General features: G+C 37.9%; 3 protein-coding genes across 6 annotated transcripts in view; 1 reads left to right on the forward strand and 2 right to left on the reverse strand.

Annotated features, from left to right (window-relative positions):
* Positions 1 to 12,959: 12,959 nt before the first annotated feature.
* LOC136850103 (THO complex subunit 4-like) lies at positions 12,960 to 22,024 on the reverse strand. Its single transcript, XM_067123648.1, has 5 exons — positions 21,257 to 22,024; positions 17,810 to 17,926; positions 17,023 to 17,296; positions 15,920 to 16,057; positions 12,960 to 13,274 (listed from the first exon to the last, which is right to left on the reverse strand). Exons 1-4 carry the CDS (start codon positions 21,479 to 21,481, stop codon positions 15,921 to 15,923), a joined length of 753 nt encoding a protein of 250 aa, XP_066979749.1. The 5' UTR covers positions 21,482 to 22,024; the 3' UTR covers positions 12,960 to 13,274; position 15,920.
* An 8,434-nt stretch (positions 22,025 to 30,458) lies between these two features.
* On the forward strand, positions 30,459 to 76,306 carry LOC136850105 (uncharacterized protein DDB_G0283357-like). 4 transcript variants are annotated; one of them, XM_067123650.1, is made up of 7 exons: positions 30,459 to 30,826; positions 37,818 to 37,958; positions 38,169 to 38,352; positions 45,551 to 45,877; positions 49,923 to 50,057; positions 62,224 to 62,505; positions 74,374 to 76,306. In XM_067123650.1, the coding sequence occupies exons 1-7, from the start codon at positions 30,545 to 30,547 to the stop codon at positions 74,703 to 74,705; spliced, it is 1,683 nt and encodes a 560-aa protein (XP_066979751.1). In that variant the 5' UTR covers positions 30,459 to 30,544; the 3' UTR covers positions 74,706 to 76,306. The 4 variants fall into 4 exon arrangements, with proteins under 4 accessions (XP_066979751.1, XP_066979750.1, XP_066979753.1 ...); XM_067123649.1 differs by having other exon boundaries at positions 30,467 to 30,826; positions 37,815 to 37,958; XM_067123652.1 differs by lacking the exon at positions 62,224 to 62,505 and having other exon boundaries at positions 30,478 to 30,826; positions 37,815 to 37,958.
* An 8,261-nt stretch (positions 76,307 to 84,567) lies between these two features.
* LOC136850106 (glucose-6-phosphate 1-dehydrogenase-like) overlaps positions 84,568 to 105,000 on the reverse strand; it is a 67,964-nt gene continuing 47,531 nt past the window's right edge. The window contains exons 4-6 of the mRNA XM_067123654.1: positions 100,164 to 100,297; positions 99,343 to 99,494; positions 84,568 to 86,060 (exon numbers count right to left, since the gene is read on the reverse strand). Coding sequence (XP_066979755.1) covers positions 85,874 to 86,060; positions 99,343 to 99,494; positions 100,164 to 100,297 — 473 coding nt within the window. The 3' untranslated portion in view covers positions 84,568 to 85,873. The remainder of the gene's footprint in view (positions 86,061 to 99,342; positions 99,495 to 100,163; positions 100,298 to 105,000) is intronic.

Here is a 105,000-nt window from a genome sequence, read left to right on the forward strand (position 1 = left end):
GTAAATATTTTATAAAAGTCGATTCCTCTCATGTAAACAACTAAATTTGCTTGTCAAGGAAGAAGAAATATAATCCCTCCAAATTCTTCAGGAGAATAATGCAATGCATTACTACCCTTATGGTATTCATGCATTTTTATTCCTTTGTTGTTGATAACTAAAATTGCATGTCAAGGAAGAAGAAATGTAATACCTTCAAATTCTTCATGAGAATAATGCGATGCATTACTACTCTAATGGTATTCATGCATTTTGATTCCTTTGTTGTTAACTAAATTTGCTTGTCAAGGAAGAAGAAATATAATCCCTCCAAATTCTTCAGGAGAATAATGCAATGCAATACTACCCTAATGGTATTCATGCATTTTGATACATTTTATCTATTAACGAATTAATTTATTGTTTCTTTTTAATAAGTGAGAATTCTTTCTGCAATTCCCTTTACCTTCTCTTCCTCCTAATGAACACCTTATTCCTTGGAAGCTTGAATTTCATGTCAGTGGCGCCTGTGGACTTGTTCCACATGAATATTGTTCATCTTCAGAATATAATAATAATAATAATAATAACAATAATAATAACAACAAAATGGTATATGACAAATTACATCCAGAAAACGTACATTTGACTCCAGCTGGGGAAAAGAAGGTATCTGAAGTTAACACAAATAAATAAATAAACAAAAGGAATCGTGATGAAAACTTGGGCAGGTAAATCTGGGGGGAATCCTGTAAGCTCATGCGGAGTATTTACACGATAGACGATATCTGAGATCTTCGGTTGTTTACAAAGTTCTCTCAAACGGATGAATGCCAAGGTTTTCCGTCTTAATACATGGAATGCCTTTGCCTTTGAAATCTAAGACGACTCGGGTTAAAAATCATGCGCACCTTTGTATATAATATATACGTACACACACAATATATATATATAATATATATATATATATATATATATATATATATATATATATATATATATATATATATATATAATGTGTGTGTGTGTATGTGTGAGGCCCTTTTAGTCGCCTTGGCTTCTTAATATCTTGATATCTCGTTTTTCGGACACAATTACCACTGCCAGCCTTGAACCCAGGTGGGGACATAAAAGAAAATTCGAAAATCAACTAACATTGCCTCTTTTGTTCATTATTATTCCAATCACCATCAAAATGTTAAATTCTCTGTCTTTTCTGGAATGTTCTTAAGGGCTTTACGTGTTTGTAGCCCGCAGTTCATTGATGCTGAGATCAAAACTATTTATGATATTGCTTTGAAACTTAAATACCCAAGGACCTTTGTAGATGTAGCATGGAAAAGAGCCGGGAAAACATTTTATTTAACTAATAACAAACTTTAATTCAGCAAGCATAATATTCTCAAATTACCGTATACTGAAAGATTTTTACAAATTCCTAGAATTTTAAAGCTTTTCAACATAAATGTTGTTTTCAGTAATTTTAATGTTAAGAGTTTAGTGATAAAAAATTCTCCTAAAGATGTTTCTGGCTGCATCTATGAAATTCCTTGTAAAAAATGTGATAAAGTATATTATGGACAAACTGGAAAATCACTTTCACAACGAATCAAACAACACCAATATTCTGTGAGAACTGGCCAAATATCGAATGCATTATTCGTACATATGAGAGATTTAGATCATCCTATTAACTGGAGTAAAGCAAGACCTTTAGTCCCGTGCAATGACACAGTTAAAAGGAATATAATCGAATCTTGTTTTATCAAGTCAAATGATGAAAGAGTTCTAAATTTAAGTCTTGGTTTGTTTAAACTTGATGCCTTCATAATTAAAAAAGTTGTTGATAAATATATGCAAAATTAATATTCATTTTTATACATGTTTCTGCAATGTGAATGGGTAAGATTCCGTTTGCCTTATGGTTAAGTATATATTTGGATTAGTTTGTGACCTCGTGATCCCAGATTTGCCGTGGATTAACCTTTTGTTTTTTACTCCCTGGCAATTAACCATCTGGTATTCAAGGTTATACATGTTTTTGGTTTTGTAAGCCTAAACTTTAGTATTTCTTTTTGTTTGGTCTTGAGTTCAGTTTGTGACAGCTCGATCCCGGATTATCCTGGATTATCTTTCTGTTTATTACCCTTTGACAACTGACCATCTGGTATTCTTGTTCTTTTTGTTTACTTTGTAACCTTCTTTATATCGATGCGTTAATAAACGTGAAAGCGCTTGGTACTGAACTTCTGCCTGTCATTTTCCTGTGGGATTCGCTTATACACATACACATTTATTATATATATATATATATATATATATATATATATATATATATATATATATATATATATATATAGATAAAATCCACGAATATAAAGATAAAATCCACGGGAAACACTGGAGTGCTGCGAGGTCTTTCGACTCTTTCGTCCTTTCCTTAGACTGAAGAAATATAAAAGTAAGTTTACAAAGAAAGCTCATATAAATGACAGATAGGGATTGTAAAGGAAAAATATGTGCCTGGAATCCAACACAATTGAAGAATTAGTAGGACTGGGTTAAATATTTAAGAGGCTTTACAAAGGATTAGGATCAACCGTTCAGGAGCAGGGACAGGACAATTAAAAGATTATACAAGGGCGTGACTGACCACCAAAAAACTATTAGTACAACAAAATAATTATCTTTTTTTTCAAACAATAATAATTTTTGCAAGACGAACATTTTTACAAATAAAAAATTATATTAAACATACGGTTACATAGAAAACATATATAAGGTAACTAATTCGTAATTAAGTCAGTGATTTTATCTTTTAGGTCATTCTTGAACATTTTTCTAATACAGGGGTCCAGATAACACATGCCAGGGCTTAGGTTAAAATTACAGCTGGAAATAAGCTGGATAATAGCGGACTCCAATAGATTTCTTGAAGAGAAATCTTTCGATCTGGCAATCACTGAACTTTCAGTCCAGTTTATCCTGTGAGAGTTTTCACTTAAATGAATGAATATAGCATTGGATGTTTGTCCAGTTTTGACTGAATACTTATGTTGCTTAATACGTACATCTAAATCTTTGCTAGATTGGCCAATATAAAAAGAGGGGCAATCCAAACATGGAATTTTATATATTATGTTGTTGTTTTCTTTAGGGCTATTTTTTATTCACATTCTTTTTAGTGTGTTATTATAGGAAAAAACGAGGTTGACATTAAAAGGTTTTAACAACGAGTTTATGTTTTCAAAACCACCAAAATAAGGCAAGCTAAGAATGTTCTTAGGTGTTTCCTTCTCCATGTTACTTTCACTATAACACTTTTTGTGGGCTTTGTTATAACAAATATCTAGTATATGTGAAGGATAACATAAAGCTGTCCCTATTTTTCATATGTATTCAATTTCTTGATCCAAATACTGGGGACTGGCAATGCGCAAAGCTCGTAAAAACATAGAAGGGAAAATTGATATTTTGATGTTAAGGTGATGGCCTGAATAAAAATGGACATAAGTTAAGTTGTTGGTTGGTTTCCTATAAATACTGAATTTGCATTGAAATGGTTCCCTATGTATTAAAACATCTAAGAAAGGGAGGCAATTGTCTTTTTCTAATTCTAAAGTAAACTTAATGGCTGGTACCTGGTTATTCAAATTAGAGAGTAAATCATTTACATCAATACCAGCAGGCAAAACAGCTAAAATATCGTCAGCATACCTATATGACTTTAAAGGAGTATAAATGATATTAGGTAAATATCGTTTTTCAAAGAATTCCATGTGCAAGTTTGAGAGGATTCAATCCACATCACAAAAGCTGATAAGTCGAATAGTTTTGTCATTTTAGATAAAGTTGACTACATATCACGTATGCAAGCCCTACTGGATGATGGTACGACTTACAAAAAACTAACAAAAAACCCCCTTGATCAAGTCCTAAAAAAATTTCAACAGCACAGTGGAAAAAAAATCCTTAAAGATAAAAAAGAACTAATAGGTCAGTTGTCAGTAAAATTTCCCTCGTTACCTTACTTGTGCGGATTAGTAAAAACACACAAAGAAAATAATCCTATGCAGACTATTATCAGTACTGTTGCCTCAATATCATATAAACTTTCGAAATATATTACCAAGCTCTTTTCCCAGTTACTTGGAACTATCTCCGACTCTCACGTATATAATGGTCTAGATTTAGTTGATAAATTAAACAAAATCACTTTTTGCCCCACTGATAGATTCGTTAGTTTTGATGTTTGTTCTCTTTTTACTAAAGTCCCTATAGATTCTATTTTAGAGTATCTCAGTAATGAACTAATCCATCATGAATTACCTCTACCTGTAAGTCATATTATTTCACTCACTAGGTTGTGCATTTGTGATTGTAAGTTTATATTCAATGGTGCATTTTACCAACAAATATTTGGTATGGCAATGGGCAACCCTTTATCCCCACTCCTCTCAAACTTGTACATGGAATTCTTTGAAAAACGATATTTACCTAATATCATTTATACTTTTTTAAAGTGGTATAGGTATGTTGACGATGTTTTAGCTGTTTTGCCTGCTGGTATTGATGTAAATGATTTACTCTCTAATTTGAATAACCAGGTACCAGCCATTAAGTTTACTTTAGAATTAGAAAAAGACAATTGCCTCCCTTTCTTAGATGTTTTAATACATAGAGAACCATTTCAATGCAAATTCAGTATTTATAGGAAACCAACCAACAACTTAACTTATGTCCATTTTTATTCAGGTCATCACCTTAACATCAAAATATCAATTTTTTCTCCTATGCTTTTACGAGCTTTGCGCATTGCCAGTCCCCAGTATTTGGATCAAGAAATTGAATACATAAGAAAAATAGCGACAGATTTATGTTATCCTTCACATATACTAGATATTTGTTATAACAAAGCCCACAAAAAGTTTTATAGTGAAAGTAACATGGAGAAAGAAACCCCTAAGAACATTCTTAGCTTGCCTTATTTTAGTGGTTTTGAAAACATAAAATCATTGTTAAAACCTTTTAATGTCATCCTCGTTTTTTCCTATAATAACACTCTAAAAAGAATGTGAATAAAAATAACCCTAAAGAAAACAACAACATAATATATAAAATTCCATGTTTGGATTGCCCCTCTTTTTATATTGGCCAATCTAGCAAAGATTTAGATGTACTTATTAAGCAACATAAGTATTCAGTCAAAACTGGACAAACATTCATTGCTATATTCTTTCATTTAAGTGAAAACTCTCACAGGATAAATTGGACTGAAAGTTCTGTGATTGCCAGATCGAAAGATTTCTCTTCAAGAAATCTATTGAGTCCATATTATCAGCTTACTTCCAGCTGTAATTTTAACCTTAGCCCTGACATGTATTATTTGGACCCCTGTATTAGAAAAATGTTAAAGAATGGCCTAAAAGATAAAATCACTGACTTAATTACAAATAGTTACCTTATATATATTTTCTTTGTATCCGCATATTTAATATAATTTTTTATTTGTAAAAATGTTCATCTTGTAAACATTATTGTTTAAAGATAAAGAGAATTATTTTGTTGTACTAATATTTTCTGGGTGGTCAGTCACGCCCTTGTATAATCTTTTAATTGTCCTGTCCCTGCTTCTGAACGGTTGACCCTAATCCTTTGTAAAACCTTTTAAATATTTGACCCTGTTTTGGCAGTTCTACTAATTCTTCAGTTGTGTTGGATTCCAGGTACATATTTTTCCTTTATAATCCCCATCTGTCATTTATATGAGCTTTCTTTGTAAACTTACTTTTTGTTTTACTTCAGCCTGCTAAGTAAAGGACGAAAGAGTCGAAAAGCCTCATAGTACTCCAGTGTTTCCTTCTCCTTCATGGATTTTATCTTATATATATATATATATATATATATATATATATATATATATATATATATATATATATATATATATATATATATATATATATATATATATATATATATATATATATATATATATATATAAAATGTATGGTCATCCCTCTTTGGTTAAAGAATGTTTTGTTTGAGGAAGATAAAACGTTCTGTTAATGGTCTGTCGTTCAGTTTAAGGGTGTACAAAATGATATATATATATATATATATATATATATATATATATATATATATATATATATATATATATATATATATATATATATATATATATATATATATATATATATATATATATATATATATTGTATATATTTGTATATGTATATGTGATACATATATGTATATATATATACTATATATATATATATATATATATATATATATATATATATATATATATATATATATATATATATATATTTATATACAGATATATATGCCTACTGTATATATATATACATACTATATATATATATATATATATATATATATATATATATATATATATATATATATATATATATATATATATATATATATATATATATATATATATATATATATATATATATATAAGCGAATCCACAGGAAAAAAAAGACAGGCAATATTCTGTGAGAACTGGCCAAATATCGAATGCATTATTCGTACATATGAGAGATTTTGATCGTCCTATTAACTGAGTAAAGCAAGACCTTTAGTCCCGTGCAATGACACAGTTAAAAGGAATATCATCGAATCTTGTTTTATTAAGTCAAATAATGAAAGTGTTCTAAATTTAAGTCTTGGTTTATTTAAACTTGATGCTTTAATAATTAAAAAAAGTTGTTGATAAATATAAGCAAAAAAATTAATACATATGTTTCCGCAATTTGAATGTGTAAGAAGCCGTTTGCCATATGGTTAGGTATATATTTGGATTAGTTTTTGACCGCGTGATCCCGGATTTACCGTGGATTAACCTTTTCTGTTTAACCCCTGGCAATTAACCATCTGGTATTCAAGGTTATACATGTTTTTGGATTTTGTAAGCCTAAACTTTAGTATTTCTTTTTGTGTGGTCTTAGGTTCAGTTTGTGACAGCTCGATCTGGGATTATCCTGGATTAACTTTCTGTTTATTACCTTTTGACAAGTGACCATCTGGTATTCTTGTTCTTTTTGTTTACTTTGTAACCTTCTTTATATTTTAGTCTCATTCGTACCCCGACGATGCGACAATAAACGTGAAAGCGCTTGGTACTACTGGACTTCTGCCTGTCTTTTTCCTGTGGGATTCGCTTATACATTGAAGTCACGTGCATCTACTGTGATTTTTTATATATATATATATATATATATATATATATATATATATATATATATATATATATATATATATATATATATATACATGTGTCTGTTATTAACTGTACACCTGACATTGTATTCCTTTCAAGTATTAAGTATGAAAAAACATTACTAACAAATTCATAACACCCTGGCAATAATACTGTATAATTGAGGAATAAGTATCTCAGAATAACATGCCATAATGTTGTTATTAAACCACTTTGAGTCATTGCCACTGCTAAACCACATGGAAAATCACAACATTTGACAAACTTATGAATAAAATGCAACTGAAGTGTTAATACAATAATACAATTATCTATCTTGGAATTGTAGAAAATTTTCTTTTGGAATTTAGTGTTAGAGAAAATGCCAGAGGTAGACAGGAAACTATGATCTGCTGAATAGTGGCTCCAACGGGACAGATACCTCCTTTGGTGACACCACACAGAAAATACCCGGCTTTGCCTGATAAACACCTGCCCTAGATTTCCTGATAGTACAGACATCTCTATAAGAAAGGGACAGCAAATTTGGATGTTATTTGGCTTGTGGCCACTAGGGTCGTTCTGAGACTGGGAGTGACCAGCACTTTGCTGATCACTGGGCAGATCAGGCAAAATAGTTGAAAGGCAAAGGCATCTTCCAACATAACCCAAGGGTTCAGCTCTGACAAGGAGCACATTCGGAGCTTTGTGTTTAACTGCTTGAAAACAGGTTCAACAATGAAATTCCCCAAACTTCAAAAAGCTTCTTTGCTACATGCTGGTGCAGAGACCACTATTTCCACAACCTGCCCATGGTGACTGAGATGGTTGGCCAACACATTCCACTGGCCCAGGATGTATCGGGCTGATAGCTCAACAGCATAGCAAGCTTTCTACTTGCACACCTGCCTCGCAAACATGTAAGGAGGAAGGGAGACCATACCTCCCTGTCCGCTGACGTACGACACCGTGGTAGTGTTATCATTCATCGGCACCAATAAGTGTCCCATCAACTGATTTTGGAATGCTTGTAGTGCTCAGAGCACTTTGGCCATTTTGAGATCATTGATTTGCAGGTGAGAATTCTCCAAAGTCTCAGCAGCTGAGACAGAAGAACTTTTTCATGTGTACTCGCCACCTATCCTTTGATTCATCCAAAAACAAAAGCATCTTTGGTGAGGGGAGTTCTACCAGAAGGTTCCCTTCATCTTGCTACCAAGAGAGATCCTCTCTTACTTCTCCAACCAACTAAACATGGAGTTTTGTAGAATTGATGGCAGACGACTAGCGTTGCCTCAGGCACCACTGAAGTAAATGCATGTGGATATAAAAATGAGGTACAAGTTTCTCCTATTACAGCAGGTGAATGAAGAGGACTTGTCAAAATCAGGTTGGTTGTTCTTATTAGAATAGAACTACACTGGTGCCTCCCTGAAACTACTGATTGTCTACATTGATCAACATAATCAGGTACTTCAGATTTCTCGTTGTTTATCACATTTCCCAAATTGTAACAGGATGAGAAAATATGATTCCAATCCCGTAGGAAGTCCATCTTGGAGGACACCAGGATCAGGCAATCACCAAGATAATTGTCAAAATAGACAGATCCCAAAGCAATGAGCCCAAACTGACTCAGCATGAACAAAGGTGTGAACATGTGGGGCAATTGCTAGTTAATAGCAAAGCACTTTAAAGCGATAGACTGTCCAATTGCAGACAAAGACACCTTGAGAGTCCAGTTGGATGGGTATTTAAAAGTACCACTCAAGGTTTGGCTCCATATTGCTCCCACATTGCCCCATGGGGTACCAGGCATCCCCCAACTTGCAGTAATGGGAGAAGGGATCACCAGCTCCTGTAGCCTCCTTCCCCTTTCTCTCATCCCCAAGACTTTTGTGCTAACAAAGGAGCTCACTGACCCCACAAAAGTGCCTCTCTAATTTAACCTGCATTAGTTCCATGGGCAAAGGACTGCCTGGTACAACAATATTTGCAACAGGAAGAGCTGTTCTTTGCTGAAGCAGAGAGAGACATGACAGCCAAACCTTGGCTCACCTGGGGAGATCAAGAAGAGTCCCAGTAAGGGTTTCTGGGCACCATGTCACAATTGGAAGACACCACCCTTGTGCCTCGACATGAGAACATAACCAGCCAGATTGGACCTGCTACCCAAACAAGGCAAGTGGGAGCCTGCACTGTCTGTTCCATGCAGCCCTGCACTGAGTGGTACATGATGCAGGGTAGATGAGAGCAGAGCATGGGCTGGGGTAGCACTGAGTAGTGCATGAGGCAACACACACACACACACACACTGACCCAGTTTTACACAGGATGATGACCATACCCACAGTTATCTGGGGCCAGATCGCAAGCATATTCCTGGACATACCATGATAGCTGCAGTACTTCTGAAGAAATATGAGCAATTGAAGTGTAAAGGTCAGTCTTCTCCAAAGAAGTGCATACAAGTGACTGGGAATGACAGGAGTTAAACATTGAGGATCATACATGGGCAGACTTGTGAAATGAACCACCCATATGCTACTGCCCACCATCACCTGCTCCAACAGACAAATGCTGAGATTGCCACCACTCTCTGCAGAGGGGTATTGGTCCAAGGAGAAGGAAGAAAAAGCACAGAAGGGGGATCCTCAACCTTATCAGAATACAGATCTCTCCATCCTTTCCCACATCCTCCAAGGCCACTGCCAAAGGTGCAGAAGCAGGAGCCGCCAGAGCAACTACAGTAGCAGCAGCAAGAACAACATTAACAGTAGTCATCACAATAGTTGCAGTTATGAGGGGAAGTCATGGCCAAAGCAATGAGATCCTTAAACACTGACCTGTGTGGAGAATCTTGGACTCAAACCAGCTATTTTTGGAAGGGTCTCCTGAACTCCCATGTAAGGCCACAGTGCCTTTAGCATCTTGTTTGTCTCTTGGGGATGTCTCAGAATTGAGCCATTAGAGGGTGGGAAGATAGGCGGGAGTGGGAAGGTGGAAGGCACACTCCCCCACAACAGCGCCATGCACAGGGTGAACTGCTTGGTCATTTGGTCTGTGTATTCCCTCTACATCCCAAGTACTGGGAGATGAGTGGACACCATCCCGGTAGGAGTGGTAAGGTTAGAAGCAGGCACAGTAAGGGGAAGGGGTCATACCAACAGGGTACTGCCCTTGGAAGACACCAACAGAATCTTCTTCACCTTCCTCCTCCTCCAACCACATTTCTACCATGGGCAGGCAACCAAGGCACACACTCAACGTAGCTTGGTCTCTGCACAAGGAATGAAGGTCAAGGGCAAACAGACATGAATCTCGCACACACTTGAACACATCTTAGACTCCTTACAAGGAAAATTATCAGGCACCATCATTCCAATCACAGGAATAGTCCGTAAATAATTCACAGCTGTCAACCACTCAAAGAAATAATTAGCAAAACAGCTTCAGCAGCAGCCCCAGTACATCTAGACAGTAAGCTGGCCAAAGTAAAGGTGACACCACCCAACTGAGTGCATAGCTTGGTGCCCTCACCCATTGTTGCTAGTTTACAATGTATCTTGATGCCAAGCTTCAACAACCAGAATAGCTATCACTAAATAATCCCATACAAAAGACGGAGGTTTTCTAGAATTCTTTCAACTGTAATGAAATCATGGAATGATTTTCCTGGTTGAATTGTTGGAACTTCATGTCCAAATACATTTTTATTGAGCAGATTGACATTAGTCTGACTTTATTATTTTCTTAAATGTTTTTCATTACTTTTCTTTTTAATTCTTTACTTCTCATTCCCTACTGGTCAGTTTACACAGGATCTCTTGGGATCGCCCCAATATTTAATTAATTTCTTAATTTAGTAAGGAACTTACTTGCACAGGTGGCGTTATGACATCCAAAAGATCACCCTCCATCAATCTCCTGATTTTCATTTCATTACTTTTGTATGTTTTGATATTTTAAGAATCCATTCGATAACTACCGTTGCTTCCTCATTCTGAGTGATAGCTCTGTGTTGTTTGCAAATCTTCATTTCTTTGACATGAAACTTATTGATATTTTAACACAAAAATGAACGTTCTACGAAAAAGTTTTCAGTTGTAGCTGGAGTTTCTGTTATGGTATCATGATGTGGAAAAACAAATAGCTAAACTCAGTTAAAAATTTGGCACACCTTTTCAAACTCAATGAACCCAAGGGAGTTTAACAAGATTCGTTAGTCTTTCACTTATGCTGTAGTTAAAAATTTGGCACACCTTTTCAAACTCAATGAACCCAAGGGAGTCTAACACGATCCGTTAGTCTTTCTCTTATGCTGTAATATGTGTTTTCTTAGTGAATACTTTCCTAAAAAATTCTTCAGACCTGAATTCTTGAAAAAAATTGGAAACAAAACTGATTTCAATACTGCGTAGCTTGAGTTCACATTATTTCAAAGCCCTAAAATAAAATCCCTGACTGCATATATTTGCATTCATTGATTGGTTGGTCTTTCTTTACAGACGTCCTCAACAACAGTTTTTGTAAGTAACTGTTGTCTGAGAACTTGCTCCTTTCCAAATCATCACTGATGGATAAATTTCAAGCCAAAAATTCATCCACCAACCACAAGGGATATTCTATCACTGCAAAAATGTTATCTAGATACTTCTTCCACTTTAAAAACTAGTCAAGAATATAAATGGCTAGAGTCGAGCAAGTCCCAAAAAAATTCTTTGTAAATTAGCAAAGGTGAGAGAGAGAAGCTATTGCTACCTCAAAAGATCAAGCCATATGAATTTCCATAAATGTTGAGTTCACTAATTTTCCTTCTTCCATGTTGAGGAATAATCCCTCTTTTTACAAAATGAATTCTGCGAATCCCTTGCAAATGGATTATTCATTTGACCCAAGGTCTTCGTACAGCAACTTGTTTGCAAGTAAGCAGCAGGCATCTTCCAAACAGTTTTATTTTTCCAAATATTTCATTCCTAAAGTAAAAATAATGATACTTACTGAAAAACTCATTTGGTGCATAGCAAGAACAAAAAAAGCTGAATTCAAGGACACTAACTGCTGCACATTTAACTGGGATTGCAAGCTCAAGTTGGGAAATTTACCAACCTTTCAGTTCAAGTTCCAGGAATCATAATCAGAATACTGTAGTAAATAAAACACACCGACCTCTCCAAATGTCACCATATATAGAGTCAGGGATTGCAGTAAACTAACCTATAATTCTGTAAGAAAACATTGAGCACAAACACACTTAATACAATAGACATCAATTGTTTAAAACACTAGCAGCAAGGAACAAACTAATGGAGATTTTAAAGTGTCTGGGAGAAAATTCTTAAATCATGTAGTGAGTGAGTGCTTATCTTTTTGACGAGATATATATAGCTAGGCACCATTATGAAGAGAAACAGATTGATAGCCTTCAAATGCCCAGAGATCTCCTTTGCTTTTTAAAGCAATTTTACTACAGTATGTTTTATTGGAAAACAGAAATCTGGGATTTTACACATTTATGCTTAAAGATGCTTAAAGATGGTAACAGTAATTCCACCATGCACTTGAATACACTGGTAAAGGTTAAATGTAGATATCCCATAACTTTCAAAACATTTAGGTTTGTTGTAAGCAAAATACTATAAAAAAGTGACGTGTTAGTTGTGAATACTGGAACTATTTAAAACAGAACAGATTGACCAGCTTTCCTGTACAATAATCTCCTGAACAAAGAAAGGTTACAAAAAGAGGAAAAATTACTCTTATTTTATTAACAAAAATTTAATTTGTGATTTTCTACGAACTTAATTGTACTTCAGGATGAAAAAGTAATTACAACATGTACCAGATATAGTAGTACAAAAAATTAAACATAAGTCAGAATTTTCAAAATACAATAAAACACATTTAGGTTTCTTGAAAGTAAAAATATTCAATATCACAAAAATAGGAAAAATTTACTGTAACATTACATGGTATGTGTGGACTCTGCACAGACCAACCTCTCTCTCTCTATACTTGCACGCCCCCACATTAAGTCAATTCTTCTTACGACAGACTATTCATCATCTGTAGGGATTGAATGAAATCATTAGTATAACAGAGCACACTTACTTCAACCTACATAATACATATACGACCTCACACCACTGAAATTATTTCACCGAATTTTTTTTATTCTTAAATTCACGTTGTTATTCACTCCCACTGCCACCCCCATTCTATTAGGTCAGCTGCCATAATGCATTTATCCAACTACTACTTTTGAAAGTACCTTCAAATCCTCTTTCACTTCATCACACCATCTAATCCTTTGCCTCCCTCTCAACCACCCGCACCCTCATCAGTACTTGCTCCTCACTCTTCCTTAACACATACCCATACCAATCTTTACGTCCTGGCACACCTACTTGAATGGAGTAAGCAACCTTGACCAACCTGGCAATTCTACTTACTTCATTTTCCAGCCCCTCATCCAACAAGATCTCCATTATGCACCTGAGCATCTTCTATTCGCTCCAGCTTCTGTTTCTCCTTCCTCCTAAATGCCATGTTTCTAAACCAAAGACCATCAATGGTCTTAAGTGCAATAGATCTTTGGTTTTGGTTTATATGGCTCTCTTTTATCACACACTATCCCTGCCACTTTCCTCCAATTCCCCCAAAACTTTTTATCCTACTTTCAAACTTGGCTTCCACCCTCCCTCCTGGCTTAAAGCCAATTCTCAGTACAATATTTGAAATTTTCTGTCCCTTTTAAATCTAGACCTCTTCTATCTTGTACAAATAAAACCAATCCTTCCCTGCTTGCTGGACACCATAACCTCACTTTCAACCACTTTTATCTTCATACCATCCAATTCAGTAGGCTCCTGCCCAATCTGCAATTCTTCTTCAGTCCCTGCCTTAATCAAGAGATCATCAGCATTCCCACAGATTTTCACTCCTAATCTCTTCACTCAATACATCTACAATCAATTCCACTTCAAACATTTCTTTTTGGAAACATGTCTAAATTCTTTTATACATCATTTAAACCATTCTAATCTTCAAAACTTAACTTTTCCTTAAACACCAAAACACTACAGTAGAACCCCAGCCTCGATCATACCAGAACTTGACATAATTGGATTTTGACACGAAATGTCGAGTAAATTTTGCGTCAAGAGCTCAAACAACAAACTGGAATCCGACCCGATGAATCATATGATGTTTGTAAACAAAAGTGTTTGGTCAGCCGCTGCTAGTTGGCATTGTTGGTGGCATTCTTCCCAATTGTATTTAAAAGCGTATAAAGCCCACACACGCTGCTGCTGCTGTTTACGTAATTAGTACCGCAATACGCCACTAGGATGGTGCTTTGGTTTGTTTACATCCGCTCATGCCACAAGCTGCTGAGTGCCGACGTAACTTTGGAAATTTTTCTTAATTTTATGATAACAGACATACAGTAATTCAGATTGTTTTTAATACTGTATTATTAATTTACTGTAATAATCAGGCTTGTTTTTCAATGTTATTATTATTAACAACAGTTTTTGTGTATACCTGTTACAGTACATTCTGGTAGTGCCTATAGGCTACCTAGCCTAGCCTGTGGCACTGGGTCTACCATCGGTAATACAGCTGCATTGGTCATAAGCCAATTTTTTTTTATATAGTATGCAATTAAAAATGTAAAAAGTGCTTCTAATATGGTAAGTTATTTAACACTGAACTTATTTAATTGTAATTTGTGTAATGTTTCATAATAATAAGGCAAGGTTGGGATTAATCCTTTTTCAGTTATTTCTTAGGAAAAATTGGTTCTTCAACTAAATCGAATCTCAACGCTTCTTCTGGAAGGATTAGCTTCTCTTGGTATTCTAACAAATGCCCTCTCTGGGGCTGCACAACACATCTGCTTCACTTCAAGTTCTACTTCCCTTGGCATTCTAACAAACACCCTCTCTGGGGCTGCACAACACAGATTCTTCAAGTTATCTGGCACCAAGTACTTTTGCTACAGCATGACAGAAGATATTTGTAAAATTATACAAGAAGATGCCAAAAATTGCCTCATTATTTGAAAAGAAAAAAAGTACTGTATTGGAAAGGAGGAAAAAAAAAAGATAAACTGTAAAAACCCAGCATGCAAAACTTACAGCATTGCAAAAGGAGCAAAATGAAACTAATGAAAAAGAAAATTCAGATAAGGGCCATATGCAACAGCTAAATACATGGCAACTAAATGGTTAAATATTAGTGTAAAATGCTACCACTGTATTATATTTTAAGAAAATCCTTCAAAATTTTTGCTATTTCATTTCAATAGAAACTGGAGTTTAGCTTGTTTGTCCACTATTACTGCAACATATTTTCTTGTCATTTGCATCTCCACATTTATTATGTAACATTCAATTCAAGTTCTTTCAGTGGAAGAAATCAGGAAACTCCCTTTTCAACACACATTGCACAAAAAGAGAATTACATCAGTATAATTATATAAATAATGTACAATGTCAGTGCCAAATATACTGAACATAATAAATCTTTTATTTATATTTACTGCTTACATAGCCCAAATCAAAAGCATACCAACAAACCACTGGTTAAACAATACAGAGCTAAACAAATAACAACCTGGTGACACTTTTACATGTAAAGTACTGAGAGCTCAGCAATCCCTTCTAGCACCCACATTAACAAAAGCTACAATATCTACTTCACATTACCTTACTTGGTGACCTGGTTGACATAAGCATCAAGCTCTGCATCTAATTCTTCAGCTGTGGGTACTTTGGCCTTGTCACGGCCTCCTGTCCCTCTTCGTCTTCCGCGACCCCCTCTGCTAATTCTGTTACCTGCATTACCTGGAAATGAACATTGTGTATAAAAGCAAACTATTACACCATAGCAGTCAGGGGTACATACTGTATGATCTCAAATATGTCAACATACTGATACACTCAGTCAGGGACATAATTTCAATTTCAAATTAAGTTTACACACATGAATACAAATTAAGGCAGCCTAGTAAATGCATCACCGCTTATGTGCTAAAGTCTAAGCTAATGATACTACCATTATTAAAGTTTACCCAGAACAAATTTCTGCTTGACCTCAGGTGTGTCCTTAAAAGGTGAATGTTGGAGTAGGTAAAATCACACTGGACAACTAAGTGCCATCAGGTAGAAAGCAAAAGTAAAGGACAATACAAATAAGGAGTTGAGCTGGGAGTCAAAATGGCATAGCAGAGAGCATTCAGTATCAACCACAGAGTATAATGCAAGGCACCAATAGGTATTAGCCCCAATAGGGAAGCTGCCAAAGCACCAAACTGTGCAACATTCTAACACCTCAATTTATTGAGTTGAAAGTCGAGAGGTAATTGTATCAAATTATTACAAACTAACTCTCAAATCTTTGCAGAAAAAAATTTATCCATTATTATTGTGCTGAGACCTCAAAATGCATTTCATGTTATTTTGGTCCCTTTATTCAAAAAAGTTTCCCATAAAATATTTATGCTGCTGTGAAGCATTTTATAACACATTATGAAAATGAACATGAACTTTGGAAATATATAATGCTCAGAATCTTAGCATACCTAAAATGCCAACAAATGAATGAAAACACTTTCCTATGAATCATAATGATTCATAAACCTCTAACATCTGGCAAAATAAAAAAAAAAATTCATAACCTAACCAGATAATCCTCCACCATTTACAGTAGCCAACTAGCAACCCAGGGCCTGGCAAACTTAATTTTTATGTATGTTAATGCAAACAGGGTACAAGTACAGTATTTATAAATGAACACACAATATATTTACCACCAGATAGTCGGGATCCACCTCCGAAAGATCGGGGTCCTTGTCCTAGTCTCTTTACAGGGCCTACCCCATTTCTCTTAGCACCACCCTCTGTGCCACCCTCAATAGTTATTTTCATGGTGCGCCCATCCAAACGCACGCCATTGTATTTACGCTGAGCTCTAACAGCATCTGAATGACGATCAAAATTGACATGTCCTGTTCCCAGACTTCTGCCTGATCTGTCATAGTGAATGGCTGCACTTCTGAGGGGGCCAAACTCCGAAAAAAGCTCCTGTAAATAAATTTTTATTCAATTTCAATGTTAATTAAATTAATTAAACAGCAACAAAAAGTCACATCACTATCTCTCTCTTGTTTGTTGTACTACAGACTGGTTCTTGGATTGTTAAATACAAAGCATCATTAAAAAATATTGGTGTAATTCATGAATTGATCTACACAAAAATATAAGCACAGTAATGATGCATTACATTCTGAGTAATTTCATTTTAAAAAATTTATTTTCAACAAGTTTATTAAATTTTTATTAACATCCAATACTCCCATGATTCTTTGCACTGCTACAATATGAAATGGTTAACTAGATCTGACTTACATTTCTAGACTTATATGCAAATGGATCTGTAATAAGGTAAAATATGATGGAGCCAGTGACCCAAGGGGCAGAGCAAAGAACTTCTAACACAGTTCTTTGTATGCTACACAGGGCACACTGGAGGCAGCAATTCCCCATGAGAGAAAATTTTGAGAACTATTTGCTACAAACCAAACACTTGTAACGTACATGAATATCAGTATCTGACACGCCGAAGTCTAAGTTGGAGAGAACTAATCTTGCAGGGCCTGACCTCGGGGCTGGTCCTTGAAACAAGTCGTGACTCCATTTGCCATCAATATTTCCCTGTGGATAAAAATTGAAATGATTATGAAGTTTTTGTATTCTTATTAGCAGTAAATAGAAATACCGTAATGGAGAAAAATCAGAACATTAAGAAAAATTCACTGGTGAGGAACTTTTACTATGGTTTAAACTGCAACATAAAATGACATGCACACAGAACAGACAACCAAACAGTAATTACAATGATAGAAATAAAAAAAATGGATTGAAAAAAATAATTCCATTCTTACATATAGGCTACGTACTGTACTCTACTTAAATATTTAAGTTGACCTCTGAAATAATAAACCAGTTTATATCGTAAACATTTACCCATCAACTTTTCTTTCCACTGAGTTAGGAAATGAAGTCAGTTACCCATCCTCTTCTGTCTTGTGCTCTTTTGCCTGAACTCCCTATCTAGGTCTCCATCCATCTCATTTTTCCATAATTTTCTAGGCACTCCCAACAGCTCTTCATCACTGCTGCTTCAATATCTACTGCTTTCCTAACCAACTGTTGTTCCTCATCCCTTCTCATCACTTGTCCATACCCTCTCAAGTCTCTCTTTTTCCAGTGTCTTGATACCATATCTCTCCACCAATTCATCTGTAGTGTGATTTTCCCAAAATATTAGCCATGAACCTAATATTCTGGTCATGTCTTTTCAAAATTACCTCCATTTTCATTTTTAACTGACCATGTTTCTGCTTCAATGAGTAGCACACTCTGGGAACTTGAATAAGAGCTAATTGGGATTTATACTATTTCAATCTCAAAACCAGGGATCACTGGTCTCAATACCAGAATCAGACTTAAGTGAAAGGAAGGTCAACATCCTCCCAACAACACAACCTCTCCCTAAATTTCACTTATTCTTTAGAAGGACACACCAGAGTGGGGGGAAAATCTGAGTGTCAAGCCACAATTCCAACAACACAATGCTTTGAATGAAGCCATTGCAACCAATACCATGACCCCTACTTAAGCAGTCAAGCAAGACATCACTTCTGTACAAAGGCATTCCAAAGGGAGATTATCCATCAGCCCAGTGACTAACATGTCCACCTGTAAGGAGGCAAGTGGGTCTGCATCTTCTGGGCCATATTATTTCCACTTGCACATCAAAAACAAGGGATGCAGTTTCCAGAAGAAACTGGAGGGGTGTGTGCTTCTCTGATCCAAATATTAGAAAACTGATCAATTCTAGAATATCTAACAAGCAGAAACAGTGTGGCCTTTGGGATGAATCAAAAGTGCACTCAATGGAGCACGCCAAGTGCCAACTGATCACTTCCCTGGATTACTGTATTCATAACTGAGCCCTTAGACATGGAAAAAGTCCATCCAACTGCCTGAGGACAATCCTCTACCTAACTCTGCCCTTGCTCAGAAGACCATTACAATGAGTGCCATGAACTGACTACCCCAGATCCTAAGTCACAATCCAAGGGCACTGAAGGATACCTAGGATGATCCTCTCCTCTAACCCTCAGGTCTAGAGCTACTTGGAGAATCAGCTATGCTGGCTATGCCGACCTATCTAGAAAAACTTAAGTGCATATACTGGATGATAATAGATTGTAAATGGTCTTGAACATTACCCAGCACACGAGAAAGGCCACGTCTGTGACTGTCCAGGTATAAGTCAAGGGGTCACCTCTGGATATACTCGGCAGCAAGAAATCTTAACAGTTTTGGCTTATGGAAGGTGAGGGGAGGGGTTTCCCACCACCTTGTTACCAAGTTTTTTACTGTTTCCAGCTCAAGGTGATAAATACTACATAACAGGGGATGGTTTGTATTTATGATTGGAGGTAAAAAAAATTCAGTTACCTTATTAAAATGCACTTTCCAACTATAAAGGGATGTTTGGTCAGTATTCAAGAAATTCTGTACAAGAGATATGATGGGCAAGCTGATCTCTTGTTTGGCCCCAGATTCCAAACAGTGTTGTACCATATACCAATGAAGAAGAGGCACCAATGGCATGCAAGGTTCTTAGGTGCCTCTGACAATAATATGGCCATAGTCTATTATAATATTTGGAAATTAGGTTGAATTTTGATGTTCTGTCAAAAGTCCAATTTAATTTTATGTAATGGATTGCAACTGTACCCTTTTAAAAACCAATGCCAAACATTTTACCAAAAGTTGGGAGCTAGTAATTTGGCAAGACCCCAAGGGCAGGTGGGACCTGTAACCTTAGGTTAGGTTGGGTTGGGTTTTGTTCTTGGGTGCCTAAGAATACTGAAATAATCTCTTTGAAAATAACTGGTAAGTCTGGTTTTTTTTAAGATATTTGTAATTTTATATGCAAGGGATTCTATAGCAGGTTAAAATTTATTTACATACACACCTGCAAATGTAATTGGTAAAGGGAAGAGTAAAAACCATATCCAGCAAGGCTTCCTGTTTCCCTTTTCTAACCTTGATGACCAGTAACATGGTTAATAATGATAATCAATTTGCATTAAATTAAAAAGCCTTGAAGTAGACAAACAGGATAACTTTAATTTCTTCCGGTGTTACAGAGATGGCAGATGTACTAAACAACACAAAACCTTGCATCTTCCTATTCAAAGCAGCAGTCAGGCAGAGGACATGGTGGACATGCTACAAAGTGGGTACACTAAATAATCAAGCATCTTGAAACTTAAAACTTCAGCAACCTAAACTGGGTGAAAACCATCAAATCTGGGCTTTGTTAGGAATCAAAACTATTACAACATCAAGGTAGGCTACTCAGTTTTATATGACTACTTGCATAAAGCTCAACAGCAACTTTTCAGCTATGGTTTTCAAAGAAAATGGTCTCCCTAAATTATGGTATAAATAAATAAAATACCCTAAAAAATAAATCAGCCATGTATAGGCTATGGTTTATTTTTATTATATTTAAGTAATCCTGTAGCCTAAAGCAGTAGAGGTGCCAAGAATTGCAAACTTTATAGGTCTATTTCTGGGGGATGTGGCCTGTTTAGGCCTTAAAGCAAAACCAAAATATGCAGGCTGGCCTATAGCAACAGAGATTAATCCAATCTAACCCATGCCATCACCACCCACCCATACAAGCAGGCTAATATGGTTCATAGCAAAATGTGCGCAAATAGCTTGCAGGGTCAGGTGACCCCGTAATTTGCCTCCTGGTAAAAATGTCATGGGGTTTCAAAAGATAAAACCACAGGAAAATCCTACAAACTACGAATTGCGTAATCGGAAATTCTTGGCGTTTCCGGTATCTAACGCAGCATAGACTACGTTGCCCAACAAAGGCCGCAAACCTAACAGGCTCAGAATTTCACTGAATAGGGATATGTGTAATTACGAAGAATATTTGAAAAACCTTACCCTGGGAGGATTGGAGGAAGAGGAAGAGGAAGGGGCAGAGGCAGAGGCAGAGGCAGAGGCAGGACGGTTAGCACTTCGACGAACAGCGGGAGCGCCGCCACCACCACGCTGCCCTTGTCGGGCTCCTCTCCTTCCAGCACCACTTCCACCGCCTCTTCTATTGCCAGGCCTGATTTTGTTCGTTTTGATGATGTCTTCTAGGCTCATATCAACGCTGGAAACCATTTTCGGTGGGCTTGCGTCGCGTGGTCCACAAAAAAAGCTTAGTGCAAAGTACGGCGCCTAACGCACTTGGTCAGCAATGACCTTAGTTCGGTTCCTGCTGAACAATGTCGATTCAGGAGTCCTTCTCGGGTTAAACTGCTCCTTAGTGTAACAGCAGATCCAATTATCAGAGTAATCGTTGGCTCTGTACTTGCTCTGAGAGTGTACTGTTCTGGTCTTGTGACTTTCGCGATCCTGTATCTGTTCTGGCGTCAGTAAAACTAAAACAACGGATGGCGCCGCCGACCAGCGGTTGAGCAGAGATTAGTAGTAGTAGGTTGTTTCGATCGTAAGGTCTAAGGCAGTCAGTACCTCTGTAATAGCTCCTATGCAGTTGTTGATGTTATTGTTTTCCTTGAAATTATCATGTGTTTTAATAATGAAAAATATCTGTGTCACCTTTCGAGTTTTTCCTTCTCTGAGGAAATTACTCATGAAGAATTACTGTCGTTATGCTGCCATCCCAGGTGGTAATTTAACGTGCCCTTTGCTGGCTCACTCACTGATCACGTGATATGCACTTATTTTAATGTTCAGTACCAGTTAAAACTGTTTTCACTCATCTTACTGGCTTTTGGATAAGACTCCCACTCAAGTAATCTGTGTAAATACTGTTATAAGTTCGCCTAAGACCATGGCACGGCAATATTGCTTATACAGATGAATTCCCTTATCAAGGTAAATTCTTGATACCGAGCAGACATCTTTTGGGAACAGCTGCTCCTGAAAATAAGCCATAACTTTTGACATTTACAGTGAGTCTATACGGGTTATAATGAGCTAGAAATAAGCTAGTATGGTTTATTTAGTCTAGTGGGAAGTTTTTGCATTGAAGTTACAATTAAAAGGATGGAAAACTTTGTGTAAACAGTCCTTGCAATATCCTTGATTTTAGCGTGATTATTAAGTTAATGATTCGATGGAAAATTTTAGGACGTTTGTTGCAAGTATGTTGAAAGTATTATCGTGCATTTCCTGGGATACGGTATAAAACTTGCCTACCTGTTGTTACATAAACATCTGCTCACGAAAAGAATCCTACGACAATGGATATGCGTTACAAACGAACGGTATTAAAAATGTGGCAAAAGTTGCAAGCCAGACATAGGTAGATGCCTTTTATAACGTTATATTATTTAGTCAATTATTTAAAATGGAAGCTTAGCACTCATGATTGTGACGATAGTAGAGGAAACTTTAATGTCAAGGGAACTAAGGAATGCAGCATTGGAAGTCGACAGTGCTGGTCAGTATTTATCAGCAGTGCCTTTTACGGAAGTTTACTGTAACAAATTTTTTTCTTGTATATCTGCCCTAATCTTGTTTCCACAAAATTAGTTTGAGAAAGAAGGAAAATAAAAGTATCTACAGATTTAGTGCAATTTGCCATACTTTGTGGACATTTTCTTTGGTTTGCATACTTCCAGTCCGTCTAGACCTGGATTCGACAGCGAAGCGTCGATCCTTTACATTACAACCCACGGAACACTAACCGAGATCTAAACATCCCAAGAGTTTGTAAAACACATTTGTGTACATCTCTTGTTAATGCTCTTTGGAGTTTCGTTCAGCTGAGTTTGGGCCGCTTTTACCGGAGAGCTTTGACATATTATCAAATGCAAATACAGGTAGGTTGATAGTTTTATACCCAATAACCCAGGAAGTCCATAATAGAAAATGGGAACTTCAACTTGGGCCTCTGGTAGTAATTTCACGGACTGTAATAAATATTTGGATAAAAATCGCGCAGTTACACAGAGTAGACTTGGCATTTCAAAAGTATTTTATTCATTTCCCAGTGTTTCATTTTTTTAATACTATGTGCCTAATGAGTTCATTTTCCTAAAAGCTGTTGTATACTATAGATTGGATAGTGATATTATATTATAAACATACTACTGCTTAATAGGCTCCCATCATGCCTTGTTATGAAACATAGATGATGTCTTGTGCGTTGTCCAAGTTAGAATCCTTTGCATTTTCTGTCATCCTGTAAATAATCATTTTCACAAAACCTTAGGTTTGTTGCTTTTAGAATCCTTTGACTTTCTTTCTGACTGGACTTGGGTCATCGTTATAAGTTTAAGGATTCATTTTACAGTTGTTACAACCTCTGAGTTGTTCATTCATTCATTTTCAGGTTAGATATGTTTTCGGATCATTGACGTTGAATGATGCTCTTTTTCAGCAATATCCTGTGAATTCTTGCCATATCCAGCACTCATCAGTAAATTATGTTAGTTAATCATGCTCTAATCATAACTCCTTTGCTTACAGCCAGCTTTGATTTCTTCTTTTTATGCAAATGCATTATGAACAGCACTCTCTTTTTAAAGTTAAAGGGTTTTAATATATTGTTTTGTTGGATTTCTTCAGAACCCTTTTCTCTCTCTCTCTCTCTCTCTCTCTCTCTCTCTCTCTCTCTCTCTCTCTCTCTCTCTCTCTCTCTCTCTCATTGAAGCTTACTGATATTTTGCCTGTGTGATTCGATGAAGAGTAATAAAGTGATTGGTCGTATTTCATTGTGATTACTTAAGTAAATTAATGAGAAGTAAATCCGGTGTTTTCATTTTCTTTTAAAAGCTGTTAAATTTTGTAATCTCCAGCGTCACACACTAAACAGCCGAGCCCTATGGCTAACCAAACTGTAACCAGCATTAAAATCAATTGGAGCAGGAGTGGGCTCATGCCCATTACCAGGTTGTCATGGACGTGAGTAATTAGTTGTAAAGGACATAAACAAATACCTGATGATTCCTTGCAAGCAGTCTGACTGCTAGAAGCAAGTGAAGTATCGAGATTCCTGGTACTCTTCTTCTTCTTTCCCGCCGTTATCCCTACGTTAAGGGGTCGGTTGCCTGATGCTCCTTCTCCGCTGCCTTCTATCGGAGACATCATCCTCCACCAAACATCTTCTCTCCATATCTTCCTTCACTTTATCTCGCCATCTAATTCTCTGTCCCCCTCTCGATCTTCTTCCTCTAACAGGTTCTTCCCAAGCCCTCTTCACTCCCTCCTCGTCATCCATCCTTAAACACATGCCCATACCATCTCAATCCCATCTCTCAAGAGCTCTTTGTTGGGTGACTCTCTGATGAAGAGTTAGACCTCTGTGATATCTGTTAGTCCCGTTGCTAAGCCTGCTGTTCTTCTTATTTTAATCAATTCTCAAGGTATACTTTTTTCCATCTCTCAAGAAGCGATATTCCCATAATCCACCTCAGCATTCTCATTTCTGTTCTCTCAAGCTTTACTTCCTCTTTTCTTCTTAGAGCCCATGTTTCTGATCCATACATTAACACTGGTCTTATCACTGTGCTATAGATCTTGACTTTTAGCTTGATTGGCATTTTCCTACCACATTCAACTCCAGCCACATCTCTCCACTTCCTCCACGCCGCTTTTATTCTACTGTCCACTTCAGCCTCACATCCTCCCTCTTGGCTTAAAGTAGATCCTAAGTATTTAAACTTTTCCACCTGTTTTATAATCGAGCCTCATCTTTCTGGTATTACTGTTCTGTCTTTATCTTCCCTACTGCTCAGTAAAACCTCTGTTTTATTCACATTCACCCTTAAGCCACCCCCCTCTCTAAAGACTCCTGCCACTCTCCAACCCTTCTCTGAAGGTCCTCCTCATCTGCAGCAGTAATCACCAGATCATCAGCGTACAACAACTCCCACAGCACTTCATTCCTGATCTCTTCATTCAACACATCCATGACCAGTACAAACAAAAATGGGCTTAATGCTGACCCCTGGTGTAATCCAACACTAACTTCAGTTTTCTGTTTCCCTCACTGCTGTTATTACTTTTGTGCTCGTTCCTGGTACTGTTGCAAATCTTAATTGGCTGACTGATTGATTTGAAGTTCTCTGGTATCATGACATAACAGAGCTCTAGTAGACAGAAGACTGGGCTGTAATTTTGCACCCCTCAGGAACAGACGTATTGCGTAATTTTCCCCTTAAGAAAAAATCATATAAAAACTAAAGCTAGCAGATATGGGGTTGATAACAGATGCTCTAATCATCATCTTAAAATGTAATGGTGACAAGTAATCATTATGATAAAATACCCTAGGCATCATTTGAATAATATCCGAGATATCATTTAAAAAGTAATGAGAAAACTGATTCTCTCTCTCTCTCTCTCTCTCTCTCTCTCTCTCTCTCTCTCTCTCTCTCTCTCTCTCTCTCTCTCTCTCCAGATGTCTAGGACGAGGTTATCAAGGATCTTTTTAATATTCTATAAACATGGAGCAAATCAGATGAGAAATGTCTCAGAATAAATAATAACAGAAAAATAAGCGGCCGTAGAAGACTTATTTTTCTTCTTCTTTAAGGTTCAAAGTTTATGCATAATGTAACTCCGCCCTGTTGTTAAGTTTGGTTTATAGTTGCTAATCATAAACTGATAAGGGGTGGACGTTAGACGGACTGCATCCAAGCATAGAGGATTTTAGCTTCCTGAGTTATTCATTTATTTTAGTTTGGTTGTCATAACAATATATTTCCTCTCGGCAAATCTGTCAATTTTATTTACCTCGTGGCAACTTCCAGTCGAGTCCTGGTAATTCAGTTTGGAGAGTTTACAATTATTGTATATATGTTGAATATTATGTTTACAATATCTTAATCACTGGTATAGATTCGGTTATCGTTTATCGGAAATGAAGAAGCTAGGATCTGTCGTAGAGTCTAATTCGGTTTCTTGATGGTATGATAAACAACATTCTTTCCAGACGCCTTCATAACAGTGGAACAACAAGTAATTTTTTCCTGGTTGGTGTAAGACGTTGACAGAATATTCGTTTCGGTTGTGATCCCGGGAAAATAATGATTACAAAACCATTCAGTGTCGTGGAGAGAGGAGAGAGAGAGAGAGAGAGAGAGAGAGAGAGAGAGAGAGAGAGAGAGAGAGAGCTCTGAGAAGGAAAAGGGACCCATTTATCATATGCATTTCTCCTCACGACCTAAGTTCATGGTTTGTCAGCGAAGAGTTTGTTGCATGGTTGTATTATATTCGTACAAGACTATATATTCAAGCTAAGATTGTCTTTAAGATCTGTTCTTACATCACCTAATACTTAAGACATCCAAGAAGACTGAATGTTGCGAAATTGTGTAAGTGCTCCACCGGAACTGAAGATTATAGTGGTTATGTTGAAAGTCTCACAAATTAAAATACGATGAAGTGACAAGGTAAGATAAAAAAAAAACCATGTGGGGCAGAATGAAACAATTGTGAGAAAAACTGAAGCGTTTAGTGACCACCAAGTTCAGAAGACCCAGCAACGCATAAAACAATAGAAGTGAAAAGGAGCAAACATCCAAATGTTAACGAGTCGTTAATGTAATACTGGAGAAGAAAGAGCAGCAAGGGAAACTGTGAGCAAGTTAAAACAGTGTAAGAGAGAGCAAGTTAAAACAGTGTAAGAGAGAGAGAGAGAGAGAGAGAGAGAGAGAGCGCAATTGACAACCATACCAATTCTCAATACACTGAGCTCTGTGAAGGAAGAAGGGCCCCATTTGCCGTATCAGTAGATTTTTAAAGTGCATTCGATTCTGTTTGGAGGGGGAAATGATAAGAGACTGATAAAGTAAGATATGCGGTAGTGTTATAGAAATAGTAGTAGTTACTCTGTGTTCATTAAGCACAAAGCAAAACTCAGTGGTCACCGACAGACAGGAATCAGGAGTCAGAGAGGATGTAGTGGAATCCCATTCCATATCATATTAATAACATATTTAATTACAGGAAAAAACTCCAGGAGAATATCGGGTACGAAAAGTGAATCTCCGAAAATTCCAGCATTTTTTTTTTTTGCAGATGAAAGCTGGCAATAACGCAAAGTATCGAGGAAATAAAAAATAACAGCAAAACATCCTAATAGGAAGAGTAAGTCTTGTTGAATTTCGATGAACAAAGAAAAAAAACAACTTGACAATATACAGTCAAAAGAGAAAATAACTCCTAAATCAGAAAGGAGGAATTGAAGTAGAAGAATTTGATGATTAATTTGGGGGCAAAGGTAACTAGAAAAAGGAACCGTTTTGATGGTCATGAGAAGAAATTTGTATGATAAGGAAGAATAGGTATGTTATAAAATACAAACTACATGCAACACAGTATAAGAAAAACACTGGGAATCTTTACCCATTCTCTCGTTTCTAGATGTTGCAAAAACATCATCATTCAGTAAGGAATAATCTGAAAAAAAAGTTTGACAACCAAGCATAGATAGCAAGCAGTCCTTGAAATGCCAGTACACTCGTGGTTGGCTTAAACCGAGTCTGCTTTGCACCAGCAAGAGACTTTGCCCTAAGGCAAGATGCTGCTGGGGATAAGAAGACTGATGTAGCCATCTGGTCTTTGCCTGGCAGAGATAAAACCAGCATACGCATAAGCATCCTCTATTAGCAAGTCAGGAGACATGAAACGTTTAATAGAAAACGGGAACTGTCCGTTAAGAAGATACTCATGAACTGTTCTGGGAAAGTGAAACCACACCCATAAAGAGAAGAGAGGAGTGCGTGAGAAATTAAACAATTAAACAATAATTTCTATGACCTAGAAAATTCACTCGTCAACAGAATGAAGGAGAGGATAAACATACACCAAAATGCGGAGGAAAGCGATTGAAGGTAATGGCCGAAAACTCTAAAGGAAGGTTTACAGGTTGCTCCTGGAGCAAGAACCCGGGCTGGCATAAGGCCAGCTTAATCTCAGATAACAACGAAGGAGAGTTAATTGAAAGAACTATTCCCAAGTTTATCGTCCACTGTTGCAGTAGGATTATAACTGAAAAAACGCACAACATTAAGGATAAACTCGCCCTCATGTTCAAAGGAAGTCCACATCTGGAACCTGGTGGAAACTGAAATAGTCTTTTATATGATATAACTTATGACCAATATAAGAGATAATTGGTGTGCGGATTAATTGAACGGAAGGATGGATAAAATTTTCAAACTGAGGTTAATCAGATAATAATAACCAGGTATCAATTAAAAACATCATAATTGTAAGATGAGGCACAGTAAGATAGCAAAAAACTGGTAGAGGAAAAACTACTTCTCATAATCATGCATACAATACAAAGAAAACACTGAGGCCAAAGCTATTATAAAAACACGAAAAAGACAGTAATACCTTCTAGTGATACTGAAATGATAGGTAAATAGTGTCGTTCAATTACCTTAGCTGGAAAACACAAATCGCATCAACACCAAAATTATTTTCTTTTTTACCAAACAAAAAGGCAGTTGAAAGAAAAAATAAAAAAACACTCTCAGAGAGAGAGAGAGAGAGAGAGAGAGAGAGAGAGAGAGAGAGAGAGATCACGACCACGGCCACAAGCAGACTAGAGCGAGACAGTGAGCCGTTGCAAAGAAATACCCCTTCTAAATTTCTGTTGCGCGTTTTTAATGATGAAACTGGGTAAGATGAAGGTAAAACGTGCACGGGCTTACAAGTATGTGTGATTAGTAATGTGAATTATGAATGATTTTGAGAATCATTATCAGTTCAGAAGGCCTACTGTACGGTTTGCCAGACCGCTTTTCGGGGTCACTGTTGAATCACAATAACTCCTTCGTGAATATCATTATTCCGCTCCTTTTCTGAGTGAAACTTTTGTGTCAAATTAACCCTTATTATCCTTGTTCGGTTTTGGAGTTGCTTCTCATGACCTCCATGTGTGCCATTAGTAGTTACTATCTACATTTTTCCATTTATGTCAAGTTTCCTCGAATAACTTTTTCCTCTGCCATAACTGTTTTTGAATAGATATATTTTATATTTCCTTTGTATGTCAATAAAATTTCACATCACCTTATTTTCGAAGGACAGCTTGCTGATGCCATAAATACAGGTATCTTGTATTCAAAAGACAAGTTTTCCATTATCTTTTTTGCATCTTAGATTCAGTGATTTGGACATGAAACTACATTTGTTTGTGCTTTAGGTGGTACATTTCTTAAAGGGATCTTTTTTTTTTTTTTGAGGTTTATACAAGTCTTTATCGCTGTGTGCGTTAGAGCGTATGTTTTATATTCAGTTCTAAATTGAATGAGTAGCTGATGAAGCTCAATTAGGATGGACCCTGTCTTTTCCGGTGGTGGTTTATTAATTATTAATTTGTCTGACCAGTTAATCAAACAAAGTAATCTCTCCATTAAATAATTTGATAGACCATTATTGAGGTCGATAGGCCTACTGTAGGTCTAACCTTGTGATTACTGTTAGCAAGCAATTTCATTGTGCCTATATTTTATATTTCCTTGTGAAGGCTACATTTTGTTGGTGATGATTCCTCTTTTCACTAAATTCAATATTTGGTCTCCATATTTATCTTTGGTAATTTGTATTGATCTGGCAATTTTTACAGTATTAGTATGAAGCTTTCATTTTAAGTTTTCTTTATGACTTTCTTTAATATACATTTCCATCTTTATATTATGCACATAACCTTTCTAACTAATTGTGACAAATACTATATTAAGAATCTGTAGGCAAACATTAAACATGGAATTTCATGTTAGTCTTATGATGAAATTCACTACGAAGCAAGCGTACACAATAATCATCGTATATCATAATCATGATCTTCCTTCTGTTTAGTTACTTACTGTCCAAAGATGAAAACAAGAAAAAAACAGAATATATATATGCAATAATGAAAAATCTTTGGCAGAAGTGTCAGACTGAATGTGAATCTTTAGCAGTTATATAAATGAAACGTCTATGGTATCGCAGCAAAATGAGCGGGGATACAGAAGCATACTTCAGATACTCTTGTATCTTTTCATCTGAGATGTATGGTTGTAACGCGTACGTGCTGTTTTTATGGGCCGCTTTTATCTTCGTGATAAATGACGTTTCCGCCGACGGCGCTTTTGGAAAGACGACAGCAGCTGTATGACGTCACCGCAAAGGCACGGCTGAGAAGAGCATCGCGAGGCGCAGCAGTACGGCATAGCGGCTTCCTTCGCTCGGAGTGTGTGTAAGGTGAAAAGTATCATGAGAATAACCTTCGAGTCGTCCTCCTCCTCCACCACAGGCGTGAAATCGAAGCTTGGTGCCGCCGCGATGAATATGTCCCTGGAAGACGTCATTAAGGCGAACAAGGTCAAGAGCCCCCCACAGCAGCAGCAAGGGAATAACAATAATAAGAAAGCTTTCAATACCAATGCGAGACGAGGCCAAGGCGGGAACAACACAAACAACATGAAACAACAACAGCAGCAGCAGCAGCAACCCCAGAGACAATACCCCCGACAGAAGAATAAACCATTCCAGCAGGTAAAGATGCTTTCGAGCCCGCCAGAGAGCTTGGCGCTTGTTATGTAGCTTTAGCGAGTTCATTGACTTCGTATAAAATCTACGGGACGGTTTCCATGGAAGTTTCTGTCGTAGGCCATGACGTAGTTGTACCCTAGGCTTAAGTCGGTTGTAGCGTCATTGGCTCGCCGTTCCTCGTCGTGGGCCAAGAGCCAGGGCCGTTTCCCTGGTTCAGGGGGGTTATTAACTTGAAGTTCAGCATTTTGAAGTATTTGAGGGGGCGTTGTGTCAGGGATTTAAACAAAGTCATTGGTTGCATAGAATCCCAATCAAGTAGAATACGTGGTGGCAGGTGGAATGATGTGAATGCACTTGACAAGGATACCCTAGGCTTACCCTCAGAAATATACAGGGCAAAATTTTATTTTGGCAAAACTGCAGGAGTGAATGCAGAGTAGAGGGGGTGGGCGGAGGTTTAAGGGCTATCTTAGGCCAAGTAGGCATTTCAGAGGATATGTAATCTATCCAGACTTCCCTTAGGTAGATCTAAGCTGGAATTCAGCGGCATCTTTGGTAGATCTAAGCTGGCATTCCACGGCGAGCCCTCCCATCCCCCTCCACAGCTTATACGTCAAAATTGTAACCAGTAAATACCCTTAGATCTGCCCTGTCGTCATGTAGTCTTCAAAGGTCAATTACAGATTAGTTACAGCTGGCTGACAAAATATTACTCTAAATTCTTGTAAAGCAAGTAAAATAACATAGGAAAACGTCAGTTGCCATAGTCTACCTCACCGCGGAATTACGGCTTAGAATTACCTTGCTTTTACCTAACCTAATGTTGGACTCTGTGTCCCAAGTAATTCATGACCCCTACTCTGCATTCTACCCAAACTGCAGAGTACTACTGCTCTTCTCTAGTTTGGGAACAACCTGTGCACATATAAAAAGGTCTTCACTTAGTATCAGTCCCTTGGGGATGACCTTAACCCTTTGTGAGCGAGCATCATCAGATGACTGCTTTAGGGTAAATTCCAGGTATTGTCCTCTAATGATCAACATTTCGTGCCTCACAGTTTGAATGAATTTTGTGGGAAAAGTGTTCAGACAACTTCCATAGGCCATAAATGACTCACTGCAACTCTTACAGCAAACTGTAATAGCTAGTCGGTACAGGAGAGAAAGAGAGAGATCAGTTTTCCTGAGATGTCGAAGGGGAATGTTTTCCAAAGTTCACATCCAATGATGTCTCGTAAATATTTTGAAATGAATATACTCAGAATTTGTCACTGATTTTAGTTCTTTTATGTTATGATAATGTGTGAGCTGTAATTACAGTTTTACGGAATAAAAAAAAAAATATATATATATATCACTTGGTAAACTTAGCATATTTTTCTCTAGTGTCTTGGTAAAGTTGCCCCACACAAGGCTGGGAATATTTACTTTTAGTTTCCCATGGAATGCACTGAAATTTTTTTAGAATTTTTTTCGTATAGCATTTGCATATGCATATCTTCCTTTTACCATTAATATGTTTTATTTTAAATTGGCCATCTTTAAATTTAGCCCAGTCTAGGTGTTGGCTTAATATATATCTTAGCCAGGACTGTGAGGGTTAAAGGCAGTTAATATCATAAACATAAAAAATACAAGACAGTAAATAGGCCTATCCCATTCTGCGATTCGTGGGAATCAGGCTGAGGCAGTAGTCTGCAGCTTTACCTTAATACTAGAGCTATTCACATGAATGTCAAATTTAAGCACCAGTCCCACTGGTATGAATATTTAAACATAGCCTAAAAAATTGGGTGATTCCTTGGAAGAACTCAACTTGGAGATACAGGCAGTCCATGGGTTTCGACGGGTCCTGCTTACGACATTCCGAGGTTACAATGCTTTTCAAATATATTCATCAGAAATTATTTCCTGGTTTACGACGCATGTTCCAGGGTTACGACTCTTACATTGCCGATCCGACGGAAGAAATATGGTTCCAAAATGGCAGTATAATAAAAATTTGGAGTTTTTTTTTATGAAAAGCTCAATGAAAATCCAGCTTACATCGTTTTCAGTGCACCCAAAGTATTAAAAGTAATGTTTTCTTTGGATATTTGGCGATTTTCGATAATTTTTTGGCTTACGACGTGGCGTAGGAAAGGAATCCTTCGTAAACTGGGGACTGCCTGTTCTGCATATGAATGGCATTTTTTGACTGAATATAAAAAATGCATCCTGATGCAGTAAGGGTGAGATGCCTTGAGAAATTTACCGTCTTTCTGTTTGTTTTTATGTTAGGCCCTGAGAGGCTGATAACAAATATGGCATCCTGCAGAGCTTTTCAGCATAAAAACATAAAAGACAGAAGATTATTTTGGTAAATTTTTCCATTTATCTCACCTAGCTGCATCCTTATTGTTCAGTTAAAAAATTTCATTAATAAACAGTATCTCTGTGCAGACTCTCCTTTGAAATACCCAAAAAGTATCTGTGTAGTGGTAATTTTGCAAGATTTTAATATGCTCTTTGTAGTAAGCATCATGTCATTGGATCATGCTCTACATGCCTGTCCTAGTGAAGGATATGAGAAATGGTAGGCGTTTTTGTAGCCTATGATTCAGAAATTTCAAAGATTTTATTATAAACAGTAATGGCCCTCTTTTGGGGTATGAAAGTACATTCTAGAAGGATAGAGATTTCAAAATTTATATGAAATACTTCTAGATTACAAACATAGGCAACATACTTAGGGTCAAATGCCTTGCACTGTTTACCAAAAAATAAATCGAGGATTAATAGTGATTATGTGCTTACATGATATACAACTTAGTCACAAGAGAAGATTGTAACTTTTATTTAATGGTCCAAATGGACTAGAGATACCAAAATTGCATATTTCTTTCCGGCTAGACAACTTAATGTCCCACAGGGTGTCAGGTAAACAAAAGAATACTGTTGAAGGAAGCATTCTTATGTTATCTTTGACCGTATGATATCTTCTGCTGTATATGCTATAGGAAAATGTTGCCTACTGTAATCAAGAGCATGTTCAGATTGAACCCCAGCATGTTGCCTTGTACAGATACATTTTTTATAAGACATCCTGCAAAGAATCAATGAGAAAATGGTTTCACCAGTACAAGATGGAGTCAGCATGATAATTGTCAAAAAATCCTGTGTATTTAGCTTAAATGGAGATTATTTTGAAGAAATGCACTTAGCCGATAGACATTATGATTAATTTTCTCCAGTGTTTGTTTTGCTTAATTCATGCAAAATAATCTTACTGTCAAATTACACTTTATATTATTGAGGTGCTTCCAAATGTAACTACATGGTATATTTTTAGTTGAAAGGATTATGTCCCTATGTTTTAATGTCTACTATGAACATTTATGACATTCATTTCAGTAGTAAATTAGTAGCTTTAGGGATCCTGGCCCCGCTCCTCCCCTTTATCTTACAAATACTTTATTAGGAACCACACTAGGAAAGTAGGTTTATTGGATAGGGGAAAACACAGGGTGAAATACATATATGTATTTAACCTGTCCTACTCTAGGGCTCTTAGTCCATACTTGACTTGTTTTTTTTTTTTTTTTTTTTTGGGCGCTGGGCTTTCTAGCACTGCCCATTTAACATAACCTTGGGCACTGTTAATTTAAGTAAATTGGGTAGCAACTTAATTTAGGGCCTCTGGGTTCTTACCTGGCTTTGAGGAGGAGGGTGGCTTTGCCCCTAAACCCCCACCTAACCTAACCTAGAGCATTTTAAAGTAAGTGATAGGGTTGCAACCTAACCTAACCTAGTGCAAAGGGTCCCCCCCCCATAACAGGCCAAGGTCACCATGCCCTTATTTACGTTGTATGTAATGTTATTTTAAAATACCCAGTAAACCTTACCATAATCATAATCAACTTGTAGAAGTGGGCTATCGCTTGGATCATAGAATACGTGCTTGTATTTCACTTTTATATTTTCCCCTGCTCAAAAAACTCCACTTTCCCACTGTGGCCCCACACTATTTTAGGCCATAAGGGGTTCCAGTATCTTCAGACAACATCTCACTTCAGCAGCGAGTCTCCTTGATAAAATTTGATGGGTTGTATTCCATTAAGAGCAAGTCACATTTTTTAAAGTAATCTGTATTTTTCCATAGGTGTACAAACCAGAGGTTTTCATTACAATCAACCTCGACTACCCCATTTGGCTTTTAATGCCATAGGAAATAGTTGATGGCAGGCAAAGTGGGTTCCCCTTACTCTCCCGTTAACTTCCTCATTACCGTCTTGGTTACTAATTCCACTCGTACTGAGGGACACTCTTACAAAAGGGTCTGGTTTGTTTACCTAGATAAGATACAAATTACTTTGGAAAATTTGGAATTATCTTGGGTATACAAACCAGAGCCTTTTTCATAATTCCATTTCAACCACCCCATGTAGTCACTGATAATGAAGGAAAAAGTACTGTCATACAGCACGCCATTTGTCTACCACTAATTAACCACCTTGTTACCAAGCTTTGATGTCCATATCCAGCTCATGCTGAGGAATACTCCTGCATAACAGACTCCTGCTTGTATACGGGAAAAATACAAGTTATTTGTAATTTATATTTTGTTGGAAACAAATATTTTTGAGGTGAAACTTACCCTCAATCATTAACTTTATCTGCGATTACTTGGCGTAGGTTTGACGTGTTAAGATTGAAACAATCATTAATGAGCAAACGCTCCCAATAGTTACCCCCCCACCCTTTAGGGGGTGGGGTAAGACAGTGAGTGTTTTGGTTGATCACTTGTCTCTTGTCGGAGAACACTGCCAGACATGTAGATGAGTGCTCTAAAATTTTTTTGTTTTCCGGGTTAATGATTGGATTGTATGGTTTTGGTTTGTAATTGCCAATAGGGATTCTTCTTCTCTATCTTCCATATCAAAATCTGTTAGATTTTGTAAGGTAGGTTATAAGACCAGATTGAGTAATTGACCTGCGAATTGAGTAATTGACATACATATGCACAAACTTGCATTGATCATGAAGAGGTGATTTACGATTCTGACAACCTTCATGATCTTTGCAAGGATCTGTCTTTGGGAGAATTAAAGAGAATAAATTGCTGAATTAGAAGAGAAAGATAGACTTAGTAGAGAGTGAAAGAACAGCCTTGAATCTAGGTGTATTAGAATTAACACATAGTCAAGAAATTTGAGATAAGAGTGTAGTTTCTTCTTTAGAGATATAAATCCCTCTACACCCAAATTTCAGCTCAGGGTTGTAGGCTAGATTTAATGCAATTAGGTTGATTCAGTTAAATCTGGAATTGAATTTTGTGTAACTATTTTAAATCATTTGCTGCGTATGTGTCCAGTGCATTGTCAGGGACAGTGTCCCCTTGTTCCTTTGGCCAATCTGCGGCCGCAACCTATTCCTGTCACATCGGCTCCACCTGCCAACAGCCCTGCTATTCCCAGGTGTTTCCAGATGAGGACTAACATCCCAAGATGTTCAAGGGATTGTGCCCTCCGTCTCCAGCCTTTGCTTTCAGTCCTCCATGGACAGAGTTAGATCATGGTCGCATAGGACAGTTATTACTGTATAGGTCTGGATCTTGTGTTTGACCATGTTGTCCCACAGTTATTCTAGTGATTCGTCCAAGCCAGTAACCGATCGTGATCCGTTGTAAGTGCTGCCATGCGTGCAAGTCGTCATGCCTGCTAGCAGACAAGCTTCATGCCTGCAGCCCTGAGTCTGTAGTTAGGCTATCAGAGTCCGCGTTCGTGCTGGTTCTCCCGTTTTATCACCAGATGGTCCAAGTTTTTTCTGACTAGGCCGGTTATGTCAATGCCCATTCTTTTTTGGTTTTTTATGGACTTTTTGAAGCTTTGGCTAAGTGTGCCAGATATTCGTTTTTGCCCTTTAGTCCATGCATTTCCACAAACAGTGAAAATCCATATAGGTGTCTAGGAGTCCAAACAAGTCCGAAAGGCCAGCGGCGAGTCCGCTAGAGTCCGCACGTTTGTCTGCGAGTCTGCAGGTGCCTCATGGCCTGCAGCGAGTCCACTGAGTCCAAGTGGTGAGCGGAGAGTCTGAACGGTTGTCTGCAAATCTGCACTTTTGTCTGCGACTCCTCACGGGCGTTAGGAGTCCAAAGCTTTAGTGAATCCATGCAAGGTGTCTGTGAGTCCTATTAGTGAGAGAGCTTTTGACTTGCATTCTTTGTCAAATGGATTAGGGGAACTTAAGCTCTTGATATTGTGAGCCCATTTATTTCTAGGGCTACTTTTGTCCATGCTCTTCCTCACAGCATTCTCCTTTGCCTCCTTTTCAGGAAGAGGAATATTTAATTTAGTCTATTCCCTCAGTTTGAAGGAATTAGTTTAGCTGTGCTTAGATTTCAGAGTCCTTCCTTCAAGTTATCTGTTTCGACCAAAGATTCTCCTTTTTGAAAGTCCTTTCTCGTCTCCCTTGCCGTCTGCTAGGAAGACTATGGTATTCGATCAGGGGATTTTTTCCCTCTCTTCTCCTGATCCAGCTGTTAGGATCCATGTTTTTCCAGCCAAGAGAGAGAGACAATTGTGTCTGCTATTGGGAGCGTTCGCTTGTTAATGTTTGTTTCAATTTTAAAACTTGTTGAACCTGCACCAAGTAGCCACAGATAAAGCAAATGATGGATGGTAAGTACATAAAAATTGATTTTATCATTAAAATAATTATTTTAAAGCAGAATGCATATTCCTTGTACTGTATATACAAACCTGAAATTTTTCATCATTTTCCCTTCTTAAACCAACCCAACATAGTTCCTGATACCAAAGGAAAAAGTGAGGTTCTGCAATAGAGGAGCAGGTGGTACCCCACTACTCACCCACCTGTTACTTATTAGTAACATGCAAACAGTGTTCATTAGATACATTTAGACTGTAGCCTTTATGAGATCACTCTGTTTTTTTAAGAATCTTGCTTTCCACAAGTTTGAGGGACCAATGTGACTAAGTTTTTGCTTTAGCAGGGCTATGGAGGGAACCAGAGACCACCTCTTATGGGACCAAAGCCACCTCTTATGGGCATGAGACCTATGTTTCTTTCGAAAAGCTCTGGCAAATTAACTATAAGTAACCTGGATCCAGGAGTTACAGAAGCCGATATGTATGTAAGTATTGCAATGATTTACGTATTGCTTATGATGTTGAATTATTTTAAATTTTTTGGTGTGAAATTTTCACAAATGAGACATATTGAATAGCTTTTAATTATGAAAGTAAATGTCAGCAGCCTTCAATGACATGCCTTTTGTTCATTAAGAAAGCCATTACTTTGTACTGTTTAGCACAATTTTATAGTAGTTTTGGAAATCTTTCAGACGTTATTTGTTGAATTTGGTGAAATCAAAGAAGCTGCCATTCACTTTGACCGCAATGGAAAGTCTTTAGGATCTGCACATATAATCTTCGAACAGTATGGTGATGCAGTCAGAGGAATGCAACGTTACAACGGTATAACCCTTGATGGACGTCCTATGGCCATGCACATTGAAAAATTACCAGGTGAATGCTTTTGTAATTGTTCATTCATATGTTGAGGAAGTTTGACACTGCTTATTTTGTGTATTCAAGAAAAATTACCTGAAGTAGAGTCAGATATTTTTTTATTAGGAAGTACTGTTTTGAAGATGTGGCTATAGGCGATTGATTGCCTAGATGCATTACACCATAAGTACTGTACACAAGTTTACAGTAGTTGGAAGAGAATGATATTGGGAAAAAGTCACTGCCATTCCTTTAATATGTCATTAGTTTCTTTCTCTTAAAAACATATAGGTAAAAGGATATAACACTGACAGATCAAAATATTCTAGAAAATACAAGTACAGTAGTTCAGAGAATTTAAGTATTTATAATTGTTATAACTATGTATATGAATTTTGAAAGTTAACAGGGTTATTAACTTTCTGATCCCTGTAGGGAGGTAGAGCCAGTTCTTTACAGCTCACAGCACCCCTTCTGTCCTTAGCAGCAACTCTTGTTCCTTTTACTGTACAGGCAGTCCCTGCTTACCGGTGGCATCAGTTAATGGTGTTTTGATGTTACGGCACTTGGCTAGCAACGTTGTTAACTGGATTTTCGGTGTTCTCTCTGGTTAAAGGTGCCGTTAAGTGGGGATTTCAGCTCTGGTCTCCAGTTAACAGCGACGTTAATTGGGGGTTTTGGTGCTGATCTCCAGTTAACAGCGCTGATATCCTGTTAACAGTGCCATTAGGTGGGATTTTGGCATTATTATCTCCGATTTTCAGTTAGCAGCGCTCGGCCAGGGTTGGAACCCCAGCCGTCAAACAGGGACTGCTTGGACATCCGTTTACAATCTCTTTCTTCCATCTTACTTTCCACCCTCTCCTAACAATTATTTCATAGTGCAACCGGCAATGTTTTCCTCTTGTTGCACCTTTCAAACCTACCTACTCTCAATTTCCTTCCCAGCACTGAATGACGTCATAGGTCCCAGTGCTGTGCCTTTGGCCTAAACTCTATATTCCATTCCATTCATTGCTGAATAACCTCATAGGTCTTAGTGCTTGGCCTTTGGCATGAATTTCATATTCCATTCCATTAACTTGCTTATAAGCTGATAAAATTTATTGAGTATATGCAAAATGAGGCAGGAATTACAATATAGTAATTAAGTGGCAAGAACTATGCAGATGGATGTTAACCCTTAAACGAGCCTCTATTTACAAAAAAAACGTCTCCCATATGCGGCGGCGTTAGGGAGTTAAGCGCCTGAGCGGAAAAAATTTTTTTAAATCACAGCACGCTTAGTTTTTAAGATTAAGAGTTCATTTTTGGCTCCTTTTTTTTGTCATTGCCTGAAGTTGAGTATGCAACCATCAGAAATGAAAAAAAAATATCATCATATATAAATATTGAAATATATGACAGCGCAAAAAAACATTTTCATATATAATTTTATACAAATCGCGCTCTGAGCAAAACGGTTAAAGCTAACGGGTTATTTTTTTTCTTTGTATTGTACACTAAATTGCGATGATTTTGGTATACAGTGATCCCTCGTCTATCGCGGATAATGGGGGCCAGAACCCCCCGCGATAAGTGAAATTCCGTGAAGTAGCATTGGCCCCTCCCTAGGGAGGCATATACTGTATATACATGGTATATATTTAAAGGCTTTACTGTATAGCCTTTCCCACACTGTTATAAACACTTCCTATGCACTTAAACACTGTATTACTATTTTGATCTATCACAGTAATATGCATAAAAAAAAGATCGTCCCATATTTGTAATGTTTACGTTCTGAGAATCAGCTGACTGAAGCTGCTCACTACTAACGAAAGAATTAGGAAAATAATTTTTAGTTGCCAAAGAAACAAATTTATCAATGAAATTATTTTTAATTCTGTACATAAAAGATTATGATACAGTAATTCATATTTCATTGAGAGAGAGAGAGAGAGAGAGAGAGAGAGAGAGAGAGAGAGAGAGAGAGAGAGAGAGAGAGGTGAGAGTAGAGTACAGCACAGTGTGTACTGGGGCACAGACTAGACTAAGTCTTGACTAAGTCTTGACAAGCTGGTGATGAGAGAGTATACAGTATCCTTGAGTTGCTTATGTATGAAATTCGGATTTTAATTATTTTTACAGTGATTTAAGATGAAACATCAACAGTGATAAGATATTCTCTTATGTACCACTCACGTGCCTTGTCCGAGTGCCTGTATTACTATTTTGATCTCCTATCACAGTAATATGCATAAAAAAAGATCGTCCCATATTTGTAATGTTTACGTTTTGAGAATCAGCTGACTGAAGCTGCTCACTACTAACGAAAGAATTAGGAAAATCATTTTTAGTTGCTAAAAGAAACAAATTTATCAATGAAATTATTTTTAATTCTGTACATAAAAGTTTATGATACAGTAATTCATATTTCATTGAGAGAGAGAGAGAGAGAGAGAGAGAGAGAGAGAGAGAGAGAGAGAGAGAGAGAGAGAGAGAGAGAGAGAGAGAGAGAGAGAGAGAGAGATGGTGTGTACTGTACAGCACAGTAGCTTGGGACGAGACTGTATACAGTATCCTTGAGTTGCTTACGTATGAAATTCGGATTTTAATTATTTTACAGTGATTTAAGATGAAACATCAACAGTGATAAGATATTCTCTTATGTACCACTCACGTGCCTTGTCCGAGTGCCTGTGGGTATATCACGAAGCTTCCAGTCCTTGCGCATCGGTCTGCGCAAGCCGTTCTTCTCCGCGTAACATGATGAAACATCGCTGTTTTCCGCAATATGGCTGCCGATATGGCGGTACTTTTTCATTTTAATTTTTCGATGAATATTTCTGAAAAATCCATAATGCAGTGAAGCATCTTTTTGTTTAATTTCATTTTGTACTGAATTATATGTCATAATGCAATGAACCAACAGTACTAGCAGATATTAATAATTATTAATGGAATTAATGAAATATTTGGGTCTTCATATATCGCGACTATTTTGAAATTTCGGAAAATCCGCTATATATTTCCTCTTATAATATACATACGTAATGGAAAAAATCCGCGAAGTCGTGAATCCGCGATAGTCGAACCGCGAAGTAGCGAGGGTTCACTGTATAACAAATTGTAAAACGATCAAAGCAACACAGAGAAAATATTATCACAAAATGATGCATGAATTAAATAACGCTTGGACGTAAAAAAATAATTTTTTTTAAAATTCACCATAAATCAAAATATTGTGCTAGAGACTTCCCGTTTGTTGAAAAATGAAGCTAATTGATTGAATATTACTAGACTGTAAGTGTTTTAGCTTACAATTGCAGTTTTCAACCATTTCGGTCGAGTTAAAGTTGACCGAAAGTAGAATTTTTTCTATTTATCGTGATTTATATGAAAATATTTCAAAACTGATAAAAGCTACAACCATGAGTTATTTTCTGTTGTATTGTACATGAAATTGCGCACATTGTCATATATAAAACTTTATGTAACGACTAATATAAAACGGTGCAAACATTACGACAACGTGTGAAAAGAATTTCTGAGATGTTCGGCCGAGTTACTGCGGACGTAAGGAAAATGTTTTTTCAAAAATTCACCATAAATCGAAATATTGTGCTAGAGACTTCCAATTTATTGCAAAATGAAGGTAAATGATTGAATATTACTAGAATGTAAGAGTTTTAGCTTACAATTGCGTTTTTTCGACCATTTCGGTCGAGTTAAAGTTGACGAAGGTTGAAATTTTGGCAGCTATCGTGATTTTTGTGAAAATATTTCAAAACTGATAAAAGCTACAACCATGAGCTATTTTCCGTTGTATTCTGCATGAAATTGCGGACATTTTCATATATAAAAGTTTATGTAACGACTAACGTAAAACGATGCAAACATTATGACAACGTGACGAAAGAATTTCGAGATGTTCGGCCGAGTTACGCAGCGCGAGCGTAAGGAAAATTTTTTTTTTTTTTTTTTTTTTTTTTTTTCAGAAATTCACCATAAATCGAAATATTGTGCTAGAGACTTCCAGTTTGTTGCAAAATGAAGGTACATGATTGAATATTAATAGAATGTAAGAGTTTTAGCTTATAATTGCGTTTTTACCATTTTGGTCGAGTTAAAGTTGACCGAAGGTTGAAATTTTGGCAGTTATCGTGATTTATATGAAAATATTTCAACACTGATAAAAGCTACAACCATGAGTTATTTTCTGTTGTATTCTACATGAAATTGCGCACATTTCCATATATAAAACTTTACGTAACGACTAATATAAAGCGGTGCAAACATTACGACAACGTGAAAAGAATTTCTGGTGCGGACGTGGAAAAAGTTTTTTTAAATTCACCATAAATCGAAATATTGTGCCAGAGACTTCCAATTTGTTGCAAAATGAAGGTAAATGATTGAATATTCCTGGAATGTAAGAGTTTTAGCTTACAATTGCGATTTTTTACCATTTAGTCAGTCAAAGTTGACCGAAGGTTGAAATTTTGGCAGTTATCGTGGTTTATATGAAAATATTTCCAAACTGATAAAAGCTACAACCATAGGTTGTATGTTGCTGTATTTTACATGAAATTGCGCATTTTCATATATAAAACTTTATGTAATGGCTAATACAAAACAGTGCAAAACTTACGACAAAATGACGAAAGAATTTCTGAAATTTTTCGGCCGAGTTACAGCGAGCGTAAGGAAAAAGTTTTTTTAAATTCACCATAAATCGAAATATTGTGCTAGAGACTTCCAATTTGTTGCAAAATGAAGGTAAATGATTGAATATTACTGGAATGTAAGAGTTTTAGCTTACAATTGCGTTTTTTCGACCATTTTGGTCGAGTCAAAGTTGACGAAGGTTGAAATCTTTTGTAGTCGGCGTGCGATGCGTCCCACTCGGCACCCAACAGACAATTTTTAGTCGACGTGTGATCGTCCAGTCGGCGTTTAAGGGTTAATGCTCGTCAGATATCGTAATTACCGCCAAAAAGAGTAGTAGTTGGATGTAGCACCAGAACAGAACTTCAGTATTGTGTTTGCTGGCCATGCTTATAGATGTTTTAGAAATTTTTGAGCATTTGAAATCTGGGGATGATTGGAAACTTCATAGCATTTGAATGCTAAGAAAGTCAAAATATTCTTTTTGAAGGTTGCAGTTTGTCCCCTTTGTGCTTCTGCCTAAATGCCCCTGTGCTTGACTTTTTAGCGTAGCTTTCATAATTCATTTATTCTGAAGGGGTCTGACTTGCTCAGGCAAACAGGAGATTACATTGTTAGGTTTGATCTTGTAAATAAAATTCTAATGCATATTATTTTGGGGTGAACTCTTCCAATTTACATAGCCATGCTTTGTGGCTTGCTATTCTGGAGGTTATTTCAGATATAACATCCACTATTATAAGAAAATACTTGCACACAGTTAAAGAGATTCCATTGAAACTTGGTACAGTGGTAGGCCATGATGCATTTATTTGTTTACACTTTTATGTGGTTAGTTAATATATTGGACCTCACAGAATGAATTACAACTTGAGGAAGAAATGATTGTCTAAACTCTTATAAGGTTGGTTGATATATTAGATCTTACTGAGCAAATGACAACTAAGGTTAGTTGATATATTAGAACTTACTGAGTGAATTACAACTTGTTAAGAAAGTAACGATTGTCCATTAAACTGAAAGTGTTGACATTTAGCAAGAATTCTTTCAGGGATGCTTCCAAAACTTGATCTTTGTTGTCAATTGAAAACAGGACAAATGTTTGATTGCAAGTGTTTGCTTTCTCTGCATTCTGGAATTAGATTGTAAGGATTTTTCATTCAGATGAGCTAAACCAATTCAATTACAGGATATTACTCTGATGTGGTGGTTTTTATGGTGGTGTCTAAAAATGAAGAACACTGCAGTCTAATGATGGGTTTGGTATGTTTTGGTTTTATACTGTTAGAGTCATCATAACACTAAGCTTACCATGTACTCAACAATGATAGGTTAAGGAATAGCAAAAAAGTAAATTACAGAATGGATGTATTTGATTTGCCTTATCAACTTCATTTTCTTTAATATCTACTTGGATAGGTATCCTTCATGTTTCAACATTTGTACTAGCTTCATGTGATTTTGGGACCAAACTCTTAATCTGTTGTACAGTATAACAAAATTATTATGATAGTTTGCAGGGCTTTTGAGGCCAGTTTTCGTCACTGAAAATATCAGTAGTGGTTTGTTTTTAATAATCTTACCTGGAGACCATGTTTCCAACTGTTCTACTAAGAAAACTGAAGCATTGGGAAAAAAATATTGATTTAGAAAAATTATATTGCAGCAGCAGCCAAACCATGTGATGATTTGTAGCTGGCATTATCAGTTAGGTTTTAAGGGTTTTTTCTTCATAAATTATACTATTATGTTTAGGGATATATAAATAATTTTTGGATAGATAGTCTCAGTGTGTATAAATTTGTACATTACACATTAAAAATGGGGAGAGGGGGATAGGACTAGATGGACTGTTACTTTAATTTGCTTTAAAATTGTTAGTTTTAGTTTGGCAAGGTGGTGATTATTGTTTATAAAAATATCTTAGAGTCTGTTGCCTGATTTTCTTTTATTGCACTTCAGTCATAGGGAAATATAGACCATCCTGTACAGATTTGCTCGGAGGGAGATCTTGGCTTTTCTGTCTATAATGTTTACTCTGTCATCAAAGTTCCTCTGACATAGTTTGTCATTTCATTCAAAATTTGCATAAAGGCAAACTGTTATGAGTAGAAGTGTAAGAAGATTGGAGATTGTCCATCTGTCTGTCCGTCAGTTTATTTGTCACACTTGTCATTGCAATTTCTGCCTGGTTTAAGGGATTTCAATCACTCTGTGTACAAATGAAGACCATCATTCATACCTGTGCATGAATTGAGGTGTTTGTCCATCAGTGTTTGCCATTGAAATGATAACCATTCTTTTTCCTTGCAACTTCTACAGGGTTGAAGGGAACAAAAGTAGACCATAACACATAGGTTTGCATGAAGGGAAATAGTTTTTGGCTGTTTTCATTGTTGAGAATGCTTTTTGAGGGAAATTGGTTGGAGACTAGTATGGGATGTCATCATCATTCAGAATGATTTTTGGGGGGTATTGGTGGGGGACCAGTATGGGACATGGATTGGGTTAGCAACACACACTCAGAGTGCTTGTAATATAATAGTGTCCTTTGTTCTTTTGGCAGGTCCACCAGGAACTTTCAAGATCACCCCACAAGTAAACAGTCTGATGGGAGGTGGCGCAAAACCAGTAAAAAGACTTCAGAAAGGTCCCCAACAACAAACAGGAAACAATAAGCAAATAGGAAAGCAGCAATTTGGAAACAATCAGCAATTTGGAAACAATAAGCAAGCAGGAAGACAACTAGTGGGAAACAATAAGCAAGCAGGAAAACCGCAAGTTCAAATTAATAAAGCAGCTAACAATAATCAGACAATCACCAATAAGCAAACCATGAACAAACAGATACCGAACAATAACCAGAAAGGCAACAATAAACAAATTATAAACAGTAAGTTCATGGTTACTCGTCTTGTGTTTTTATTAGTTGATTTTAAGAACAAATTGCAGGAATTGAACTGGACGAAAATAATACAGTGTTAAGAATGGTGGACATTTTTTGTTATCAAATATCGTTAGTTTAGTATGTGTCAGATGTGTGTGAATGCAGCAGAATACAGGAATCCAATCTTTATAGCAACTTTTGAGTTACACTTCATAGTTAGTGACACTAAGATGGAAATGGAAATAACGGTTTAGAAATGCTTCAGTAACATAAAGTCAAAATTGATAATGTTCATTTTGCCCTTATTCCAGTAGTTTATTGTTAGTTATTTAAGGTATTGGATGTTATTTTTACTTGCTCCAACAATGGTACAAAATGGATAAACCATTGGTAACAGTAGGTTTGTTCATTGAAGCTTGGTGCCAAGGTATTAAATGAGTGGCATGGGAGTGAAGGAGTGGGGTTCCCACCCTCTAAATTGATTATGAGCATCAGTTTTTCTTTGGCTATTCTGTTATATAGGCATCTTTGCTGCTGCTGGACTTCACTCATGTATATTGTTGTTGGCATGATTTCATATTTCTGACCTTTTGTTAATGATTTTGCTTTGTCATGCATTAATGGGTTTGACTGTAGTATGAATGATGATGCCTGATGCTACAGCCGTGAGGTTATTTGATCAATTAAAATGTTCAGGGTGTAACAAGGTGTGTTGGGTGTCAAATGTCACCTGTGATTGGTGACTTTTTAAATTTTTATTCCATCAGTGAATTTCATAGACTTCTTTTAGGAGTACTGTTGGTGTCTTCTGATAGCAAAAACCTTTCCATTTGACCCTCCTTCGGAGACAGTCTTCTGTTTCCACAGCTGGGAAGGTTTCAGCCTGTTCATCTTATACTTGGTTCAAGGGGCGTTACAGTCAAGCAGGATTATGACTGGCCTGGAAGCTCTCAGGAAGTGATGTTGGATGGTGCTATGGCTGTCCCTGGTACTCCAACAGTCCTTTCTTCCCGCCACTCCTGCTGTGCTGATATATCTGGGACAACCTGATGAGATGAAATAGTTACTGTAGGCTTCTTGGCCTTCCCTTGGATTAATAGTGCCCCATCCCTTGTTGCATAGCTGAAGCATCTTGTCTGTCTCAACAGGTGCTTCTGCTTCAGTAGTAATCTCATTTTAGACACTGTTGCTAACGTTCTTGCTGCTACTGTATTACTACTCTGGCAGCTCTTGCTGGACCTTTGTCCCTTACAGGTTGCTTGCCTTGACTTCATTGTTGGTGGGTCTGGGAGAGGTTGAAAAGGACAATGCTTGTAAAAAGTCAAAGGAGCCCAAGTGTGTTTTGCCGCCACATGCGCACTTGAGTCCATTACAAGTAGGGTCACGCTCCTTTGATCAGTACCGTCCTGCAATGTCCACAGTCCGTCCAGCACTGCATTGCATGGGAAGGGTAGAGTATTTTTCTGCTCTCATAATTTGGTTAGAGAAATTCATCCTTGGTTGTTCTGTTACTTGTTCTTGGTCTGAGGTTAGAGAAGGGTTTCCTGCTCAGTCTCTTTGGACACTGGACACCCTTGGATTGTTACTTGGTATCTGGAACTCATTCCAGGAATTCGTCATGGTCTGTCAAGCAGGTGCAAGATTTGGCTGATGTGTCCTCTCCATGTGTTACAGGTAGGGTCCTTCTCTTGAGGTGGCAGATCCTGAAGGGTCCATGGGTCCCTTGCCTATGGAACCCATACAGGTTAAGTTGGGAGGCATTTCCAAGATGTCATAATAGGCCATGAGGCCTGGGGAACTGACCAGATGTTCCATAGCACCTTGAGACCTCCACAGAGTGCGCCTTACTTTTTTGGCCCAGAACTTCACCATCATTTCTACTGCCCAGTTCTCTGCTCTTGTGGGGCATACTGGAGGCGGACTCTCATATCTCCAGATCAAGGACCTCCCTTGAATAACACTGAGAATGGTTTTGTTTGGAGGGGGATTTTCTTGGATGCCATGGCTTCATTTTAAGTGTCATCGGGGTTAGACCCTTGAGGAAGATAATGCAAAGTTGAGAAGGCTATCAGTTTTGAGAGGACAACCTTCCTGTCACACCAACCCACCAACCTTTGGGCGAATCTGGTTTTTAGATGCCTTTACATCTTGGACTATAGTATTGTAGTAGCTTATCAGCTCAGTTTTCAGGAGCAGGTTGCATTGCTGGAGAGGCTCTTCAAGTTTTGGAGAATACCAGTGATTGATCTGTGTGCCTGCTAGTTAAACAGGAAGCTCTTGTTTTCTGCTTTCATATTGCTGAACCATGGGTTGCGCTGAAGGATGCCTTTCAACATCCATGGGACTACATCTACGTCTATAACTGTTCCCCGTTCAGCCATCTGCTGGACCTTCCGGTTGAGGCTTGGAGAAAAATTCCTGTGACCCATGTTTCTGAGGTATGACTAGTCCTTTTTGGTGGATGCTATCCAGCAACAACTCATGAAAGTTTTTTTTTTTTTTTCCACACTCAAGATGTATGTTACTTACTATCCATATCCATAAGTTCCAAGCAGTTGTTTGTCAGGGGAAGTGAGTTGTTTTCTGTTTTTTGTGTTGAGATGTATGTTACTTACTATCCATATCCATAAATTCCAAGCAGTTGTTTGTCAGGGGAAGTGAGTTATCTTCTGTTTTTTGTGTTGAGATGTATGTTACTTACTATCCATATCCATAAGTTCCAAGCAGTTGTTTGTCAGGGGAAGTGAGTTATCTTCTGTTTTTTGTGTTGTTAGTGTGTATCTCCACTGGAGCCATTTTTCAGCAGAATGTCGGCTTCTTAGACTACCTTAGCCATGAGAAGCTTCTCTCCATATCTGCAGTATAGGAGCTTCACCTTGCTTTTTCCTAGGTGTTCCTACTGAAGGGCATGACTTCTCTTCCTCAGCTGAGATCTTAATCATGAGGGGCATAGAGCAGTCTTGCCCGCCCCATGAACTCAGTTCTGTGGATTGTGATGAGATTTATGCTCTTTAGTCTCAACCAGGCACCATTTAAGTTCTTGAGGAAAGCTACAGATGGGAACATTACACTTGAGCCTATCATCCTGTTAGCCTTAGTCTGAAAGAAGAGGAGTATGCCTGACAAGAAATTTCATAGCTTTTCATTCCCCTCTCTGTGTCTTTATCCTGATGAGATGCAGTAGTAGCCATTTAGTTTTGCAATACTTCATGCACAGGACTCAGCATCTTAGCCCCAAATATCGGCTGTTTGTTAGTACCAGCCAGCATAAAAGGGAGATGTTCAAGAAGAATCTCGTGGCCTGAGGAATTCTTCCAGTGGATTTATGAATCATTGAGTGAGAGGACTCATCCATACCATAGTCAAAGGGTCACAAAATTGGGAATATTGTACTGTCCTTGGGTTTCAAGTATTGGCGGCAGTTGTGTGGCATTGTCAGACCACCTTTACCTTCTCTCACCTCAGGGACCCAAAATTTCTAGTGGGCAAGGCTACAGGAGAGCCAAACTTTGGGACAGGACCCATTCAGTCTTGACATTGGGAAGCTCACATCTTCAGGTTGGAACAACAACAGTCTGTGTTCTTCAGACAAATACCTGGCACTCAAGGGGTGAGCCACATTTGAAAGACAGTGTGTATCATGATAGGAGTAAATTCAGGATAATTTACATTTAACCCAGATCTACAAAAGCTAGGTCTTGTGTGATAATCCCACCTCTAACCAAGCCAACATGTGCCCCTATTGCTAGAGGAAAAGGTGATGGAAGTCAGTCGAGTGAGTATATGGGTCCCCATTCCACGTAACTTAGTGTTTACTGATTTCTTTTATACCAGGCTTCAGTGACTGCACCAGCTTTTGCCAGAGGGTTATTCATACAAGATTTCATGTATGTATATCAAGTAAATGCAAATTGTCCTGAATTTGCAATCTGTATTTTATTTATTTGGCAGTAAGATTTAAGTAAAATTTTTTTTTTACTGAATGGTAGATATATAGATCATGGATTATCTGCACTTAACTGTTTTTAATTTCAGTTGGTTTTAATTTCAGTTCAGACTAAGAAGAAAGCAATGCCACAGCAGCAGAGTGGTATTATGAAATGGCCAGCTAACATGCAGATGGGTTATGGAGTCTCAAAGAATTACAGTTTTGGAGTTCCTGCTGGTGGTGTAGGTCTACTGCAGGGTAAGTATAAGACAATCATGACTGTTTTTTTTTTATACAGATTCTTAAATTGATTATGAGAGTTTTCAAGTTATGTTGCTTTAGGCAAAAAAATCCAGGGTGATCAGCTTTGTGCAAGAGTAAAATGTCTGACAGTTAATAATGCAAAGAAGAATCATTAGTTTCTTAAAAAAAATGATGACATTATTTGTGTAAACCCATTATTAATATATTGCCTGATTTTTAGGGTTGTAAAATCTCAGTCACTCCCAAGCTTATGATTTCAAAATAAAATTATCCCGTTACTAATGCTCAGAATTGAAAGAGATGCTTTCTGCACACTCACGTTCTGTGTGTTGGAAGAAACAAAGCTGATGTGAAGGTAAGAGAGGGGGCCATTAATTCTTTGGTTAATGGGCCTATCAAGTCCCCTTGGGATTAAAGTCTGAAGTTATAAGATAACGATCAGTCCCAGTTCAAGAATGTTTATGAGTAATTATTTTAGGTGAACCTTACCTACTGTTAAATCAGCTTATATCTCTTATGCCAATAGGCGAGTCAGCATTCAAACAAAAACATTATTGGCGAGTCAGCATTCAAACAAAAACATATCTCCTGCGCCGATAGGTGAGTCAACATTCAAACAAAAACTTATATCTCCTGCGCCAATAGGCGAGTCTGCATTCAAACAAAACTTACATCTCCTGCACCGATAGGTGAGTCAGCATTCAAAAAAAAAAAAAAAAAGATTGCTTCGCTGACCTGGATGACTGTTTAGTTCACCTGTTTCTCCACCAGGTGTGTTCGAATGTTGTAAGCTTTAGTCAGAATTCTCCTTGCTGACATTGCACATAGGCGGTTGTTGGTATTACGTGAAGTTTGGTTATTTTGCACCTGTTTACAGTATTGTAATTTCATTTTCCTTTGATGTCTTCCACCAGAAGCAAAACCAGTAACACCAGACTATGTAGGAATGGTTTTGTGTAAGCAGTAAAGTAGATCAACATTCCGTTTGTACTGGCTGCAGGGGTACAGTGTGTGATCTTGAAACTAGATGTGAGGAGTGTAGGTATTGGTCTGAGGATTTTATGCTTAATTACATCAGATATAGGAAAAGAAGGGAAGCTGATAGATTGCAAAAGCAATTAGTTAGGTCGGAACTTGAGCCTGTGAGTTCTTCCCTACCTAGGGTCCCTTCAACTGTAGCCATCCCTTCTCATGCTAGGCATTTTGGTAGTGCTTATATTGAGACTTCCTTTGTAACTCTGCCTTCTGCTCCCCTTTTTGTTCAGGAAAAGCGTATTGAGAAGTTACAAAAGACGTTAACCTTATTTTAAGTTCTAGTACAAGTTTAACCGAATTCGTGACAGGGAACTGTTCCAAATCCCTCCATAGTGTGCGATCATTTTCGCATTCCCGTTAGAAGGAAGGTGTTGGTGCCCTCTCCTGTATGTGGACTGCCGTGTGATAGTGGGACTTTGCGAAAGAGTCAGTTATCAGGGAACTGGGTCGGTTCTTGGGACAGTGTAATTCTATGCTCTCCAATACCTACTTCTCCCTATTCTTGGTCTGAATCTTGTTTAAAGCTTTCTCCTAAGGACTGCTTTGGCAAACGTAAATCATCACATAATATTTCGACCTCTCCGTCTTCAGTGGATATAATTGAATAGGTTTACACAGATAAGAGTGAGAAGGTAGATCTAGACATTGTTAGTGATAAAATGCCTGTAGTGAGTTGTCAAAACGCAGTTAAGTTGACTCACTCTGTAGTTACTTCTGTTTCATCTCTTGCTGCTTCTCAGTCTAAGTCTTCCTCAACTATTCCTCTCACTGCTGTTCACTCTTTACATGCTGTTTCTTCAGCTTTTGGTGAATCATCTTCCTCTGGCTTTGTTAGTATTTCTTCTTCTCATCAGACTATGGTTTCAGATTCTTTGGTCATTTCCAAGCTAGACGCTATTCCAGCTGCCGTACGTGCTAATGACTTGTCAGTTGGGAGCATTATGCAACCCATCAAGTCGCATATGGAGGAGATGGGTGGGGTAGGTGTAGCCCCTTCTTCTCCCTCCCCTCCCCTACGTTCCCCATTTTCTTTGACGTCTGGTAGCACTGCTTGTGCCTTGTCTTTGGCATTGCCTCCTTGTGTTGCCTCAGGGGAGCAGTGGCAAGCTAATATTCCCGCAGTTTCCTCTTCCTCTGCGTCAGATTTGCGTGGCGAGGAGTTGGCTCCTGTCGCCACATCGCCTCGTTTGGAGGAAGATGATCTGCATTTGAAAGAATCTTCGGGCTTTCAGTGTTTGATGGAGCGTTGCACAGCTCTTTATCCTCATTTGGTAGAGGACAAAGATTTGATAGAGACTAGATCTCTCTTATCAGTTAGGGCGCTTTTTTACAAAATTTTTCATATTTTAGCAAACAAAGCTTCATTCAAGGCAACCAGCTCTTGTCTCTGGGTTTTTGAAGCCACAGAGAGTGCTGCTGTTTACGAAAATACTTGCTGCCAGTGTGTAAACCTTCCTCGGTTGTTGACTCTGATTTCTTTGCTTGTCTGGATCTGATGAAGAGACGGGCTCTTGAGACGGGTAAGGTTCTTTATTCTAATGTAGAAGCAGAGGCTTTGTCCAGGTCCCTTTATTGGGAATTATAGAAGTCTTGTCTTTTGCTGAGCTTTCGCATAGTACTATTGCTACCTCTCCGTGCCAACTTAAGAATTTTTGGTGCCAGCGAGTATCAGAGCTTGGGAGGAGTCATTAGATTTTTTGTCTTCCCTGGACAAGGCTATTTCAGATGCAGCAGGTGAGTGTTCTTTTGCTTTCTCCAACTGTCTTGAAGAAGAGAGAATAATTGTGCTCGTTCCTTTCGTCGAAGGTCTCCTACTGAAAAACTAGCAGCGGTTTTAGTTTCTCTTTTTGATCGTTTTAATCCGTTACCATTTAAAGCAATAAGGGAGGATATTTCAGTACAAGAAAATAGAGAGTTGATCAGACAGTCTGTTGAGTCAAGCATGAAGACGCCTGCTCCTTCCCTTGCTTCTGGCCCTCCAGCTAAGTTTTGTACCTTCTCATCTCAGGAAGCGTCTTCAGCTGCTAAGACATTATGTAGCCCACTTCAGGCTTCAGTAAAACCAAGTCCACGAAGGCTTTTAGAAAGAAATGAAGTTTAATGCGCTCAGGCTCCAGTGGGAGGTCGATTGCAAGCCTTCTTGGAAGTGTAGAGAATTAGGAGCAGAACATTGGATGGTGAAGGTTCTAAGGGAAGGATATGTAATTCCTTTTCTGTCTCCTCTTCCTCCTCTGTCATCGTCCCCAATAGCTTTTCCTTCTTATCTTCAGTAGCGGGAAAAGTTTCTTATTCTTCTTATTCTCCAAGGAGATGGCGTCGGTGACCCTGGTAGTTGTGACGCCAGATAACCCACAATTAATCAATTAATTAATCTCCAAGAAGAGGCGGTAGCTTTGCTGGAGAAGAAGGTGATCGAGCGGGTGTCAGGAGACACACCTGGTTTTTACAACTCTTTTTCTGGTACCAAAGGCAAAGGCATCCGGCAGGTGGCGCCCAGTCTAGATGTATCGAAACTCAATGCCTTCATTCATCTATCCCATTTCTCCATGGAATCAGCCAGCACATTACTAGAGGCAATTTAGAAGAATGACTGGGTGATATCAGTGGACATGCAAGTGCGTATTTCCACATTCCGATAAACCCTTAGTCTAGTAAGTTCCTTCAATTTGTGTTTGCAGGTTACTTTGTTACGGCCTGTGTACGGCTCCTTAGGTTTTCATGAGAAATTTGGCGCCACTAGGAGGATGGTGTTACTTCTTGGGAATAAGGATGTGCTCTATTTAGACGACCGGTTGGTGTTGGCCAACTCTTTGGATGGAGTTGTGAGGGCCAGGGATCTGTTGCTTTGCCTGGCTCTCTCTGGGTGTAGTTATCAATTTTCAGAAGTCTGCACTAAGTCCAACTCATTCCATTCTCTATCTGGGGATGAGGATAGACTCACAATTTTCACAATCCACCTACAGTGCAAAACTGAATATCTACCCAGAGATGTCCAAGACCACAACAAGGGTCACAGAGGATGACCATCAAACAACTGCCGTGAAGTCGTCAAAACTGCCCCGTGACAGCAAACAGGAACATCTCCACGAAACACAGACGTTCACAGCAGAGTCGATGCGACAGCCAAACTGCTGCCCCAGAGGAATGCCTCCTCTCCATTCATGACTATGGTTGAGTCATCAACTCTCCTCGAACTCAAATGAAGTTCTCATCCACGAAAACTGTAGGGGCCAGCAGGTAACAACTACCTGCTGCTGAAGGAGTCATGCTGCTATGCTGTCTAGACCCTGACTTGATGATTACCCAAACTTGACTGTCGCTACCAAAGCAAAGACAACAGACATAAACTCTACGAACAAAAAATAAGCACCACCAGGAAAGGAGTGCACTCTCAACAAGGGAACAATCATTCCATAGACAAAACAAGCACTAAGCCTCACACAGCAAAGAGAGTAAGCGAGTTACAAGCATTCTCCTACAAGGTGGGTTTCGGTAAAGGAGATGTCATTTTATCATTTCTGCCTTTGTTCAGGGCAAAGAATAATGTTGAGGCTAAGTTCCTGCCGAGAACGGTAAAGATTCCGAATTTAACCTTTGGTGAGGTATGAAGAGTCTACTCTTTCCTTTGAGGGTTGTTAAAATCTATTTAGGTAGGTTAAAACCTCTGAGAGGCAAAGTTAATATTTTGGTTTGTGGGGTTAGGAAGCCTAACACTCCATTATCTTAGAATTTAATGTCCTCTTTTTGTTAAGCATTTGATAAAACTATCTAATGAAGTGTTATCTCCAAATCTTTTACCTTTATTGAAGGTAAATATTCATAGTGTGAGGGCAGTTGCTACATCTTTTAGATTTTTAAAAATTTGTCACTCGAGAACGTAATTAATGTGGCACAGTGGAAGCGCAATTCAGTTTTTGCTGCTCATTATCTTAAAGACATAGAAATCACATTCGAAAACTGTAAAGCCCTTAGCCCGCTAGTAGTAGTGGGTAAAGTCTTTTCCTGAACCGAAAGAGCGTGCTACCTTTTAGGTTCTTTATTTTATCCCGGTTTTGGTTTGTGGGGAACATGAAGGTACTTTTGTTGTACAGGAGTATCATAGGTATTTCTTGTTTATTGGCTGTCATTTGGTTTTGGGGCTTTCGAACCCAGGCACATGGGTCCAGTCACAGCGATTCTTCATGCTGGCTGAAGAAGAAGCATTTGTCTCCAAAAGGCTACTCTTAGCTGCACACACATGAGAGCTTTGCACCCTGAATGGCATCCACCTTCTGGTGATTCCAGATCAGGTAAGAATGTTTTTGGGTTTTGTACAAGAAGCTCTTAGCTTGCTTGACTGGGTGGAATTTTTGTCTGGCTGCACTACCCAACATCCTTTTCTCAATGTGGGAATCGGCTAATTAAACAGTAGGTAAGGTTCATCCCAATTAATATAAATTTTCACAGATTTCTTATTTGGATACTTACCTACTGTTAAATTGACATCCTGCCCAGCCTCCCCATATCTTAGTGGGCTGTCAAGGAAAATTCTGACTAGAGCTTAAAACATTTGAACACTCCTGGTGGAGAAACAGGTGAACTAGACAGTCTTCCCAGTCAGCCATTTCTTAATCAGGAATTTTTTATATATTAGAGGAAGTAATGGGAAAAAGAATGAATGCCTTAATCAGTGTTATCAATACCAATGATGGCACAGTTTTTGTATACAGCAATTGGAAAAGAATCTTGAAGTTATTTTTATAAGAAATTTTTTGTGACACCTGAAACCCAGTAGTAGACTCATTTGACATTCCTGAAGGATTTTCTCTTAAGCGAGAGGTGAACTTTATAGCAAGTGGGACAGCTAGGTGAGTAGGAAAGGTAACACATGAAAAGTAAAGGAATGTAGCTGGATGGGGTGGGGTGGGAGGCAAAGGGGTGATGCAGAGAACTTTATTGTCTAATAAATTGTACAGTGTAAGACACACAGTTGGTATCTTCCCATGGGGCACAAATGATAAAAGTAGAAAATCAATGTAATTAGACTGCTGTTAATGAGTTCCGATCATAGTTGTTATTTGCATCACTGTTGAAATTCCTGTGCTGCTGTGGTTTGGTGTAAACAGCCTCCACATAGCCATGTTAGATCACCCTGTGATAAGGTACTTTTAACAATGTTCCTTGGCTTGACAACTGTATACAGAAAAAAAGCGGTGCCCCTTGGACCTAGGCAAGAATATTTTTTCATTTTGTTTATCCATTTCCTATACTCTTCCAGTCTGGTTATCTAACTACTTGGGGATCATTGCTTTTCCTCTCTTCTCTCTTTATGTGTTTGACTAGTTATTTTTTCTGATCCAGCTTTTGCCCTTCAGTGTGAAAACAAATTCATCAGGTAATCCTTATGGAAATCTAGAAATTTCATTTAGTTGTTGATTGAATTAAGTCATAATGTTTATGTAATACAAGGTGGTGATTTATGTCTGGCTTTCCTCTGTGGAAGTGTTCTCGCAATTCTTATACAACCATTACTACTGCACCATTGCTAGGAGTCATTGTGATTAATACCTGTTAAGTTATTTGATGACCCTAAACTTAGTAACCATGTTTGGCTTAATTGATAATATATAAATACTCAACCCAATATGTGAGATGTTTGTTTTGTCTGTTGGTTGTGAATTGATAACTAGTTAACTGTTCACTAATATAAATAAATAGGATAACTTTGGGTCTGTTAAATGGCTTCTACCCCTACAAAAGTCTGGAAAATAGTTTTTAGAATATAGGCTGAGTTGAAAAAGATATCCTTGAAGATGACCTAGTTACACATTTTAAACTAGCAAAACCATTTAAACTGCACAATGAAAACTGTGATAAAACCTCATTTAGGTTTCGTTGCCTGAGCTATCAGGGAACACAAGGAGAAGAAAGGGGGTAAGATGAAAATTATTATATAAAGAGAGGACAAGCAAGGGGGAAAGCAGAAAGTTGGAGAACATCACTGTAAGTGAAGGAGCTTTAGAATTGCATATTGTACAGTATTTAGGTAAAATGCTGGAAAAGTGTTTGTAGAGATGAAGAGTAAATCTGTAACTAGGAAGCATAATGAGACTTACGGTAGGTTAGATCCCTTCAGTAGGTCACAGAGTGACAATGAAAAGTTCTCCAAAGTCTCAGACAGGATTGTCTCTTCAGTCCAGTCATGCAGAAGTTGAGTCTGTCTTGAACAGCAAAGAGGTAACTAGGCAGCCTATCACCCTGTGTTTAGCCAGTCCTGCATGACAGTGTATACTAACATTTTTAATGACATATTACCCTATTAACAGTGTCATAATCTAAGAGACTGCTTGATTTATTTTGAGTACATAGAATAATTTGTGTCCATAAAGTGGCTCCTGTCACTATAAAAAATCGACAGGTACTCTGATTGACGACAATGGTCATAAACCTGTAGTTGGTAATGTGTGAAAAAGGAAGAGAATTGTTGTCTTTCCTTTATGCCATGCCGGCCTTCTGTGGACATTAGATTATCTTGAGAGTTGGGAATGTTGCCACTGGTATAATTAAATTATCTCATTATCACCCTGTAGTGGGTAGTGCTGTCAGTGCACCTCATGAGGTGCACTGTAGGCATTACTTAAGGTTCTTTGCAGCGTGCCTTCGGCCCCTAGCTGCAACCCCTTTTGCTCCTTTTACTGTACCTCCTTTCATATTCTCTTTCTTCCATCTTACTTTTCACCCTCTTCTAACAGTTGATTCATAGTGCAACTGCGAGGTTTTCCTCCTGTTACATCTTTCAAACCTTTTACTGTCAATTTCATTTCAAGTGCTGAATGACTTTGTTGGTCCCAGTGCTTGGCCTTTGCCTTAAATTCTATATTCAGTTCAGTTCAGTATCTCAATATCAATCAGCAGATGGACATGAACATGTGTACATAGACAAGCTAACTAGAAGATGTTTATTGGCAACACAAGATGGTAAAAGTCATGTTGACATTAATATTAGCATAGTGGCAATTTCCACTAAAAAGAATGCATCAGATCACTAATATGTTTGTTTAGAAACTCAGTAGTGTTTTATATGAACTACTTGGTAAATGTTTCATGTTGAAATTGGCCTTTTTTTATGTACAGTTGGGAAACTGCATATCTTTATTGAAGGAAGCCTTGCAGGTGTAGAATCTGGAATGAAAAGACACTTCAGGGATGTGAATGTCTCAATAATGTTAAATGTCCAGTAATCAGTGGTAGGGTCTTTCTAATACCAAGATCACTAATACAGGTAAATCTTTTACAACTACATATTAGGATTTTGTATTTGGATATAACACACACTGACATGAATCACGCCTCAGGGACACAAGATGTTGAAGACTGATTTGCAGTAAGGATTTATTATGTAAAACATAGGAGTCACATATCTATTGTATTTTAGCAATTGTAGAAGCATTTCATTTTGCAGATATATCTGAATTGGAATGATAAGTAAATCAGTATTTTAAATTGAATGATAATTACGAAGTACCCATTGGATAGGCTATTAAGCACATAAAGTGGAATTATGCTGCACTGAAGTAATGTGAGTTGGCCCTGGCATATCTTTATCATGTAGGTTATATGCCAGCCTTTGTTACTTAGGATATTTCATCACTTGCCAGTAAGGGCAGATCCCAAAGCTGTCCATTAAGTTGAGGTGCCACTGCATAAAGGTGACATGTAGAGAAACAGTGCTGACCTTACTATTCTGTCCCAATGTCAAACCCAGTATTATGAAAATAGTCCTTATATACTGAAGTGCAGTCCCAAATAGTGAGTAAATGAAAATAGATCCTGAAGAGATGCAAATGCCAAATGCAGAGAATTAACATTTAGGATGGTTTGGGCACATAGCAGTTTTTCAGGAAAGTAGTATGTATGTAGTAGCAGGACAAAGACCAGTGAAAAGGCCCATAAAGCTAAGAAAAGGCATAGATGAGGGGATGGACTATATGGGAATTCAGACAGAAAAGCACAAGAGTGAGAACTCACTTCTTTCTAGCCGTGTAAAGGGGAATGCAACATTGAAGATGATAATGTGAAGCCTGAATATCAATGCACATTTTTAAAAAAAGCAGCCATATATCTTGTGCCATTTGTAGTTTTGTTGCTCCTGTATGTACCAAATATCTTGGCATATGATTATTTCTGTACATAAAAAACTAATATCCAAAAGTTACATAAAAGTCACTCTGTGATGTTAACATCTGTTAGCAAAAATTTTGTAAGGAATGAGTAACAAAGCACAGCCTGCTTCAAAATTGCCTTGGTTGTGTAGAAGAAGGGGAGAGATGCATGCAATAAAAAGCTTTTAATATGATAAAACTTTAGAGCCACATAAGGTAGAAATGATATGCAAGTGTTGAGCTGCACCAAGTATTATCATACCCTTTTCTGTGTTCCTTCCATCCTCAGTTTACATCTACAATAGTGTCTGATGTGGTGTTGTATAGTGGCAGGTAGGACTCATTGTCCTCTGTCAAGTCAATTCAGAGTTGTGTGGCTCAGGTATCCTGCATTGGACTTTTGAGGATGAGGCTTAATTCTGCAGGGCCATGGCTGCCTCTGGTTCATCTTTGACAGTGTACTCAATAAACACTGTATGGTTCCTGGTCATGTGGTTTAAGGTCCAATTTTCAGGTGTGAATGGCATCTTCAGTGTGATTACCTGGAAAATGGTTCACTTCCTATCCAGGGTCACAGGAGCAGCTCCTGCACAGAATATATTCTCTCGGGTATCTGTGTTGCTGTGGAAATTAGTTTGTTTCATTTTCTTGGCCAAAGCTTCATTTTGGTGATTGGTGGAATTGAAGGTCCAGTCACTATCCCTTGAGGCCTCACGTTCATATCTGCTTCCAGGAATTAGTTTCCTGTCGTGTACCTCGGGTGTCAAAGATAGTAGAGTTCTCTGGCTAGTGCTCTGCATGTTTCAGACAAAGATCATTATCTTGTATCTTTCCAGACAGTTTTCTTGATCAGCCAATAGAGGACCTAATTTCTGTAATATAAGCCCCAGAGGGTCACAATTTATGTTGTCCTTGATTAGGTTTGTAAATCTCTCCTCCTTCAAGCGGACTTTCACCTAGCAGTTCAACAGATGTGCCCCTGGTTGTCTCCTTGGAACTGGCTGAATAGCTGGTATCAATCTTGTGGTTAGCAAATATTCATGGTCTTTGTATCTATTTCAGTCACTGTCCTGGTAATGGTAAAGGTCACTGTCTTTTGTGCATGTCCAGGGTTGGTAGATGACTTGGACTAGCTTTTACATAATTCCATGGATTAGCTGCCTGTTGACCTTTTGTGAACCCCTGCTTTGATCTAGTCTAAAATTGGGTTTTCTGGAGAAAGCTATGAGTGACAGCTGGCTCTAGGGGTGGGATACTTTCAAGCCTGGCTATTGTGGGTTGGACTGCAATAAATATAGGTTTGCAGTGATGGTCATATTAACAGCCTCACTTGCTGATGCTCATAGCCCTGTGTTAATGTAAATAGGTCTCTGCAAGCAGAAAAATCAAGAATCTTCTTTTTCAACAGTAACATCAGTTGGATGGGTGATGGGCAGAGAAGATGGAGCAGGTTGTGTAGTGGGTAGAGTGATAGAATTGTTGGCTGGCCTTGATAAACTTGGCTGCACTCAGGCAATCAGCTGCAATATTGTTCTAAGATGGGCACATCGAAGCTGCCAAGGAAGAGGAAGGGAGTGCTGTCAGTTATGAAGTCAAAGCTGTATTTTATGAAATGGATGTCCCAGTTCATCTCATCTTGTATCATCTCATTTTTAACACATCTTACAGGTGAAGGCAGTAGAACTAACCTGAAATTGTTAGCTCTAACACAGGAAAGGGGCCCTTTTTTAAAACCTGATAAAAGCATGGCAAGGTTTACTTAAAAACATGTATATTTTTGCTGAAGTATGCCAAGTACATTGGAAATACAGAGTATAGTATAGAAACAAACACAGCAATAGACAACATGGGGCAACAAAAGGTTGCTGGCATACACAACATACCTGAGGCAGGGTAATAATGAATCACTTGCAATCAGGTGATAGGAGTATTGAAATTAGTACATTATCACAATATTACTAAAGAATTCAGACCGGTCTGTAACAATTATGGAGTATAAACTGTCTAAAGTGATATACAAGCTGATATACAGTGTTACATAAAAAAAAATACAAGAATGCAAATGGCTTGACAAATGACAATAAGTCAGGTTGTTGACAAAGAATAAAGTGAGACTTACCTTTGTATGCAGTACATTGGAGAAGATCCAAAATGATATATCCACCTGATAGGAGCAGTTAGTGAAACTGACATCATTATTTATGAGCAATTTAAAATATGACTTCAGTGAAAAATGCAAATGTCTTTTAACACTTGCAGAGAATCATAGTTCTCAGAATAGGTAAATAGATAAATAGAGTTAGCTGTGCCACAAAGCTAGTGATCCAGATGTAGCTACCACTGATGAATAAATAGCTACTGAAACTTTTAATTGTAACTTTTATAGTGTTGGCAAAAAAATAAAAAATTTTGGGAAGTTAGATATCAAACCAGTGAATAATGAAATATTGGCTAGAATAGGTTGAATTGTGGCAGTCCTGTAGTGATGAAATAATTTGGAACAGTCCTACAGTAAGGAAATAATCTGGAGAATTCTTAATAGCGCTGCTGACTGCCGAGTAGAATTAAGGGTCTGGGTGCATCATGCATTCTGCATTATCTGTATGTTGGACAAAGGAGAATGTTGATTCAAGAGATATTTGAAGACCGTGTATGTTGGCATATATTAGTGATGGTTTTGACTGTCAGAATTAATGAAAGTGAGATAACCTCAAATGTCAGTATGAAACTTGGGCTATAGGTTTTGCAATTCCATATTCTATGATCTTTTTTCATTTGTCTCTCTTGGTCTGTATTTGCAGATACTAAGGAGAAACAACAGTATTTTGAATGGAGTATATCTCCAGACAGTCACTGATGAAAGCAGTGCATGCATATATTCTGATAAAAAAAAAAATAATAAGTTTTGAAAAAATATTGACTTCATTTTTTATTCATTTTCATTTTTTTATACCACAAATTGTGACATAGCCCATTGCTTCTAGGTACTGGCAGTTTAACTGGTTTGGCGCGTCCAGGAGTTTTGGGCAGGCTGGATGGTGCAAGTTCACAGGGCCTTTTAGGCCATTCTCCTGGTTACCAAACTGCACCCAGTGTCTTGGACAGATTAGATGGTGGGGTCCAGATTAACAGTTACGTTGGGCAGAACAAGCCTCTTATGCCTAATCCTCCTGTGTTGAGCAGACTTGGTGGCACAGTGGGTGGAACAAGCAGTTCTGGTTCCGTTTTTAACAGAATGGGTCCAAAACAAGGAATTGCACAACATGGTTAGTGTCATTTTTATTCTAGTTGCCATTGTTAACCTGACAGTAGTCTGTAAAATTCTTATTGATGTTGATCTTGTTGCCTTATACAGGCATACAAATTCTTTTTATCTTCATTAAGATAGTCATTCCTTTCACTGGACTAAGAAGCCAGCTAAGATAAGCACAATATATATATGAATAACAGGTTAGACTTATGTCTGTTTTCACATACATTGATGAAAATGTTATTGGCAAGTCACAGGTTTTTTTTTAAAGTAAGCTACATCCTATAAGAATTAAGTATTTTAACACATTGTTCTGGTTAATATACATGTTACTAATAATAGTAGTCATAAATGTTAGTGAAATTATGGTTGTTTGAGTAAAGAGGTTGAAATGTATGGCCTTATGACAGCAGGTAATTGAGTGAATGAATGTTTTAGTGCTGTGTAGTTGGCAGTGTTGCATGATTAATGTGAATTTTTTTTCTCTAAAAATGAGTTTGCATAGCCTTAAAGTTTAAGGAGTGTTGGAATCAGGTGATCTTATCACCTCAAGAAGAACTGTCAGTTTTGTAATAAAAGGCATCATCATCATCGCCTCTCAAAAGAAAAATTCTCTTATAATGAACTTTGAATTTCTTTCCCAGCAGGTTTTATTTACAATTGTCTTTTCAGTAATTTTTGTTTTTTGCATTTTCAGCTAAAGATTTCCCTCTTAAGAATTACAGCTAGATTGAAATGCAGTCATTACTGCTGAAAATTGTCATCAGTCATTAGTGACGACTGAGTTCTGGGAAAAAGTCATTAATATATTGTAATGAGGGATAAATAGTTTTCTCAGAAGAAAGCATTTTATCTGTCAGTTTTGTAATGGGTAGAGAGTGAGATTGGGGACACTGGCAGACTAGTTTAAAAAAATTTTTAGCATAGCTTAGATGTATAATTGTTCCTCCTCTCATATTTGATTTACCTATTTATGATCAAATTGTGAATATTTCACCATAGCCTGAGTTGTCCCAGTGCAATAGAGTTGTAAACATACACTAGTTCTTATGAGAGGAACACTGGCAGTTGTTGAATGTGCTGTTATAGCATATAAGTTTAGTATTTCTTCTTTTTGGTTACAGAATGTTGTAAATGTCTCCATTCCACAATGAATTTTCTTTTGAGCTTGGAAAGAGGTAGCATAGTTTTTGTATGGGGATTGATTGTGGCAGGAATCTATAGGTTTTACGTGACATAAAATATTCAGGAGGTGTATTGCAGCATAAACAAAATCTTGGGGATGAGTTAACACATTTGTCCCTCCCTCTCATATTGTATCTCTCTTCCTTGGTTAGATCTTTTAACAATTTGTGTACGACAACTACTGCTAACATCCCACATTTCAGCTTGAAGAACCTTCATGTCCTGAGTAACTTTAAATTTCTTGGTAGAATTAACCTGAGTTAGTAAGCCAAAGTGGTCATCAAGTACTGTAACTTGTCAGCCATCATGTGGCAAACATTTAGCACTCCCTCTGTGAAAAAATAACAGTAGGAACATATCTCTCCACATTTGAGGAATGCCAGACAGTGATATCCCCTCTACATAAAGCTTAAAGAGAGGGCTTCCCACCTTGAGTCTTTACTCTTGTGCTCAGTTATCTACTCATGGAAGTAATGGTTGCAAATGTACTACCACAGTTTCACAGATTTCATGAGTTTAATTACTCTGTCTTCACATAGCTCTGTGGTTTTATTATTGTTTTGATAGGGGGATGCTGTTTCCATTACAGTACTACTAATGTTATTATCCTGGAAATCTGAAGTGTTTCCAAGTATGAATAGTGCAAAATTGTGTCTACGAAAATAAAAAACATTGTTCATGAAAAAGCTTTTGAGAACTAGGAGAAAAAGAATGTCAAAGAGGGAAGTTCTTAAAAGCGATGTTAGATGTTTAAAAATAGAACAGTTGGCAGCTGAGAGTTGGATATAGTCTCCCATATGTAAAGACCTCAAGTTTGTTTGTTAGGAAAAATACAAATTACTTGAAAATACTGGAAAAAAAGTTTTTCAATTTGGATGTTTTATGAGTATTAATAATAATAATAATAATTATTATTATTATTATTATTATCATTATTATTATTATTATTATTTTATTATTATTATTTATTATTTAACAGGGCATGTGTATGTTACCTCTTGCATGTTGTGGTGTTGGAATTTTGTTTCAGTTCAACAGTAAGTTTGTGTTTAAAGTTATCAGCTGTGGTTAAAGGAAGTAATTTTTAAAATGTTTGAATAGTTCTACAAACATCAATATGGTATTACTAAAGTTATCAGCATCATTACTGTACATCTATTCTTTTGTGGATAACAGAAGTTTGCATATACAGGTTGACCATCACTAATCCGGCATCACTGGGACCTGGAGGGTGCCGGATTAGCCATTTTGCTGGATTAGCCATTTATTAGAATTAAAATATCCCATAAATCAGTGCAAGTTGGATAATAAAGAAAAGACGGTTATCAGATACAGGTAGTGCTCGAGTTACGATAATTCGACTTACGATATTTCGAGTTTACGATTACGATGGGGTTAGCAATTAATACTGGTACGAAAATATTTAGGAAATATTTTTAGAATTCGCACAGGCGCAGGCAGCAGGTACAATCAGGCAGCGAGAGAGACCAACTTACAATAGAAAAACTTCTTTTCCTCCATCTCTTTATTCCATCTGCTAGTTAAAAAAGTAATAGAGAATGATAAAAGTATTGTTAATAACGTTATACTCTTGCAAAAATGCGTACAGCCATAAACAACCGAACGGGAAACTGTTGTTTTGCTAATAATCATATCGGATAACAACTGTTTTGCTTGTATTTCAAGCATCGTACAGTAATACAAAATTACCGTAGTTATGTTACAAATGACGTTAAGTACTGTACAATAGGACTGATATATTTTTTACACTATACCCTTATTCGCTTTGGAGAAAATATCGGCAGGGAAATACAGTATACTGCTACAGTAACTTAAAGCTGTAAGGTGTAGCTGAAGCTAAGAAAACAATGTTCAACTGCTAATGACTATAAATTATCATGCATTGGCAACATGGATGAAACTTGACCGTAAATAAAATTGGAGAGAATGTATTTTAATTAAAACTACTGGGCATGAAAGAATACAAATTACTACTGTTTTCACGCAGATAAAAGATAAATACGTAAAGCTCGTATTATGATGAAATCAAGAGAAAATAGCGAACGGAATCTTGATTTTTTTTACACAAAACAAACATGCCCCCAAAACGGCCAGCCGTGATTCCCGCGAACGTCGTATATTAACGAAAAAATAGCTAAATTAATTCCACAATGAAACGTATTTAAGTTATATTTCGACTTAAAACACTTTGTATAACGAAAAATATCCGTGTCCCAAATAAATAAAGTATCCATATTCATTTACGCTAACTAGAAGCAAGAAAAGCGCTTTGAACTTGGTTAAATGCGGCGAAATAAACACTGCGATACCGATTCCCAAAACAAAACATTGATTGCAATTTATAATACAATTGGAAACAATGTAGTAAAGCATAACTTTTTAAAAGATCCATGAAAAAGATGCACATTTGTTATGTTGATGTTTGTATAATACTGTTAGTATGTGAATAGAGTTCAGTATAATGTAGGCTAGGCTACCAGTTTGTTGATGCAGCACACTGCGCCACCAAATCGAAGCGGCCGGCGAGCGAGTTAGCGCAGTGACCCGGGAAATTTGAAAATTAGTGCGGAAACATTGGAAATTACTCTAGCCAAAATTTGTGCTGGATTACTGATTGTTCCGGACTACTGATTGCCGGATTAGTGATGGTGAACCTGTACTGGAAAAACTAAAGATATAAAACCAATTTTCCTAATCTTTTTTTCCCATGTCTTGAAATTCCAGTACTGTATATGCTTTTTTCGTATTTTGTCACTACACAGTAATGTACAGTATATGCTTTAAAACAACACAATACATTGTACAGTACTGTATACAAACACTGAAATACGTTATGAAAATCAGTATGCATGGAAAAGAAAAAGGTAAAGTAAGGTAGTGTTTACATTACAGTACAGTACTGTCCATTTTCAGGTAAGATTCTACAAAAATAAAAGTCAGGCTTTGTGGTATACTGTATAAAAATGTATTAAAAAGATGTCCCAGAGAGTTAAAGAGAAGGCGATCAAGTGCACATCATGTGCATAGTTTATCTTAGTGTGACACATGGACTTATACACAGACTTAGACACTGATCGGCAAGAAAAGTTCTGATGCAACACTGTTGGGCATTTTATACTGTGTTACTTCATATCCTGTTTAAGTTTTTCATTTCATTTGATTGCCAGCTAAATAAAATCACTGAGACATTTGAATGTATACAGCATATCAACCAAAACAAAGCAATTTTTCTTTCTGTAAATCTTCAGCTGAAAGCCCTTATGGACAGTCAACAGACTATATATACAGTATTAACTAAGAGTGCTTCAAAGGGAAATCAGCCTGCAAAGAGAGGCAAGTTAAAGGAAAAGTTGAGAAATAAGTAAGTAATGGGGACTGGAAATTCAGCCAGTCATAGGTGAATGATGTAAATGATATTGCTTTTGAGCTAATAACAGTTGTGAAAGCTCCCGAGCAAGAGAATGATCTCTCTCTCTCTCTCTCTCTCTCTCTCTCTCTCTCTCTCTCTCTCTCTCTCTCTCTCTCTCTCTCTCTCTCCTTCCTTGATTGCTGTTTCCAAGTCTATCCTCTCACAACACCCCTTTATCACTGGTGTGCTGTATGTACTATCAACTGTGTTGCCATCACAGTATTGGAAACGAAATGGAAGGTTTTTTATTCATTGTATATATTCATGTGTATATTGTGGTGAGCTGCAATTCCGTTTGGATAGTGCTTATCCAGATAATTGAGGTAATACTATTTTATATAAATACAAAGAGCGTTTTGTTAGTAATATAAAATTGTGTTGAAAATAATAAAAGATACAGAAAAGCAATCCCAAAGAACAAAGGAACACAAAGTGGAACAATATATTAAACAAGCATAAACTTACAGATGCATGAGATAACAGCAATAGAGAGAGAGTGCAGTGAACTTCAGTGACCAGGTCTTAGGGCTTGGTTGTTGCTTAAGGCTTTTGACAAGCTCACCTTTACCATACTCCTTTTCCACCTGCTCTGAATTGGGAATCATCTATGTTAGCTTGCTTCAAGGAGGTGCCCTTGCCTTGGCAAAGAAGGTTCTTGGGTCTTCCATTTTTGTCCACTTCTGCCTGCAGTGATATGCTTTTATCTTTGATATGCATTTATCCTTGTCCAGGTCAGTTTTCTTAAGATTTGTTTACCACGGACCCCTGTGACCCCATTCAGAAGGCCAAGAAGTTCTTGCCAAATCACTCCGAGGATGGCTACTTATTAAGTTGCTTCTTGTACCCTAAAGAAGGCCTATTTTGACCAAAATTGTGGAGTTAACTACTTATTTGAGTTTTGGAGAAAGCAGCTTATTGGAGTTTTGGAGAAAGCAGCTTTCTGCGTAAAAGTGATGGACTGGACTTTTGAGGCATACAAACTTTTGTTGCTGCATTATTCCAGGAAGGAAGCCTTGGGAGCAGAACTGTGGCTTGATAACTTTTCTCCCTTGGTGGAACATTTGAGTTCGCTCAGTATTGCTGCCTGTAATATCCTTGCATACTCCAGGCTGAGAGGTTAATAAAAGGGGTACTTTGCCTGATGGCTACCCATAATGCTTTCAACTTGTTGGATAGCAGACTGCAAGTTTTACTACTTCCAGGGCTACTCAAGTTCCAACTCATTGGTGGTTGTCTTTCTATAAAGCATCACCAGAAGACCCCCATCTTCCTTTACTCCTTCACTGATTATTTGTCTTCTGCCAAGAAAACACTACTGTACTGAGAAGTTCGTGCAAGAGTTAGCCATTACCAGCTGGCATGAAGTGTTTTGGTTGAGGTGGAGACATCTTTGGCTGGTGCTGTTAAGGCCAGGAAGTTCATTCATTCCTTAAGCTGTGCTTTTATGCTCCATATCAGTGGTCATATCATGAGTAGGTATGATGCTGAACTCTTGCCTTTGGTGCCATCCTCAACCATGAAGGACTGATCTGGACCTGTTCTCAGATTTTGTGAACTAGCGGAGAAATTGTGTGTCAATACAATGAGAACTGCAATGACAAATTTGGGTGCCTCAGCCTCCAAACTTTTCTTCCCACCTTCCAGGAGCAGTCATTCAACTCTCTACTCTTGACTCGCCATCAAAATTACAATTTTGGCTTCTCAGCCATTCCACAGCTTGACTCATCAAAATTACAATTTGGACTTCTCAGACTTTCTAAGGCTTGACTCATCATCAAAATTACAATTTGGGTGTCATCAAAATTACAATTTGGGCTTCTCAGACTTTCCATGGCTTGACTCAGTATCAAAATTGCAATTTGGGCTTCTCAGACTTTCCACTGCTTGACTCGTTCTTAGACTTTCCACTGCTTGGCTCATCATCAAAATTACAATTTGGGCTTCTCAGACTTTCCATGGCTTGACTCATCATCAAAATTACAGTTTGGGCTTCTCAGACTTTCCACTGCTTGACTCGTCATTGAAATAGCAACTAAGGCTTCTCAGACTTTCTGGTGCTTGACTCGTCATTGAAATTGCAACTAAGGCTACTTAGACTTTCCACTGCTTGACTCATCATTGAAATTGCAACCAAAGCTTCTCAGACTTTCCACTGCTTGTTTTGTCATCAAAATTGCAATGTAAGGCTTTCACTAATTTTTATTTGGATGTTTAAGATTGAAGGGTTTGTTATTAATAAATTGTTTTTAACAAAGCTTAATTTTGTTATATTAACCCATGAGTCATATTCTGAATGCCTTCAGTCTCTCTAGGACACATTCCTTTTGGTGTAATGCTGTGGTCAGTTACTATTTATCTATAGGTCAATGGCTAGCATGTGTGAACAATTGATCATAACTGTTCTGTTTGGACGTCAGGGTTGGTATGCCTGGGGACACAGCAACCAAGATTTAGGCTCACTGATCATTGGGGTTGTATGAAAAATGTTTTGTCTTAAAACTTATTTACTAATTGTTCATATAAGAAATGAACCTTTGGTCTTAACATTAGGATAAATCTTCTAGCGCCAGCTGGAATCCGGTAAAATCAAGAAAATTGTATATGCAAGGGACTAGTGGCATCTGTCCTTAGTCATGAGTCAAGTGGGACCACCCACATTCCAAGAGTATAGTAATACCCCGAACTTGTGCATTTCGAGTTGCGCGAATTCACAGACACGTGAACTTATCATGGAAACCTAACTCATTGCCATACATGAGTTTTTCACAGACACATGAACATTTGCGAATACTGAGAAACCCTGCAAAAGTAGTTGTTTAATATTTTATGTAATTTATAAGTTTTCAAGCTTTAATGTGTAAATTGAATAATATTAATTAATAAAAGTAATAATTTCTCTCTCTCTCTCTCTCTCTCTCTCTCTCTCTCTCTCTCTCTCTCTCTCTCTCTCTCTCTCTCTCTCTCTCTCTCTCTCTCTCTCTCTCTCTCTCTCACTGATATGAGAGAATTTTTATGGTACATGTATATGTTTATTTGTTTTGTATGATAAATAAATTTTTTACCTAATAATAAGTACTAATTTTCAAATAATAATAATAAGATAACTGTAATTACAAAATTCATATGTGATATACACTTTAAAAAAACAAATTCTTTCCCTCATCTTTTGAGAAGCAGCTCGAACGCAAAGCTGTCAGACATGACACTTGAATATGACAAGAAAGGAGAATTTTGCTGATTAGTGGGTCAAAGATTCTCTCTCTCTCTCTCTCTCTCTCTCTCTCTCTCTCTCTCTCTCTCTCTCTCTCTCTCTCTCTCTCTCTCTCTCTCTCTCTCTCTCTTAGCGCAGCCTACGTATTACTGTTTCTCTGTATGTCTTTACCTGTACAGTAGATCATTTGAAATTGATCTGATTTTACCTGCACAGTCTACAAACTGTAAATGCGCAGTTCTAAAACATAGAGACATAAAGCATTTTAGAACAAAGAGAGAGACAGAATAAAGAAGTGTTTAAAAACGGGTTTGAGAAGACTTCTAAAAATAGATCGGTGGAAGGGGGGGGAGAGAGAAATAGTATACTAATCTTGAAACTCTCCTATGTTCGTGCGTTAACCATTTATTTCTTTTTTTAAGGGTAATGTGTTAAGCTAACTTTTAAATGAAATTACAGTAACTTTAATTTCATTTAAAAGTTAGTTTCATACTGAATTTCCATCTCTTGATATCTAACGTACGTAAGAATAACTCTCTCTCTCTCTCTCTCTCTCTCTCTCTCTCTCTCTCTCTCTCTCTCTCTCTCTCTCTCTCTCTCAATACTTGATATTTCAAGTAAGGACAATTCTCTCTCTCAATTCAGTGTTGAGCTGTTTCCTTCTGTTTAGGCTTTGCATTCTCAACCTGTTTGTTCTTTTCCTGTTTTTTTCTGTTCTTGCTCATATCCTCTTTCGCCTTGTAATTTTTATCTCTCTTATGTCTTTTTTTTAACACATTATTAGGGAAGATGTGATTTGTACTTTCAAGACCAAACCTTTGGAGGACAGTAATAGACCTGTCAACATTGAACCTTTTTGTCAGGAAGACAAGGTTCAAAACGGAGGCTCTGAGGACAGTCTTGACAGCAGTCAGAGGAGACTTATGCTGACCATAGATTTCAAGGATGCGTACTTCCAGATCCCAGGCCCTCACTCATCATGGGAACTTCTTTGGTTGAGTCTTTCAGAGCAGGTGTTTCAGTTCAAGATGCTGTGTTTTGGCCTGACAACATCTTAAGTGTTCACGAGAGTGTTCATGCTGGTGTCGACACGGGCTCATGCCCAACAGATCAGACTGATAAGGTACCTGGATGACTGGCTGGTCCTGGCAAAATCCCTGGAGAAGTTACTTCAAGGACAGAGATTGTCTGCTTCAGTTTTGTCGCATCCTAGCCTTTGTGATAAATTGGGAGAAATTAAATATAGTTCACAGTCAAAGGAGTTTGTGTCTGGATATGATTAAAGACGTAGCACAGGCAAAAAGTTTTCCCATCCAAACAGAGAATAGAGAATCTCAAGAGTGTGGTTATGTCCTCTCTGTCCAAGAAAACACAACTAGCAAAGCAGTGGCAAGCAGTTCTGGGCCTGCTAACTTCTCTAGAGAAATTGGTTCCTCACGGACGTCTATATATGTGGTCGTTACAATGGAGACTGAAGGAGTTTTGGTCTTAAGCAACAGATCACCCTCACATGAAAGTTCCTCTGTTTACAGAGGTGAGACAAGACCTGCTGTGGTGCTTGGACGACAGTTTGACAGTAGGAGTGTCTCAATGTGCAATCTCTGGATCTTCTGTTGTTCTCGGGTGCATCAGCCAAAGGTTGGGGTGCTCATCTGGAGGACCTGTTAATTTTGGAAGAGTGGAGTCATCAGGACAAACAACTCCACATAACTGTTGAAGCTGAAGGCAGCATTCTTAGTGCTGCAGGAGTTTCAGGAGAGGGTAATGGGTCACTCCGTAGTTTTTGATGTCAGACAACACTATGGTAGTGGCGTATGTAAACAAACGGGCTAGTTTCTCGACAGTTTCACATTATGATGGTCCAACTGCATCAATGGACAATTCAGTGATCAGGGCCAGATACATTCCAGGAAAAAGGAATGTGGTAGCAGATAAGTTAAGCCGTCGGGAACAGATTCTGGGAACAGTGTTTTCTCAGCAAGGTACAACGCAAAAACTGGAAGTCTATTGCTCGGTAGTACCAGACATGGCCACAGTTGCAGAGGGCGCCCTGCAACATCACTTGGGACAGTTTGACATACGCTTTCCCTCCGTTTTTGTCTGAACTGCCAGGTCCTGAACAGAGTGATGAGGTCCCAGAATCTCAAGATGACGTTGGTAGCTTCTCTATGGCTACAGGCAGAATGGTTTTCTGGTGTCTCTGCTATCAGAAGTTCCGAGAGAATTACCTCCCTGGCACAACCTACTTTGTTAACCTCATGTGGAGAGGTATCATCAGTCTGTACAGTCCCTATCTCTTCACGGGTGGAGACTATCAAGTATATGCTGCAAGCGAGAGGCTTTTCTTGAAGAACAGCGCCAACGCCTGTTTACCAGAGAAAGTGATCTGTGTACTGTGATAGGTGTTGTAGACGGGGTTCTTCTCCACTCAGATCGTCTATTCAACAAGTAGCTGATTTTCTAGTCTTTCTCAGAGCAGAAAAACATCTTCCTGTGTCTGCCATAAAGGACTATAGGGCTGCTCTAGCTCTAGTTTTGCATATGAAAGACATAGATATATCTACATCTTGGGAAATATATATGTTGATTAAGAGCTTCGAGCAGTCTTGTTCCCATAGAGAACTCAAAGCTCCTTGTTGGGATTTGACTTTGGTTTTGACTAGTCTTACTCGAGCCCCTTATGAACTGTTGCAACAGGCTGCAGATAGAAACTTGACCCTCAAGGTGGTTTTCTTGTTGGCCCTAACATCATCAAACAGAGTAGGCAAACTGCATAGTCTGTCTTGACTCAAACACACCAGGGGTTAGAAGTCTTTAGCTTTTGAAATTATTCTTGAATCCGATGCGAAGACTCAAAATCCTTCAGTTCATGATGAAATATTTGTCTCCTTCTCTATACCTTCTTTGGGAGACTTTGTTTATAATGACCCTGATGAAATGATGATGTGTCCTGTCAGGACTGCTTGCTTATCTGAAAAGGAGTCAACATCTCAGACCAGGTTGTCGCAGACTTTTTGTTAGCACAGGCTGGGTCAAGAAAGATGTGTCCAAGAATACAATCTCATTTTGGTTACGAGAAACAATCGTGAATGCCTATTCACATGTATCAGGAGTTTCAAACAATGTCTTGCAAGCATTTAAGAAGAGTGTCTGTTCTTAGAATTTTGAAAGCTGGTTCGTGGCATTGCTAAACCACTTTCACTCACTTCCTTCTACTTGAAGGACATTGTCCATAGGTCCTTGGACACGTTTTCCTTGGGTCCAGAGGTGGCTGCCCAATAAGTTGTATAGGTCATCCAGTGTCCCTGGCGGGTCAGTTTGTATCTTGTCTAAGATGATGGTATGAAAGTGAAATGAATCAGATGACAGGTCTCTTTTCTTTTCTTCTTTCTTTCTCCTTTAACTGCGAGCGGTAAGGTGAGGGTTTCGTCATGAGCTGGAACTGACATGATACAGGTCAGTGCAGTGGTCATACTGTTACAGTGATCATTAATGTTAAGATACCTTTCAGTACCAGGGCATTCCTCTCTTTAGCAAGGAGTCTGTTAATTTACTTACCTCCTGCCAAGAGTAAGTTTGTCCTAATGTTAAGACCGAAGGTTTGTTTCGTATATGAACAAATGACAAATTTATTAAATTAATTTGTATTTTTCTTAACTAACAAACCTGAGTTCTTAACATTTAATGCCCACCTCTAACCACCCCTCTGACAGCTTAACCTGGGTTGGAAGAATAACTGGTGAAGTCACGGAGTACTGTTTGGGATGTGGGTGGTCCCACTTGACTCATGACTAAGGACAGATCCCACAAGTCCCTTGTATATACAATTTTATTGATTTTACTGGATTCCAGCTGGCACTAGAAGATTTATCCTAATGTTAAGACCTCAGGTTTGTTAGATATGAAAATAAACTAATTTGATAAATCTGTCATTTTTTTAACACATTGTTAGGGAAGATGTGATTTGTACTTTCAAGACCAAACATTTGTTCCAGACCTGTGTGAGTTAAGAGTTTTGACTCTGGTCTGGTTAAGCTATTTAATGATGATAATTTCAGGGAAAACAACAGCAGCAGTTACAGCAGTACCAGGTCAACAGTGGTCCTTTGCCATACCAGGCGGACAACCTGTAACTCAAAAAAAGATAGGAAACCAGCTCCAGGCAAAGAACCAGCCCCTGGCAAAGAACCAGCCACAGGCAAAGAACAAGCAACAGATAAAGAACCAGCAGCAGGGTCAAGGAAATAAGCAAAACAAACCAGGACAGCAGCAAGGGCAGAAAAGGAAGGAAGTCCAGCAGCAAGGAAAAAACAAAAAGAAAGTTCCAACAGCTGAAGAATTAGACGCAGAGCTCGATGATTACCTAAGGGAAATGAATGCCAAGAAGTAGAGAGAAGGGTAATAATTAGGCCCCACTGACATTTTACTCAAAAACTACTTTTAACAAAATATTCAAACATGGTAACAATGTCAATACAGGTAAACTTATTTTCTTTGGTCCTGTTCATTCTTTTCAGTTCATCAGAAACAACTCCAAAGGTTATCAAATAGTTTCCAGGAAAAATGGAAGTTATATAAGGCGGATTCCTAAAATTCCATCAGCCACTGGAATAGGAGTATAAAATTGAGTGCATAAGATTGAAACCAGTCAGATTGTGTACAATTTTGATGGATAGATCTTACATGATACTATGGGATCTCTATATGTACATTTAAGAATATATTTTGTACCCTTTCAGCCAAAGAAGTATTTTGTGAACCATTTCAAATTTACAAGAACCAACTGATATTTTGACTCAACTAAGTATGCTGTTGTCTGTAGTTCTGGATATTCTTTTTAAGGTTTTCAACCATGTAAATGGTCCACTAAGAAAGATCTAGTACTGTAATGCTTATAAAAACTTATGTATTAAATGTTTTAATATATATAATAGGCTTTGACGGGTGTATGCGGGATTACTAAAAATTAGATTTCTGGTTCTCTTGTCAGTTTTCTCGACCTAGGATATTAATTTTAAAATGGTATTCTGGGTACAAACCTTAAATGCCAGATCTGTGCACCCCATTTAAGGTAAATCTCATTAAATCTATCCCATTTTTAGGGTTGCAACATGTCATTCTAACTGCATCCAATTCATCAGTTAGGTTTTGAGATTTACTTTTAATGTGTTAAGTATAAATAGAAAAATAAAAGGTCTTGCCCTAAGTATATTTGCTTTTTTCAACCTTCATGTCATGATATACAGCAGTGGTACAAAACATTTTAAATGAAAGGTAATTACTTAGTTGTGAAGGTAGGTGTAGGAAATATAGATAGGATTATTGTAGATATTCTAATTGTAAAGGGTCATCTTTTATTTCTTCCCTCTTTACTTACCTTTCTTTACCAGCAGTAAAATGTGCAATTCCTTAATGCAGGAGTCGAGGATATTGTAATGTAAGTCACTTAATTTCTGTATTCTTAATGATTTGGATGTTTTTTCAAACTCAGAAAAAAAGAAACAGAAAAAAATTTGGGTAATTGTGATTCATTGCTCAGAAGGTATAAGATACCTATATTTGAGTATAATGGATGTAAACTGTTTATTTTAATTTTACTTCTTGAGTTTTATAACCTGACCTCACTTATACATATAAGTTCAGTTTAGATAATCCATAATGGTACTAGATAATCTTAATGGTTTAACAGGGAGGCCTTTTTTTTATTGAGGAAAATTTTCTGCATTTTTTCATTAACGATAGGCAATATTGGATACAGTTTGTAATTGCTGTTGTTGTAGGAAAGTTTTTAGAATGCACAGTTTAACACTAGCAGAAGTGTATCAACAAATTCTTGACTGTACTTGTAAAAGAAGGTACTGTAGTTAGTACTGGTATTTTCATTGCCTATAAAGTAAGAAGTTTTTCTGTGACAATTATGAATTGTTTTTTGGATGTTTTATTTTTCATCATGTAAGACATTTTCTGTACAGAAATAAAACGAAATGGAAATAAGTGTATGATTTATCAGTGAGAGGTAATCCTTTATGGTTTTTAATTGTGCCAAGAAACTTGCTTAAGAAGGATAATTTTGAAAAGGAAGAGGAAATATGCAGAAACTTAAAAATTTGCTCTAAAGAAAAAAAGTGAACTGTTTTGAATTTGTTAGGTTTGGGCATGTCAAATGGAGATAACTGGATAGCAGGGACCTCTTGTGTACCTACCTCATTCCTGATGGAATATATTTTAGCGAACATTAATACCTTTAGTAGTGAAGGGAAGTACTGTACAGTATTGTGAAATGGTAGTTAGAAAATATAGATCTGAAATATTAGAAATTTTTAAATGTGTAATATTCATGATTATCTTTCTAATCAATGCTCAGTATCCCAAGAAGTGCAGGTAATAATGGTACTCTTATGAGGAATGTTACTTGGGACAAATGCAGAATTAATGTCTTGTGCAGGGTTGATATATGTAAATTGAGACAGGTAACATCCTTCAGTATCTCTTAAGGAAAATTGCGGGAATTTTCATGCGTAACTTTAGTTACTGAATCTTGTGTTAATTTTTTCCCCACTTAAGTTATTTTTTTTTATTCAATTATGGCGAACTCCAATTACTCACTCAATCTTGGTAGGAACATCAGAGAAGACATTAAAAAGTATGTTTTCTTTGTAATTTTAGTGTTTTAAATCCAATAATTTTCCTTTTCTTTTCATTAGTCATCAGTACAGTAGGTGACGAGAAAAGGACAGTTCTAGTTTTCTGTAAAAGAAAACTATTGTGCCGGCGTTATCTGCCCGTCCACTTTTTTTCTGTCCACTTTTTCTGTCCACCCTCAGATCTTAAAAGCTACTGAGGCTAGAGGGCTGCAAATTGGTATGTTGATCATCCACCTTCCAATCATCAGACATACCAAGTTGCAGCCCTCTAGCCTTATTTTTTATTTTATCTGGCAATGCAACAACACAGGCCACCATGGGGAACTGAGAGTTTCATGGGCCACAGCTCATACAGCATTATACTGAAACCACTGAAAGATAGATCTATTTTTGGTGGCCTTGAATATACATTGTGGCGGCTGTACAGGAAACTCGATTGCGCCGAAGAAACATCGGCGCATATTTTGCTTGTTTATTATTGAAACATATAAGGGCAATGTTGGATGGAATGCAACTTTTTGATCATTTTAATTATCCTCTTTTCGCTTTAGTATTCCTGTGATGTCAACCAAAAGAAAACTTGATTCTAATTCTTGGCTTGGTGCTTTCATTGACGGAGAAACTTCTTGGTACTGGGAAAACTTCAGATGTGAAGCAACAGTGCAAGTAGTTCTGTGCAGAAGGATGGAATTATCTTGTAGCGATGCTGTATGGTTGGTGTGGTAAGTATCATTATTATTATTTATTTATTTGGTTTGAATGTTGGCAACTGTTAAAGGTAGCTTACATCTTCATGCCAGTCAGGTGTGGTCAGTTCAATAAAGAGAATGCTTTGCTGACCCAGGTGAAATGTTTTGTTCACGGGCTCTCAACCAGTTAGGTATCAAATGTCATTGTCAGAATTTTTCTTGCTGTCATAGCATTGGTGATGCCAGGCATTCAGGATTTTTGGATAGGAAAATCTTCAGCTGGAAACAGTAAACATAAGAATGTTAGATTCTGATGTAATTGACTTTTGTGAAACAGGAAATATTCAGTGGCAATAAACAAGTACTCTGTGTCAGTTGTAGGAGCTAGGAATGTGACCTATACAATCTCTATTGTGATGCATATAGAGAATGGTTTAATGTGATGAAGAAATTCCTTAGTTATAGAAGGTAACAGAAAGCGTAGGTAGAGATGGTAACTGATTATAGCAAGGTTAAGATGGTTACTTCCTTTCCAGTTTCTACACCTATTCCTTCTGTCTTTCTCACCTTGCCACATCCCCCTCATCTCCCTTCTCCTGTCAGTTCTCTTCCTATTATTCTTACTGTAGCTCCAATTTATGCTCCCTTTTGGTTTAGAAAAAAAATAACTGGATAAGTTGCAACAGGTTTTTAAGTCAGGGTTTAACCAAGTTTGTTGGGTAAAGAAGCCTATTCCCTCCACGATGGTAGCCTGAGCTTAGGGCTTCTGCATTAGTAAGAGGCCTCCACTGCCAGGGATCTGGTTCAAATCAGGGCAAGGTTGTTCTATGTCCTCAGACATCTTCCTCTCATTGTCATAGACAACCTGTCATTCCTTGATCACCAAATGATCAGTTTGGTAGATGTAAGTTGACACATCTGTTGTCTCCTTCAACATTGTCAAGCTCTCATGCTAGTGATGTAGGTTTCAAGTTTGAATCTGTTTTGTAGGAGATTCAGTTAGAGTTTGTTATTCAATTCAGTGTTGAGCTGTTTCCTTCTGTTTAGGCTTTGCATTCTCAACCTATTTGTTCTTTTCCTGTTTTTTTCTGTTCTCACTCGTATCCTCTTTCGCCTTGTAATTTTTATCGCTTATGTCTTGTCTGTACCTATCAATACTAGTGGCCCATCCTCTTCCACCACTCCAAATGTCGTTTGCAATGCCTCATGTCTCCTCAGAGGTGCCTACTTAGAAACTGTAATGGCCATAGAGGGATTAGTTTTGGGATCTACTTCCTCTAGCTGTAAATCCCCTTAGAACCCATTCTTTCATAAAGACCTCAAACTACCACGTGGCATGAAGTTTTGTCAAAACTCCACATGCTTCAGATAACTGCCTTGGCACTATGAACTGTCTCATGTGAGCACAAGGAATTTTGTGGGGTTAGGAAATTGAACACTTCTACGTCTGAGAATGTTAAGCCGTTTTTTATTTGCTTTTTAGTTAATTTACCTCACAAAAAACTTGAATCCAACTTTTTACCTTTGCTGAAGGTCAGTATTCATGATGTACAAGTGGTGGGTACATCATGTAGATTTTTAAAGAATTTATCTTGGAGGGCATAGTTAGCATGGCTCAAAAAGGGTGTGGTTCTGTTTTAGTCTTTCATTACCCGAGAGATGTAGAGATTTTGTTTGAGTGTTTTGATGCCCTTATTCTGCTAGTTGAAGCAGATATAGTCTTTTCCTGAACTGAATGGAATCAGACTTTCTTTGGTAAAATCATGGTTTTGTGTTCTGGGGAGCTTGAAGATTATACAGTAAATATAGGAGCATGCCTTCATTCCCATAGGTAACCCTTTTAGTTTTTGAGTGTCATAAGTTGGACTTTTTTGACTCAGGCACAGTGGTCTAGTAACATGCCTCTGAAGAGGTAGCTTTCTCCATAAGCCTACTCTGACCATGTTACATGTTACAGCTTTAATCCCTATGAGAGTTCCACCCTCTGGCAGTAGTACTGTAAAAATGTATGAGGTTCGTATAAAGAACTTGTAGTTTGCTTGGCTTAGTGGATGTTTTCAGGCTGCAGTAACCCACCATCCTTCTCTCAATGTGTGAATCAACTGTCGTTTAACAGTAGGTAAGCTTCATCCCAAGTAACATAAATTTTGTATCATTTATTATTTGTGTGCATACCTACTGTTAAAGTATAACCTGCCCACCCTTTCCGCATCTTATTGGGTTGTTGTGAAGAACTGTTGAAAACTAAAACATTTCCTTACCAACTGGGTGGAAAACAGGTGAACTAGACAGTCTATCCAGGTCAACTTAGCATTCTACGTTTTTTAATGCTGACTGTCCCTGATTGATGCGGATATGAAAGCTGTCGTTAACAGTAGGTCAGTATTAGAATAATAAATTTCATAAAAATAAGTAATTTACCAAGTAATTACATAGCTATAGTTCTAACTCATGTGGCAGCCTTTATTAAAAAAATCGCAGTAGCGCTTCGATAGTTTAGTGTAGGTGACAAGCACGCCCACCACCAACCTGAGTACAGTCAACCCCCGGTATTCACGGGGGATGTGTACCACAACCCCCTGGCGAATAGCTAAAATCCGCAAATACTTAAAACCCCTCTAAATATGCTTAGAACTGCCCATTTGATCGTTCAAAAAAAAAAAATCCTCCAGAAATGCTTATACCCTAGTATTTTAAGTTTTATCACGAAAAGTGCATCTAGTCATGAAAATATGAAAATACAATAATTAATGAATATTTCTCATTGAAAAATACCGCTAATAGGCGAATTTTCTGCCAATAATGTGTAGATATGTTCCAGAGCGAAGTCCGCGAATCAGGCACTGCAAATAGGCAGGAGTCGACTGTACTGGAAACAACTTGGCAGAAAACCTCGTTCTGTTATTGCCGGCTCGAGTAACATTGGGGGTGTACTGCAGCTTTTGTTTACTGATTTTCGGTTGTATGGCGGGATTTCAGTGAAGTATTATTGCTTATTTGAGTAACCTTCAGGCTTTAATAGCTTTCAGGATAATTTTTTCTAGTTCCTTGGTTATTATTATGTCTAATGATTCAAGTTCACCTATTTAAGCTATTGTAGCGAAAGTTGCAACCCAGATTAATCAACCTTCATATGATTATCATACAATTTGCAGTGAATGTAGGGGGCAGAAATATAGTAGGGAGAAAAGCTGTTATAAATGTTATGGTTAGCAAGAGTAGAAGGAAGCAGCCTCTAGAGCTGTGAAACAAGCTTCCCTTAGCCTAGAATTCTAACCTAGCCTAGGTTAGAAGATAACTCTTCTATTCATCCTTCCCCCCTTCCCACTCTTTTTTTTTTTTTTTCTGCTCCTAGCCCTCCTGTTTTTAATCTACCTATTCCCGCGCCTGGCTCCCTTGTTTCCGACCCTTGCTATTGCCAGCCTTGAGTCTCGGTTTAACAGGAAATTAACCTAGTAGTGATACAGTGAAGTGGAGGAGGTGACTACTCATCGCCTGTTGCGCATTCCCAGGTATTGGCAGACAGCCACTGGAAAGTTGTCTTGACAGGAGAAAGTGTGCAAGTGGAGTCCTCGGTGGCTGATCGTCCTGCTGATTCTCTTAGATGAAGGTCCCTGTCATACTCCCCTAAACCTGGTAGGAGTCATACCAGAGGTCCAAGGGAGGTCGGTGGGGTTTGCCCACGGGTAGTTGTTCCCACAGTCAAGCCTATTCCATTTAGGGGGATAGTGCCGTCAGTGCACTTGACATGGTGCACTGTAGATATTACCTAACGTTCTTTGCAGTGTCCCTTCGCCCCTAGCTACAATTCCTTTCATTCCTTTTACTATACCTCTATTCATATTCTTTCTTCCATCTTACTTTCCACCCTCTTCTAACAATTGTTTCATAGTGCAACTGCTAGGTTTTCCTCCTGTTCCACCTTTTAGATCTATTACTCTCAATTTTCCTCTCAATGCTGAATTACCTCATAGGTCCCAGTGCTTGACCTTCGGCTGTTGGAAAGGCATCTCTGTGGATGTGCGTCAGTTGTCATTTGACTCTCAAGACTCCAGCTTGGACTTGAAGCACCGCAAGCACTTTCTAGATTTTTCTTGTCCATTGAAGAGGCAAGCAGGCAATGCTGGACGCTCTTCTCTACTTCCCAGTGAGCGGTTTAAGGAGTTGGGTGCATTCCTCAACCTTCTTGTAGTGCATGGGACAGTCTGGGTTATTTCTCTCCTGGGTGTACTTCTTTTGGGTGCCAGTGTTTGGCTTCAAGTGCCCATCTCTTCAAGAGTGGCTGACCCCAGTTTCTGAGTACCTGGTCCCGACTCCCAAGCACTCCGCGCCAGTTGCCAAAATGTCAAGTGCCCTTCCGCCCGCTTCCAAGCGCCTGGCGCCAGCTCCTGAGCACCTGGCATCAGCTCTCCGAGTGCCCAACACCTACTCTTCAGTATCAATCTCCTGCTCAAAGTGCCAAGCACACCCCTAGCCTATGCAGCTCTCCTTCAGTATTTGTGGGTGAGCTCTCCTACCCTTTTTTTGGCTCCTGCTAGCCCCGTCTTGCCTACCTCGACCTTCCTGATGAGGAACCATCCAGATGACAGACCTAGCCGCCCCACATGGTGCTTTCCTCGTCTTCTAGGAATGCACTTGAGATTGAAGTTTGGTTTTCTTCTGGCACATTCTTCCACACGCCCCAAGGATTCGTCCCCATTTGTTTATAAGACGGTCTCTCCTCTCCAGCAACATCCCTTTCGTGGGAGTAAGCCTAAGTCCAATCTAGGACCCACTCAAATGTCCGCATCTCGACGGGAAAGTTTCCGGGACGTGGTCTCCGGAAGAACAGAACCTTTACATCAACATTAGAGAGCTGAAAGCTATTCACTTACGGGTTCAGTCTGTCCAGACAATACCGCAGCCCTAGCATACATGTGAAGCGAGGCAGCTCTCACTCTTCTCTCTGCCAGACAGTAAGATACCTCCTACTGTGGACAGATCAAATCGAGTGAGTCTAGTCTCTTGATTTTTTCAGGGCAAACTAAATTCTGATGGACAAGCTGAGCTGTTGAATAGTAGATCCTTCCCACAGAGTAGACCTTGGATCCCCTGGTCTTTCGGAATCTGCGGTAGTATGGGGCAGGCTGACGTTGGACTTGTTTGCCACCTCAAGGAGCCATCGCCTTCCTCTTTTTTGTTCTCAGGTCCTGGACCCTCTAGTATGGGCAACAGATGCCAAGCGGCAAGATTGGTCCCACTTGGAACAAGTCCTTGCCCAAGAAATGAAGAAGCCTTCCGTGCACAAGAGGGAGCTAGTCGTATCAAGTTTTGGGAGAAGTGGAGTATCAGAGGGAAAGAACAGTGGATTGTCAAGGTTCCAAGGTAGGGCTTCTCCATTACGTTCATGGAGAGCAGTCATGTTAATCATATTATGGTTGTGCTGCAAGTTCATCTATATTGATACAATTTTATTCAGAAATAGTGCCTTCATTTTGCCTATATCTGACAATTTTGCTCATTACAGACCATCACTCATCAGACTCCATGGCCTCTGAAGACTATTTGAATCGATTTTCATTCTGCAAGCTGTAACTGGATGAACATCCCTACTAAGTTTGCCTTGTTTGCCAGATTTCAAGACATACAGTACGTACATAAGCTAGTGGTAACTTCACAACTTCAACTTGATTGATCCTACATCTCCTACCTGTAAGTGTTCAACTCACACAAGTTAGTGGTTTGTATTTGGTATTGATCACTAGACAAGAACCATTTTTTTTCTGTGAATGCCCTTTGGTCTTAAGTGTGGTGACTAAAGACCAGTGCCTTGAAATAAAGTGGGTGTTGGAATAGAGGTACACCTCATATATGAGGTATTATCCAAGGAAGTGGTAGATCATGTGAAAATTTTTGATCAGTGGGATATTCAAGTACAGATGTAAGCTCTAGTAAGGAACAGTTTTTATTTGTGATGTTTGGTTTCCATTTATGTTCATGTAGGTTAATGAACTCCTTTAAACACTTGGTAGAGGAAGCACTCTTGATATTGGAAAATATGTATACTGTACTGTATTGTAAACTAATTGTAGAATTGTGATTTTGCTGCTTAAATTTCAGTTTTTGTCATGCATGTCAAGGGAGTGTTAGGGCTTTCCATGAGACACATTACATTGGTTTGTAGTGTTGTGTGTTATTTGCCTAGTTCTCACCTCTCCTTTGACAGTAGTTAGCATGCACCTGCATCAGGAAGATAAGAATTAAGCACAGTGGGGTTTCTTAGGCTGGTATTATATAAGTGTCAGACTACCAAAGTTTTATTCTGATTACTGATGTAAAAAGAGCAATCTTTACTCTCAAAACTGTGCTTGGAATTTATCTCAAAATACAGTATGCAGTAAGAAGTTCTTAGTCTGAATAAGAAAAGTTGGACCTCAAATAGGCTAGACATTTTCTACTTGGTTTTTGTCAGGAATTTTGATAGCCTACATATGGGGTTCTCCAGATTTGTTGATAGCTGTTGCTTCAAGCAGGAAGCAAGGATGTTTTGTCCTTTTCATAACCAGCAGTAGTTACAGAAGGCAATTAGTTGTGTAAATTTCTCAAAAGAAGAAAATAAAAGTCTTGAATAGACAGGGATAACAACAAAGATCACTTCCAGTATTGTGCGGCACAGTTGGCAAAAATGTTGCAACTTTGAGAAAATGAGCTGGGCAAAGTTTGAGGGGCTTAGGTTGGCTGCTTTGACTAAGAAACCATGAATCACATTACATTCATTCTGCCCAAATATCTTGACTTGCCTCGAACAGCCTGAAATTTAATACCTGCATTACAGACACCCATGTAGATTCTGTATGTAATTGGTCTTCTTGGAAGCCAACCAACACATACCAAAATTGTGGTACAGCATACTAATTTCTAATGGATATAAAACAGAATCAAAAAGTAATTTTTTATTTATGAATATTTTTGTGCGTGAAACCCAGTAATCCATAAATATTCAATGTCATGATATACTATATGAATTAAAAAGTAATAAGACAGACAATTCAATATATGCTGAAGGTAATCCATCTGCATTAAGATTTGGTAAAAACCAATGGAGTGGATGCTTAGAGTCAAACACACAGTTAAAGGACATCAATAAATACAGGTACTTTATTCTGTAATAGGAATAGATTATGTAACTGATGCATGGGTTTATTTTTTATCAGTAAAAATAAATATTTGAAAATATGAGAAACCTGCTAAATTTTTTTAATCAAAAGCCCCATCACCCAAATTATCTAAGGCCCATCTTAAAGCAATGAAGAGGCTTCAAAGAAAAACATGACAATGTCTTCTCCAATTTACCAAGTTTTTTTTTGTTTTTTTTTTTTTTTTTTTTTTAGAAAACTTGTCATGATGAGAGTAATAAAAATCTGGAAAAATAAGTTTTTGAAATGAAATGTAGTAGCCTCTTTAGTGCTAAAAGACATTCTGGCACTAAAGTATCATTATTTAAAAAAATAGTGTCCAGAATATGTATTATATTTTACAAATAGACTTGCTTTGCTTATGAGCACAGTAGTTTGTGTAAGAAGGAAATAATGGACATTATTTTATGAAGTAAGATATTAAAAATCACAGCTTGTAGTAGTCTCCATATTGAAATGAGAATTTTTTTGGCATGGGAATCAAATTGACTAAAAATGAAACAAACTTCAGGTATAATACGAGTTTTACAACATGCCAACAAGATATCCTGTTTCATCCCTTTCCTGATGTCTTTCATGAATAAATTTGAGTAAAAGGCCAGTTAGTCTTAGAACTTTAATAAACTTCATTTTTTATAACATGGCTTTGCAGTCATACAAAAATAATTTTAAAATCTTAAAAATGAAATAAAATATAAATACGACAGGGGAAGATATAAAGTTATGTTGATTAAAAGTATTTTAAAGTTTTTACCGAGTTGCTTTAATAAAATATGAACTACAAATTAAACTTGAACTGGAATGTACTATGAATCTTTTTTTTTTTGTGTGATGGAATGAAAGTCAAAGATTTATTACAAAAGAAGCAAAAGCTCCAAATCAGAGTATATTTTTTCAAAAGCCATAACTGTCTTGTGATGGTGTTTAGCTTGGGATGACATACTAAACAGCTAGACAGAATTAATTGTCAAATTGCTACAATTTGAGTAAAAAGTAGTCTTTCATTAAACCTCTCATTTCACATCTTACCTTGTGATAACAAGGTAACCTTTACAAAGAACTTGGCTTTGTCCATTTATATGACCCATAATATTTGAAATTATTCTCTGCTAATTTTGCGTCAGCCTCAGCAGGTCCACGTGATCCATACTTGTAAGGAATAGGGTTGGGCTTTTCTCTTTCAATCTTGTGTAGTAATGGAGTGAAGATTCTCCAAGCTTCAGCAAGTTCATCACTCCTGTAATAAAAAGAAAAAGTATTATACAAACCCAAGTTCATTTCAAATATTTGTTTTGTAGATGCACATCATAGCTTTAATTAGGACTGTCATTCTAATAAAAAATTTTTTTATTGCAACAGAAATTAGATTTCATGTTAGAGGAAAACATCCACTGTTAGAGGAAAACATCCACTGAAGTATGTCTTGTATGTAATTGCAAGATATCTTGCATAACTCAACATGGGAAATCTCATATGTGAACATGTTCTGGTCTAAGTATTACTATATGGTAAGTTATGCAATGCTGTTCTCTTGTTTAGTATTAAATCTTATTTACTGACTAAGATTCTCTTAGTACTATCTCATATAACAGGATATGATTCCTCGTAGTATGCTAAGCTCCAGTACTTGTATGCTTTGTTTTATATCACTTATGTTTGTATCTTTCTCCCTTGTTTCTTGCTACAATGCTGGCTTACCAGTAAAGAAGATAGAGGAATATTAATTTTTCATTATCACCCTACATCTAGGGTAAATCAGCAATGATGATGTCATGTAACACATCTCTACCATTTCAGGTAAATACTGGTCCCATTAAATGGTGGTAATATTATAAAACTACCATCAATATCCAGGAGCCAGTTGATGACACTATGGAAGGAGTGATTCAGGCTCTCACAGAATAATTTGCTCTTCAGGTGATTAGTACTTAGAATCCTCTCTGTTACAAACACATCAGACTCCAGGTGAGAAAAGTAGACTCTTTGTGGCTATGCTAAAGAAATAGGCTGTTACATGTGAATTTACTTCATTTTGGAAGATAGATTTAGAAAAGTTCAGTTCACAAGAGCTAAGAAAAAAAGTGCTGTAAGAAAAACCTGTCCTTACAAAAGGTACAGGAAATTGCAAGAGCTCTAGAAATTGCTAATTTTCAATCTAGTGTAATAGCAGGTACGACTTATAATGGTATTAATGGCCAGGTAAGTTAAGTAGCAATTAAACAGAGTTAGCAATATACCAAAAAAGGGGTATCTCATCAGATAAATAAGTCTAGCCCAGATGTAGAAGTATCAGTCATACAGGCACACACAGTTTGAGGTTTGATTAGTCATGCTATAGATACAGATCTGCTGCTGCAGGCAAGACATACAGCAACTGCAGTAAAAGTGGCCACATCTCAAGTCTGTGCAGATTTCCTAGTTGAAAGTCTGCCAAACAGACAGTAGCTATAAGTACAGATGTAGGAAAGAGCGAATATGAAGTAATTCTCATAAATTCCATGAACACAAGAAATGTTTGGTAACTGTTATGAAAATTTCATTATAGACTTGGCAATAATTGCACATCAACTGTATAAACTAATGAGTAAGGATGCTGAATGGAGCTGAGCAAGTGAATAGCAAAAATCTTTGAAAAAATCATGGCAGACATAACCTTACCCCCAATCCTAGCGCATTATCAAAAATGGATTTGCCAGCAAGATTGGTAGTTATACTTGAAACAGGTTTAGAGGTAATATTAGCACGTAATGCCAGATGGAACAATAAAGCCCATTGCATTTGTTTCCTGAGTATTAAATGAGGCAGGGAGGGGGATTAGGAATAGGTTAGATCTTATGTACCCTTTATGCAGTGTTAGTTAAAATAACAGTTTCAGGCAGAAAATCTTCCAAACGTAGGACATTTCTCTCCTAGGACAGAAAAGTTATGAAAAGAGGGAAAACCCCTAATATGACATTTCACTCCAACTCTTCTCTGGAAAATTGTATGATCTTACCATGACATATGTGTAACAGGATATATAGGTTACATTATGATGTAAAAGTAGGCTGAAAGTAATTTTTAAAATATGCTGATCAGTTAATTACGCCAAGTGTACAAACTGCTCAAGATATTTAAGCACCAAGTGTACTTTCAGAGTACTCCAACAGAATGAATAAAGGGAAACCTCCTGAAAGATTAGTTGTTCCTATGGAAATACAGTCCATTGCCTTATATAAGAGTATCCTTCATTGCAAGTTGAAGTGGTTGTTGAACTTGTTACAGGTTACAAGATAGCTGACTGGTGGAAATGGGGGGCAAGGGGGTTGAATACCCCTCAGTGTCACCATTTACCTTTTCTTTGACTGCTGGATAGAGAAGACAGGCTTCACTTGCTGTCTGTCCCATGTGATCATTGGGTAATTGGAAGAGTAGTCTGCTATTCTTCCTTGCTTTGCATTATTGTTGATTTTGGTTTGTCTGTTCTTGTATTTTCACTATGAAGGAAAAGCACGACCAATGCCACTGTAAGGGGCGTGGGTGTCCTTTGGGCGCTAAATGTTTCCCACAGCAGTACATCCTCATAAGTATTGCTCTTTCTGAAGGGGGAAGACATGCATCCATTCCTCTCCTTGCAAGGAATGGGCTGGTTGGTCTTCTCTGCAGTGGAGGAAGGAGGACATGGAGCATCTATCTCCTTTCTTTTCACCTTCTATCTTGGTCCAACTACCTGGTAGCACTACCCCTTCTAGGAGAGAGAGCACTCCTGTTGATAAGAATTCTATCCATGCCCTCTCCTCTGAGAATGAGTAACTGCTGGCAGACTTGTTTCTTCAGCAGCTGCTTTGCCCTCACTCTTATGAAACTTTGATGTTCCAGGTACCAGAAAGATGTCACAAGTACCTGCGAAAGATATGGTCTACACTGAACATCCCAGATAGTCTTGTCTTTTGTGGAATTCTTCAACATCCTGGCAGAGGAGGAAGAGCAGATGGCTTGGCTTCTTTGTTGGATGCAAAAAAGAGGGAGCCTCTTCTTGCAGTAATTCTATTATTGGCATCAATAACCTAGATGTTGCGAAGCCAGCTTTACTAACCATAAATCAATCCTAATTAGTTTTTTCTTGTGGCAGATCTTTAATGAGTGCTTTATCATTTTTGATTCTGGCCTCAAACATCCCTTTAGTGTTGAAGGTAAACAATACTTGCAAGAAGAAAGGAAAGAAGCATTCTCAGCATTCTTCCTCTTTGTGTTCTTGTCTTCATCTTCATCACTGGACTCTCTTCGACTGTTAAGAGGGAAGAAGGGAAAGTCTATGGCCTTCAGTAAGTAGTAGTCCAGTTGGACTTCTCAAGTGCACTTGTCCTTTCAGAGGAGAGAAGAGGTGTGGAACCACTGGCACATGATCAATGTAACTAGCAGGACTGGTGCCAGAGTACTTTCCCACTTATATAAATGGTCTACTCCTGCCTCCTCCTCCTGTGGGTCCTAAGGTCCACACCTGGATGAGTCTGCACATCTTGCTTGCTCTGCACATGCTCACTGGTGATCATGATGATCATGGCAGCCCAAGAGAACCCCTGTCGTGCCTCTATTAGTCTCGCAGAGAGGGGCATGTGCAATCCATTCATGCTGCACATGTGCAGTCCCTGGACCATGCCTGCTTTAGCAACAGGGTAGGTTTTCCCTCTTGCTCCACTTTAGGAGCATGTAAGGGAGAGCTAACATCACCTTCTTGTTCAGTATATACAAATTGAGTGTTCTCACTTGAGGAAGAGATCTCTTTTGTTCTATTTTACCTGTCATGCACAGTTGGCTAAGTGGGTGCAAGACTCGTGCTCATTCCTTCTGTGTGTACTAGCTTTGGCTACCAAGTTGGGAGCAGGGGAGTGGCAGGGTCAAAGTCCATACTCCGTTCCAACAGCAATTCTCCTGAATCTAATATGCTTTCTCTGGCAAGGAGTTTGTCTGATTTGTCACAAGACTGGGAAATGAGGAACGGCACAGACAACTGGTGCAACATCATCACTTGAAGAGGGTGCGGCTCGTGCCTCAAGGGACCTGATGCGTCCTGAGGGGTCCCTCTCCTCTGGAACCCCTGCATGCAGAGCTGCAACATTATTTTTGAGAGATTATCATGTTCAAATGTGAGCATTAGCCTTGGGAAGGCAACCTCATCTTCATAGCTTTCTATATGAAACTCTTCGAAGGTGAAACTTTAAGTCTGGTTGCCTTGGTCACAGTTAGTGTGCGGTGTTTTGGAGAAGCTGAATGACTTTATTTGCTGGTTGGGTAGTTCCTTCAAATCCAGCATAGTGAACAAACTCCTTCCCTGCCACTTTCATCTCAGCAGAGGCATTACACACCCGAGAAGGCAGAGGCTACTTCCTGCAAACCCGAGAATGCAGAGGCTACTTCCTGCAGTTGGACACATCAGTCTGCTAACTGACAAATGACCTTCCCTTTAGACCCCATCAGGAGAGTCTTGTTCTTGTTTTCAGAGGTGAATACCATGGAGTCCTTAATCATAGCTTCTCTCCAGGTTGTTTTGGGGCTTGACCCTTGGTTGAAAGTACTGACTTGAACAATGATTACTCTAGGACAGGTATCTAGTCATGCAATGAAAAGGCAAATTTCTGTATGTTGCTGGCGTCTGGAGGTTGAGGTAAGGCATTTGCCTTTCTCTTCTCTAGACAGGTTTCTCATGAGAGTAACCCCTCACTAGCAAAAGGTTGGTTTTGGCTCATCACTAAGCTTTCCAAAGAGTAATGTGTAGGCAACAGTTGAGCTTTGCTTGAAGACAGTTGATAGTTCTTTGGAGCTCCATGTTGGTCGCGAGTTTGAATCTCGACTGAAGAACAAGAAACTCATTTCTATCAACCATGCTGTAGGTCCCGTTGCTAGGTAACCAATTGGTTCTTAGCCACGTAAAAATAAATCTAATCATGCAAAGCCCTAGCAGCTCAGTGGTCTGGTTAAACTAAGATATACTTTTTTTTTCAAGCCCTAACATGCAAAGGCTGCCACGGCTAAACCTTCAGGTGCAGCAAAGCCTTCAACATTTGGGGTTGCGAAGAAACCTGCTCTTCTGAAAGCCAGACAGGTAGCCCAGACTTCTTCCTCTAAGACTGAAAGGTAGGGAAGCCTCCTTTCGTCTTCTCAGTTCCAGAGGTACTTTATTCCTCACACTGTTGGACTGAGGAACATTCTCCCTCAGGATGTTGTACAATTGGAACTTCACAAGTTCAAGCGAAGATGCAATGCATTACTACCTTAATACAATTGTCCATGTATTTTAATAATTTACTTAGTTTTATCTGTTTACTAATTTGTTAATTAATTTTTTCTTTTTTAATAAGCGATCGCTTCTTTCTCTATTTCCTTTACCTCCTCCTAATAAACACCATATTCTTTGGAAGCTTGAATTTCAAGTCAATGGCCCCTGTAGGCTTGTTCCATATAAATAGGGTTCATCTTCTGAATAATAATAATACAATTGAGTTTTTTCAGTGTTTCTTATAATTTGCCTTTCTCGCACATCAATATTGATCAATAATTGGCCAATGTTCCTTTTTTTTGGTGGATTCAAACAGCTTCTCTACAGCAGAATTTTATTCTAAAAAAAAAAAAAAAAAAAAGCAGGTTACTGAAACCTGGGTTTGTAAATCGTAGAATTCAGTAGTTCAACCGTTCCTTATCTTGGACATCTTCATTTACCAGCAGATGGATTTTGGGTTTTCTTGGTACTTTTTTCCAACTTTTCTGTTGACATGGTTCAACCAGCCCGTTGGTCATCTTCTGGATGGTTGAGATGAATCTGGAGACACAGGGCGCATGTGGCAGTATTTATAGGACACTCTTGGGTAGCTGAATTAACATTGGCTGGCTTGGGCAATTCTTCTTGGGTGGAGCCTTCTCTCGTGCAATGATGGTTGTGTGCGCTCTTGCGTGCAAGTGCTGGACTACATGTGGGAGAATGAAGTATTAGGAGGATTGCTGCCCGCTGATGGACGCTTCTGATTGGTTTGCTCATCAGGAGTGACAGTGGGTGCCACCCTTCACTCTGATGTCGGTAGGAGGAAGGTCTGTGTGGTATTGAGACTAGGCTTCTCTCTCCCAATGTGTAGGGGCTTCCAGCTGGTGTTGGTGGCGATGGTCAGTTGTTTGTTGATCTATTATCTCTATCTTAGGGATAATGTCACTTCTACTTCTTTTTATTCTTGGGTTATGGGCAGTCCTGGCGTGATTAAAAATGGCACCCTCCTGGCATGGCAGGAGATCCTCTTGGAGAAGCGCATGGTAGTCATACCGATGCAGGAGCTGAGGCACTCAAAGACGGGGGCATTTGTATCGGTAGACCACATTTGTTTTCTTCAAGGGATCCTGCTTCGGGGGTACCGGGTTATTTCTCATCACCAGGCTGTTGGTTTTCTACAGGAATGAGAAAGCCAGCAGCCTGGTGATGATAAATAACCCTCCCTCCAAAGCAGAAGGCCTTGAAGAAAACCGTGGTCTACCAATACAAATGCCCCATCCGAGAGTGCCTCGGCTCCTACATCAGTATGACTACCTTGTGCTTCTCCAAGAAGATCTACTGCCATGCCCAGGAGGGTGCCATTTTTAATCACGCCAGGACTGCCCATAACCCAAGAATAAAAAGAAGTGACATTATCTCTAACACAGAGATAATAGCTCTAACAACTGGCCATCGCCACCAACACCTTCTGGAAGCCCTACACATCGGGAGAGAGAAGCCTAGTCTCAATACCACACAGGAAACCTTCCTCCTACCGACATCAGGAGCAAAGGGTGGCACCCACTGTCACTCCTGATGAGCAAACCAATCAGGAGCGTCCATCAGCAGGCAGCAATCCTCCTAATACTTCATTCTCCCACATGTAGTCCAGCGCTTGCACGCAAGAGTGCACACAACCATCGTTGCACGAGAGAAGGCTCTGCCCAAGAAGAATTGACCAAGCCAGCCAATGATAATTCGGCTACCTAAGAATGTCCTATAAATACCACCATATGCGCCCTGTGTCTCCAGATTCATCTTGACCATCCAGAAGATGACCAACGGGCTGATCAAAACATGTCGACAGAAAAACTGCAAAAAAAAAGTACCAAGAAAACCCAGAATCCCATCTGCTGGTAAATGAAGACGCTAAGATGAGTAACATACCGTTGAACTACTGAGTTCTATACGGATTTACAAACCCAGGTTTCAGTAATCCGCTCTTTTTAGAATAAAATTCTGCTGTATAGAAAAGCTGTTTAAACCCACCAAAATATGAACATTGGCCAATTACTGACCAATATTGATGAGCAAGAAAGGTAAATTATAAGAAAAATTGAAAAAACTCAATATAAAATCAATTTGCACAATGCAGCCATCCTTTTAAACAAAGCATGCTTGAAAGAGGGTCTTCTTACTTCCAATAATAATAATTAATCTTTCCCCAGCTGCAGTTAGGGAGGAAACGGGTAGGAGGAGGGAGGTAGTTATTGAGGATGACAATCCCTTTCTCCACTGCTATGAGTAGGGGCATGCTTGTGTTGTCACTGGGCCAAGTGGCAGGAGCAGGGAGCAGAACCTTGGCCAAGTAGTATCAGTCTTTTGGGATGGATACAGGTTTTATTCATCATATCCTCTTGAACTTGCCAATACTGTTCCAACCATATCCTTCAGAGTTGCAGAGCAAGCGATGATGGAAAAGGGCACTGGAAGTCACACAGCATGAGCGTTTGGGGTTTTGTATTCATTTCTTCCTTGTAGAGAGGTCAAGTGGAGGATGGAGACCAGTGACTTGCCTTTTTCCGATGAATGATGGAAACCACATGTTAAATATTGAAATCTAACAGAGGCTTTGTAGAGAGGTCAAGTGAAGGATGGAGACCGGTGACTGACCTTTCTCCGATGAATGATGGAAACCACGTTATGAGCTGGAATCTATTAGAGAAGGTAACTTCATACTTTCATACACATGAAGGATGTGTACTTTGGTCAAGTATCCATTCATTAGTACCTATGCTTCAAAGTGTTGTGCTTCTGACTAGCAATGGCCCCCTCAGTTCACCTTGGTGTCAATTTGGGCCCATTTGAGAGGTATTTGATTGCTGTGGTGCCTAGATGATTGGTTAGCCTTGGTGTCCTCCAACATATGGCTTCAGGACAGACTGCTTTCTTGCCTTCTGCCACACACAGGGATATTATGGTCAACGGGGAAAAGTCCGATCTACCTCCCAAGCAGCTGGCAAAGATGTGGGCATACTCAATGACTCAATAGTGGCGAGAGCCTTCCCACCACTGTCTCATGTGAGGAGTCTCAGAGAAGTGATGGTGCAATTCCTCTCCTGGCAGGAACAACCAGCTCAGCTTTGTCAAGTGTTCCTAGGTCATCTGCCATCTTTGGAGCAGTCTATGCAGTAAAAGGCAAACGCATAACCTTTTCGCAGGTTTTTAATCTGAAGGGGCTGGATCTCTCCACTTTGGTAAAGTTATCCATGCTAATGAGAAGCTGTAAACAATCCTGTCCTTCTTGGGAACTCTGGCTCCACAGCAGGATGTTTTTCTTGTGCTGGGGAGCCTTTCCAGGAAACCCTTTGAGCCTCTGCTGTGTGCTTTGGACAGAGATCTTATATTCAACTACCAGACAACTACCTTGTTAACAAGTTCAATGACTGCTCCAGCCCACTCTGAAGAATACCTCTATATAAAAGGCATTGGTTTGTTTACCTGGGAAAATTACAGATTACTTTTAATTTCTTTTAAATGTTGAGAAGCATTTTGTTCGGTAACAACTAAGGGGGATGTAAACTTATGAATGTTTGTTTACTTACAAGTAAAAGGTGCAGAGACTGTTTTGTATGTCTTGTATAAGAGCAAGATACCTTATGTGACTCAGCGTTGGAAATCTCAAATTATGAACATGTTCAGATCAAAGTATTGCAATGTTATATTCTCATGTTTAGTACTTAATCATATTTGAACTGCCTCACAGACTATGATCTTCATGCAACAGGATATGATTCCTCGTAGTAAGCTAAGCTCTGATGTTATGATTTCTATTGTAATGATTGCTTACATATGTTCTTATTGTATTGCTTATATATTTTCCTATGTTAATCTCTCTCTCTCTAGTCTCTTGACTAGTTACAATGTCAGTGGCAGTAATTGTAGATACTGTAATCTATATGTAACATGTATTTGTCATAATGTATTCTCACCTCTTATGTATATAAAATTGTATAATGATAAGTGGCAATTGTATTCTTGCCTCATATGTACTGATAAGTGGCAACTGAACACATTCAAATCCAATGTCTAGCAGTACACTGCTTCCCCTCTCCGAGTTCGGTTGCTCACACATATTGTCCCTTGTTGCACTGTAACCTTACCTAATAAAGAACCTACATTTTAGATGAGCTTGTTTCACGTCACATCCCAACCAACAGTAATATACAACTACCTCAATAAAACAAGATCCCCATTTTTTGATGTAATGGTTGATATTATTCATAATGAATAAAGGGCTTCACCAATTACATTATTACTCAGGCAGGAGATGATGTAATAAAAAATGTTTCTTTTAAGAAAACTCACTCTCTCAGCCAACCATAATTCAACAAGCAGTACACAAGGGTATTAGGAGTTTTGAATTTATAAGCAATATTTTTTTTTATAAAACTAATTTCATTCTATCAATACAAACCTAATTGCACAGGGACTGTTTAAAAGATTTGAGAAAGGTAACAATGGGTAGGAGAGCCAAAAAAACATGAGCCATAGTATCTTGATGGTTAAGGAATGCAAATCTCTAAAGCATTAGCTATGTTAAAAGTTCTTACAAGAGAAGGAGCATATATATTTTTACTTGAGGTGCTAGCCCAAAGTCAAGTAAACTTTGAGATTCCAAGGAGCATGCACCTAATATCAGGTGGGTGAGTGGAGAAAATCTGCCTGAGCCAAAAAGAATAAAATAGTGATTAAAGGAGAATGAGTGTTTGCTAAAGGCATGAATTTGTAAAAGATACAGTGGTTAGAGAACAAACATTCAACCAACTCCCCTCCTTGGAATGCCATCTGTTCCTTGGCCTACCTTCTTGTTTGGTTGATGTATGAAAATGGTCTTGATGTTGACTTCAAGCAAGCTGAAGCTTGAGATTGAAATTACAAATCACTGTGAGTACCAGAGGTAGCCAATGAGAAGAACAAGAGTGAGTAAAAAGCTGAAGAATGACCAGGAAGACATTGTGCTGGAGGCTACAGACAGTAACTGGAAGCAAGAATGGGTGATTGAAGAAAACAGGAACCAAATTAAGAACAGGTCCATGAATGGGATATGCACTGGAAGTTTTGCTGTACTGTGGTGGCACATATGTAATGAAGAGCCTCTAAGAGAGACTTGGCTTACTGCAAAACATCAAAATGTCCAGACTGTAAGAACTAAGATTTTTAACTCAGTGATTTGGTTAATCTATTTGGTTAATTTTGGTAACCATCATTTAACCAATCAGACTGACCCCTTATTTGCAGGTTTGTGTGGTTGGGTACATGCTAAAACTCCCATAATTTCCATTTTCTTGCCTCTGCAGAAAGAGTCTTATGTAGGGATATTTAGTCTACAGAAGAGGAAATGTCAAGAAAGCAAAGGGAACTCTACATAGGCAAATTCTAGTTCACCTCAACCATTAACTGTTTAGGGAAGACCATCGTCAACAATGAAGCCAAGTATCTACTAAAGTTACCAACATACAGGATGAGCTCGACCACTTTCCAGTCTGATAAAGGGTGATTAAAGTTATTCTGGAATGACTGTAGATAGAACAAACATGAGACCAAGTTCCTGTTAAAAATACCAACCTATGGGATTGGTCAACCATTTCCATGTCTGCTGAAGGGTAATTCATGCAGTTGTTCTGGTAAGTTGTAGAAAGATCCTCTCAAACCAGTTTTGCCTCTTCATTTTTGAACATGAATAGGTCATCATCTCTATTTGAGATGGCTTTACCTCTTGTACAAATTCCTGAGAAAGGCTATGGAGAGATAGTTCACTGAGGCCATAGTCATCATTACAAATATAATGGCTGCTTTTGGTTGCCACCATGAATATGTATGGAAGATCTTCATGAATATCCTTCTTCATTCCTTTCCCAGATGCCAGATGATGTTATCCTTAAGAAATTTTGTATTCACAGAACTCTGTTTAGTATAGACAGTCAGAACCTGAAAAGCTGATCTTTGCAAATTACTGTAGTACATCTTTGCTATGTTCTTGTTATGAAAAATAGATTGGTTATTAGCCAAACTTTCCAAAATCTAAGCAGAGCTTTTGAAAGTCAGTGCTTATTTAAAGATCTTTGTTTATTGACTGATTTATGCAAATTTGGTATGATGACCTGGCCTTAGAACTGTTTGGTTATTCAGTATCATAGTAAAAGTTGTTAAACATAATAAATGCCAATAGTTTTTAAAAAATCCATGACATTGTTAACACTGACATCATTTACAATCTCACATATGGAATCAAAAACATGATTTTGCCTTCTCTCGTCCACATATTATTTGGGACAGCCTACCAATATGTTTTCCACACAAAGGGGGATATCACAAAGATCACACATTGAAGGATGGTCTGTCTCTCCAGGATAAACTTGTGGATTAATGTGTATGAAATATCCTCATTCTACTCGGCCTGGTTTCAACTCTACAATTTCTCTGGTATAATAATGGCAGAAGTCAACCAATGGATAGATTTTCTATTTTAAGTTCTTCTCGGAGAAAGAATTCCATTTCTGATTTTTGTTTAAGACAGGATAGGTCATTTAATGTCGGCATACTGTACTGAGGGATAGTCAATACTATTTAGCTTCACTGCTTATTTGGTTCTGCATCTGCTTGTTCATTTCCTCTGATACCAACATGGGCTTGGCCCCATTGCAAATCAGTCCAGTTTTATCAGGTGCCATCCCTAGATTTTCTGAATACTGTAGTTGGATGAAAAGGGTTATATTATCTAAAGGCTGTGAGAGCACCAAAGGAATCTGAGTAAATTGTGAAACCTCTGCTAACTGTTTCATTCACTTTACAAGTTTTTGAGATTTTTATATGGCTGTCCATTCATCTGTAAAAATGGAGTCTTTATGAATTTTGTTTTAGGCTAAGAATTGGGACTTTATTGCAGCCTCTGATAATGATTTGCTTATTGCTTTTTGACACACTTTGGGCTCAACAGCCATTCATGCTAGAATGTCTGCTTCTTCAAAGAACGGCCTTACACCTCTTCATTGATATGTACAGTATTTGGAATGGTTTACTTTGGTTTGGGATGTTAAATCTTTCTGACTGAATTCCTGCAAGCACATATTTAGTAGGGTTTGATGACTTGACGATGAGGCTTTAAGTGATCTGTGTAGTATAACCCCTGTTCTTCTCTTCTAAGACTTACAGGCATTTGATCAGTGTCCACATAGATGCTCTTCACTTGGGATTCTGAAAGCTTAAAAGATCATTGGAAAAGAAATACTATAGTGGGGGTCATGCATGATCTCTCTTCTCAAGTCTTCTAGTTGCTTATCACCAGTTTTCTCTCCTCCCAGCTTTACTAAAATTAAATGTGAGCCCTTTAATGAAGAAAACTCTGAAACCCAGAGATATTTCTTTAAGTCCTCACGCTATCACTACAGCTTCTGCTGCTTTTCCTGTCCCTTTAATCCATCTCCCATCAGAGTTCTTCCTCTGCTGCTACTCTTTCACCTCCTTGCCACAGGTCTCATCTTGACAGTGTTTCCACTGGTCCAGTTATCTACAGTTAACATTATGCAGGCAGTTCCTACAATCTTTCTAGCAGTAAAGAAAAGGTTCTGTCTTTTTTTTCCCCACATGCTTCCTCCTTGTTTACTCATTTCAAAGCCTTGTTTCTACTCACCAGAGTAAACTAAGGTCATCTCTCATCTTTGAGATTGAAATCACTGGAGACCTGGTCTTAGAAATATCACACTAAAGCACTATTGTTCCTCAGTTTAGTCACACTCATTTGACTAAAAATCACCCAGGACCTGGTCACAGAAACATCACACAGAACTACTATTGTTCTATTTAGTCACTCATTTGACTAACGGGTATTTAATAAACAACCCACATTACTCAGTCATAGAATGCAAAGCAACACTTACATTTAAAAATTTACTAAGAATGTAAAGTTTTCAACACACAGCAAACAAAGTTTTGGAAATAATACCCAAAAAGAATAGAACTTTCATTTTCAGCTTATCCATTTGCTGAGGACCAAAGGAGCTGTAATGTATGAAGGAATATCTAGTATACTGTACAGTACTTGCAAATAACCAAACCCTTAGGCTAGCCTTATGAGAGTTAAGAATACTAAATCAGTAGTCTGGTTAAATTGTTAATAATAATAATAATGATGATAATTATCTGAAATTTCGTGTGAGTACAAACTGCAGAACACTAGGAAATATACACCTCACAGTAAGAGAAAAACTAATAATTCACATTTCAACACGTATGAAGCACATACCTGACAAAGTGCATTTGTGAACCACAGAATACATCAAGAATAAGACGTTCATAAGCATCAGGCAACTTGGCACCTTTGTAGCGGTCACCATATGTTAGATCCAATTCAGTTTCCTCTAGTCCGAATGACATACCAGGAGTCTTAGTCATTACCTGCCAAACACAAGTACTGTAATTAGTTACAGCAAAAAGTGAAGAGAAAAAATATACTTAAAAACTACACTTGAAAACTAAATTTTACTGCAATACAACTATTTCTAGATTCTCTCTGAGGTCAACTGAGCATGCAAAATCTATCTCCTAACCTTTAGTGAATTGCCATGAAAATCTTTGTCCTTAACATTAGACCTTACCCTTATATTTATCCTTAATTTTTCAGGTGAACAGAAAGAGTTTAATGAGAAACTAATAATTAAAAAACCTCAGTATTAGGTATTTTTCAAAATATATCTAATAAGTAATTGTCATGATCATTAATCATCTTGACCTGTCAGGGATTCTGCGTCAATAAATTAGAATGCCTTGAACCTACCTCTTACTCACCACCTCATTATAATCCCAGTAAAGGGATACACGAATCCTTCCTTCTTCACAGAAATTCCAAACAAGATATAAACAACAGCAAACCTGCTTCAAAGGCTGTCATTTGCACATCAAGATCTTGCTCAATATTCAACAACTTAAAATTTATCTGCCAGCTCCTTCACATTAGGCGCTGGGCTACTTAAAAACAGTAATACGAATGCAGTGTAAGGAGTTTAGCTGCTTTACTAAAATACTGTAATGACTAAGTTGCAAAGCCATCGAAAGTGAAAACCTTACCTTACAATAAATAGCCTCTCCAGGTTGGACACGGATAACCAATTCGTTTCTCTTGCTCTGACCATGGAAAACGTCACCTGCGACATCTCTATACTGGATTCTAACCTCAGCTTTGCGCTCATTCAAGGCTTTTCCTGCAATGGTAATGGTGGAGATGAAAGGCACAGAGGAAATGTTACAACACAGGAAGCAAAGCATATGCTATTAAATAATCCACCCATACAACACTAATGTTAGCCCAGGTCTCAAGAAAACTAGAAAGATGTAAAGTAAAGAAGTGTGTTTAAATATACATTAAATTTTACTGATATACCTGTACTTTAATTAGCAGAAATCGACTAGGCATGCATTTCAGTTCCCAATTAAAACTTGTATTATAATGTTTGAATGAATGTATGTACACATGCAGTAATACTTCAATTTAAAGACATTTACGTATTACATAGATGTGTGCATGCCGTAAATATTTTTATTTAATTTTCGCTACTTATTCTGCCCAATATTTTTTTTTAAAAAGATTCCATTTCAAGTTATTCTTTCTTTAGGAAAACTAGTCGGTGCCACCTTCCTACCATGGTTATCCTTCTTTTGCCGTTCATGGGAAGTAGAAATGTCTGAAGTTGCAATTTTTCTAGTATTTTTTTTTTTTATTTCTTGAAACATGGAGATGATGGAAAAGAAACTAATTACAAACAAGAGAAATGACATCTAAAATAGCTTTATGATAGGAGTAGAAACTTCTTGTGTATTTCATCTATAATAAGAAAAATAAGCAAGGTCTCAATAAACTGGTTCAGGAAGCAACCAGCATCTCTTAAAGTTTAGGTCTAGCTAACACTAAGATTAAAATAAAAGTCCCTTTTTCTTCTATTTTTCACTTCTTCAGAAAAAAATCTCCAGGTTTTTCTCAAAACATAAAAACCTAGTCTTTAGTAACTCGAATAGTCTATTAGACCAAGAACATTTCGTTCTGCTATGACCTTGCTTTAATAAAAAAGTGAAGTCAGACGTCCTTCGCAAGACCAACTTATCAGATCGTGTGATCGTGACAGCTCACCAATCTGATAAGATAAACGAGATAACCGATCGTCACCCGGATGGAAAAGTCTATAAATATAATGAGAATGACCTAAACCTCACACGCCAAAGAACCGAAATCTATAAATGTAACGAAAACGGTCTAAAAGCCACTCCAGATAATAGATTAACTTACTTGAGTTTACAATCTTCAACAACAAACTGGAAATATGCCGCCATTCCTAAGACTTTCTTGCTACGGGAAATCACATTCCTAGCTAGAAAGTGGGTAGCCTACCTCCCCCAGTGGAAAAAAACTGGATTTGCATCCGGTGCATGACTGATCTCCAAAACGATCAACTAGTCTTTGAGCCATGGCCCTTCCATAAAATTTCATAACTTATTATTTAATTATCTTGTTGACAGCTAGCAGACAGGTAAGAGCACGTAATTATAAGCAGGTATGTACATGTGAATACATATTCTCTGCTCACTTTCACAGATGGAGGTAAAAGGCAGGATACCATTTTATTTCCCCACTGAAACTGATGGCAAGACACTTTTTCCCAACATTTTCTGCATCATTGTATAACAGTATCATCATGTACTTGTGCTCAGTATTATTATTATTATTATTATTATTATTATTATTATTATTATTATTATTATTATTAATAATACGTATTTCCCATAAGTGCCATATTCTACAACCACTGTATTTTTTCGTTTAAAGGATGATAAAAATTAATTTTCTAGCAAGTACTTCACTGTTCTTAATTCAGTAAGTGGGAAGAAATATATCATCTGAAATCGACAGCCAAAAAATTGTAAAGGGAAAAGATGAAAATGAAAATAAAAGAGGATAGCATTGCGCTGATCTAGTTTTAGCCTATATAACGGCAGTCATGAAGTCTGAAAAGGGGAATGGGAAAAATCCCACTTTGGTGAGTGGCTCCCTGCACACTGGATCGACACTTGGACGCCGAGAAAGTATTGAACGGAAAGGTTGGATGTCTGAGATATGGAAGAGAGTGGAAAAGCAGATATAGAAAATCTGATTACAAAGCACTTAGTAGAAAGGGTGTTGGTGGTATTAATGGACAAAGAAGGATACACAGTTTACTTAACGGTGAGGGCAACCGAGCGAGGATGAAATTGAGTACAAGGTACAAGATTGTAAGGCACCAAGAAAAAAAAATCAATTGAATCTAGTGAATAAAGAAAGTCAAATCAAGAAGAAATGTATATTAACATGGTTTGCTTGTGGACAGTAAATTATAAAAGCAAATGAAGACAAAGTTTACTTGGCTGGATTTCATACTGACTGTTTTTATTTGTTCTTTATAAGTAAGCTGCACAGTCTGATGGCATACAAAAATCAAATTATATCACCATTGTTTGCTTTGTATAACATTTCCACTTAATTACACAGCCATTGTAGGTAACTGTGTTTAGAAATTAGGTCAAGAACTGTGGACACTCTTTTTAAAGTGCAACGACAGGAAACAACTCCAAGTTTTAGTAGTAGCACATTTCTGGAACCTTTCATACCTCCACAAACCACACCCCCACAAAAAAAAAATACATAACTGCACCTACTTATAAGTCAGTTTACAAATCTATGCGTAATATTAGTTAAAGAAATATTACAAAAGCAACAGCGTAAACTGAAGGGAAAAAAAAATCTAGTGTAAGCTGGTAGACACAACTAGTGCAATGGATGACACGTCATGCGCGCGTGAAAAGAAACTTCAGGTAACCAGAAAGTGCAGACACCTGCTCTAAATTGGAGGAAATGCAACAGGTGAGACGAGAATCAGGAGGGATTACGGAATTAGAGGCAAATCTGCCCTGGCGCAAGGCACAGAGCTAAATAAATTAATAAAATATCTTCCTCCTACAATAAACTGTCCCTAGCATATGCGCATGCGTACAATGACAGTGAATTTTGGAAAATGTTATGTGTGATTCACATATCTACGCTTTCAGCTTGAACTGGAAAAAAAAAAAAAACTTTTGAGAAGTATGAATAAGAGCGAACACGAACCTGTGTTTATCGACGTACTTTACAAAATATTAGTTTATATTCTGTGATACTTTGCCACTTGCATAAATCTTTGATTACCCAAAAAATCTCTGATTACATATCACTATTATCAGTAAAGTCTCGAATTTCTTTGCTAGCATCTGAAAATTCCATGTACAAACATAAATTTCATTTTTACATTAAAAGTTTACATGTACGAACACATAATTTTTCCAATTTTTCCAGGCAAAAGGAACAGGCAAAACACAAAAATTCCATCTTGGCCATTCATGAAATCAGTTCAATGAAACTGCTGCCCTTGTGGACAACTTACACGATCCACTTTCTCAAGAAAATGATAAAACAAAAACAAAAAACTTAAAAACCTTCCAGACTAATTTTTAGCGACAATGTTCACTTATTTCTTGTTCTGTAATTATTGTCTCCATAGTAAATTCTCTACACAATACAAAAGTATCGAATTCTATCTGCAAAAATACCGAATTTCTTTTACGTTAAGATGTCGATGGCTTAAGTCACTTGAAGTTTTGAAACAACACGAATTTCAAAGACAAATTCATTTTAAGCCTTTAAATTTCTCTACTGTGTAAGGCATATCTCTCCTAAACCACCCTAAATATAAAGTTTTACGTTCTCAAACTCAATGATTAACCGTCAACGGCTCGGAATTAGTGAGACCTTAAAACTGGTACAGGATTATCACAGCAATTTTATTCTTGTAATGAACAATTACTCAAACAAACCTTGAACATTACATTAGTATACAGGTTTCATATGACCTTGACCTCTACCTTTCAACTCTGCATAAAGCGTGACACAACAAAAAATAAACTGAATTTTTTGCCTTTCATCTTTTGGTTATCGAATGAAAACAATTTGAAGGGATGCCTGCTTCGTATTTTTTTTTTTTGCAGATGAAAAACCAATTAGTAATTCAGTGGAAAATTCTACACCAGGAAAGTAATTATCTAAAGTGACTTGTGTCTCGTGAGCACAAAAAGAGAGGGAAAGTTATTTCAAAAGTGCAGATACAACATGACAGAGCCAAGAGTACAAGATGAAACAACTTGGTATAAGCGTTAAAAGAACAATGTCCAGGAACCTTCAAAAAAATGAAAAACTCTTCCAGGAATGTAAATCAAAAGAAATGTTTTAAAAAACTACCTAATAAACTGTTAAAAAATTATATAAAATATAATTTATAAAAGTGTACAAATTCTAAGAGAGAGAGAGAGAGAGAGAGAGAGAGAGAGAGAGAGAGAGAGAGAGAGAAGAGAGAGAGAGAGAGGAAAGAGCCTAGAAAGAAAGAGAAAATGAAGCTGAGAACTAGAATACGGCCCAAGAATGTTGCGGGGGTGTGTCTGTGTTGGGGGGGAGGGGGTGGGGTGTGGGATGAGCCCCCGTGGGTGTGGTCACCTATGCGGGAGGCCTTGCAAGAGAAAGTACGCTCGGTTACTGAACCTTTTCGGAAGGCAACAATTTTCTTTGAAGGGCCCACCCCCCAAAACCCTCTGGGCATCAACCGTAACCCCAAGGGCCAATTTGGAAGAGAATAATAGAAACGCATGCTCTAAGGGGACTGCATTTCAATATCATTCTTCAATTTTCACGTTTCTATACACATGATATTTGCAATGCTTAATCGTGATTTTGCCAAATTCGATTGAGAGAACTGCTTTCTGTTTCACGCTATATGTTATTTATCACTTTGATTAACTGAAAATTAACACCATAAAAAAAATTATTTACGACATATAAACACTCAAATCTCTA

Source organism: Macrobrachium rosenbergii, chromosome 21, assembly GCF_040412425.1.
Source record: "Macrobrachium rosenbergii isolate ZJJX-2024 chromosome 21, ASM4041242v1, whole genome shotgun sequence".
NCBI lineage: Eukaryota > Metazoa > Arthropoda > Malacostraca > Decapoda > Palaemonidae > Macrobrachium > Macrobrachium rosenbergii.

What these genes read in the sequence shown, in the direction of transcription:
- LOC136850103 (XM_067123648.1), bottom strand. Translation starts at nt 21,481, where the DNA reads ATGGTTTCCAGCGTTGATATGAGCCTAGAAGACATCATCAAAACGAAC. An exon ending in CTTCCTCCAATCCTCCCAGG is followed by an intron (nt 17,927 to 21,256) that starts GTAAGGTTTTTC and finishes TTTTATCCACAG; the next exon opens with GGAAATATTGATGGCAAATG. An exon ending in TGTCAGATACTGATATTCAT is followed by an intron (nt 17,297 to 17,809) that starts GTACGTTACAAG and finishes ATTTATTTACAG; the next exon opens with GAGCTTTTTTCGGAGTTTGG.
- LOC136850105 (XM_067123649.1), top strand. Translation starts at nt 30,545, where the DNA reads ATGAGAATAACCTTCGAGTCGTCCTCCTCCTCCACCACAGGCGTGAAA. An exon ending in TTACAGAAGCCGATATGTAT is followed by an intron (nt 37,959 to 38,168) that starts GTAAGTATTGCA and finishes GAAATCTTTCAG; the next exon opens with ACGTTATTTGTTGAATTTGG. An exon ending in ACAAGGAATTGCACAACATG is followed by an intron (nt 62,506 to 74,373) that starts GTTAGTGTCATT and finishes TGATAATTTCAG; the next exon opens with GGAAAACAACAGCAGCAGTT.